Source organism: Sciurus vulgaris (genome assembly GCF_902686455.1).
Source record: "Sciurus vulgaris genome assembly, chromosome: 8".
In the NCBI taxonomy this organism is placed as follows: Eukaryota; Metazoa; Chordata; class Mammalia; order Rodentia; family Sciuridae; genus Sciurus; species Sciurus vulgaris.
Genome location: NC_136468.1, coordinates 82,193,965 through 82,338,143, shown reverse-complemented (window position 1 = coordinate 82,338,143; position 144,179 = coordinate 82,193,965). Strand labels below are relative to the sequence as shown.

Here is a 144,179-nt window from a genome sequence, read left to right as displayed (position 1 = left end):
TTTGAGGACTTTGCCTTTTACTTGGAGTGAGATGGAGAATCATCGAAGGGTTTTGAACAGAGGAGTTAAATGGACTGACATGTTTTAGAGTAGACGATAGGGAACAAGACTTGATGCAGGCAATTTTGTTAGCAGATTCTTATATTAGTCAGGTGAGCAATTATGGGTCCTTGGACCAGAGTGGTGGCATTGGAGGTAGGAACAGATCATGAAATTATTTTGAAGATAGAACCAGTAGGATTTTTTATTGGGTTAAGCATAAGAGTAAAGAGAAATGGAGGACAACCATAAGATTTCTGCCATGAGTAATTCAACAAAGAATTCTGACACTGATTGAGATGGGGAAATCTGTGAGTGAGCAAAATTTGGGGAAGAGCATAGGAAATAAAAAATTTGGTTTTAGTCTTATTAAACTTGAGATGCTTATTGAAATTTTAACTGGCAAGTCAAGAAGTGATGGATTAATAAATTTGGGGTTTAAGATGAGACATAACTTTAAAATTTCCTATGAAATAAGACGTTAAACTGAATGAGATATGCAAAGAATGTGAGAAAGTGTAAGACCCAGCCTCCAGGCCTTTCTGCATTTAATAAGCTGAGATGATTAGGAGGGGCCTCCCAAGAAGACTGGGAAGAAGTGGTCAGTGGAGAAGAAGAATCAAGTGAGAGTTTCACCCTAGAACCAAGTGAAGAAAGTATTTTAAGAAGCAGGGATCGATCAACTCTATCAAATGTTGCTAGTCAGATTACAACAAATTATTAGGCAACGTGCTAGTCACTGGTGGGTTTGACGAGTTGTTTAACTGGAGCGGTGGAAACAAAAAGCCTCATTCTTAACCTTTGCAGGGTCTAGAACAAGAGTACAATTTGAGGTCCGTGAGTTGTTTATCTAAAGTTTTAAAATTACAAATCAAGATAGTAAATAGAAGACATCTTGTGACTTCAGGCAATAAACATGATAGAAAAGCCTAGAAAATAGCAGAAACGATGGCCTTGAAGTAGTTTAGCCACTCAACCAAGGCCAGCAGCCCAGCCTCCTCATCAAAGAAGGACTGGGTTTCACCCTCCATCATCACCCTGGCAAACTCCAGAAGAAGGCACAGGGTGGGTCTGTACTGCTCTTCTCCGTGCGCACACACAGCAGCCTTGTCAGTGGGATAAGACACAAGCTGCTTGGCTTCGGGGGGCTCTGCGTGCTTACAGGAGTTGTCTGGGAACAGCTGTCTTGGAATCCATAACATGAAGGAAGCCATGAGACCTGCTGGAGGTGAGCAGGGGTGCATTCCCACCCTCAGAAAGAAAGGAGAGTTTCAGATACTTCTGTTGTCTAGAGCTCCCAGCCCTTACTGGGCAATCCTAATCTCACACTGCAAGGTTTTCTATTATTTGCAGTTGAATAAATTCTGATTCATAGGCACTCAGTAAATATTCATTACATGTCTGTCTACAGAAAATGGCATGACAGAATGACTTGACAGAATATGACATGACATAATAGGCATATATATTATGTATAACAATGGTGTACCAAAGCTATAAAAGTGATATGTTAAAAAAAAGTGATGTGTTTAGTATGATTTATAGTATGTAGTATGTATGGAATACATGTATGCATGTATAAATTGAACATGTGTCAAGAATATACATGCATGTGTACTTAGAAAAATGTTCACAGCATTTTTTAAAATGTTACAATAGCAGTTTACGAAATGAGAATGGTGATGGTCTCTGAGTTATATGATTTTCAGATGGCTTTTCTTGATTTAATTTTTTTAAATGATCATACATTAATTTTAGGACTAGCAATAATTAGACATTTTAAGAAGGAGAGCAAATGGAATATAGATGTTTATGATTAATATGTAAGATCATAATATATGACTTTTCCATATATGAAAATAAAACATACTTACAGATTTTTCCTTACTTTTTTTTTTTGGAAAAAAACTGTAAATATATGGCTATAATTTTATGTTTCTTAACAAAACTGAACTCTTAATTTTAGCATAGGACAATGTTTTTCAATTTGTTTTTCATTAATTTTCTCATGTACATTTTGTCTTAATTTCTACCTCAACCTCTGAATTTTAATATACTGTATTTTTGTTTTTGCCCTTTGCAGGTCCATAGACTATTATGGTACATCGGATTTTCTTTTTCTTCTTTGGAGATGATGTCAACCCTATTGAGAAGACTCATATCAGTTGCAAACATTTCAGTGTCTTGCCATTAACAAATGTGCTCAAAAGAGGGATGCATACTACCTTTTTATCCTTCAAACAAGTGTCCTCATGCCTTTTCTTCCAGTACAACTCTTTGCTTCTAGTGAGCACTCAAATCTTTATTGAATGTTTGCATACTAAAATATTAGTTCAGCCTTAATCTAAGAAGCAGAGAGATTTAGATCCTCGTATAACTACCAGCTCAATTCAAATTTCAACTTCTTCAGCCTGCAGAAGACACCATTCTCTTCAAGGCCCCAAATCTTATTCCAAGGCTTCTTTCCAGATTCCTGCTCAAATCTCATATTTTGCATTCTCCCTACCAGTGTTTACTGAAGTTAACAGGAAGTTATTACTTATTCCACAAATCCATGGAGATTTGTGCTTGCCAGGGCCATTTCTAATGATGGTTCTTCATTCCTTTGCTCTCTGCATCTTGCTGCCCCATAACACTGCCTCTGTGCTGCTTCCCTTTCCTGTCCCCAGAACTTAATTCCAATCATCAACCGACACTGGGTGATGGTTTTAGCATAGCTTTCTTATTGCCAAGGACATCCCAGGAATTACAATGCAGACTAGAACTTAATACCGCTGCAGCGACAGGGGTCACTGCTGAAGTCCAGGTTTCCACAGAAAGTGCCTCCTACTGAGGTCCAACACATTTCTCTTGACCAGTGTCCTTTCCCCAAATCAGACAATCCCCTTCAGAGATCCTCTTCCTTCTCTTCCTCTTTGGGTGTCGCCAGAACCCAGAACTTCTTTGCCTTCAGCCAAACCCCAAGGAAGGAAAACATCAACATAAATAACCAAACAGCAAAACCAGAAAAACCGGACAGATATATGATTGTCCTTGGGCCATTTTAGGCCTCAGATAGAGACTGCCTTTTGTATCATGGTGCATATGATTTAAGGGCTCAGTCTGAACATCTGCATTTAGATACTTCATTGCAAAGGAACTTTCCTGAATACAAAGTCTAACTACATTTCTTCCATCCTGTGTTTACTGAACAAATATTTATTAATTGTTGATTCTGTGCCAGGTACTCTGCCAAATATTTAGGACACAGTGTTAAATAATACATATATGTTTACTGTCCTCACAGAACTTATATTCATACAATTAATTTGTCCTTTCCACACAAATTAGAGAGCCTACCCTAAGAACCAAGCCAAATTTTTACTCAAAAATGTAGAAACTACTTACTCAGCTCCACTACTCAGGATAGGACACCATCTCTGATATTAGAAAATGCTTCCTGATGGTGTTAGTAGTGAAAATTGCTTGAAAGACTAATCTCTAATTGTATCAGTAATAAATAGCTTATAAATAGCTAAGTGAAGTGGTTTTTGAAGCCAAGGTTACAGGATAGACTACATTGGAAATATTTGAGAACTTAAACACACAAACATACACACATCCACATCTATGTCCAAAGATTCAGAGGGAGTATTAAGCATGGGGTGGAGGGAGCAAGGAACCTGTCATTTATAAAAAGTGCTGGAAAATTCTAATCATTTAATCATCAAGATTTTGGACACCAATTCAGTGGTAAAATCAGGTGACTGAAAATCTGGAGAACTTGGGTACAGAGGTAATGATTATGCTTTCCATGATGGTCCAAGGAATTAGGAAACCAATGCTCCCTTGAGATTTCATCTGTTCATAATTGTCCTGCTGCCTCACCCTGGCATGTAGCTCACATGTGATTGCTTTTGCTTTCCCAAGTACATAACCTTGCCTGTCTTTCCCAGACCATGCACACAGTGGATCATGGTGAAGATCAGTGTCCATCTTGTATAAAAGGCCCAGGAGAATCTTATATCCAATGCAGCATAGGAATTCCAGAATTTTGACTATATCTAAGTTATTTATTCCTACATTTAGTAGACGGTGAACTGCCATTCATCTCTTCTTCAAATCCCCTGGTGGCATTTTTTCACCATTATTGGGGAAGGTCAACTCTGGATACTGGAGGAAAAAGTTCCAGCCCTGGTACTTTCTTAGTCAAACAAATTCCAAGGATTTGGAATTTGTCTAGATTCTAATTAGACTTGCCTCTGCCTAGGCAGCAGTCCCAAAAGCAGAAGAAATGGTTGGATTCAGACTCTGTTCAATCTCTAGCAAGAGCCTGAAAAGTAAATACACATTGCCAAAACTAGGACTGTATTTTTTACCCCAGAGACAACATATTAAGAAAGTTCAGTCCTCTTGTATACATGTCTTGGATAGAATTCCTGGCCTAAAAATAACCCTGGCATGATTGGGCTGTGGAGAATCTGATTCCTTTCTGGGCCTGGCTTATTTCAGAAATCACTTCATTAGTTTCACATGGCTTTATCTTAGCCATCCTGATGATGGCACCCGCTATGCTTAAATTACTTTTATACTTTTTCTATTAAAAATGTTTTAATCATAACATATTTCAATATGTTGGACATTTCAAAGTTTAAGTAAAATGTATCAAAAGTAAATTCAATTAGCTCTCCATGAATTATGATGGGTCCATTTTTATAGTACAATGTTAAATTAAAAATAAAAATTTATTCCTACTAGAAGAAGTGAGAGGGAAATGATCTTGATTTTTTCCACCAGGTAGTGTCCTGCATATCCAGTAAATGAAACTGAACATGATAATGCTGCTTGTTTTAAAAAATAAATTAAGACCACATAGAACAAGATCTGTTTGTGAATTTTTAAAAACATTGAATGTGAGGGGGAAAATGCATTCTCAAGAAACAGTATCAAAAAGAAGTCTACTTTTTCCTTGCTATCAAAGGACTGGTGACATGGTTAAGAGGTAATGATGACATCAAACATTAGGGAAACTGCCTTGTGAGTTAGCAAAAATGGGTTTGAGTTTGGGAAATCCAAAATGCACATTGAGAAAAACCCATCATCATGTAGCAGTTTGAAGTTGCTTCATGATCTGACTAGGATGCAAAACATGTAGCACAAAGCAAAATAAAAACACACAAAGTTTTCACTTGGTCACTGGGAAAATTTTGTTCCTGTTGGACACATGAGCATTTTGGTGTTATGAAGTGTGCAAAACGAGGTTGCTGTAATCTTCTGCATAGGGAAGAAGGACATGACCAGTGGTTTGAGTTGATTCTGTTTCCTCTTTATTGTTTCTTCTGGTTTCAAAATTTGTGAGGAATATATAAAGTGAGGAAGACATAGCAAGTGATGAAGAGCAAATACATTTCTCACAATTCTTTATTTTGAAATAACTACTTAAGAAATAACCACTGTTAATGGTTTTTTAATTGATATGTTATGGACATTCTCCTACATAATTCTTTAATAACCTCATTTTCTGTCACTGTTTTTAAATTATAACATATATCATTATTATAAACAATTCAAGCTGTGGGCACACATACCCACTAATGATAGGGTCTGGGACTGTATCTCAGTTGTAGGGTGCTTGCCTAGGCCCATGATTTTCATATCTAGCTCTGCCAAAAATAAATAAAATAAAATAAAAGGGAAAAAAAGCCTCACTCTTTAAAAAATATTGCATTATAATTATATAGAATAGGGGTCTCATTAGGTTATATTCATTCATGCACATAACTTAATTTGGTCAATCTCATTCCCCAGTATGTTTCCTTTCCTTCCCCTCTTCCCTTCCCCGTTCACTTGCTCTACTCTCCCAATCTCTTTCTGTTATTGTTATTAATTTAGTTAGTGAATTATAATTATATATAAGCCTCACATTCATGGCTACCAAATCCAATACAAATTTCACTTTTATAAGAGTGCTTAGAATGCACTCTTCCAGGCATTTTCTATGTAAATGTTTTAAAAATAATTATCCTATTATGCTCTTGATTTTTTTACTTGTTCACCTAATAATTAAAGCAGATTGTTACACTGATGACTCCTAGTGAATCATGCCTACTGGAATTTACACCTTGTGCTGTCATCTTCTACACCATCTCTGCTTGGTCCTGTGTCTTGCTTTGACTAATGGACAACAGTTTGATGCAAGCAGAATTTTAATAAGAATTTGCACCTTGGGGCTTATCTTTTTGGTTCACTTCCTCTTGACACCCAGCTACTATGCTGTAAGTTAGATAGTCTAGACTTCTAGATGAAAAGAAACTGCCTAGAAGGGAATTGGGGTTATACTGATGACAGCCAACTGAGATGTGAGTGATATCTTGGATGTTTCAGTACCACGATCAACTGTCAGCGTAATGAAGCATTATGAGTGACCCTGGCTGCCATCACAAGGAACAGAGTAACACCTCCAGTCATGCCACAGAATCCTAAGGTATAACAAATAACTGCTTTAAATTTGAGTAGTTAATTATGCAGTGATCATTAACTGAAACAGTAACATTATCAGTTCACTTGTATCTCTCTCATTCTTTTAAATTTCTGCTTAGTATTCAATTATGGGAGTATGCAAGAACTTTTTACATTAGCTTCTATAATGATTATTTTGCTTATTTGCACCAATAACATTGCCATAGACATGGTATTTAACACTAATACTACTAAATGTCTTGATATTCAAATGTTCACATATACCTCTGAATATTCTCTTGGAGTGAATGTTTAGATACCTTTGAATCAGAGACTAGGCAGTTTTTAAACTTACTGGTAGATGTTGCCAAATCACCCCATGAAGAGGTATATCTTTATTTTTCATACTAGGCATATCAAAGATAAGAAGGACCACATTTAATCACTACTAATCAGGTAAGACTATATCCTGATTGTCTTAGCTAATTACTTAGGTTCAAGAGGTGGAAGATGATTGTGGAGCAAAAGGATAACAAATGTTTTAAAGTATCTGCTGGAATGGTGATCCACCCAGAATCAAGCATTATTGAAGTTCATATATTTAGAACCTGTTAAAACATTTGGAAAGAGATTGTGAAATTGTACAACCTCTTTGGAAGCCAATTTTTTAAATATCTCATTAGGTTGAAGGTGCATATACCCATTGACCCAAGACTTTCTCTAAGTGTAGCCTAAAGAAACTCTCACATGTGGGTATAGATAGAAAGACATTTAGAACAGTGTCATTTGTAATAGCAATCCTGTTTGGAAATGGAAAAGTAATATGTCGATGGAGGAGTACAGAGGGAATGTTAATATAGATCCTTATGTCAACATGGGTAAATCTCACAAACATAATGATAGGAAGGAAAAAGGAGAAAAAAAGAAAACAAGAACAGCAGATTGCAGAAGACTTCCTGCTTTGTGAACCCATTTACATTTAGTTTTGGAAAAATAAAAAGACTATGATGTGTATTGTTTAGAAATGCATACCAGATGGAGTAAAAGTGTCAAAAATGCACAGAAATAAGCATAAAATTTGTAAGTGGTGATGCTAGGGGAGCGAGGAGGGTATGATCAGGCATCTGCTCTCAGAGGCTTCCAGTTTCCACGGGGTGGTATTTCTGAAGTTGGGTAGTGGATACTTGACTGACTGTGCCTTTTCAAACATACATTTTTATGTCAATATTTGCATACATTTTAAAGGACTGTGTTGTGGGGCAGGTAACAGAAGGTGCTGGTGTCTTGTGTGGTGTAGTATTGCCAGTGTGGAGTCAGGAAATGGAGGTAAGAGCCTGGGGAATCCCTGCTAGATGTGCAGTTGGTTCCTTGGTGTTTGGTCCTTGCTGACTGGTTGTGGAATCCCCAGTATTTTGGAAATATTTAGAACATCAAGAAAGTTTTCCAGTAGATCGGGCCATTTCTCACTTCCTTTTAAAGTACTTCCTAATGTCTTTGTGTCATTACAATGCACTCACGGTTCATTTGGAAAAAATAATGCATGGTTTGTGTCTCTACCAGCTGAAAAGTCAATCCAGCACCTTTCTGTATGAGGAAATAGTAGCAGGCAATATGGTATAAATAAATTAGGAAGCCAGAATCATCTTAGAATCAGATCTAGGCTTATCCTTCTCTAAGTTGCACCAACTTGGACAAGGGGAATGTCAGCTCACCTTTTCTGATGTCATGAAAATCAAATAGGATACCTATATAGAGTGCTTGGCACATAGGTGCTCGGTCATATCTTGTTTTTTTCTTTCTATAATTTTTGTATCCTTTTAATGGCATCTGTTATCATAGAATTGAGTGACTGTATTTAAAAACCAGACTGAAAGATATGTATTGAAACCAAACCATGGTATTGGCAGAATACTTGTTTTTCATCCAGTTAAACATTAAAATACTGTGCTGAAAAAGCCAATTAGGCCCCTCTTGGATCTTGCTGTTCAGTGAGCTGTTATTTAACAAGGCTGAAAACTTTCCCCTCATATGCACAGTGCAGGGTTCTTCATTTATATTGGTACAGAAATGAATGCATGTTTTGGTGTTTGTGCCTTCTATTTGCAAATTATTATTTATGATGACCTTCTTTCAACTAGCAAACTGAGAATGTTTGAATCTATCAAAACTCCAGTTTGTCAGGTGTGGTGTTCCACACCTGTAATCCCAGTGGCTTGGGAGGCTGAAGCAGGAGGACCTCAAGTTCAAAGCCAGTCTCAGCAAAAGCAAGGCACTAAGCAACTCAGCTTAAGTCTGTCTCTAATAAAATACAAAATAGGGCTTGGGATGTGGCTCAATGGCTGAGTGCCCCTGAGTTCAATCCCTAGCGCCAAAATCCCCCCCCCAAAATAAAAAAAAAAAAAAAAAAAAAAAAAAAACAAGAAAACAACAACAACAGCAAAACCAAAAAAAACAAAAATAAAGAAAACCTCCAGAGTTTAAGTGGTCTTTCTCCAAGGTATCAGGACCTACTTTGGGAGGGTGATCACTGGGGCCTGCACCCCAAAGAGATTTGACGGACTTTACCTACAGCCTCCTTTTCCTGTCTTCCTTTCTCCTAACTGTGGATTCTCCAGAGACTTCATTCTCTAATCCTCGCACTCTCCATCAGCCTTCCTCAACTTGAAATGGTCTTCAGAATTTAGGAAAGAAAACTCAGGATTTTAGACTTTCTTCACCTTATCTAAATCTCCTCAGCTTCTGCATAGCAGTTCAGTCCCTGAGTTTCATGCTTCCCTGCCACTATTCTGTCTTTATCCACATTATAAATTTCTTTGCTCTGAATTAATTGCCTCTAATGGAAAGTTCCAGATAAATAGAAGTTTAAAAGAAACTAAAGAAGGTTAAACTTCTTTTGTCTTGACAAATCTGAATAGTAGCAGAGTTGAGTTAATTGCCTTTTTACATTACAGGGCACTTACTCCAACAGAACTATTTGGGCACAAAAGCACTAACTTAGTGAACTGAGTGAGGGCAGGGAACAGAACAGAGCGCGCTGAGGAGCAAAATGGAACAGGAAGCCAATCAGATAAACACCATTCCATTAATTTGATTTTCTTTCCAAAAATCCTGGAAGACTAGACCAATCCTATTTGGTCTATAAACAAAGGAAATGTATGCTGACATCTCATAGCATGCACTTTTTTCCATTTCTGTATCCTCTGGTTAGAGTATCATTTTGATCTAGGTGTTTCATTCTTCCCTGTTACTTTTTAGTTTATTTGACTAGCCGAAGCTATATTTTTCATTGTGGTAAAAATTTGAAAGAAAACTAATTGCCGGATGATCTGAAAGCAAAATGGAAATAAAGAATGACAGGTGGCTCATTCAGCAAAGCAATGACTAAAATTTCCACTTATTTTAAATAATAAAAAAAATGGGTTTTATGCAAATTCATTAAAAAGTTAACTGCATTAAGAACATGAGTGGAAATATTTTTAAATCTATCTTGAGGAAATGCATCAGTCTCAAAGAGTAAACATCAGCAAAGTGTTTCTTGATAGCCTGAAGGAATAATTGTGAATCTGTTTCCCTTCAGATGTTCTAGAGAGGAGAGACACCCATATACTAAATGGGCTAGCATGGTTAAAGTTTTAGAGCTCAGATCTGTTTTTCATTGATCTTCTTTTTCTTCTTTGCTTTTGACATGTAAGCCTGACTTCCACAATCAGGAAGCTTTAACAATCTTCCTCATTAGTAATAAATGTTGCACAACTTCAGAGACTAAAATGAGACATCTAACATGCTAAGGCACCTGGTACATTGAAGGGATTCAGTGACTGTTAAATGGGGAGAAATTTGTTTATAATGAGCTCTAAAGTGAAAGTTAGAAGGTTGATCTGGACAGCTGTTGTATGGGTAAAATATATGTTTTATACATAGATTCTTTGATACCTGTTTTGCTTCATTTTTTTATTGCTTGCTTTTTATAGTTAGTAACTGGGTGAAGGATGGGGGACATATTTCCATAGGGAATCATAAAAAATTTTTCTGAGTAGGTTTCCTAAACTATATAGACTGTATCAATGCCAGTTTAGTCCTCTGCCCTCTTAAAATTCACTGCCACAGTGAACCACTATCTTTTTTGTTTGTTTGTTTTTGTTTTTGGCACTTAGATTGAACTCAGGGGAATTTTACCACCAAGTTACATCCACAGCCCTTTTTATTTGTATTTTGACACGTGGTTCACTAAGTTGCTTAGAGCCTCACTAAATTGCTAAAACTGACCTTGAACTTGCCAAGTGCTGCCTCAGCTTCTGGAGTCTCAGGGATTACAGGTGCGCACACTGTGGCTACACAGTGACTCACTATTAATAAAAAGTGTATATTATTCAGATTGAGCAGACTTGGGATGCTATTTCACATGGCTCAAGGAAAAAGGACAACTTCTTTGCCACTTAATTAGAGACTTATAGTTGAGAGTCTAAGAATTAGATTTATGCAATATTTTGTTTTAGGTTATTTTTAAATGGAAATCTCTTTAACCTAACTATTCATGAGTTTGAAGTTAAGCCTCTGGCAGAAAATGAGAAATAGTCAAAATATCTAGCAGCAAGGGAATGAGTAAACAACGTATGATACATACACATAATGGAATATTATGTAGTCATTAAAATTAGTAATAGAGGGAGGTTCTCAAGATGGAGGATTAGCATGAGACAAAATTTCTTTTAGCTTGCTTACCCAGAACTCAAACAGCCAGAGTAACACATCTCCCCAAGGTCTAGAGTGAAAATTCCTGATTCTGAAGGGGCAATCTGCCCTAGCTGAACCAGAGACTGTTTGACTCATTAATTGGACTTATCATACAAGAAAAAAATCCTCCCCACCAGTCTGCCATCCAGGAACCAACTTGGGACTGTAGGGTGGCAGAACCCAAGGAAACTGGAAACCCAGATGCATGAGTTTGCCGGAGGAACACAGGTGAGAGGCACGAGAGGGACTGGTTAGAGCAGGTCAGTCAGGAGTGTGAGGGTATTTTGCCTTCAGCTCACCCAGCCAGCTGTCAGGCACCCACTGCTTATGGGGCCCTGGCCAGCATTCACCAGGTCCCAGCACCAACCTTGTCCTCTACTACCTCCCTCCCCAGTACAGCATCCACCAGTCACTGAGGCCTGCCAGGTCTGCCATCAGTCTGGCACCCAGTAGGGCCCTCCAGCTCCCCTCTCCCCAGCCTCCCAATCCATCCCTGGCCCCAAACTAGCCCACTGCTCACAGCTTCCTGCTGACCTGCAGATCACAGGGCCAGCCTTGATCTACTTGACACTACACAGTTGGGTCCCCAGTGTAACCAGGTCCCAAATTGGCCCACAACCCAAATAGCTGCCAGACCCTCTCAGTCCAGTGCACATCTTCACCTGCAACTGCAGATCCCAGCACTTGCCCACAGGTTTGGGTGCTTGACCCTGATCCATGCCATGCAGAACCGCTGGGCAGCTGATGAGGCCAGGCCCCAGCTTGCACCACACACTGCTTAGCCACCAACTCACCCAGTCTAGCACACAATTCCACAGCTGCCCACAGATCACAGCACCTGCCTATAGGTTCTGGTGCCTGACCTTCATCTGTCCTGTGCAGAACAGATGACAACCCCACCTAACTGCTGAGGAGGGAAGCTGAGAAACTTTTGGACTCCAACAGAAACAATTATTCAATTGTTCTTAGAGATTTTTTTTCAACTGTCTTTTTCTTTTTTTCCTCACATTTTTACCATTTTTGAAAGCAACTGTTTTTCACACATGTTTTTTGAGAACTGGGATGTCTGAATAGTATATTTCAGTTGTGTTTTGCACTCTTTATTTTACACGTTTTTCTTTCTATTTTTAATTTTTTAAAAAATTTTATTTTACATATGTATATTTTTTCTCTCACATATTTGTTTCCTTTGATTCCCTTTCTCTATTTTTGCCTCCTAACAATCAATCTTGATTATTCCCTTTCACTCTTTCTATAATTTTGTACTTCTATCTTCTCTCTTCTTTCCTCATAAACATCACATCCTACACCAATCCTGTTTTCTCTTTGTCCATCATCTGAAATTGTAAACCCTTTTGCAAACTTACTGTTTTTATTGTAGGCAATAATTGAACACACTATTTCTGTTTATTGTGACAAAATGGTAGATGTAGTAGTAGGGGATATTTGGTCTAAGGCTATATACTGTTTGCCTTGGTTTCTGTTATTATTTGTCTCCCCCTTAAAGGCAACCTTCAGGACACTATGAGTCTACAGGGTAGAAACTGTACTGCCTCCAATTCACAGTGATAGATGGGTAGACACACAAACAGCATGAAAAAACAAGGGAAAAAATCACCCCCCAAAACAAAGACATGCCAACAATAGAATCTAATGACACTGAAGTGGAAGAAATGTTAGAGAAGCTTATAATGTACATAAACTTAACTGTGAGGTAAAGGAAAATATAAGCAGTGAAATGAGAGATAAAATTCAGAAGGTAAAAGATCACTTCAATAAAGTGATAGAGATCCTGGAAAGAAATCCTTGAAATGAAGGAAACAATAAATCAAATTAAAAATTCAATAGAAAGCATCACCAACAGGATACACCACTTGGAAGACAGGACCTCAGGCAATGAAGACAAACATATAATCTTGAAAATAAAGTTGACCATGCAGAGAAGATGTTAAGGAATGGTGAATAGAACTTCCAAGAAGTATGAGACAATATGAAAAGACCAAATTTAAGATTTATTGGGATAGATGAAGGCATGGAGATACAAACCAAAAGAATGTACAATCTTTTCAATGAAATAATATCAGAAAATTTTCCAAACCTAAAGAATAAAATGGAAAATCAAATATAAGAGACTTACAGGTTCCCAAATGTACACAATTATAACAGACCCACAACAAGTCACATTATAATGAAAATGCCTAACATACAGAATAAGGATAGAATATTAAAGGCTCTGAGAGAAAAAGATTACATATAAGGGAAACCAATCTGAATCTCAGCTGATTTTTCAACTCAGACCTTCAAAGCTAGGTCCTGGAATAACATATATCAAGCTCTGAAAGAAAATGGATGTCAATGAAGAATTCTATACCCAGCAAAATTAAGCTTCAGATGTGAAGCTGAAATTGAAACCTTCCATGAAAAACAAAAGTTAAAGGAATTTGCAACTAGAAAGGTGTACTACAGAACATTCTCAATAACATGGACCATGAAGATGAAATGAAAAAAAAAAAAAAAAGTGAAAACCAACAAAGGAGGAACTACATACACTAAAGGAATAATCAATCTAAGGAGAAAGTAGTTCAAATTAAAAACTAGAAATAAATCCAAATGACTGGGAAAACAAATCATATCTCATTAATAACCTTGAACATTAAGACCTGAACTCATCAATCAAAAGACATAGACTGGCATGCTGGATTAAAAAACAAGACCCAACAAGACTCACCACATAGACAAAGACATCATCAGACTGAAGGAGAAAGGATGGGAAAAACATGTCACTCACATGGATCATGTAAACAAGCAGGGGTTTCTATCTTCATATCAGAAAAAGTGGATTTTAAACCAAAGTTAATCAGAAAGGACAAAGAAAAACATTTCCTACTGCTTAAGGGAATTATGCATCAATAAGACATGACAATCATAAACATTTATGCCCCAAACAATGGAGCATTTACATACATCAAACAAATCCTTCTCAATTTCACAATCCAAATAGACTACAATGCCATAATACTGGGTGACTTTAATGCATCTCCTCTCACCGCTGGATAAAACCTCCAAAGAAAAACTGAAAAAAGAAGCTATAGAATTAAAAAAAATAGTTTAATAACTAAGACCTAACAGACATATATAGAACATTTTATCCATTAATGACTGAATACACTTCCTTCTCAGCAGCACACAGATCCTTCTCTAAAATAGACCCCATATTATCACACAAAGCAACTCTCAGCAAATACAAAACACATAGAGATAATAATCTGCATTCTATCAGATGATAATGGGATGAAATTAGAAATCAATGATGAAATAAAAAATAGAAGCTACTTTAACACCTGGAAACTAATAATACACTATTAAATGATGAATGGATAGGAGAAGAAATCAGGGATGAAATTAAAAAGTACTTAGAGATAAATGAGAACAGCTATACAACATATCAAATCTCTGGGACACTATGAAGGCAATCCTAAGAGGAAGTTCATTGCATTGAGCTCATTCATTAAAAGAATAGAAAGCCAATGAATAAACAAGCTAACATTACATCTCAAAGCCATAGATAAAGAAGACCAAACCAACACCAAGCAGTAGAAGACAAGAAATAATTAAAATTAGAGCTGTAATCAATGAAATTGAACAAAAGAAACAATTCAAAAAATTGACAAAATTTGGTTCTTTGAAAAAATAAATAAGATAAACCTTTAGCCAAACTAATGAAGAGAAAGAGAGAAAACTCAAATTAATCAAATGTGTGATGAAAAAGGAAATATGATGGACATTACTGAAATGCAGAAGATAATCAGAAACTATCTTGAAAATTTATACTCCAATAAAGTAGAAAATCTTCATGACATCAACAAATTTCTAGAGACATATGACCTACCCAAATTGAATCTGGAGGACATGCACAATTTAAGCAGATCAATTTCAAACAATGAAATAGAAGGTATCCTCAAAAGCCTACCAATTAAGAAAAGTTCAGGACCAGATGGATTCTCAGCCAAGTTCTACAAGACCTTCAAAGAAGAATTAACACCAATAATCTTCAAATTATTTCATGAAATACAAAAGAAGCCAACATTCCAAACTTATTCTATGAAGTTAGTATCACCCTGATACCAAAACCAGACAAAGACACATCAAAGAAAGAAAACTTCAGACCTATATCCCTGATGGACATAGATGCAAAACTTCTTAGAAAAATTCTGGCAAATTGCATGTAAAAATATAGTGCACCATGATCAAGTGGGATTCATCCTAGGGATGCAAGGTTGGTTCAACATGTGGAAATCAATAAACATAATTCGTCACATCAATGGACTTAAAGACAAGAATCATATAATCACCTCAATAGATACAGAAAAAGCATTTGATAAAATATAGCACCTCTTCATGATGAAAACACTGGACAAACTAGGGATAGTGGGAACATAGCTCACCATTATAAAAGTTATATAAGCTAAACCCAAGGCCAACCTAATTCTAAATGGAGAAAAATTGAAGAATTCCCTCTAAAAACTGAAACAAGACAAGGATGCTCTCTTTCACCACTTTTATTCAACATTGTCCTTGAAACTCTAGCCAGAGTAACTAAAAGAAAGAAATTAAAGGGATGCCAATAAGAAAGGAAGAACTCAAACTATCACTATTTGCTGAAAGCATTATTCCATATTTAGAAGATCCAAAAAATTCCATCAGAAAACTTGTAGAACTAATAAATTAATTCAGCAAAGTAACAGGCAATAAAATCAATACCCATAAATTAAATGTGTTCCTATACATCAGTGATGAATCCATTAAAAGAGAATTTAGGAATACTATCTTATTCACAATAGACTAAAATAAAATTGGGAAATCAATATAAAAAAGGAGGTGAGAGACCTCTACAATGAAAACTACAGAACACTAAAGAAAGAAATAGAAGACCTGGGAAGATGTAAAGATCTCTCATCTCTTGAATAGGCAGAATTGACATTGTCAAAATGGCCATACTACCAAAAGTGTTATATAGATTTAATGCAACCCCTATTAAAATACCAATGAAATTCTTTGTAGAAATAGAAAAGGCAATCATAAAATGGATTTGGAAAGACAAGAGACCCAAAATAGCCAAAGCAATCCTTAACAAGAAAAGTGAAGCAGGAGGCATTACAATACCAGACCTTAAATTATACTACAGAGTCACAGTAACAAAAACAGCATGGTATTGGCACTAAAAGAGATACTTAGACCAATGGTACAGAATAGAAGACACAGAGACAAACTCACATAAATACATTTATCTCATACTAGAAAAAGTGCCAAGAGCATACATTGGAGAAAAGAGAGCCTCTTCAACAAATGGTGCTGGGAAAACTGGAAATCCATATGTAGCAAAATGAAATTAAACCCCTATTACTCACTCTGCACAAAAGTCAACTCAAAGTGGATCAAGGACTTAGACATTAGAACAGAGACCCTGTGCATAGTAGAATAAAAAGTAGACCCAAATCTTCATCATGTCATCTTAGGAACTAACTTCCTTAACAAGACCCCTAAAGCTCAAGAAGTAAAATCAAGAATCAACAAATTGAATGGACTCAAAAGCTTTTTCATAGCAAAGAAAACAATCAATAATGTGAAGAAAGAGTCTACAGAATGGAAGAAAATCTTTACCATGTGCAACTTAGATAGAGCAATAATCTCCAGGACATATAAATAACTGAAAAAACTTAACACCAAAAAATAATAATAACCCAATCAATAAATGGGCAAAGGAAATAAAAAGACACTTCACAGAAAAAGAAATACAGTTGATCAACAAATATATGAAAACATGTTCAACATCAGTAGCAATTATAAAAATGTAAATCAAAACTACACTGAGATTTCATTTCACTCCAGTCAGAATGGCTATTTTTAGAATACAAGCAACAATAAATGTTGGTGAAGATATGGGGGTAAGGTATATTTACACTTGCTGGTGACTGCAAATTGGTGCAACCACTATGGAAAGTAGTCTGTAGATTCCTAGGGAAACTTGGAATGAAACCACCATTTGGCCCCGTCATTTCACTCCTAGGTTTATCCCCAAAGGATTTAAAATCAGCGAACTACAGTGACAGAGTCACATCAATGTTTAGAGCAGCTCAATTCACAATAGCTGAACTATGGAACCAAACTAGCTGCGCTTTGACAGATGATTGGATAAAGAAACTTGGTATATATACACAATGAAATATTACTCAGCCTTAAAAAGAATGTAATTATGGCATTTGCCAGTAAATGGATGGTAATGGAGAATATTATGGTAAGTGAAATAAACCAAACCCAAAGAACCAAAAGCAGAATGTTTTCTCTGTTATGCGGATGCTAATTCACCATGGAGGGGAGGAGAATAGAGGTACTTTGGTTTAGACAGAGAAAAGTGAAAGGAAGGGAGGGTATATGGGAGTAGGAAGGATAGTAGAAAAAAATTGGACATTATTATCCTATGTACATACATGATTACATGATCAGTGTAACTATACATCATGTACAACCAGAAGAATGAGAAGCTGTATTCCATTTACATATGATGTGTCAAAATGCATTCTACTGTTGTGTATAACTAGGACAAAAATATTCAGTAATAGACAATTATTTATTAAATAAAAAATGCTCACAATGAAACAAAAATGCAAAAAAGTAGACTAAATATAGTGGATGGATGTGATATCTATTTAGGCAAATGTATATGCATATGCATAGAAATGTATATACATAGAAAAAAGAGAAATAATAGGTAATATTTGATGGTGATATTTTATTAGTTCCTTTATCTTCATTTGTATTTCCCTAATTTTCTAATACATGTATTATGTATATATTCTATCTTTTACGCATATTCTTCCCAGTATGTATATATATATCTAATATTTAATATATATTATATATGAGATGTATACATATATTATTGAAGGGTTTAAGGAAAAATAGCTATCATCCACAGATTGCTGTTATTACTGCTACCACTTACACAGAATTTTTGCTCTCCTTAATACTTTGCACCTGTTAACGTACTCCACCCACCCAACAACCTGTTGGAGATGGTCTTCTTTGGGTTTCTTATACTCTTATCCATTTTGCTGGGTATGCTAAGATATACCCAGACCACTCCTTATCATCTCCTTTTTTCAGGGTCATATTTGCAGAGACAACCTTGAGAGGTGAGGTAATATTTCTCTCCGGGCAAAGAGTAGGTTTGTTTACCAACTGGTACAGAGCCGTACTCCCCCAGGTCCATTGTTCTGCCTCTGCAACATGACACATCATGTACAGGCATCTATCTAAGTAAATCTGCTATACTCTATTCTCTTTAAGATCACCTCTAATTTTATCACACTCTCTCAATTTATTGTAGTCATCCATATTATTATCTGATTCAAGTGATCTTTTTGAATACTTCTTAAAAATTGTGAAAAAAACTTTTTTGTCATTTTAACTAGTTTTAAGTATACAGTTTTCTAATGTTAAATATATTCATATTTTTGTGCAACCAATCTTCAGAACTTTTTCATCTTGTGAAAGTGGAACCCAGTAAACCAATCCTCACTTCCCCTTCCCACAGTCCCTAGTAACCACCATTGTATTGTCTGCTTTTATGAACTGAGGTACTCCAGATACTTGATATAAGTGCAATCATATAGCATTTGTGTTTTGTGATGGTTTATTTCATTTAGCATAACATTTTCAAGGTCATTCATATTATAGCATGTGGCAGAATAATATTCGATTCTGTGTATAAACTGTAAAATTGCTTATCCATTCATCCAACGATGAACACCTCTTTTGCTCCCACCTCTTGGCTGTGGTGAGCAGTGCTACTATATCAAAGGTTCATATGAGGACTTTTTTAATCCCTCCATCTTCTTCTTTTTCCTATAAGGAATTCATTTTGGCCACTCTTAAAGGAATGTAGGTTCTTCTCCCACCATGGTCTCATTCTTCCCAGGCTACTCTACAATCCATGGCACACTGATAACCTTCAAGGTGAGGCAAGTATGAATATGAACACTATTTATATTGCTTTTATATCCATTCTTATTGATAGCCAACTAGTTGTAAAATTCTAGAAAGGAATATTGTCAGCCTCCATTTTCTCCAGTTCATTAAAATTTTGGTCACTAATTTTCATCACAAAAATAGAAATGAGCAATTCAAAATTATGAGGTGAGTTATTAAATCAGATGGTCTTCTAAGGAAGACAACTGTTTAGGACCATCTGCTGCAATTACTTTTCCATGTTGTGTGTTAAAGTAGAACATCTGATATGTGAACTATATATATATGTATTTAAAGTGATTGATTAGCAAATTTCAGTTATTCGTCAGGTTAATTGCCATAACTGATTTTTTGAAGAAAATTCATGGTTAACCCTTATAACTTTTAGCTAAGAAATCAATTCTTAGAAGTGCACTGAGAGAGCACTATAAACCCCATGCAGGAAAATTAACCAACTGCAGGAGAGCTAAAAATTTTGTTTGTGTGTTTTTCATCCAAATGAGTCTATCTGCAAGTTTTGGCAGTTAGCTTAAATAGCAAAAGTCCTTAAGATGTAGGGGCTGCCTTTCCAAACTTTCTTGCTTTTAGGAGCTGATTTTAGTTTTGATATTGTTCCACGTATTAAGTTTTATAAAAGTAATAGAAGCAAAAATAACACTACCTCAATTAGAATATAGATATTTTTAGTTTATAAAACTTGAATAAATGCAAGTATATAACCTGTCATCATCATGTTTAGTATTTCTTAATTTGTAACAAGATGATTTGGTTAAAAAGAAATGGTTTAGAGATAACACAGGAAACTAATTCTTTATCTACTTCAACAGCTAGAGATTAAAATCATGCACTAGGTAACTCAGAAGACATTCGACATTGCAAAAATCTTCTGGTTGGTGCTATTTCACCTTTTTCCAACCAGGTTACTATTTTCTAACCATAGTAACTTTTCTTTGATCTTACCCTTAAAATGTGTGGGAGATTTATGTATTTCATATAAAAATCAGTCTCCACTTAAAAGTAGATTCATTCTCTTAAGTACAAAATATTTCCTTTAAGATTAAAAACTGTGAAGTCTGGTCTAACATGGAACTTCTTAATCTGAATATCAAAAGGTATCACTTCTCTTTTAGAACCTTCAGATATCATGTGATATTCAGACTATCTGAATAAAAGCAAGTTCAAGACAAATTTCCATATCTCTTGGAAAGATGAAGAATTCAACTGTGACATACCAAGGACATTTGCTAAATTGTGTAATTTGTGGTTTCACCATAAAGGTGTAAGCTCATATCAAAACTGAAATTAAAATTCAGGTGGCCTGTGACAGAAATTTAGGATCCTTCCAACACAGAATAATGGGAGATGGCTTCAACCACATTTTCATCAAAAAAGAGTGTCTGTCTAGCAAACTTTTAATGCTTGTTTGAGAAAAACGATATTGTAGACAAAATCATCTCTGGCAAAGCAGCTATCTTGAAGTTAAGCTCCAGGAAAGAAGGAGCTTTTATGAATTGCTCAATGGTCTATCCCCATAAATCAGAACACTATCTGCTCACAGGAAATATTTTTAAAAAGAATAAATTTGTGTACATAAAGCTTACTCCTAAGATAATCATAACCTACTCTGTTTTTGTTCCTATGCATCTCAAATCTGTCCATAACTTTGCATATTTACAACCACCAATTAAAACAGCCTCTCTACCTGGTGTCCTTGGCTCCACTCTGGTTTTTCTATGGTGGGCAGATATAGAAGATATCTATGTCCTCATCTCCAGAATCTGTGAATAAGTTATATGATAAAGAGGTAATAAGGCTGTGGATGAAATTAATCAGCTAAACTTGAAATGGGAGAGATTATTTTGGACTGTCTGGAGAGGCCCAATGTAACTGCAAGGGTCCTTGTGGAAAAGGGGTGCAGAAGAATTAGTATCAGAGTATTGCGATGTGAGAAAAACTTGGCCAATAACATCTGGCTTTGAAGATAGGAGTGGATCATGAGTCAAGGAAAGTGAATAGCCTCTGAAATCTGGAAAATACAGGAAAATTGTTCCTATCCTAGAGACTCTAGAAAGGAGAGCACCCACCCACCACCTAATTCTAACCAGTGAGACCTGTTATGAACTTTTGAAGAACAGAATCTTAAAATATTAAATTTATATGGCATAAGCCAATGTTTGTGGTAGTTTGTTACAGCAGCCATAGAACACTACATCTTCTTAGTGGAGCTTGTCAGTAATAGCTTCCTATCCAGAACTCTCTGTTAAACACTTGAATGATTTTGCTAACTCTGTTGAGATAAAGACCATATTCTGTAATGAGCCCTGCCTTGCTACCCTTCCCTAACTCTCTGGTCTTCTTCCAAGCCTACACTGATATATGTCTTGTCCAGCGAGTACAATGAAGACTCGGCTCTCAAATGAAGTTTTAAGGTCTTTATTTTTATGGGAGAGCTTCTGAGCCGAGTGCCTGGTTCTTCCTCCTCCTCCACCGCCGCCGTCTTCTTTTTCTTCTCTTGCCGCGCAGCTCTCTCTCTCCTTCTTCTCTTGTCATGCAGTTTTCTCTCTCCTTTTCTCTCGTGCAGCTGTCACTTCTCTCTTTTTCCTCTCTTGTCTCCCCGAGCCCGCCTCTCCTCTTTTCTCGTCCCGCAGCTGCTGCCTGCCCTCCTTGCCTTGCTTGCTCCGCCTTGCTTGCTCTCCTCTTTTCTGCCCAAAGTACCCAGCTTTATGGGATATAATAGCCAATCACCTTAATGGGTCAGGCGTTTGGCTCGTGGAGACTTAATGGTGGGTAATGAGGACATGTACTGATCACGAGCTAAGCACGGACGGGGAGGAGATCAGTCAGCCAATAGAAAGCACTTGCCTTTGCTGAGGCTGGCTTTGAACTCGCGATCCCACTGTCTCAACCTCCTGAGCCACTGGGATTATGGTACTTTCTAACAGAGGATCTGCTTTACCTTTCCTCTTCAGTTTGTTAGCTCCTGGTCTCCCTTCAAACCTCAGATAGAATGTTACTTTCTCAAGGTGTCTCTGACCTCCATAATCAGGTCAGCTTCCAATTAGATGCTATGATAACTCTGGACTATAAGCCTCTCTGATGTGTAATTAGCACAGGTAAGATTTCACCTTTGTTCATGTGATTCCTTAATAAAATCTGTAATCTTAGTGAAACTATTCCTTCTTCTCTCATCATATTCCCCATTCCTATCCTGATGCCTGACCCACAGTGGGCACTCAATACCTATTTATTTATTTATTTTTTGAGTGGGTGAAGTTGGATTTCCAATTGTCTGGGTCTCTGGGTTGTTTTGGGTTACCCCCTTAGATAATCCCCCTCACTGAGAAGCATTTCAGTGTTACCCTCTTATCAAAGAATACTGTAGAAAACAGTTCCATGAAACCTATTAATTATATTTCCAGTAAGGCTTTTGGTGAGAATTTTTTTTCCTCATTATATTACTCAGTTTTCTTTATAACATACAACGAAAAATAATTTATTTTTCATCCTGTTTTGGAATAACTTTGCTTTCCCAGAGTAATCTGTTTTTGTTTTGCAGTGGACATTAGGGGAGCTGCCCAAATCCATGACCTTCAGGACCAAAACACACATAACCCAGCTCCTGGGAGAATTGATTGCTGATGACTTGCAGCTAAGACCCATTTCCACCAACCCTCCCTTCCCCTTTGCTGAGGAAAGCCACCTGGCCCAACAAAACCTCTTGTAGAACAGCCTGCAACCATAGATGGCCCAAGTCGAGTGGTGGTGGGGGAGGAGTAGAAAGGCCGTGTCACCCAATGGATCAACTCTGCAGAGCTGTCCCAAGTACAGCTATAGCCATTGGGAGCATTTGTTTGATATCATCATAGCCCAGCTTATCTGTCGGGCTCTCCTCACTGCCCAACAGGTGCTAATCCTGAGAACCCTCACCAGGAAACTTCCCCAATCAAATCTCTGCCTATAAGTTTCCTTCCTGGACTGCATGACTTAGGACCCCTTCCTTTTCCAAAAAGAGAACTCTGTAATCATATCCCCTTTTACTTCACCTAGAAGCTAAGAAACCCAGTCAAAGAAGCTTGAATTGCTTACATGATCTACATATTCATAGGTTTGGGCTAGTTTGTTTACTTGTGTACCTGCCTGTTCAGATGCTTTCTCTCTTTTTTCACATTATAAGATTATTTTATCATATTCTGACTTTAATGTGCCTCAGCTTCTTTGCAGAGAAAGGAAAGACTTCAATGAGTAAATAAATCAAATAAATAGGAACATAGTTTGTTTGGAAGACAAAAAGAAACCTCAGAGCACAGAGATTTAGGTGTACTTAGGGTGTGTGTGTATTGAAATTCCTTGCAATAAGAGGAGATAGATGTGCTGCACTATTGAGCATCTCAGTTGTTCTTCCTGCCATTGGAGTACAGCTATGACTGCTTGAAGGAAAAACCAAACAGAAAGAAAAGATGTGCATGCATTTGTATTTTCCTTTGAATTTACTTCCTAAGAAGCAAGCTAGGGGAACGGAAGAGCTAACTGTGAAATGAGAAATTCAGGAGGCAGATGGTCCATGGATTAGTCAGTCCTCTACATCTTCGCTCTTAGATGATTGTCAGGAAATTGCTTTCATCAGGATGGCTCTATTCCCCACCACTTCAAGCCATTCATCTCTGGAGAAATGAAGCAGTGTGCAGTCTAAATTGCTCCTATCAAGCAGGCATGGCTTTTCTTCTCAGTTCCTCATTTTTCAAACCCTTGTTGTAACCCAAAGTTACCAGACACAAAAATAGCCTGAGGATTAGATAACAGAACATTTCAGTTATTCAATTCATTTACATGACTCTCATACGTTTATCGCTTTTGGCAAGCAGAAAACAAAGTTTTGGACACTGTGTTTTGCTGGGATAAGTGAATGATAGGGTCTGCTAACATTTCTGATAAACTGATTCTTGATCCCATATCAAAGGCATTTATGGTTTCTGATCCTATTTGCTCATTGGAAATTTCATTTCAAAAAACATAATCAGAAATATGAACTTCCTTGATAATGGCAGGGGAAATGGATCTCTTCTCTTGCAGTTAAGGTCTTTGAGAACACTAAATCCTTTGATAAGAGAAGTCTTTATGTAACCAGAGGCCTATGTATTTAATATGGTGAATTTCTCACCAACAGAAAACTTCTTTCGGCCAGGAGTCCTTAGATTTAACGTGGAGCTCAGCTCATAATAACCCTATTTACCTGAGTAATATGTGGTGTCCTATCAGAAAAAAGAGATGGAGAGATTTTAAAGGCTCATTCAACTATTTGCTTATCTGTTTATTACTCTATATTATGAATACAAATTAAGGTCCCTCTATAAAAATAATAGAAGATATAGTTAAAATTTGTTTTAATAGTAACTTATATGTTCAAAATATTTCTCCTTAAAATAGAACTGATCCAATAATAAGTTGGCAAAAAAAGAGCTAGATTATTTTTAAAATTATCTATTTAAATCAGTTTATTCTGATAATCATCTCAAGGAATATGGCTTTTTTTTTTTTTTTTTTTTTTTTGGTACCAGGGATTGAACACAGAGTTGCTTAAGCACTGAACCACATCCCAGCTTTTTTTGATTTTTATTTAGAGACAGAATCTTGCTAAATTGCTAAGGCTGGCTTTGAACTCAAAATCCCAAATTGCTGGGATTATAGGCTTACTCCACCACCACACAGGGCTGGCTTTTTTTTTTTTTTTTTAAATAAAGGATGTTTTTTAAACAAATTTGGGGATGAAGATAATTGTTTAGGGAAGTTAAGGTGGCTTTCAGGAACAGGGGCTGTGGCAAAGAATCCTAGGGCCTGTGGCTGTGGAAAAATGATAATGTAAAAGCTTTGACCTCCTTAACCTAATGGTTTCTTTAAACAACACTATCTCCATCTCCAATTTATCTATAAAATCACTAGTAGACATAATAACAGAGGATAGGAAACAGAAAAGAAAATGGAAGAATGTCCTTAGAACATGATGTGATTTCCATTTTACAACACTGAAATGGATTCTGATATTAAGTAGGCAAAACTTCACAGATTAAGGGCACAGTCCTCCACAAATCTACTTTCATTTTGAATATGAGGGGCAAGTTTAGGGAACCCCAGGCTGCCCTTACTTTTGGCTATAAATTCAGAGGTTTTCACTAGCCACTCAAGGGTAAAAAAATTACTAGAATGACCCAAAGAACTCAGGAAAACACTATACTTATGATTACCGTTTTATTATAGCAAAAGGATACAAATCAAAACCAGCCAAAGGGAAAGATGCAGAGGGCAAGTCTGGGAGGGTCCCCAACACAAAGTTTTGTGTATCCTTTTTCTGTGGGTCAGGATATGTCACCTTCTAGCACATCAATGTGTTCTATTAAAATATGTTAAAATATGTATTAAATTAGTTAAAATGTGTTAAAATACATATTGTGAACCAGGGAAACAAACTCAAACTTCGGTGTTCTGAGTGTACTGCAGTCTCATTGTATAGGCTTGATTAATTGAATGATTGGTCATTTGTTTACCTCAATCTCTACTTCTCCTTCTCCTCCAAAGTTGGGCTGATATCAACTAGCACAAAGCTATAACCCTCTAATCACAAGTTTGGTCTTTCTGTCAGCCCCATCCTGCATCATCTCAGTAACATAAGCTATCTAAGAGCCTGCCCTGAACCTACCTCATTAGCATAAACTCAGGTCTGGTCCTAGGGGCCCCACATCAATAACAAAGATGTTCCTATCACTATGGAAATTTTAAGATTTTAGAAGATAACTTCAGGTAACCAGGAACTAAGGTCAACACAATTTTTCATTAAGTAAAAGGGAACCAAACTATGACAGTGTTGCCACATCAAAGTTTGATAGAGCCTTGAATTTTAAATTATTTTTGTAATTATAATTTCATAAATTACTCTGGAGTACAAAAGCTGTTGGTGTTTAAAGAGTAAGACTTCAAGGTGAAGGTACTGCTAAGCATTCATTGCACTTCTTAGTAACAGGAATACATTTTGAAAAGCTTTCATATTTTTGAGAGTTTCAATTATCTAATATTCATTTTTATTATACAGAGTAGCCTGAATTACCAGGACAGCACAAATTATGGAAGGTGTTAGATGACTTTATGGGAGAGGGCATGTGACAATTTTTTAAACAAAATATAAAGAGCTTTCATTTTGATTCAGAATCTGCCTTTTTGTATATATTTATCAGATTTTAAAAAAGTAAATAAAGATTAAAATTCTTCCCTATTCTGTCTTAATCAAAATCTTGAATAAGAACCATGCTTCACTGGACAGACACTTTAAAATTAATATTTTCCAATCTGTGACTAAGGCAGTGATAGTTATTCATTGAGTTTTGTATTCAGATGATTATAATTAAATATTTGTGTAATGCTAGCTAATTTCTTCCCTTTATTTTTAGTAATAAGTTCTACAGTACATGGAAATTTCAAGGCTTGATTTTGCAGAATAAGAAAACCCCAGATGGTGTTCTCTTGGTTCCAATTAAGAGATATGTTTCTAGTTTTATATTTTAGGATTTTTTTATTTCTCTGCCTGAAGACTTTCAAAACATTAGAACATGTTAATTCTATTTCATTTACTAAAAAAGATAATCACAAAAGCTATTCTGAATGATTTTATAAAGTCTTAGCTCCCTGAGGCTGAATGCATGTTTGAGCTTTAGTTTAAATTCTTTCTAAAGGTAATTAACTTGGCAACTTTTCTGAGTTTAGAGAGGAATTCCATCTGGAGAACCCCTGAAAAGGTTTTCCTCAAAGATCTCAAGGAAGATGGCTTGCAGAAGAGTGTACTGATTAAAGAAAGTAAAAAGCAAAATACAGAAGTGAAAATTAGATATGATTGAAAAAATCACTTAAATTAATGGTTGTGTAAGAGTTTCTTCTACTTTTTCATTTTCTTTTCTTTTAAATATCTTTCAATTGTCAATGGACCTTTATTTTACTTACTTATATGTGGTGCTGAGAATCGCATCCAGCATATTGCACATGCCAGGCAAGCGCTCTCCCACTGAGCTACAACCTCAGCCCACTTTTTCCTTTTCTTTGCTTCTTTTCTTCCTCCTACCCCTTCTTTATTTTCAACCATATAATACTTGAGAGAAATTTTGAGTTTTCCAATTGTAGACATTCTTCTTCCATGTTACTTGAGTTATTTAAAATGCAGACTTTATTACCCTATCTACATGTATGATTGCACGAATGGTGTGAGTCTGCATCCTGTATAGAGAAATGAAAAGTTGTGCTCCATTTGTGTACAATGAGTCTAAATGCATTCTGCTATCATGTATAACCAATTAGAACAAATAATAAAACAATTAATAATAAATAAATAAATAAATAAATAAATAAATAAATACTACTAACCCTCTATCTGAAATTGTTTCCTTATTCTGCTAAATCAAAGCACTCTTTGAATAACATTTAATGTCTGGAGCAATTACAATAAAAAGTAAGGAAGCTCTTTATTTTGTATGTGCTAATTTTGAGAAACTTAAACATAATGTTTCATAACCCAGTTGTGCAGTAATCAAATCCAGAATATCCTACTATTTGTGTCCTAAGCATGCAGCCCCAGGAAGTTCAAGAAATGTGTGGGTATTGGTCCAAGCTCCTTGTAAAAGCATTTCTCACTTAGTTCTGTCTTGTCATCAAGTGAAGTGGAGACAGTAGCCAGAATGAGGCCTGGGAAGGGGCCAGCTCCGTGAGTGGGAAGTGCACTTGAGATCAGGCCTTCTCTAATCAGCACTGCAAAAGAAGGAAACTCTTGGGCATTTCCCTAGTCAAGCTTGGCAGCTTTCACATTCTACCTTCACACACCTAGAATCAACTCTTTACTTTCTCTTTCTCACAATTCTCACCTCTCCCAGCTAAGTCATTATCTTAGTTAAGTATCCTCCTGGAAAGACTCTGATGAGTGAATTTGCACTAGCAATTTAAGAGTGAGTGCTAAAAGCCAAAAACATCTTTACCCCAGGAAAGGATATAGTACCTCAGTGATGATACTTTGGTTCAAAGAAATACATGCCATTGATAGAATTTTATGAAGGCAGAAGGGGCAATGTTCATTAATGCAGAAGAGTAGATTATAACATATTCAGCACAAGAAAATAAGAAAAAAGTAAGACCAAAAAATAGATTAGAGGGGCGATGCAAGATGGCGGACTAGAGGGTGACTGCATCTCCAGTCACTCCAGAACCCAGGATTCAAGAAGGGGAGGCATTGAGAGACTCGGACTAAAATAGAGCCTCAGGGTGAGTCTCCTCCACCCGGTGAAGCAGTGAAGCGCTGCCCGGGCAGAAGGCGGATTCGGGTGGCTTATTAGAGTAAGGCAGAGCAGCAAGAGTCCTCCCCAGGTGGCCCTGCCCACTCCAGCAGTGGGCTCCTCCCACAGGGCCAGATTCTCCAACATCTTGCAACAGGCCCCCCAGTGAGAGCCTTTCTGCACAGAATCAAGCTCCAAGTCCCGGAACCAGGGTGGCAAGTTCCTGCCCACAGGTTGCTTCAGGGACCAGGATAGAGCAGCCAGGGACTTCCCCAAGCAGCCCGCAGCCCGGTCCCCTCCGGCGGGAAGCGCCTTTCCAGGCTAGCTTCTCAGAGCAGACCCCCCAGTGAGAGCCTTTCCACACAGAGCCAGCTCCAAGTCCTAGAACCAGTAGAGGACTAGGGGCAGCTTTCCTTGGAAGCACTGCATTATCAAGTTACTCCAAGATTTCAGGCTACTGAAGGCAGGAAGGTGATACACTGGAAATCTACAGGGACAATATAAGCCAATAGAAGAATTCTGAAATATCACAAAGTCCCACTGACATCTGACCAATATGAGAAAACAAGGGAAGAAAATGTCCCAAACAAACCTAGATACTATATCAATAAAACCCAATGACAGCACAGCAGAAGAAATGTCAGAAAGGGAGTTCAGAATGTACATAATTAAAACAATCATGGAAGCAAACGAGGAGATGAAAGAGCAAATGCAGGCATTGAAGGAGGAGATGAAAGAGCAAATGCAGGCATTAAATGATCGCACCAATCAACAGTTAAAGGAGCAAATACGGGAAGCAAGAGATCATTTCAATAAAGAGTTAGAGATATTGAAAAAAAACCAAACAGAAATCTTTGAAATGAAGGAAACAATAAACCAAGTTAAAAACTCCATAGAAAGCATAACCAATAGGATAGAACACCTGGAAGACAGAACCTCAGATATTGAAGAAAAAATATTTAATCTTGAAAACAAAGTTGACCAAATAGAAAAGATGGTAAGAAATCATGAACAGAATCTACAAGAATTGTGGGATATCATGAAAAGGCCAAATTTAAGAATTATTGGGATTGAGGAAGGCTTAGAGAAACAAACCAAAGGAATGAACAATCTATTCAATGAAATAATATCAGAAAATTTCCCAAATCTGAAGAATGAAATGGAAAACCAAGTACAAGAGGCTTATAGGACTCCAAATATACAAAATTACAACAGACCCACACCAAGGCACATTATAATGAAAATACCTAACATACAAAATAAAGACAGAATTTTAAAGGCCATGAGAGAAAAGAATCAAATTACATTCAGGGGGAAACCAATAAGAATATCAGCAGATTTTTCAATCCAGACCCTAAAAGCTAGAAGGGTCTGGAACAACATTTTTCAAGCCCTGAAAGAAAATGGATGCCAACCAAGAATCTTATACCCAGCAAAACTTACTTGCACTGATCAGGTTAAAACTCTCACAACCCAATCATTTCACCTCTAAACTTTCTTACATTGTCTTAAACATGGCTTTTGGGAGATGTCTCATGTCTAAGCCTCAACAACTTCCCATACTTCAGCAACTCATTCAAGATATTCCTAAATGGGCTTCCAGTTTTCAAATGGAACAGAAGGTGTCATTTCCATCCCACCCCCTAGGGTCTCACTGTTACAGCAGACACCTCCCAGCTGCCTCTCTCTGATGGGAGTTGCTACATAAAATCTCCAGTTGCTTTACCTTGCCAGTGGACAACACTCAGGAGTCAGGTCTACACTGACAACCAGAGCTCCCAGCAGGCAGAAGCTCCAGGCAGCAGTGGAGGGTTGGCAATGCACTTCTTAGTGGTTGTTGTCTAGTCTCTTTTAATTCCCCATTTCCCTACCAGAGATTCTGAGATCACCTCTCACACTACTTCCAACCCCATCTTTAGTGAGGACAACTTTTCAGAGCACAAACTGACACATTAACCAAAGTTAAGAGTTTCTGGTTGCAGGGCCAGGGCTGCAGAGACCAAGAGCCTCATTCACCAGGATGTTTAATGTTGTGCTATGGGCACCACTATGGCATTGTGCAACAAAGTGACAGGGTTGTCCCTTTTGAGAGTGACAATATTCTTGAGATATTTTTTCTCATAAAGTGCAGATAGTAAATGTTTCTCACAAAGTGATGCTTTACTAACATTATCATAGTAGAGTATGTTTCCAAATTCCCATAATTCCAATTAATAGACAAGAATGTAACTTTAGTCTGTGTGATTAAAGTGAATTCACATATTAGTAAAAGAAAGGTATGCAATAATTGATGTTAAGACAATTAGTTAATTATTATTAGTAATCAAGTTACTCCCAATTTCATATCAGAATAAAATACCAAATTTATCAATGAATTCAATAGAAAAAAAATGATACTCAATGTAACTAGAAATTTTAATAAATGTTTATCTTATCTTCAAAGTGGAAAATGACTTTATAGGGAAAAATGCAAAACTACAAAGCATTGCTGATATTACTATGAAAAATTTCAGTATCATAATTAATAGAACAAAACCAAAAGTTTAAATAAAGAGTGGACAATTGTTTTAAGAAGGTTTTAAAAAAGGGAACGAACACATAATTTTAACATTATTGACTTTGGAGATACAAATAGAGACTCACATTGACCTAAGATCTGATTATTTCTTCTAGCTGTGTAATTTTGGGGAAATTATATTCATGCTAAGTCTTTATTCCTTATCTGTGAAATGGAGATAATAATAACTTACTCAAAACATTGTTTGGAATATTAAATGAGATTATCTAGGTAAATTAATTTGCAGAATGCTTAAATCACGGCAAGAATTAAAATCATCTAATTTTAAGTACTACTGTTTTAAAAACTAGTCTATATCTTTTTGTTGTGTTTTCTTTTTCCAAAAAGTGTTTATTTGTAAAGTCATCATTATTTTTTAAAATAAATAAATTTTTAATTTTTTTATTTGTTCTAATTAATTGTAAATGACAATAGAATGCATTTATACATTTGGTAGGTCATACATAAATGGAGTTTAATTTCTTAGTTTTCTGATTGTATATGTAATTTCTCATTTTTCTGATTTTTATAGTGGATACTTAGAAATTTTTTTTTAAGTTGAGCATGTTATAGAAAGTTTAAAAAGGACATGAACAATTTATAATGAGATTCAAATGATTAAACACCAGACATTTATTTTAGGAATTTTACATGCAGTCATAATTTTAAAACTTTCCATAATCATATAGGCCAAGTATTATTATTATTTTGATTTTATTAAATGAGGAAACTGAGACTCAGGGAGATTAAGAAATTAGCTCATAATTGCACAGATAGCAGTATAATATTTATTTGTTATGGAGTTTCAGTGAGTCTCACAAATATAGTTTGAAAGTTTCTTTTTATGTGACAAAGTACCAAAACTTTTCAACTATTTTTATTACTTTATTATTAATAATAAAACATTAAAATGTGTTATGATGGAAATTGATTAAATATTTACTCTTAAATTGACCAGAATTGAGAGTGGTATAAAAATTAGTTTGAGTGAATTGAGTCATTATATTTTATCTAATTTCTCCTGATACTCAAGAAACTAAAAACATTTGACATTTGTGGAGAAGGGACCAAATGACTGTGGATTCAAGAGGGAGAAACACTTTCAAGAACATTGAAATGTTTTTCTAATAAGGGTCCAATATAGTTAAATTTTTAAATGATAAAATAGTAAAATGGCAGTAAATAAACAAGCTGTTGGAATCAGAACTACAAGTTTATTTTGTAATTTACAAGCAGCTTCTAATTTATTTATAAAAGAGGAAGAAAATCCCTTTGTGAAGTCCAGTTTACTGTTTAGACCAAGAGAATGTTCCATTTATTTCACTCCTAATGTTTATGACTAAAGGATCCATAACATACAAAGTTGTAAAACCAGTTTACAATTTTTGCCATTCTTTTGTCCAACAGAGGAAAATATTTCTAAACTGAATTGTATTTAGAAGTATTATGTATGCAAGAATCACTTGCCTTTCTTAGTTTTCCTTTGTTGGGTTCAAGAATTTACTTCTAATGAACTACTTGTATTCAGCAAGTGACACTGATCAAAATGTGGAACAAAAAAAAAATATGCACTCTTAAAAAACAAGAAATAAAACCAAAACTTATGCACTCTGTTATATTCTTTTATTACAGAGCTAACACTTTATTTAATATTCCATTAATAATTTGGGTTTCATAATGGTAAAACCAGCCAAAAATAAGTAAACAGAGAAGCAGACAAAAACAGTAATAAAATGGAAAACTGGCAATGTGAAGATCATAAAAGCAAGGGCGATGATGCAAGGAACATTAGCCAACTCATGAAAAAGTTTCAGGTATGGAGAAGCACTTCATGATTTAGACTTAGAGACAATGAGTGGTCATCAGTGTGGAGAACTCAATGGTATCATCTGGAATCTTCTGGAATCCTTAAATATCTTTCATTGCCCCAATCAGGGTAGCAAGGCCAAGTCAACACTGGATGTAAGAGAGGGTACCCTAAGGAAAAAATCTCCATGCAATAGTAGTCTCCAGGCATACAACCAGGAACGGGATCCCAAAGGTCACAGAACACAAAGACTCAGACTAAATGAAAATTGTCAAAGCTCATGGTTTGCTGAGTCAATATAAAATAGAAGCAAGAGAAAGAGATGGGGTCAGTTAACAGTCTTTAAGAGAGAGTAGAGTGTTAGAGCCACACTCATACAATATTTCTGTCTTATCTTTCTCTCTACCTTTTGACCATTTCCATTGTATGATGACAAGGATAAGGATTGAGGGTGATCATGGGACTCAGCAGATGGTAGGTGTCCAAGTCAATAAATACTAGTGCTATAGAAGAGACACGGAGCCAGGTGAACTAGACTCAATTGTGGCTTTCCCATTAGATTATGGAGCAACTCTGGTTTCTATTTCCATGTCTCAGGTAGGGAACATCTGAGCCAGAATGGATTTCATCCATGGGTGGGTGCCATTTAAGGTCTCATGAGTATTCAATTTCTCAATATTATATTTGGCATCAGTTTTTCCTCATTAACATTTAGTAGAACATGAATTTTTGGTGCCTTCTGGTCTTCCCATTCCTGCATAACATTTATCATGCTCATGCTCTTCTTCACCTGTCTCATGTATCTCACAAAATTTGCATAACACAAGTTTCTCCTGTGTTTGTCAAGCTACTTTGGTATTTACTATTTACATAATGTTTCCTATAAGTTTCTTTAATCCTATTTGCTTTCCTTATATTCTGTAGGTGAATTGGATCTACTCAATACAGCAAACCACCTTACAAGGAGGATGATGTGAAGAGAGATGGAAAGGACTTATGGAGTAAGAGAGGGTAGTTGTCTGTAGGTGTGTGGAGATTGGATCCAGGTGTGGAATGGTTCAGCAGGGGCTGGCATCAGGTATGTATGGTCCTCCTTTTTCCCTCCCCTCTGCCGACATTCCCTCCTGGCGCTAATATCCTGGACAGTTCCTACTGTTTTCATAAGTGGTTTGTAGGCGCATGGCTATGTGCCTTTAATAAACTATATGATGATGTTTATTCTTCTACCATTACATATCCCCTGGAACTAATACATTATTTACTTAAAAGTGACCACTCTAAACCAGAAAAACTTACCCAAAATAAGAGATTCAGAGGATTGAAGGAAGGGGAATACTCAAACTTTCTCAGGCTATGGCTTATTTATTGTTCCAGGTAGAATTAGATTGTGTATAACACAGCACTGGGGTCCCTTGAGTGTCCTATCCTATAATTCCTCCTGCAGAAGATTCATGCTTTTTGTTCAAGCTCTACATCTGACTCTGGCCACGTAGTGCTTTATATTCCAGTTGGATTTCAGTTGACTGAATTCTAACATAAGGGAGAAAAATCCCCACTATCACTTACAGTGTAAGACTTTCTTCTTTGTTTTTCATCTTGGATCATGGAAATCACCAAAGTTTCATGGTTGTATCTTACGATTCTGATCTGAGGGTAGAAGTAGTGCTAATCCAATGTTTGGCAATTTCTCTTTTCCCAGACAGTTTCTCTGTGGTATGTCTGCCACACTAAGACAAATAAATTTTAAAAAGAAATATTTAGCAATTTGAAATTCCTTACTCAGGTAATTCAATAATCATCTGCAGACTGTTACTAAGGTCAATGCTGAAGATGTCTAATTCACATGTGGCTAAACCCTTCCGTGGAAAGTGCTGCCAGTTTTATCATAGAGGTCCTGATACTGTCCAAAGCTACCCTGTCAAGGGTTCTTACACTGTGTTAATTCTCAAAGGTGGTTTTAAGCAAGATGCTTTTTATTTTAAATTTTTAATGAAAACCAGTTTGCTGTATTTTAAGCTGATTTTCTATTCAAAGACAATGAGAAAATATTCAAAATGATTTCAACAAAGGGTTGCATTTCATGATAGTTTGATAATGAAACTGGTTATGTAAAAATATGCAAAATAGTACTGAACTGATTTTAAGGTATTTATGTGACCAAATACTTTAGCACTTGTAGACCACATTGTACTTTTCCATGTGGAGAAACAACCCGAGTGTGTATCTGGAATTGGGAACTAGAAAGGAGTAGAAATTTCAACAAAAAGAATAAGTATACATAGGTCATTATATATAACAAATTTAGAAGTGTCAGAAAGATTTCATTTTACATCCTGTTTTATAAAGCTTAGCAAAGTGTCTCATACAAGATGCTGCTAAGCATTTGTTGAATAAGTAACATTGTACCTTATTCTTGAATCCATCATTTTACTAAAGATTTTGGAGGAAACAGGAGGTTCTGTTTATCTCTGCAGTTCCACAAAAGAAAAGGATTACAGTCTTCCAGATTACAGCTCCAAGAGCAGTAAGTGGGGAGGAGGACGATTGGTAATCATAAATAACATGACTGGAATCTCCCCGGAACTAAAACAAGCAATCGCCTGTATTGTACTAGGAAAAAATTATCCATTGTGGAACTCAAATATCTGCCCTGCCTCCCCAGTCCTCTTCCCACTGACTCTTGCCTTCACGGTCACCCTCCTGCCACCCCTTGCCCTGACAACTTCTCCTTCTTCTTGGTGCAATTTCTTGCAAATAAAAAATAAATTGGAAGAAAAATCATGCCCAAATGATTGGTCCATTGAGGTTAGAGTTTAAGAGACTGGGGAAGCTCATGGAGGAGGTGGAAATAAAGATCTGACTTTGAAGTGAGACAGGAAACCCAAGGACTGAAGGGGAAAAAGTACTGCAGGTCAAAAGATAAGCATCAGTGAGGCCGAAGAGTGAGGAACCACACCTTAGGGCCTGTGATCGTACCTGCTATGAAACATGGTAGAATGTGTAAAGTTATGCTATGGAGGGCTATACAAGCAGATGGGTTGATTTAACATTTCAAAACATCAATAAATGTAAGTCACCATATCTAGCTAAAAAAAAGAAATAAAAGTATGATTATGTCATTAGAGGTAGTAAAAGCATCTGACCAAATTCAACATCTGTTGTGAAAGACCTCTCAGCAAATTAGAAACAGAAGGGAATTTCCTCAACTTGACACAGGGAACATAAAACAAAAGCCCACAGCTAGTATCTTCATTAACCACGACAGACCCGATGCCTTCAACTCAAAGCTGATGACAATGCTAAACATCTGTTCTCATCATTCCTGCTCTACATTGTCCTGGAGGTCTTGCCCCAGATGATGAGATTATCTACACAGAAAACACCAACAAAATCTCCAAAACAGCTACTAAAACTAGCAAGTGAATTTAGCAATGTCATAGGATAAAAGGCCAATACCCCAAAACCAGTTTTATTCCTTTACACTGACAGTGAAAAATTAAAATTAAACTTAATAAAACATACTACTAAAAGATAATTAAGGTATAAATATGGAGAGATAATTCATGCAAAATCTGTATGTTTATGTAATGAATAAGAGAACTCAAAGAACAGTGAGGTAAGTAGAAATATATATTATGTTCATGCATCAGAGGAATCGATATTAAGACCCTAATTCTCCCCTTATTGATCTACATAATCAACAGAGTCTCAGTTTCAACTTCAGCAGACTTCTAAAACAGAACCTGAAAAATATATTTTTAAATGTACATGGAAAAGAAAAATGGCCAAAATAGCCAAAGATGTTTTGAAAAGGAAAAATGCAGTTGGATGATTCAGAATACTTGATTTTGAGATTTACCATAAAGCTGGAGTAATCAAGGTAATAAATGTCATTGAAAGATAGACGTATGGATCAATGGAATTGAACAGAATCCAGAAACAGAACCATGCACACGTATTCAGTTAATTCTTGAAAAAGGTGTCAAAGCAATGTAATGGAAAAAGAATAGTGCTTTTGAGTAATAATGCTGAGAGAGTTAGATAACTAAAAATTGAAAACACACTGTATAAGAAAAAAACCCCTCAAAAATGGATCACACATATAAATGTACAAACCTAAATTTATAAAACTTTTGAAAGCAAATGTAGGAAAAAATCCTGTGACTTTTCACTGGACAAAGATGTCTCAGATATGAGACCAAAAGCATGACCCCATAAAAGAGAAAAACGAATTGGATTTCTTCATATTACAAACCTTCTTTTCTAGAAAGATGCTGTTGAGAAAATTAAAATACAAAAAACTAAACATCTTAAGCATATATCTTATTTCTCTATTCTGATGAGGGGAAATAATGGCCGAATTAGTCAGTACTCACTTGAAAACAAGAGCAGAGCAGAATAGAAGAAACCCACACACTTCCAAAGAGTTGGGGAGAAAATAAATGCTGTCTTCAAAATGGTAGTGAGTGAAGGTGGCAGTGAGTTTTCATGATCAGTATGGGTGGTTCAAGAATAAGGGAGACAAATGGACAGAAATGTCAGAGCAGGAAAGATCTCCATCACTTACCTACCAGGCTTGACCCACATAGACATCACACACACACACACACACACACGCTTACATACACATATGCACTCTTAGACATGCATGCACACTTCACACATACATAATCATACCCACACATATGCTTACACACACACACCACTTATACACACACACACACACACATACACACATACATATGAGATATCACATCAGTCATGGCATCATGACTGATCATCATCATCTTTTCAGAAGAAAGCTGAAAACTGGGAAAATATTTACAGAACACATATCTTGTTCTGTAAATATCGTAGAGAGGACCTATACCCAAAACATATAAAGAACTCTTTTAATTCAAATAACAAGAAGATGAATAAATAAATTTTAAAATTAGACTGAAGTTTTCGACAGACACTTTTCCAAAGAAGATACGAATGGGGTGTTAGCACTAGCTATAGCACCAGCAATTTAGCTGCAAAGCTTGATGGCATAATGTAAAGATAAGCACTTAATATCTCACAGGAAAATAAGGAATACTAATAGGAAGAGGCACTTAATATCTCTCAGGAAAGAGATGCAGTTCAAGTCCAAAGCAGTCTACTGGAAAATTCCCTCTGGCTTGGTGACATCAGCCTTTTGTTCTGGTCAGGCCTTCAACTCACAGGATGAGACCTGACCACATTACAGAGGGCAATCTGTTTTACCTGAAGTGCACAGATTCAAAGGTAAATCTAATCCAAAAAACACCTTCACAGAAATATTCAGAATAATATTGGATCAAATCTGGGTCCCCTGACCCAGTCAAGTTGACATCAAATTAACCATCACAGGAGGAAAGCGATTAACTGCAAAGGGACATGAAGAGCCTTCTAAAGAGATCACAATGTTCTTTATCTTAATTGGGTGATGCTTTCCTGGGTGTAAATCATTCCTCAAAACTCATCCATTTGTAAGCTTGGTATCTCTGCAGTATATCAGATCTAAATCATACATAACATAAAAAATACAAAAGAGTCCCTGGGAAACTGCCATGACTGATGTGATATCTCATATGTATGTGTGTATGTGTGTGTGTGTGTGTATAAGTGGTGTGTGTGTGTAAGCATATGTGTGGGTATGATTATGTATGTGTGAAGTGTGCATGCATGCATGTCTAAGAGTGCATATGTGTATGTAAGCGTGTGTGTGTGTGTGATGTCTATGTGGGTCAGGCCTGGTAGGTAAGTGATGGAGATCTTTCCTGCTCTGACATTTCTGTCCATTTGTCTCCCTTATTCTTGAACCACCCATACTGATCATGAAAACTCACTGCCACCTTCACTCACTACCATTTTGAAGACAGCATTTATTTTCTCCCCAACTCTTTGGAAGTGTGTGGGTTTCTTCTATTCTGCTCTGCTCTTGTTTTCAAGTGAGTACTGACTAATTCGGCCATTATTTCCCCTCATCAGAATAGAGAGATAAGATGTATGCTTATTCTTACCAAATGACTGAGGAGGTGGAAGAGGCTTAAATAGTGTGTCTCTTATTAAGAAAGGAAATCGAAGATGGCATATATAGTTACCATTCTAGTCATCCAGTTTTACTCAGAGTTCTACAAATACATTTCATGTCATCAGAGGAAAAGGCTGTGGGACTTTATGCATAGTCTTTTTTACAGTTTATCCAAGAACAAATGGAGAACACAGCAGTCATTTTAAATTCTCAGAAACATTTTGAATTTCTCTTTCTTTCTTTCTTTCTTTCTTTCTTTCTTTCTTTCTTTCTTTCTTTCTTTCTTTCTTTCTTTCTTTCTTTCTTTCTTTTATAAAGGGCTTAGTATATATATAAAAAAGGAACCTAGGAAATTGCCAAGGGAGAAATAATCAGTATTTGAAAAACCAATCTGTACATTAAGGTAAATATTTTATGCAAAGTAATCTCATTAATTGAAATGCACTAAAATATAAATGGTAATGAATTTTGAAAAATAATCAATAATCTTATTTGAAATTTTTTTCAACAAATCCTTTTTGTTCTTTTCAGGTTCTTTAGTCAGGGATAGGGGATTGTAAATTCTATCCAAAATCATTCCTAAAAAGAATTGGTTGTTTTAATATTTGAAAGAAAAAAATGGCACTTCTTTATTCTGTTTCAAATGATAAACTTATCTATAGAATGAGAGTACACATTTAAATAGAGCCAGGAAAACACACAAAAGGAGTACCAGTCATTTGTGCCTTTGGTTTTCCTGGAGGAGGGAGAAGGCAGCCTTATATGTTGTCAGTACTTATCTATGAGGAAGATTTTTTCTAGCACGAACTAGGCATCAGACTTCTCTGAATCTTAAATGTAGGGAATAATTCATTTCAAATCTTCTAGCAGTTCCCCTGGAGCCCCACCAGGCTGGTGGTTGGAAGGAATATATCTTGCCCTATCCTCAAAGAGAGCTGGACGGGAGACTCACAACAATAATCTTTAAAAAATATATATATATATTATATATGCATAAAAACATATAAATTTATTAAATATGTATGTATAATTAATATATATTAATACCATACATATTACATATAATTAATATATTAAATGTTTGTAAATATATATGATATATATTTAGTTTATCTTTTTCCTCCCATCTCATTTCTCTCTTTGTATTCTCCATGACCTGAGGGATAACAATTCCCAGAGCAGGTTCTCAATAACATTCCTTTTGAAATCTAATTTTTTTTTCCCAGGGCTGGGGATTGAATCCAGGGCCTTATGCATACAAGTACTTTACTGAGCTACATCTTGGTCCATGAATATTCGAAAATGTTACATAGAGGTCATTTTGGCATCCAAATGACCCTTAGTAGGTGTCCCAGTCCAAACCAATACAGGTAGATTCCATTGCTTACATCCTGTGCCTTCATTTATCTATTTCATTACTGATTAGACACTCAAAGTGAATTTTTATAGCAACTGTCTACCCTTCTAAGTTTTTTTCTGACCCATTAAATATGACATAAAAATTAAATGAGAAATTATATTTTCTAAAAAAAAAAAAAAAAAAAAAACCTTGGTGAGAAACTTCAAACAAAATTCTTGTTCTTTGTAACTAATATTCTAGGCAGACCAAACAAATTAATAAATAAGGAGTGCACAAGATAAGCAAGGGAGAAAATTTGATTTGTTATTCAAAAGTGTTCTTTTACCCTTGGTAAAACCCAATAATCTTTGGAAAGAATAGAAAGCATCTTTCCTTTATCATGGTGAGTAATTAGTTGATAGTATTTAGAATGGCGCTCCTGGTCTGTGATTCTTTTCCCCATAATATTCATGGAAATGAGGTCCAGAGTTAACTTTGTAGCTCCTTCTTACCATCAGGCCAACTTAGATTCTTGTCCAAAATGAAAGCAACTCTTCAGCTAAATAGTAAACTCTTACAGGATGGAATCTTTCACTAGGACGGTTATATGTGCTAGAGCCTGCATTCATTTAGTAAGTTACTAGAAAAATGGAATATGCAAAAGCCTAACATAGTAGGTGCCAAGACACTTATCTTCAAGTTGGAGTACTATAGAAAATTAAAGTGAATAAATGTACACTTTTTAGATTTATAATTCACATCAATCTTTCTTTCTTCGTTCTTCTTTCCTTTCACCACATATTGACTGATGATCTCCCAATTATTGTTCTGTCTTCAATTTTCCAGATGGGAAACACACCTTTACTTTTTTTCATTATAGTTCATTTATTCTTTGGGTCTGACTGACCCTTACACATATACATACACTTTTTTTTTCTTTTGCTATACATTGGTACCCTGAGAAAATATTTTCCTTTTTTCAGGCCCACAGTAAAGAAGATATGCTAACAATTTAAGAGCAAACTGCAGTAGGATGGAGAAAATTTTTAATGCATGCTTGTAGACAATATTTTTTCTTCTCAAAGTCAGGTAAAACTCTCTCCATACCTTATGGATTCCTGATGCCAGTTTTTCTTCTTTATGAAAGTGGTTCTTGAACTTTGATGGGCATTAGAAACCACTTAGAAAGCTTGTTAAAACACATTTCTGGGACTCATTCCCAGAGTTTCTGATTCAGAAAGTTGGGCTGGAGACCAAAATATCTGTGTTTCTAACAGGTTTTCAGGTGATGCTGATGCTGCTGGCCTGGGAACTACCCTTTAACAGCTGTAAACTCATAGATTATCTTTTATTTCATAGGGGAAAATGTTTTAAAATTTTTCTCGAGTAGATAAATTATTTCTCATGATTTTAAATGATGATTGAAGTGATTTTTTTTTAAATTATAAAAAAGAAAAAAAAAATACCACAGAGCATGCCAAAGCCCAGTAAAGAGTTTTTCTCTAACTAGTCCAGTCTGAAGATATTTTGAGATCTTAAGACAATTCTCTGGAAAAAGTCTGAAGAACACTGGGCTCTCCATTCCAAATAACACACCGGCTGAAACAAGCACTAAAGGATTATAACATAGAGACCCAAGGTGACATTTATTTTTCTCATGCTATTCATGATGTTTCCCATTATGACTACAATATTCATACATAAACAATTACATTAAATGAGATATTGCTTAACTTTCAAACATTTATTTTAATAATATTTGAAAAGTATGATCATTGACATGGTTTAACAATTCCCAGCTTTAGTTTTGTCTGGCCAAATATTTTGATAAAGTGAGAATTTAGTCTAAAAGTGGATTGGCAAGATGTGTGATTTGTGAGATGAGATTGGGTGTTCTATCCAGTTTGGATAGAAGCCCATCATGACTTTTGAAGCTGGCATTAGAATTCTCTTTGACTAACTCCTTCCTTTATCACCTATAATCTAGCCAACTGCTGAAAGGAAGATTTGAGAGAACTTGGGAACTAACTAGACATTTACTTCTTCATGAGAAGGCTTCTTGGTCATTACATTGACTCCTCTTTGTTGCAATTTGAAATGCCTCCTATTACACTCTAGATTTATCTGAACCCTCCAACACAAATCTTTCTATCCTGGCTCCTCCTTTTCTGCATTATAAAGGTTCAAGTCTCTCATATTCAAAAACTATTTATTGATGCAATTCCCTCACGTTGAACACTGAGGTTGTTACCAGTGTTTGCTATTTGGTATCATATGCTGTTTATTCTTTCCTCAGTGAATCTAAGAAGTGTGGTAGTGACAGTCTTGTATGGGATACTAGTCCTTATTAAATTGGTTGTAAATCTTGACGTAGAAAAATATTTCATAATATGTTTGAATTACAAAACATCTTTTTTACTAGGTACAGCCCAATAATCTTTATAAAGAACATAAAGCACCTTTTATTTATAGTGTATTTATTAGTCATAAATAGGGGTGTGTGTATTCATGAAAATACATGGCAATGATCAACTGGATGGTTGGATCTGATTAATATTGATTTTAACTTGAATATCTGGGTCTTTAAATGTGTTCCATCTATGTAACAATAACTATAAAGTGCTTAGAAAAATGAGAAAATATACCTATATATGTAAGTATTTGCCACTAGAAGACTGGATTTTGAATTTACTTCTGCTTTTGAATATTTTCATTCTTTTCACACCAGTACTAAGTGGTATTTAAAGTTAGCATTAAAATGAATTTAATAGTATTAAGCACTTAATAGTGTTAGAAGAATTTGCTTTTAGTATTGGAGAGTATAAAAATTGATGTTTAAAATTATGTTTTATGTAGGTATATACCAACCATATTTAATTTCAATAATATCACTTTCTATGCAAAAACTTCAGAGTTTTCTCCTTCCTAGTAATCAAAGCTTGACATTCTTAGCCTCAAAATCAAAGTCTCCATGACCTAGGATCTGTAGTTACTGTTTCCCATGCTGTCTCAACAGGATTTCAATGTCCTTGGATGAAGTCCCTACTCTTTTCTGAGTGATTTAACACTTCATTTGTCATTTTGAAGGCCTGATTGCTTTTTCCTGTGTAGAATTTGTGCATATGATCTCCTCAGCTTTATTTGTTGCAGATGACTTATGAGACATAGGGACAAAAGTTAACCTTCAATAGATGAACTAGTAAAATCTGTCCTCATAATGAATATGGACAGTCATTTGTGGAAAGAAAAATTGATCTGGCAGAATCTGCTTTGGTCACTTATTGGCTACATGCATTTATGTAAGATCCTCTGTCTCATTTTCCTTTATTAGAAAGTTAAGGAATATGGTGTTTGTGTTGCTCTGGATTCAGTGAGACAATTGCATAAAGAATGCATCATTGGAGTATAGATTGTCTACTATAATATCAACTGCAGTGGTTTGGCTAAAATAGTTCACCTGCCAGGGATCAGGTTTGAGGTAGACATCTATAGATTAGACTTCCTTTGCTAAGGCAGTTATTTCATTTGTTTCATACAACAAAAAGGGAGAGAGAAAATAAGACCCAGAATTGCACTATAATCTCCTCTTCCATCTCACTGTATCCACATGTAGCTGCAAAGGAGCCTAGGCATTTGAGTTTATGGTGTCCTCGGCTGAAACTCAGGAGGCAGATTTGTTTATTAAAGTAGGAAGGGAGGAACAGGATCAAACAAGTTATAACAATATTAGATTCGAGGGGGAGTACTGGAGATTAACCCCAGAGTTGTTTTCCCACTGAGTCACACTCCCAGCTCTTTTCAGTTTTAATTTTGGGGCAGGGTCTTGCTAAGTTGCTCAGGGCCTCACAAAATTGCTGAGGCTGGCTTCCAACTTGCAATCCTCCTGCCTTAGCCTTCTGAACTGCTGTAATCATAGGCATGTACCACTATGCCTGGCTACAAAATCAAAATTCTGAGCCTGAAAGACTGCCCTCCAGACACAACTGGGATGAGCTCTCAAAAATAAGGCTCTGTGAGACATTCTGTCTGATCTCTCCAGCATAACCCTTCCATCTAAAGGTGCATTGTGCTGTTAAAAACTTCTTAAGGACTGGGACTCTGTCTATATGCCTTATTTAATGTTTAATGTGTCCCCTACACCTTTCTTTTATTCCTTCCCTAGGTTAAATAGAGGAAAAGCACAACACATGAGAACTCACTAAATTTCAGTTGTTGAAGTATGACTCTCTAGAAGGTACAGCTTTTTCTTTCTTTCTTTCTTTCTTTTTTTTTGGGGGGGGGGGGTGGTGATGCTGGGGATTGAACCCAGGGCCTTGTGCATGCAAGACAAGCACTCTACCAACTGAACTATATTCTCAGCCCTAGAAGTTACAACTGAAGTTCATGTTATATTGTATTATGATTTGTAACATATATTTAAAGGTACAAGTTCCTTGCAGGTAGAAAAATCTTGTCTTAATATCTAATTTTACAGTTCTTTGTCATAGGAAGTTCCTCCTGTTTCCACCATTGGGTAGGAAAAAGGGCAGTTAGGATGGCCCCACTTCTTCATCATTGACCCCACAATAGTCTCGAAGTTGTAGCTTTTAAACACAAAGACGTGGCCTCTGCCAGTGATGGTGTGTGGACATTACTACACATTCTTATTTGACAATGTGCCACTGTCTGGTAACTTTGAGGGTCATAAGACATGTGGTAAATAATGAAGCATTCTGTATATTCTTAGCCTTTACATTTTTATTTTAAAACAGAAAAATTCATCTTGTTTAACACTTACTTTTAAACAAAATGGTGCATTAATTAAACGCCTTGTCATAACTGTTATAATATCTGTTAGAAAAATAAACATCTCACAACAATCTACAGTGTCAGCTCTTTAATAAATACATAAACCAGAAGTTAGTAGTCAATCAGAGTTACATGAACAGGTTCATAGTATATTATGCAAAATTATTATATCCTCAATCTTCTGTATCATTTAAGGCCATTTAACTTTATGTATAATCCAAAGTCAGAATTAATAGGAAACATGTTCAGTAAGAATTTGTTTCTTTCTTAGAGCTATTTTATAATCAAAAATTTTAATTTAAAAATACATTCTATATTAAATTCTTTTTTTTACAAAGGCAGTACATGTTAAGTGAAACAAAATAAGGTTATGTTACTGATAATTTAAAAACATTTCTAATTTTCTTGCAGAGGTTTAAAAATCTTAATAAAGTAGCTGATAAATGTCAAATAGTTTAAAGGTAGGTATGTTAAATATATACAGAATGAATTTCTATATTAATATGTGCAAATTTGTATTTTCTTATAATTTAGAATTAAAATATTTTATACTAAAGATTTTTAATAAAATCTATGTACCATACTTGTCATTGTGTGGAACTCATCAGAATCACATTTGCCTGTGGCAAGTTGTGTAAAGTCGGTCAAAGATCTTTACACATGTCACACACTTTCCATCCTTGACTGCAGTGGTTATTTCATCGTGTTAGACAATCTTAACTGAAGTTGGTTGTAGAGACTAGAAACCTGGTTAATAGACTTAGCTTCCAAAGATAAATTTTATGAAGAAAAATATTTCAGGTAGATATAAGAGTAGTGTCATTACTCTCAGGTATTTCAATAAAAGCTGCCCAGAGAGCTTAACAATTGTTTCACATAATCAAATAATTTAAATATGCAGTTTTAAAACAGTCATTACATGGGCTTGAAGGGAAATCTATCAAAGCCAAGGAAAACATCAAAAGAACAGGAAGGATAAAGAAAAATAAAAAGTAGGAGGACCCAAAAGGAAAGTTGTTTTCCATAAGACTGGTTGTATCATATTTTCTGCCCTTGATAAAAGGCATACAAGATGCTAAAAAATCTAATTATGATGGTTTCATGGAATTTTTTCCAGTTAATTTTGTTTACAAGTGAGATGATCATATACAAGGGATCCCTTTAGAAAGGAATAGAAGGAATACAAATTCGTTAAGAATAGTGCAAGAAATGTACCCATTCTAGTCAGTTAGTGAGGGTTGTTGAACCTATCATCACTTAGTATAAACTATGAACAGGACCCTGAAGCATAAACTATGAACAGGAGCCTGAAGAGCTTTTGCACTTAAAGATACGCAGAATCTGAGTTGATAATTAGTTAAGCTCCCTATTGGGTTGTATGTGATTCAGTTGTATTGAAAAGTGGCTTCAGATGTTATCATAAATGAATTCATAAACATTTAAAAGAAAAGGAATATCCCCATACCCATGAATGTTTATTTAAAGGTGAATTAGTGTAATATTTATTCAGGCACAATATTCAACACTGCACCTAACATGCCAACAATTTCTGGAGACAAGACAATTTTGGAGAGGTTAAATTGAAAAAGTGTCTTAGAATCAATGAGACACATGTATGGATGTGTATGATCAGTTACAAATAATAAATCTGCTATGGAGGAATTTTAAAAGCAGCAGCAAATGATCCGAAAGAAGGCTCATTCTACATTCATTTGAAAAGGTTTGCATTGCATGAAGTGGAATTATGAAGGTCAACATAGATAAGTATAGCCATAAATTAAATATTAAGAGTGAACAAAAGAGAATACAATATGCACATGACTGGGTCTGTTTATCTTTGTTCAGGTGCATAAAATCAAATGAGTGTTAAAATCAAGAAGAGATATTTGGAAATGAAGAATGTAATTATGCCATTAAATTCCATTATTTTTCACAATTAGGCTAATTGAGCCTGAAGCTTTAGGGAAATTTTGGGAAAAGTGAATGGAAAATAAAGGTGTCAGGATACCAGGAACAATATAATGAATGGAGGAAAGTTTTCATAGTCCATCCTAAAATACTTCAGCATCTCATGAATGCCTTTTGTTACACATAACAATATCTTTTATGGAGATTAAATGAATGCTAAACAAAAGACAGAAATGGAATTTAGCATCCACTAATGCTAGTTTAATAAGTTTATAAAATTTTGCTTCCAGAGATATCTAGTTTTGTTGCTGGTGTGGTGGTGGTGGTTGTTTTTATAAATCAAAACTAAATTGAACATTTGGAGCATAATCTGATTTTTAGTGAATTTTTATGTCTTCCAGACAATGTCTATGACTTGTTAAATACTAGCAAATTTCAAAGAATATGTCAAACACTCATGAGCACATATGCACTGCAGTGTAAAGATGCCCTAGAGAAATAAGTTGCATACAGGTGTGTCATAGAGTACCTATGGCACATTTCTTAATCATTACATACTTGAGGGCACAAAATTGCTGCCGTACCAAGACATGTTGTTCAAGTTCTAAATTTTGTTAATAATTTAAATTTGTCTTTAATATTAATGAATTTCAAAAGGCTCCTGTAGTTATAGTAGATGAAAGTAGGCTCTATTTACATAAATTATGTCATCTAAGAATACCCTGTTTCCCCTTATCTTTTAATTAATTCTAACTAGTCAAATATTAGTTCATTTCTCACAAACCATTACACAGAAAAGTATCAATTATTCAAGTAAAGTATAAGCCCTAAAACCTTTAAGAATTAGCTCTTTAAGTAGAAAATAAAAAAAGGAAAAGAGAACAAAAGCACAAGACATTTGGAGCACATCCATAGTCATCACCCAGTTTTCAATTGCGTGCAAGGAAGTTTGTCCCTCCCTATGATAACAGCTTGGTCCATTTGAAAGTTAGTGCAAACTAGTGAGAGTTTAAAAAGAACAAAATCCTTGATTTTGAAGGATTTCATTTTCTTAAGCTTTTTTGTTCATTTCCATATGGAAATTAGTTTGTTCCTCATAAACATTGAACTGTTAATTTTTAAATTACCAGCATTTTAATTAAAGGATATCTCCCACTTTTTTCCTTTTGGGAGGTTGTCAGACATACATTTATTTATGTGTTTTAGAAAGGATGTTATATTTGATAGGCTTAAAAATAGAAATTTTACATTATCTTTAGTTACCAAAGTTTTCTTATAAGAGTCCCAGTATTAAATTATGTCAATGTCCCCAAGTCTCTCACTTGGGGAAAGAAATGCAGTTCAGTTTAGTATTATAATTGCTTGGCTACAGAGGGCAGCTCACAGAGCTGCTGTCCATTGGCTCCAGAAAAACTTAACATGTATTTCAGTTCTCTTCATGGTTAAATATAGGATGGAAGTCAGTCACCATATGGAACTTTCACTGAAGTTCCGGAAGACAGAATATCTGGGAAGTCAATCACAAGAAGATGTATTAAATAAAGTGTTTGGTTATCATAGGTAAAATTCTGGACTGCCCATCGGACAGTGGGACTGCTAGTCCATAAAGGAAGACTGAATAAGTCTGTAGGGATACGGTAATAGTGAAGAAGTTTGACTGGGGAAAGTAGAGTTCTGTATTCAGGTCTTGAGTTGAGCAGGGCACAACTTCAGGGGATGCTGTTCATAGAGATTATAGTGTGAAAGATTCCCCCATATTTCTACCATGATGCCGTCTCTTCTCAGAAGCTGATTAGCAGGAAAGACTGGAAGCCCATTATGGATAATTCAATTGGAATTACTCTTCTCTACTTTTGAAAATTTCTCATGCCCATATATTTAAGACTTCAGTAAATCTCATTTAAAAAAATCTGCCAATTAAATATCTTAAAGATTCAAGAGGTAGCATGATAATGTGCAATGAACATGGATCAGCAATTAGAAGACAGAACCCTTTTCTAATACTGTCACTTTTATCTCCTGGGTGGTTTTTAAGAAATCATTTAAAATTTTTTGAGCCTCAGTTCCCTGACTAACTAAAAAAGGAGAATTATCTTATTTTTAAGATATTACCTACCCACTTCCAATTTTATATTCTTATGAATTCTGGTGAATAGGTTTGGGGTGATTCAAGGAAAGAATGTCCTTAGGCTGCACTGAAGGGCAAAAATAATATAGCTTTTCATTTGAAAAATGTTGATATCTACTTGGACTCAAAATCTAAGAAAACTCATTCAAAAGTGTGGTACTTTGCTGAGACAGAGTTTCTAAATATCTTGTTAATTCCATCCTACAGATGAGGCAAATGAAATAGTGAAACAATCCATCCAGTTTACCAGGTAAGGCTATACCACATCTTCAAACAATGAAGTTATTCATGTTTAGATGATACTTTACAGTGTCCCTTATTAACATTCAGCTTTTAAAACCAGTATTCTAATAAAGTGACATTGTATTACAGGTCTTATGGCAGTAGTAACTTAGCACTTATTTAATCCAGTCATCTGCAATATATATGAACTTATCCTGGAAAGAGAAAAAACAAAATATAAATGCAAAGAGGAAAGAATGTTGGCATTAGTATCCATTTTGTGAAAAGAAGGAAACATAAACACACATGCATCAAACTACACAGTCTCAAAATCAGTATTCCTTATGATTAAGGTTCTATGTGTTCCTGAATGAATGAAACACAAACCATTTATTCATCTAGTTGTTTTTGTCTAGTCACTGCCAATTGCTGAAGCATTTGGCCACTTCGGTATGTAACAACTACCAGGTTATATTTTTCATCCACATGTTCTGGCAGGAATTACTGCACCCGTGTAGGGACACAATGCTTGCCTGTCTCATGGCATCATGTCTCTCTGGGAAGTGTAGGAATGGCAAGTACCTGTAAAGTGTAATCAGTGCTCTTCAGAGGATCTACATTCTATGCTGATCTAAATAAGTTATATATTACAGTAAAGTGCTACAATGACACTAGTCTCAAACAGTAGTAAGACACATTTTTCTCTGAAAAATTCAGCAGCTGCGTGAGTCACATGACAATGAGGATGCTTGTCAGTCTTCATTCGAGTATACAACCAGGAACTGGCATGATCTTGCACAATTTTTCTCCTCCTGTGACTTTTAAAATTATACTTTTTTAGGAGCAATATTTTTAAAAAATCCAGTTTTTCATAAAGTGTTCTTGTATCTTTTTTAGAAGTTGCACCTGAAAGTTTCATGAGCATTTAATTTGCTGATATCCATTTTTATTTCTTCCGGTTTCTCACGGTGGTAGGTTACTGTTCTTGTGCAAACACTTTGCAGAAGCAACTTATCCTTGATGGAGAAGAAAACTTATTATCAATTAAAGGCCTAAATATTGCAACTAGACAATAAAATATTGATAATTATTCTTTTTTTAAAATCCACTGACCTTTTTTGAGGCAGACACTCTGTAATCTGATGAGGACTTAATTTTATTATTATTCCATTGTAGTATCACCTGCCTAATGATAAGGACTTTAAGCAACCCAATCAAGAATGTAACTATGAATATGATGAAAAATATTCTCAAGTAGCTTGGGCTAGATAAACATTCTGTAATAAAGCAAACAAAAGTTAAACAAAGTGAGTCAATCAAAGAATTCTATAAAGTAAACAGTGTTCACGTCTTACAATTAATAGAACCAGAGATCTGTAGGAATTTGCATTTTCAAAACAAGGCACTGACATTACTATTGACTTGGAAAAGTAAACTAATTTTTATTGCATGTTTATTATTAAAATATTTCAAAAGAAAACTTCCCTTTGGGAATGGCCACAATGAAAATATTTAATAACATCATTTCTTTCCAGCTTGATTCTATAATTGTCTTAGCTGGAATATATCCAAGTCCCTCACCCAAATATAATTATATCCATGACAGAGAGTGGGGCAGTTTTTGTGGTGTGTACTTTTGAGCACCAAGTGGAAAGTCAGATTTAAAAAACTATTTAACAGCTCTAGGCATTAGCATGTGTTTCTCTTGTTATGCTTTCTCTTCATTTGTTGCATACCAGTAATGGAAAACAAAGTAAACATCTTCAGAAGCTGAAATCTGTACTACTCTAGCAGATGAATAAATATCGCTTCTGAAATCACAGTGTAAGATTTCATTATTATTATGCATGACTTCTCCAGGAAATAGGAGTGTCCAATTTGTGATAATACACAAATCTCTTGCTTCAATTTTAATTCATTTATTTTTTACTTCTCTGTTAACCAAATCTATTTGCCTCTAAAAATTTATTATGTGTTTTTCCAAAGACAATTACTATCTAATGAAAGAAATGCCCTGTAAAGAACAGGGCCATGCCAGTTCTCTCCTTTAGCATCAGGCCTTTGGAAAACTCTCATTGGAAAACCTGCAGCCTCTGTTGTTGCTAGAGGCATCTCCTTTATCTTAGAGGAACATGGTTGCATAACAGACACGTATTCCACAGAACTCACCAGCTGCCCCAGATTCATAAAATTATTTCCCAGCTGGAAGAGACATTGTGTTCCTATGTCCATTCTACAGACTTTGGGGACCTTATGTTAATTTCAGTCTTCCTTGAATAGGCCACTGCAATCATTATCCAATGCATTATCCAATCACAGGTGATTTGAACTAAATTTCCAGTGGTAACCAAGAATGCTCGTGAATAAGGCCAGAACTCAAGGGTGTGGGGTTCACTCTGAATCAGAAAACTTAATGGAGCCCAATTTTTTTTGGTCGGTAATAAGGGGTCTTGGAAAAAAAAGGTCAAAGGCAGACCTCAGGGCCACTCACTGAGTGGAAACATCAGATGCCAGAGCAAGTCTCCCATTGTCACAGATCTCATGGAGACAGAATCCAAAATGCTACCTTTGAAGGTGGCACCTTCGAGTCTTCCACAGGTGAATGATCCCCAAACCTTTCCCCACTGACAAATTGTCATTTTTCTTGGCTGCTCTGGCTATGCAAACCAGCTAAAGCAGATCCTCAGAGGGAGCATGTGGCTTGATCGCACTTACTGGCTTCTGGCCTAGTGGGAGCTCAGCCAGAGAGACTGAAAGAAGACCCCTGAAGTGTGATTGAGAGGATAGATAATAGAGGTGCCTAACAAATGCCCTTTCCCTGTCCTTGCACAATAGAAGTCAAAGGGAGGGGAAGCCCTCCAGCTCCTGATATAGTTCAGAAGTATCTCTAATAGGTTAGAACAGGAAGGAATGACCCTTTGGATGTTATTAGATTACAGAAGCAATTTCAGGACTCCAATCTGCATGCATTTTTAAAGGTTGTTATGGAGGTCAAACATCTACCCACCGCCCATGCTTTTCTAGCTGAGGTTAGGTCAGAGATTTTCCTAGGAGCTTTGGGGCAATACTATTTGTAACAATACTTAAGTCACAGTAGTGTTTACTTAATGTAATAAATGACATGTTGATAGTAAGGGCCCTATTTATTAGAAAGGCACTTAGCTTTTGGGAGTGATTGCTGCAGCCCCAGCTGGCAGCACATGGGACTCTTTTTTGGAGCCAAATTCATTATGAGCTAAGGTCAGTGCAGATGTGAAGCAAAAAGGAAACAAAGCTCTGGAGAACATTTATTCTTCTCTGCAGTCTCTCTAAGGGCTGGAATTTTTCTTACAGGTTGGAGGACAGATTTGAAATAATAGAAGCAATGGAAATGTTTCCAATGAAGAACTAATTACTAGCTTAATGTTTAGCTCTTGTGGAGTTAGGAATTCGTTTCTAACTTTTTACACCTGTGCAATTGGGGTTCCATTGTTTTGAGTTCTAATGAACTTCTGTTTAAAAACAGCCTTTGCTCATAACTCTCACATGGTTTTTCCATTTATGAGTCATCTTTTACTTTAGATACTTCTTTCATGTTCACTGGCTTACTGATGTCACACAACCCTTTGAGGTTGGCACTATTTATATCTCCATTTAACAGCTGAGAAAACTGAGGCTCAGGAAAATTTTGTAGAAGAACTGCTATTTCTTAACCAGTAATGCTTAGGGTTTAAGCCAAGGTCTTCTGACTAGAAGTTCCATATTGTTTCATTGTGTCACATTTACAATCATTCGCCCCTAAGTTGCATGCATATCAGAAGGAGAAGTACCAGGAAGCAGTGGCCCTTGCCATTGTAGTAACATTTTTGTAATGTTACTACTCTACAAAAGCAGATCCTGCTACTTGAAATTTTATGGCTTCACCTGAAACAGGAGAGTAAGTGTGAGTTAAAGAAAGGTTTGAACTGAAAGCGAGTTTTGGTTATGAAGGAAACTCATGGTTCCACAATCCTTATCTCTTGGTGAAGTGACTCTCTGAAGGGAACCTGTATTTTTGGCTTATGGAGGCCTCTCTAGCCAATTCGTCTGGATGCCCCTCCATGGAGACACAGCATGGAAATAGAGCAGTGAAGATAAGGTGGGAAACTGAATTACTCAGAAACATCATCTCTGGGAATTTCAAAAAGCAAGTCACAAACTCATTATATTTTGTCCATGAATGTGTGCAGTTTTTGTGTGTGTGTATTTTCATGTTTCCTTAAAAAAGCTCTATTAAAAGTAAAGAAATGTTTCATATTGAAACTGAAATTGAAGTTCTTAGTCCTTTCCTTAGCATGGGTAATTATGGGGGCTTTGGGAGAATGTGATCCTCATAGATACACTATAGTACTTGGATTATGAATCTTTTGATTACCTGATGTTTGATGTCCGTAATGCTGGTCCATGAGAGCACATGAGGTTTTGCACTGATCAAGTATAGCTTGAGACAGATTGTGAGGGTGAAGGCATTGCATACAATTCCTGTGAGAGGAATTTAAAACATTAATCCTTTTAAAAAGAGATAGACTGTAACATTTTCTAGGAAAAATAAAATAACAAAATAATAACAAATAGAAACTGCAAATTTAGATTAGGTCCATTTGAAATAACTCCATAATTATGTTAAAGTACTGCATTTCAAAATGATTTAAATAAGTTACTATGCATAATTCTAAAAATCTTACTTGAATTACAGATTTGAGAGCATAAACATTTTAAAAATCTGAATAATACAAACTGGAAGGTACAGTGATGTTTAGATTGGTGGTCTTTGAGCAGGTCTCAGATTGTCATTGGAAAATTAATTATTAACACAAAACCATTATTTCACCTTCATTTAGCATGTCACCTTTCATTCATCACTTATTTCAAGAGTAAGTAATAGTTACTATCATTCTTTATCATGAAAGTATTAAAAATAAAGCACAATGGTAACTTAGTTTAACAGTTATTCTATAATCATCATGCACCAAATGCAAAGGTATGTTTTTATCTTGCTTTTTACAGGTCATTTAATTTAACTTCATTCTTTCACAGAACTTTAACATTATTATTTTTATCACTTCGCGATCATCATCCTCAGCCTCTCTTTCAAACTCAGGAAACTGAGGCTTAGAGGGTTTTAATGGTTTGTCTTACACAATTAACTGGTCATCAGTCTTGTAGTAGACAGCCCCTATTTTCCAAAACTTATTTAAAAAATAAAAAAACTAAGGTAGTGGGTCTCTGGATTTAATGTGATGCTTCTGCAGCTAGTTATTGGAATCCAAGTGCCCTAACTTCTAAAATTTCTCCATTCAATTCTATTTTAGCATGGAGATAACAATTATCTGGCAATTATTGAGATTAAGAAAGGCAGAATAATCAACAAAAACAGCAGCTGCAGGGCTGCTTTACATATGCGGAAGACAGAGAGCTCATACCAGTTTTCACTGCAGGCCGTGTGACAGGTGGGACAGTGTTCACAGAAGCGGCCGATGCTCCGGGGATCTGTGCACTCACACCTACCGCACACACACGTGCCTCTGCCGCTGCACACCTGGCCCTTCGAATTGACACAGTGCTGGGATGATGCTGAGGGGCACTGGCACCGGTCCCCTTCCCAGCCATGGAAGCACTGGCATCTGCCTGCTTCACACTCTCCATGCCCTGCAACCAAGACACACCATGGCCTACGTTAGGGAGGCCACTGTCTTTGTGAAGAGTATCCAAGTGTGGATTTACTTCCCACCTCCATGGAAATGCACTGGCAGTCAAGTGAACAGAAACAGCATCATTTTCTGCTTGTCTCACCTAAAGAGTGGCAGGCTTTAGGAAAGATGTTCTAGTGTAGATAATCTCCTGTACTGATATACTATGCTAACACATGTGAAGGGAGCCCCTCCTGTGGTGGCTGCCAATGCTCTAAATTTCATATGTTCAGTTTTAAATTAAGATACATGAATATAAAGAAGTTACGAAGGCTAAAGTAATGTCACATGACATGAAATCAGAAAATAAGAGTATTTGATTAATAACTTCTATAATCTATTCTGATAGTCTCACTATTACTAAGGACTGAGTAGGCCTTTGAAGGACTATGGGGGCAAACCCTTCTAGTGCTTCTGTATGGTGACGGTTATGTTAGATAAGATTTTCTGAGGAATTGAAATAATTCTCTCACATCTTCAAAATAGTATCTAGTAGATTAGCAGGGGCAGCCCTCATCTATGCTGTGAGGTGTTATTAGGTGGCAAATGGCAACAAGAAAGAAAGATGGTGTGTGAGCACGTGTGTGTAAGGGGCCTTTGTGTAGACAAGTTGAGGAAACACTGATTATACATAATTAAATGGATTTTAGGTTGCTGAAAGTGTCCAAAATTTAATCTGCCAAAGTGAATCAGAAATCTTCAAGCAGGGGGTACACTTGACAAGATTGTGCTGTGTTTTTCAAGCTTATTTAGCTACAAGTCAACTAATCTTCCTTTCTTCCTTCTCTCCCTCCCTTCTGTTCCTTTCCTTCTTTTCCTCATTTCCTTTCTCTCTTTTATTGCTGAGCACCTTAGAAGTTAACTGTCCCTCAGAGTCTGCTGCTGGATCAGCTCAGCTTGCTAAGTGTAAAACTAATGAGGTCCAGGCCAAACAGATGTCTGCCAGATCCTGCTCCCCTGTTCAGCTGGCATGCCGAGTCCTGGCCAGCCGACCTATGAACATGTGCTTTTATTCCTAGGGGAGGCTAGAGGAGACAAATGCACATCAGCCCTTCAGTTTTCACTTCATACAAACAATTCAAAGCAGATTCTCAACTGCCTGTGGGTCAATAGTATCACAGTCACATAGAAAGGTCAGTACAAGATTTTTTTGATATTTTGCTGCAGAGACTGGAATTCTCAATGTATTGGACACGCCTCTGAGAGACTGACAGCTGTGAAGAAATTCTTTCTCTTCCCTGTAAAATAATATTTCCTTTCCCTATAAAATACGGTAGACAAGGGCTGGTTCATTCTAAAGTCATCTATAATCCATCTTCTCTATGATTCCAGTTACAGTTGAATAAATGTTTGAAATATAAACATTCTACATATATAATAGAATAAAAAGATAATTTGCCATCACATATGTAGGTAACATAGGTTGAATTTTTAACTTACGCAACAATACAAAATTTATTTTTCATAGGTTGTTGCTTTCTATATCCTTAATGGCAATGAAATATTTCCAGTCACCAAAAATTTAACAAATATTTATCCACTACAATGCAAATACTAAAAAGGTATTTACATAGTAAGTGAATTTATTGCCTGGTCAGAGAAAAAAATCAAAGAACTCAGATGACGGGTAGTTTAATATATTTAAAAACAATATTTTAGTATTCAAGTGTTGCACAGATTTATTGGACTCTAACCTGTAGGTGGCAGTAAGCTGAATTAACTGCAAAGTAATCTTGGTATTTTTATTTTAATTCATATCATTTTAAAATTTGGTCTGTGTGTGGTCATAAAGACTAATCTTCTAGATTACTTAATAATCCAGTATTTTCTTGAAGAATGCTGTCCTCTGGCAATTTTGTTGCTGGTGGTGGTCCAAAAATAAACTCCTGAGGTTTAAATTACCACAAACTTACAATACATCTATAAAGATGCTTTAAGAATTTTCCAATGAATGAGAAGTATATTTTTATAGCTTACTCCCCCTCATCCTGACAGAAATAAAATCCTCTGAGCAAGCTGGAGTGAGTAACCTTTTGCCAGAATGAATCAGACCCTTGTCGAAGAATACCCTCATTCTTCTGGAAAACATGTCAGCCATCATCAGTGATTCCCTTTCTGGGATATTCTTTCCAAGATCAAAGAATACATGAGAATTACAATTAATTTTAGTTTTTTATTTTGAAGCATATACTGTATACTTGAAGCATAAATAGAAAAACACATGCTCTAAGTGTTGTGGGACTTAATTTTGCAGACTATGAAAATGTGAATATTAAATTCAGATTCAATGGTGGCAATTTGTAACGTATCTTTAAAGATACATGAACTTATATGCTACCGGGATAGTGGTTAATAAAAACTATGTATTTATACTCACCAGCACACAGATTTCCATGGTGATATGGACAAGAAAAATCATCTTTTTCACAGTATTTTCCATAAACTTTTCCAAGCTTAATTTTGTGACATAAACACTTCCCACAAATACAGACTCCTCGACCACTACAAACAGGTTGGTCCTTGTGTAACCTGCAACTCTCGGACGGAAATGCATCTTCATCAAAATGGCATTTACTCTCGTCACACTGCAAACACTTGGAATCTAGGAAAGTTTCATCTTCACACTTTCTTTTACGTCCTCTGTGGTCCTCACACTGACAGTTGCAGTGCCTGTGTATGTGAATTTTAGTGGTTTCATTGAAACCAATAGGTTTGATTTTTGCATAGTTTTTTCCTCCTGTGACATCACATTTTTTCATTGTAACTGTTACATTGAAAAGAACCTAAATTTAGGAAGAAAAAGGAAATACAATTACATTCTTTGATATTTTTATGGTCAATATTATATCTGCCAATAATACTTGAATCAATAATATAATACCATCATAGAGTAATTGTTTATAAAATACCCAGACAAATTTTTTCACATGTAGATGCAAAATCCCTTTTAATCCTTTATTTTCTGATTAACAAACAAGAATTAAAGGATGCAATGATTGCTAATTGCCTGTAATACACCATTAAACAGACCTGAGTCTGCCTATATGAAGTGTTCACTCTACGTTCCCTATTTTCAAGTTGGACTAAAATCCATTATAATTTAAAAATAATCTGTGCTTTTTGGTTGGAAATTATATTATATATCATGATACAAGACACGAAATTTAGGTTTCAACATGTATTAGGAATTTGACTCAATCTTATTGTAAGTTGGTTTTGGTGCTGTTCTTGAGATGTTTTTGTCTTTAGAATGTTAAGGATTAATAGATGTGTAGGATAATTATTAATAGCAGAGCAAATCTTGGGGTATATAATTAAGAGGTCAGATGACTACACCTTAGAGTCACACATTCATACAACCTGGTTGAAAATCAAGGGGAAAAAGAGATGTAGGCAAAGAAAAAAAAAAAAAAAATCTAAGAAGTAAGAATTCTTCTAAACTTGAGATTTTTGAAAGAATTACTTCATTCTTCAGAAAGCAACTTAGTGTTATCTTATGCTAGAAAAAAAATTCTATTTAATGAAAATCAAATGTGTATTTGGTAAACTGGTATATGATGTCTTTTGAACAAAATCCAAGGACTGATTACAGAGGAAACTACAGAATTAGAAACTTGCAGTAATTAATTTAAAATATACAGCTTGTAGGCACAATTACACTGCCCACAGATTCTAAAATTCTCAAGAGGGAAAAATATATTCTAACTAAAGAGAAAGTCTTATTGTATTGAGGATGTTCTACCTCTTTCTACCACTTTTTCTCTCTATAATCGGACATATAAGCAATTAATAAAATTGTAGAGGGGGCTGGGGATGTGGCTCAGTGGTAAAGCACTTGACTGCCATGAGTGAGGCCCTGAATTCAATCCACAGCACGGCAAAAAATTAATAATAATAATAATAATAATAACAAAATTATTATTATTATTAACCTTGGAGTTAGAAGGAAGATGAGAAAGCTTCTAGTCCAACTCATCTGCTTAAAAATGAGATAAGTGATGCCCCAAGAGGTGAATGACTCACTGGAGATCTCTTCACCCACAAGGATCACTCTGTGTGCCTCTTTGCTATGCCGATTCTTGGAGAATCCCTGCTCCTCTGGTCCTGTTTCCTGATGCCACTGTAATTCAGGCCTCTCTTTACATCTCATTTCCACTCCTCCTTTTTTATTGTTCTCAGTGAATTTCCCTACCTGATTGTGAATGGATTGAGGCAAATGCAAAGCGAAAGATTTTGAAATTCTTAGCCTTTATCAATTGCTCCATTCTTCTCTGCAGCCTATATCCTTCATTATCACATTTACCCTCAGAATGAACAGATTTGAATCCAAAAACTGTCATTGTTATAATTAGCATACTGGTTGTATGAAGAGATGTGATTTCCTCTTCTATACGAGTTGGGTCACCTACGTATGAAGTTACTATTATTAAATAAGTGTTCAATGTAATATGTATTTAATTATTTTCACTTGAGGGTTCAAGAGAATAGTTAATTGAGTTAAAACAAGAGGATAACTTTGAAAAGAGACAATGAAAGTTACTTCGAAGTGTAAATAAGCTTCCTGGAGGCAGCAGTTAAGTGAATTTTTCAGAATGATTTGGTTTTTCTGTGAGAAAGCATGCCAAACAACTTTAGCTTATTTTAAATAAGGAAAACGCACACCCACATACTTCATCATTGCTTGTCACATTTCCACATCCATCAGTGCCTGGCTTTCTGGTTCCATCTGGACAGATGGCTGTGATGTTGAAATAGACACCTTGTACCTGGTTTTCCACCTGCACTTTCACTTCTGAAATGAGTTTCTGTGGAGACATCGTCTTTTAATTAAATGCTCTAATGGTTTCAAATGTAAGCAATGAAGCAGTGTCAAGTTTATCCAATCACTCTAGTTTTAATTTTTAACTAAGTCGAAGAGTCTTGTTTCTATAAAAGGAATGAATAAATACAGTGTTTCCACATAATGACCCAATTATATTTGAAATATGTAAGAAATACTGAAAGATTAGATTATCGGCATTTAAATGGTTCATTTTTTCCACACATATCTGTGACTATGCATTTTGATCACTTTGAAACTATTTCTCACTCAGCCTGTTACGAAAATTATCTTTTCAAATCCAGTGCTACTTATATATAGATAAAGTTTAAATAAAACATTGAGAACCTGTATCACAAAGGGTGAATGTTGATAGCTAAAAACATGGAACATGCTTCTGACAGATACAGTTGCTAAAGAAACATTTTAATTGGAAACACTTTAGACTATCATGAAAGTTAAAATGCCTTATTGATAGAGTTGAAAGGTAAGTTTTTGGAAGGAATGACCTGACAGACATGTTCCTATAATGCTTTTTAAGGATGGCTTAGAATTTGAGTTGAGTCCCCAGGGCTTGCTTTTGTCAATCAAATTTGTACAAAGCCTAACAAATTAACAAGAAAAAGATGAAAAAATTTGTTCCAAGCCTTAATTCCAAAATAAGGCTTCTAAACTAGGCAGAATACCATTCATTCATTTATTCAGTCGTTTATATGCTCATTCAGTAAATGATTTAATGGCTATCATATATTAGGCACACATTAATTTCTTCTGTCACAATCTCTAAGTTCCAGGGGATCTAGCCACCTTAAATATGTCCTTCAGATCTGTGCACATTTTGACCCATAAAACTAAGAGTCCAACTATATACAAAAATCCTTGGCTTATACTTGTAAACAAAGGAAGAGAAGCAGCAATGTAAGAAGAAAAAAATAATTTCAGAGAATTCTAATCCTTTAATAATTTTACTTCTTCAATGGTATGATCATTAAGGATATGGGCTTACTAATTAATAATTGAGTATAGAATTCTAGTAGCACATCCTTAGAACAAGATATTTTTTTCAAATTCATCAGTATTATTTGGATTAGGGAAGACTACCTCATCACCCTCCCCCTGTCCCCATTTTGAGGCAGGTCTTACAATATTGTACAGACTGGCCTCCAATTTACAATCCTCCTGAATAGTTGGGATTATAGGTCTGTGCCACCACCTCAGAGAAGTCACACAATGCAACTGTTAATTGAATAATTTTGGCAAACCAAAAGGAACTTCCAAGAACATACACATGATTTATATGCAATAATTTATCAGATCAAAAGGAAATGCCTAATCCAAGGAACGTGCTCAGTTCACCCTTCAGAAATTCTGTTTAAGACTTTAAGCCAGTGAGGTCAATGTTTTGCAAGCAGTGTGTAATGATAAATCTGTAAGACATTTCCCAGCTTTAGGATTTAGAAATTAATCTCCTGGCACAATCTGAAGCTTCTTTTTTAATATCTAATCAGTAATGAGACAGATTATTTTTTCCTGGTTTATGATTTTCTAATGAATTGGAAACTGTTTCTGTTGGATTGTGAAGACAAAATGAAATTTCAGAAGAATTTTGAAATTATAGACCATAAAAAATAATAACAGAATCTCAACCTAAGGTAGTTATCCAGAGTGATTTTTTAAAAATTGACTACACAGTATGATCAGTCAGAAGGATAGTGGGTTCAGGCATCCCACACCTATTCTAGACAAATAAAGAACATGAAAGTAAATACTGCTGTCTCCTTTCTGTGGATGCTGTCTGACACACAGGTAAAAACATGTCAGTTTATGCTCTTTGTTTGGGGTAATAAATGGGCTCATACTATAACAATTCAGGTCAACTTCTAACAGTGTAAGCTCCTTTCTTTTTTGGATTATTCTCATAAACAAATTATTGATGGGACTAAACTGTGTACACATTTGATTTTTCTTGATAAAAAAATCCCTAGTCATAACTCTTTTGTGAGAGCTGTCATTTAAGATGTTCTTCCTTATTTCATTCTACAGTTTTCAGACAGAAAATAAAAGTCCTCAGCAATAATAAATCTAGCAAGATTTATTTTGCTTTTAAAAGAATAACTTTCAACAATTCTTCATTTTATATCCTTTGTCTACTTCCTGCCTTTCCTTTTTGTACAGTTGAAGTTGAAGGCAGATGCGGCTTGAAGAGGATTAGGGAAGTCTGGGTATTTTTCTCAATGCTTGGGCTGTTCTTTACACTATTCAATTTTTCATGTTGGGAAGGGAGTCAGAGAATTTGGGAAAGTGAGACTTTAAAACTGACCCATAAATTCAAGGTATGATGAAGGAAGTTTGACACTATGTAAAAACAAAAAAAAAAAAATAAAAGAGAGAGAGAGAGAAACAGGTGATATCACACAGCAGGAAGCACCTGGGGCATGGAGTTGAACACCTGGATTCTAATCCTGTTTCTTCTGATTAGCTGTGTGACCTTTGATTAATTTGCTTTACTTCTCTGTTTCTACAAATATACAGAGAATATACAGGTGTTAGAGTACTAACACCTGCCTGTGAGAGGATTAAATGAAGTTATGTGTGAAAAGTGGCTAATTCTCAGTGGTATGAAATTAACAGTCACTATCACAATGTTGTAGCACATAAGTCATCAAGCCAGGCCCCAGTTTGAGAGAACAGATGTTTCTTTAAATTCTTTGCATTCAGTTGTCCACTCTTCACACGGCTGATGAGAGCATGCAACTATAAATAACAGACTGTATCTGTTAAGGTGGTTCTTTTAGTCAAACTGTTTTAGTAAATCTTCTAAAATAATTGACTGACCAATCAAATGTTGATCATAGAGAACCCAACAAAATCATCTAAGTAATCTCTATGTCCCAGATAATTCATTTCCCCTGGAAGTTTGTTTCTTTAAATAACAGTGTGAGATTCATAATTTATGACAAAGGAAATTATGAAATTTCTTGGTAATAAAGTGCTTTGTGTAGGCATGAGTAGGTAACTGGAATATTGGATCTGGAAGGAAATCTAGAAAGTCTCAGGCACAGTTTTGGTTTACCACTAATGAGACAAGCGAGGTCTCCCAGGGGACCATAGCTGGTTTGTGCTAGCACCAGGAGGTCTAAACTCCATGTTCCTGGTTCTTAATTTTTTGTTCTTTCTACCACTACTCGCAAGATGATATAGCACTAATTGGTATATTGCCACAGAAATGTTTATTTGGCAAGTTAGTTTATTTGGTAAAAAATTGTATATGATACATACATACCTTGTAGGCTTCTACTACCAAATTGTTGAGGTTAGCAGCCTTTGATTCTATCTCACCAGCAATGGTGCCAGGCAAAAGGGGTAGAAGGTCCTGAAAACATATTGGTTGTATTTATGTAATGGCAACACTCTGCAGTGGTTCAGTGATCAACAAATATTCAACATTTTTCCATTTATCAGTGGAAGATGAGACATTATATGAAGGAAAAAATATAAGTCATGAAGAATATAAGCAACCTGGTAGGGTTGCAAACCCATATACTCATGAAAAGGTAAATGTATGTGTGTATGCATACACATGTGCAAATAAATGTGCATAACCATGAGTGTCTACATCCTGAATTACATGATGACCTAAAATCTAATCAAAATTAGACCAGAATTTCCAAAGTATTTTCCATGGAACATCGCCCTAAGAGACTTGAAACATGAAAAGGGTTCTAACAGTAAACACATTTGGGAAATTCTGCAGATCTTTCTTTCATCCAGAAATCCAAAATGCACATTTGCAAACTGAAATGCTGAGTAGTCCTGTAATTTGTAAACAATGTGACTCAGTTTAATGCAGCACTTCCCAATGCTTAAATACCAAACTCTTTTCTTACATAATATAAATATTTTATAGAACTGCTATCCCATGGAATGCCCTTTGGGACATGTTGTGTCAGACACTAGGAAAAGTCACGGTTACAGGTGAAAGCTTCAAGGAACAGGAGTTTGTGATGGATAATGCTTACTAATTATGGAGGAGCTGCTAGGTATTACTAGGGAGAAAGTGAGAGTGAGCAAAGGCTTACAGGGCTACAGGAGGAAAAAAACAGTCTGACTTGAATAAACATACATATTTATTAGGGAATCAGATTATGAAAGTCTCAAAATCCACTTATTCATTAATTTTTTTTTTCAGTTCACAAGCATCATTCACTTTCTGCTATATACCAGCCACATTTAGACACTAACAATTTGTTATCTCAACTCATATGGGAAAATGTATCACAGATTTTAAAAATTCATTTATTAATAGATGCCTATATTGAGCATCTGTTATATGTACTTTGGAAATGCTAACTTATTAGACCACATAGTTTCTATCCTTAAGAATCTCACAGATATATAAATGATAATTCCACAAAATGCTAGACACATGAAGCATATATGCACAGAAACTATTAAGCAGGACACCTGGCAAGGATTGCAGAGCCAGGGAAAGTTCACAGGGGCTGTTCCCTTGAGGAGCTGACTTATGAGCTCTTCGTAAAGGATGCTGAGTGGGTGTTAACCCAGTCATAAGAGAGAATGACTTCCAAGTATGGGGGCAGAGTGGGGGCAGCAAGAACAAAAGCACAAAGGAAAGACACAATTTGGTGAGTGCATGTGCATGGGAAGATCAGATGCACTGCTGGGGGGACAAAGGCAAGGTAGGGGAAAGTGGCCTGAGAGAAAGGTAGATACCAGATAGTCTCAGATGCCAAATTAGAAACTTGGTCCCCTACATCATAAGGAGCCCCTAGGACATTTTGCTCTAGAAAGTACTGTGGACATACTTGTGATTTTAACAGATTTTCTGGCACCAAGTGGATAATGGATTTGGAGGGTGACTGTCAAGGCTGTTTGAACCCATATGAAAGATGGCAGGCAGGGGAAGTAGGTGCCTATGAAGGTCCATGTGGGACTCAGTTCTTCATGGGCTTTTGGAGCATGATGATTCTTACTTTGATCATAATTCAGTTAATAATAAACCCAGTTCTATAGTTTGTCAGTCAGTGGCAAATTCATAAAGAACTAGGGAGAATATGCTAGAACCAATAACACTAAGAAGAAGCAAACGACAGAGAAAGAGAAGGCAAAACCACCAAAGCTACCCAGTATTTGAAAGTCAACTATTTAGCTTAGAGGTTCAGATCACAGGATTTGGGTTGTTAGAAAACTCTGGGCAAGTATTTATCTTCCTAAAAATGTCTCCTCATCTTAAAATGAGTAGATTAATAACTCTGCCCTCGCTTAGTGAGATGCTAAGATCTCAGATGCATTAGTGTTTCTGAACTCAGTACCTGTCAACAGTTAAATACTCAATCAGTACAAGCTGTTCCTCTTGTTATTAAAATGGTTTAAGCTACTTCATTTGGGTGAGAGTCCTACTTCTGTGGATGTTAATTTGTCCTCACCTTAAAAAGTGGCTCCATGGTATATAGAAATCAGGGAGTGAATAAAGTTTCACTATGTATTTCTAAGGGAAGAAGTGATATGATTAAAGTGACACTTTTAGATGAAAAGTGTGGTGGTTAGGTGTTAGGTAAACCAGGGAAAGGAACACAAGTTCAGGGACAACGAAAATGAGTTTAATTATCTGTTTAAACCAAAAGAAAATGTAGTTTCTCTAAAGTTTTAAAAAATAAGTAAAGGTGCTAATGGCTGGCCAGGGAGAGGAGTAGAAGGAAGAAATAAAGATTGCAAAGGAGATGACAAGCCGGAGAACACTGATGCGTGTCGGACACAAAGGACACCGCAGCATCAAAGAAATGAAGAAAAGAGAAATTCTGGAAGAGAAACCCTAAAAGACCAAAGACAGCTAGAGCAAGGCACAGAAGAGGAATTCTACATTGAGCAACTGCCCCCAAAGGATTCAGGACATCACTGAGACCACTCCGACATGGGACTTGGGCTGGCTCAGTCACTTCTATGGCTCCTTTATTGGACAGCCTAGATCAAAGTGACGTGTGCTGATGCTACTGAATATCAAGCAGATAAGTCTCCAACTCTAACCTAAGATAAGAACATGTCCGTGGCTAGATTATAAGCAAGAATCTGGATGTGAATGGTGTAGAGATGGAGTGTGAAGTACTTTCACCTGATAAAAATCTTTCCCATTAATGTCACGTCCATCACGTCCTTCAGTGTTAGGCTGTGCCCATGTATATTGAATATAATCCTCAAACAGCATTTAGTGCACACATTTGGTTTTACGTGTTACAAACCTAGGTAGAACTTGTACTTAAATGATAATATAAGATACAGTAAAAGGCACTTTATTAAATACATTATTAAATTCAGATTGTACAATTTGAAATCCTTTCTCTGGTTTCAAGAAGTGCACTAATTTCAACTAATGTAAACATTCTAGTTCTTATGTTCAAGAATTGACATACCTTATACCAATGAAACTGTTTTCCTTGAACTGCAAAAATGACATTAATGTTGTTGTCTATCAGTTTTTCTGAAAGTTGGCCTAGTGAGGGATGTTCCTGTAAGGGATAATGAAATAAATAAGGAAATGAAATTTTGTAGCTCAGCCCCACACACATCCAAACAGCTCTTATGAAGACAGCCATGTGACTTATATAATAATGTACATACTTGGGAAAGGTTATGGTTTTACTGGAGACATTTCAATTCTTTTCATATATAATATCAACATTAATGTGTTAAGGGCAATTTATAGACAAAATCTCCCTGAAAACCTCATTTAGCATAGTACAAAGAATGACCAGGATCTCTTTAGATTAACATTGGACTCAAAGTTGTATAACTGAAAGATAATTTAATATTCAGAAATAGAGACATATTAGTGACAACCACATTCTGAGGCAAAATTCAACAGCAAGTGTTGAAATGCAAATGCTCGTGCATATGTATATGCCTGTAAACCTATATACACATATATGCCCATACAGCCACTTGTGCATGTGTACACACACACATGTATTTGATTTATAACATGATATAGTATAAATTATCTTTAGAAGCCTAAAATCCTGTGCTCAAATCAGAGGTTTGTCACTTTATGACAAAAGGTCTCACTTCTGTCCTCAGTATCATGTGAATGTTATCTGCCTTCTATGACTGCTGGCAAGATTAAAAAGATGACAATAATATGTGAACTATTTAGTGTAGCTTCTTGCACCTAATAGGTACTCAAAACTAATAGCAATTGTGATTTTCATTTCTAACTTCTTATACAAATTGTAGATTAAATATCTCTCAATTCATTATTATATTTGATCTTTTTTGTCAGATGAAATATATTATAAACCTATTTGACGAATAAAATAGGCAGAGCTGTTTGTGGCATTTTCTGTGGTGGTGAGAAAGCTAAGGATGAGTAGGGGGAAGGAAATAAAATTTGTTTTAGAAAATATGAGAAATTGGCAATCATAGAATTGCCATCTGAAATTATATAGTTAGACTTAGCGGGGTTTTTTTCTTTCTATAAATGCTGTCCTAGGAATTAAAGTGATCGTCTCAACTAACAAGTTCATGACTAGACATCTCTCAGAGAGATATCATCCAACTCCACTTGCAGTAGCCTCTGCCTATTTGTTGGTGCTGACTGTGAGCCGAGGGTTTTGTGACTGAACCTAACCAGTATCATATAATTCAAGCTCAAATCACTCCATATTTTTGCTCCAGATTGCATTCTCCAATACTAACTGCTTTAAGAGAAAAGTTTAGGAAGTCGACTTCATTAATGTCTCTGTATTTTTGTAACTGCACAAACTTAGTACAAAAGCTAAATCAACTACTTTTGCTTATAACCCAAGTTCTGTGGCCCACATATTAAATTTATGTATATAGACCTAGGAAGTAGTGTTCAAAAAATCCTATCATGGCTGCGTTATAGCTCAATGGTACAGCATGTGCTTAACATGCACGAGGCCCTGGGTTCAAACTCCAGGAAAAATCATAACAAATATACTTCAATTTCTATATTGTCTGTATTGTGGTAAAGCAACCCAAATTCTCATGAGTTGCATTTAAATGTGATATTAGACTAATTTATAAAGAGCTTAGAAAGCATACCACATGGGTTCGCATAAGAAAAATTCTGTCCAGAACAATTCTTAAAAATGTAATTTTAAAGCAATAGAAAAAAAAATCCCCCAAATATAAATTCTGCCACCTAAATTCTTATTCCCATTCCTAACAAAATGTATAATCTTAAAATAGATTATGACGCTTTGCATAATGCTTAGTAAAATAAAGAGAACAAGGCAAGGTAAGTGTAGAGGTATTGGAATTTTTGTCTTAATGGCAACAACTACTTTTCACATATTTTTGCTTTGAAAAAAATAATTGCAACTTCTCAAGTACTTCTCTTAATTTATAAAACCATTCATATTTTGAGAAAAATTTTGCTCACATATTTTTAACCAGCTTATATTTAACTCACATAAAATCAACATTTAAAGAATGGTCACAAGTGTATACAGCTTTGGGAGGTTTCTTAATCTCCTTCCTTCCATAAACAGGAAGTCACATTGACCAAAAGTACACAAAATTTAAATTGAGAATTATCTGGTTTGGTCAGAAGCTTATTATAAGTCAGATTTTTTTAAGTCTGAAAGAGCACATTTTTGAACCCTGGAGAGAAATCAGTTTGAAAAGAAATTTCCAAGTACCTTGAGGCTGATTTTTTAAAAATTACAAATGTATAACAGATGCTTAAATAAACGACTGCTGACAAGAGACTCTGGATGAATGGCCCGTTCTGAAGTCCCTTCTCCTTTCCTCCATGAAGCATATCCTTTAAGTATCTTATCTCCTGTGTCTTTTACTTTGCTGGCAGGAGAACACACTCCCTCCCAGCCAGCTGTGCTGTTGGGTGATGTCACTACTTCTCAAGTCTCACTCCTCCTCTGTCTAACCCGGTTCACAGTGTTTTTCCAAACTCTGAGAATAATTAATAGAGATAACAGGCATTTCAGGGGCAAAATGGAGAAGGCAAAGTAATATGTCAAAATAGCTACTAGATAGTGAAGGTGGTGGGAAGTAACTCATAAACGTCAGAAGGTAAGAGGGGCATGAAAGGTTCATTAGGAGCAAGTTCAATTAAAGAGTTAACTGTGGAGACATGTGGTAGAATTTTTAAAATGTGTATGTCTAAGGGAACAAAAGGGAAGTGTTTAAGAGTCCCTTTTCCTTCCACAAAATTAATAATTAAAAGTTTATAAAATAACTTCAACTTTGGTAGTAGTATTTTAACAACTTGTTAAATAAAATATTCAATTATCTGGATTATTTTTTAGAGTTCACTTTTTAGAGGAGATAGAGAAATAACATGAAAGCAATCTGATAGCAGAGATTTATTTGGAGATGAAAAGTTTGAAGCATATGTTGTCAGTGTGTATCTATTGTCTTAGTCTGTGTCCCACCTGCATGGCACCACAGTGGTAACTTCACAGACCAGGGTTTCTCAACAGCAGTGTTTTGACAGTTTGGGCTGGACATTTTCTGGTTTGGGGGTTGTCCTGTGCAGTACAAGATGTTTAGCAGCTCCCCAGAATCTACCCACCAGAAGGTAGCACCACCATTCCTTGGCTGTGACCATCAAAATGTCTCTGGCTATGGAAAAGTCCTCTGGAGGGTAAAATCTGTAAGAGGTGTGGCCTCGTAGAAGGTCATCAGGGAATTGGGGGTGTGCTCTCAAGGGGATTATGGGATCCTGGTCCCTTCTTCTTTCTCTCTTTTGCTCCCTGACCACAAAGTGAGAGGTTATGTTCTACCACTTGCTCTCACTATTATGTGCTACCACAGGTTCAAAGCAGTGGGAGAAACTTATCGTGGACTAGAACAACCCAAAACTAAGAGTTAAAACAATCCTTTATCTTTATAAGGTGATTATTTCAGTATTTGTTATAGTGACAGAAAGGCGACTAATATACTATGTGACTGGTCATCTTAACCTTTCTGGGATCCAGTTTCCATGTGCATCAACTGGTAAAAATGGCAGTAGCTGCCTCTCATACTTATGGTAGGGCTAAGTGGGTCAATGAATAAAGGCTTTCACTGATTATTCCATAATTACCAAGCACAGACTTAAGTTTAGTGGGGGCTCCTGTCCTTCTGTCATCCTGCTTGGCAGTGACTATAGGTGAGGGACTGATTCTTTAGTACCTCCATTCTCTCATTTATTAAGACAGAAGCAAAACAGTAGCTCCATCTCACTGGAGTGCTGAGTGCTGTTACATGAAAGTAAAAGGACAGACACCACACAGTGCTCAAAAAAAGATTTTTTTTTTTTAAAACAAAAGATGCTTAATTAAGAGACATTACTACAGATCTAGATATGCTTCCTTGATTTACCTTAATGGACCTGTTTCACTTATTAACTCTTCATAACTGACCGCTCAGGTGTTTGAATTTGTGGTCCTTGCCTAAAATGGTACCAAGTATAGTCATGATACTTTACTTAATGAAGGAATAAGTCAAGATACTCTATTTACTTAATAAAGTTAGTAGACATCATAGTAGGAACTATTTGGTTTAATGTTGTGTATTGTTTTCATTGACTGTTGTTATTATTTGTCTCCCCCTAAACAGTGAGGTACTGGAAACCTTCAGGGACACCATAAGTCCACAGGTAGAAACTCCACTTCCTCAGATCTATACTGTTAGATGTCTAGACACACAAACAACGTGAAAATACAAGGAAACAAATCGCCCCAAACAAACCAAGATACTCCAATAACAGAATCCATCCATACTACAGTAGAAGAAATGTCAGAGAAGGAGTTTAAAATGTAAATTGATCTGCCAAGTAAGGGACCATATAAGATATGAAATCAGAGACAAAATACAGGAAGTGAAAGATCACTACAATAAAGAGAGATTCTGAAAAAAAAAAAACAAACAAGCAGAAATTCTTAAAATGAAGGAAACAATAAACCATTTTAAAAATTCAACAGAAAGCATCACTAACAGATTAGACCACTTGGAAGACAGAATCTCAGGAAAGGAGACAAAATATATAATCTTAAAAATTGAGTTGACCAAGGAGAGAGGATATTAACAAATCATTAACAGAACTTCCAAGATAACATGAAAAGACCAAATTTAAGATTAATCAGGATAGATGAAGGTGGGGAGATACAAACCAAAGGAATGCACGATGTTTTCAATGAAGTAATATCAGAAAAAATTTCAAACCTAAAGAATGAAATGGAAAATAAAATACGAGAGGCATACAGGACCCCAAATACCTAAAATACAAATTAAGGATAGAATTTTAAAGTGTGTGAGAAAAAAATATCAGATTACTTATAAGGGAAACCAATCTGGATCTCAGCTGATTTTTCAACTCAGACCCTCAAAGCTAGGGAGTCCTGGAATAACATATACTAAAGCTCTGAAAGAAAATGGATGCCAACCAAGAATCATATATCCAGCAAAATTAAGCTACAGATTTGAAGATGAAATTAAAACCTTCCATGAAAACAAAAGTTAAAAGAATTTAACTAGAAAGCCAACTAGAAAGCCTGGACTACAGAACATTCTCAACAAAATATTCCATGAAGATGAAATGAAAAAAAAAAAAAAAAAAGTGAAAACCAACAAAGGAGGAACTACACAAAAGGAATAATCAATCAAAGGAGAAACTAATTCAAATTAAAAACTAGAAACAAACCCAAATGACCCGGAATACAAATCATATCTCATTAATAACCTTGAACATTAATGGCCTGAACTCATCAATTGAAAGACAGACTGGCATGTTGGATTTAAAAACAAGACCCAACAATATGCTGGCTCCAAGAGACTCACCTCATAGGCAAAGACATCCACAGACTAAAGAAGAAAGGATGGGAAAAAACATGTCACTCACATGGATCATGTAAACAAGCAGGGGTTTCTATCCTCATATCAGATAAAGTGGACTTTAAACCAAAGTTAATCAGAAGAAACAAAGAAGGACATTTCATACTGCTTAAGGGAATTATGCATCAACAAGACGTAACAATCATAAACATTTATGCCCCAAACAATGGACCATCTACATACCTCAAACAAACACATCAATTTCAAGAATCAACTAGACCATGACACAGTAATACTGGGTAACTTTAACATGTGTCTGTCACCACTGGATAGATCCTCCAAACAAAAATTAAATAAAGAAATTATAGAAGTAAAAAATACAATTAATAATTCAGACTTAACAGAAAAATATAGAATATTTCATCTATGAATGACTGAATACATTTTATTCTCAGCAGCACACCAATAGTTTTTGAATATAGACCTCTAATGTAAGCTATAACATAAGCTGGCATACAGTTATAATATTACCTTAACATATTTTTAGCATCTATAACATTATTTTGATAGCTTCCTTTCCATTGATATTAATTTTTGTGTTCTTGCTTTTTTCTTGATTAGATTTAGTTTTTAATCAAACTTTAGCTGTATTATTTCTTCTCTATTTCATATATTTCTGCTCCTGCTCTTATTTTTTCCTTCCTACCACATAATTTGAAAATAATCTGATTGTTATTTTAGCTTCTTTCTGATACAAGCACTTTGTTACGAATGTTCATCTGAGTACCACTTCAACCCAGAGATTCTGATATTTTAAACTTGTATCATTACTTAGTTTAAAGCACTTTTTATTTACTTGCCTTGTGCTTTCTTCCTTGACTTCTGAGATATTTATAAGTGTTCCATTTAATTTTGAAATAGTGGACATGTGGGGGCGAGGTCCTACATATCTTAATGGGATTAATTTGTAATGTAATAAATCATGCAGGAAACACAGTCTACATGATTTCAAATTTTAAAAATTAATGGAAATGCTTTTTATATTGCTTGTAATGGTTACATACATGTCAAAATTGATCAAATCACATACTTCAAATGTGCATTTTGTTGTACTTCAATTTTACCACAATAAAGCTATGGAAAAAAAATGTATCATAGGAAAGAAACAAGCAATCTGATAGCAGATTTATTTAGAGATGAAAAGTTTAAAGCACAATGTTTTCTGGGTAAATATGATCTAATCAAAACATCTGACAATACAATATTTCTGAAAATTACAATATTTCATTCCATTTATTTTCAAGTCAAAATTGAATTTTATTGTGTTACCTTTCCAAACTTTCATTTTATCCCATTGCAGAGGTGCTATAAAAGCAGAGTCGGGCTCCTCTGAGACTAGGATAGGTAATTTCTGCATGCAACCTTTGCATTCCATGAAAAAGAAATCCAGCTGACTATTGTTTGCAGAGATCATTTCCTGGCTATTTTTCTGAGAACGTGAAAAGCATTCAAATTCGGTTTCAAAAAATGAAGGTAGAAATATTCTTATGGTGTTTACATTTTAAAGTGGGGAGTTCAGTAAGCAGTAAGGTAAAATCAGACATTTTGCTAGCCTTACTGTTATTGTTACTATTGTTACTGGGGATTGAATATAGGAGCACTTTACTACGAAGCTACATCCTCATCCCTTTTTAAAATTTTTAAGAAATTTTGAGACAGAGTCTCATTAAGTAACTGAGAATGGCCTTGAACTTGTGATCCCCCTGCCTTAGCCTCTCCAATAGCTGGGATTACAGGAGTCACCACTAGGCCTGTTGTCATTTGTTAGCTTTTAAAAGCCTCAAAGATGTGTGTGTGTATATATATATATATATATATATATATATATATATATATATATATATTTTTTTTTTTTTTTTTTTTTTTTTTTTTTTTTAATGTGCCTGTCACAAAACAAGTGCTCAGTGGGGCTGGGGATATGACTCAGTTGGTAGAGTGCTTGGTTCACATGCACAGGCCTTGGGTTCAATCCTCAGCACCACAACAAAACAAAACAAAACAAAACAAGTGCTCAGTGGATTAGTATTTTTATAGCGTGTGTTCAAGACACAGAAGCTGAGAAGCATAAAAAGAGATATTTAACACTTTCTGAAGTTGAAGAAACTATTCTTCGTCATGGAGGTACAAAACATTATCACATTTCTTTACTAAAAGGTTATAATTATCCCCTGAAATAGGACTCTGTCTGATATCACTATTAGTTACAAATATCTTCCAGACTTTGACAATGTCAAAAATATCCCTATCAGATAAAAAAAACCCACTGAAATAAATATAATAACTTTATAAAAGTTTGTTAACTCACACAGCACAGTTATAGATAAAATTAGTTCAATATGTTCCAAAACTCTTTCTCTATCAGTAATTCTAGAAAAATTGAGGGTAATATGGAAAAAATAAAGTTCCCTGAACAAGTATACTAGAAGTCCAAGTATATGTTAAAAAATTGCTGGGGAAGAGGCACAGCAATGACTATTTGTATTGCAAGGAGGCATAAGTGTGCAGTAATGCCTAATGTGACTTCTGCAGTCCTGCCTCATCATCTAAGATGCTGATCCACTGGATACCTCTCTGAATGTGGCCGCAAGGAGAGGCATGAGCTCTGAAGCCAGCCATAGGGAATTATAGGGAAGTATGTGGGAGAAAGGTGAAGACTCATTCGCCATAGAGTGAGGGGGCCACAGGAGAAGCTGTGTGGAAAAGGAAACATCAGGCTTAATCTAGTTAATATGAGTGAATACATTGCACACACTTGTACATACATTAAGGATATGGTAGGCTCTTGCCTATTTGAATCCCTCTATTCAGGACCAAGTCATACCAACATCTGAAAATCCCATTGATGAGATTCACTGGATGACCTCCACATTCTTGCTCCCTGGTCTCCTTTCACTGTGACTGAAGGTCATTGTGCTATTCTTGGCCTCTATCAAGGGTGGGGTGAATGGATTCTGGGAGGGCTCTGACAGAGGATGGCAATACCCTGGAGGAGCTGGGTGGGAAGACAGGATGAAATTCTAGGCCCTCAGTATGAATAACTTAGCTTCTACACCATGAACAATATTTTTTATTAATAGCTACCTTTTCAGAAGCAATGCCATACTTTAAACTGTCATTATTAGGAGGCAAATTACAGAATTACATTATTATTCAAGTTTTATATTCTGGCATTTAATCTTGCAGAAAAAGCAGTGGAAATATAATTCAACCAATAGCTTAATACCATTTATCAATAACCATGTGCAAATATGAAAAAGGTGTAAAGAGAAGTTATTTTAAATAATATTTTGTTTTGTAATTTACATAAGCCATATCATCTGGTTTATAGTTCCATGAGTTAAGAGGAATGTTAAAAGTGACACCAAGAACATCGTTTCCTTATTTTTTCTACTTTTTGGTTGAAACACTGACAAAATTGTTAAGAGTACAGAGTTTAATATAAGATTGAGATGGATTGGTCCTCAGATTTGCAGTTTATTAAGTTTTAAACTGTCTGTCCTCAGGCAACTTTCACTTAACTTTTCTGACCCTCAATCTTTTTATTTGTAAAAGGACAATAATATACAACAACCCTGTAGAGTTGTTGTACAGATAAATTTAATACTATATGCAAAATATTTGCTACAAGGCTTTCAATTAATACATACTCAAAAAAAAAAAAACAGTAATTGCTGTTACACAATGATCTTCATGAAATAGTTATCTGTACAAAGAGTAGAACTCTGGCCCCTACAATTTAGATATACAGAAAGTGTTTTATCAATACTTTTCCTAATAAATAAAAGAACAAGAATCTTGGTCCAAAAATCTTAGCTCCTAATCAACATTACTGATATTGGCTACTGGAGATAAAGCCAGGAAACAAAGTGTTTGAATACTTGTCTAACTATTAAAAGTTTTGAAATTCCTTCATAATAGCTGAATAGGAGAGGATGCAGGTCATTTCAAAACTAGCAGGTAAATATAACTAGAGTCAGGGTCAAGGTAGCCTTAGATACAGGAGGCTTCAGAGCAGTTGCACATATTTTATGTGTAAATAAATGTATGGCTAAGGGATTCATCTAAATGCTTTAGCTTCTTTTGGTTTAGGGATGTCTCCCTAGAAAAGAGAGAAATGAGAATGCTTAGGAAGAGGATCCTTTAAAACACAGACCTGAGATAACTGAAGTAGGAATATTCTAAGTTATTAATAAGCACATTCCTCCTTGATTTGCTCAATATATCACACTAAGGACATATGGAAAGGTCATTCCTTAAATATGTGAAATAATGACAAAGAAGGTAAAAGAAGTTCATGATAATTTGTTTAATTTCCTGACATGGCAAAAACCCAAACACTGTTTAAAATTTCAACCAGAATTCCAAATTACTTCTTTAAAGTTCTCTATGACGTGAAATAGATTTGAAGTTATGACAGCATTTTTTCTTTTTCTTTTTGGTTAAGAAATCCTCCCTAGAGAAGCATCACCATCCTTTCAAATACTCTTAAGGAGGGATGACTTCAGTAACTTGGCAAAACTTCAAACGAATAATGCAATTTGAGAATAATGCCATTGTTATTTCTCCTTTTCTTTTTAAAAAAGCTTCTTTTTGTCTAAATAGAATGGCTTCTCCTGTCTCCTTCTCCACTCCCAGTAAATAAATTAGAACTCTACCCCAGATGAAAAGAGGTTAAACAGAAGAAAGGATAGATAAGAAATGACTAAGAAGAAGCAGGGGGGTCTGCCAAAGTGAAAGGAGGCTGCTTAGAAGAGAATTAGCAAAAGGAAAGGTTGTGGTGGAGTAACTCCAAATTCCACATCTTAGATACACTATCCAAGGACTGGACTTATTTTGTCTGGTAATACAATTGTCCTCCTTGACTTTCAACAAGTCTGGTAGGGAATTCTAGATTAACTGATGACCTGTTTGAATTTTACATATGGAAACCACACAAATTTCAACACAGTTCATATGCTTCTAATACTGCATTTCCCAAACTATGTGCAAGGTGCCTTCAAGTACCACAGCATACTCAAAGGAGTGGGCAAAATGCTTCAAAAATTTCAAGGGAATCAATATAGTGGTGGCATCTGTCAAGTAGCCGTAAACGACTAGCTGGAGGTAAGTCACAGTTTTAAGATTACATTGGGCTTTATTCCTTTAAAGAACATCAGACCTTTGCCAAGGTGGTCAACACAAATATCCATGTGGAACTGGAAATGAGAGTGGCAATGTCCAATCTGACAAAAGTTTAGGAAATTCCTGTTCATGGGTAACTTGTTAAAAATGACATAAATATAAATCTATATATTTCATTCAATCAAGTGTAATGTTTTTAACTGATTGCTAAGTTAGGTATAAACAGGTGTGGTGTTTGTATCTAGTTGCTTAACAAACACAGCTGGGAGGCGCATCTTTTGGCCTAAGGGTACTATGGAAAAAGACCTCCAAGACAGGAGGGTTCCTAACTGAGACAGTTTGACAGCTTCTGTTCTCACATTTTCAAGAAAGTACAAATAGATGTCGACATCAGAAATAGATGATGCTTTGTCATTCATTCTTCACATCTAGAACTAGCTAGATGTGGCACTAAGACTGCACTTAAACATAGAATTCAAAGCTTATACTATCTCTCAGGAAGCGAATTAGGTATCCACTGATCTAAGAAGTGGCCCTACATAAAGATGTGCTTCAGAGGGAGGAAGTGAAATACAGAGTAGACTAAACCTGCCTTGTTTTACTATTCCATTTTCCTGGTCTCTGTTTAGTTTCTACCTATTGTACTGTGAAGATTCCTCAGGCCAAACACATTTCATTATCCCTCCTTAATATCTTTGTAGACAGCAACCATGTATCACTAGCTTGTGTATGAGGTAAAGGTAAAAAATTTTTTCCTTCAATAAATTACATAAAAAGTAAGCTTTTGTATCATTTTTATTCTAAAACATTATACAGTGCCTTGTAGCTCATCAGAGTCACTACATATTAAGTTAAGCCATATATTTAACTGGGCAACATTTATAGACTGTGTGGTTCCATACATCCTCTTTCCTGGCTAATCTTGGTTCTGTGTATTGCTCCTTTAGTTAATTTGCTGGCATAAGAACAGCTGATTTGCCAATTTAAACTTGTACTTTAATACGAAGAGTCATAGCTGTGGAGGAGCTATTGCTACATTACCATGGTCGTAGATTTGACGTAGACATTGTTTTTCAGATGACAGTTTCCGTCATTCGGCACCACTATGCCTGCCAATTTGCTATCAAGAGCAAGATGAGATGTCTGATCTGTCATCACCAGCAGCAATCTTTTAGCTTCTTTTCGCCATCCAATATGACTCTTAAAATAAACATGTAATTAGATCTTGTACAATAACATGGATCTGCACTGTGGTCTCTGCCTCAAGTAAACGATATGTTTGAGTTGACAAACATGAAGTCAGGCTAGAATCATGTGCATAAGTATAATGCCGTTTCAGAAATAGCATTCACGTTTACTTCTCTACTCTCTGTTTCACCACAGTCATTGAACCACACTTAGTTCCCGGCTAGAGGTTTCTAGTGTTCTACTGGAGGGAGAAAAAGTTAGGTTACAAAGCAGAGCCATGTGTGGTTGAGTGAGACCACAGGCCATTTCTGGTTCCTTGGAGTGTGAAGCGGGGAAAGGCAGCCTCATCAGAAAGGCCATATATCCAAGCTTCTCTTTTCTTGTGTCTTTGTATTTATATTCCTCTCCAGCTTAGCCCCTCTGCCCCAAACACATACCAAAATGAGTAACATTGGTGACCATAACAAATGGGAGGAAAAAGTATTCTTCTATACTATGTTTTCATTCCACAATCAAAGAGAAAATAAAAACTTCCATTCTTGAGTGTGTGGCATCTGAGCACTAAAACACACAACAACAATGCAACCTCTCACCTCACAGACAGCTGCCTGAAGCATGGCGTCGAAACCTCCTTCAGGGGTATCTATGTTTCCAGAGATCTTTTGTCTGTGAACCGCTTTTTCGAACTCAGTGATGTTTTCTGTCAAAGACAGCACATGGATATACCCGTGGGGAGGCATACAGTCTAAATTGTAGTCACTATAGGAGAAAAGAAGAAGTGCAAAATCTGTTTTGCTCTGCTTTGTTAAGTTTCAGAATAGTAATAACAGTAAAATTGTGGAGATGATACGAGATGGGAGTAGAACTATTTTTTGCCAGAGAAATTTTAAAACTCAACAATTGATAAAATTAGATACAAGTTTAACATTGGCGAACATTTCCTTGTGAGCAGAAAATAGAGCTATCAGTTTGATGTTCATAAAAACAAAAATGTTTAATGTTTTTTTAAATACAGGACAAGTAAGGGCTTTTGATATACTAGTTGTCACTGTGAATTCTTAAGAAAATCATAAGAATTTGCAGTAATTTGCTATCACAGTTTGCCACTGATAACTTTGCACACTTTGGTGACAAGGAAGCGTGAGGGAAAAAATGCATTCTTCTATAATGTGTTTTCACTCCATAATCAAAGAAAATATAAAAATCCCAAATTCTTTGAGAGTGCTGAGAAATGTGTTTGGGGAAATATTTTTGGAAATTTAGTTGAAATATCATAATATTTTTTAATTTCTAAAAAAAGACATTGCATTAATTTTTAAAATGATTCTTGATGTTAAATTATTGATGAGCTATCAAAATTCACTAAAATTGTTTTGACAATCCCATCATATCTCAGAAAGTAAGAACCATTCCTCAGGTTCATTCACCTTCAAGGAGAAACTCAGGAAATTCCATTAGGAGATAATTCAGTCCTACTCTGGTCCACAAGATAACAGAGTTGTTTTGGTAAATTGGAATGTGCAGTGTAAGGTAAGTTGAGCAATTTATGAAAATAGAAGATGTATCAAAATAAAATGATTTTGGAAACCAGAACTATACAGATTTATTCTTTGAATACTGAACAGGCCAAAGTAATGCTGTGTGAGAACTTGTAACTTGGTTCTCTTTTCATTGCTAAGCATGTACCTTTTAGAATCAGAATTGCAAAATGGTAAGAAAAAAGGCTCAGACATCAAATTCTCATCCTTCCGACTTCTTTCTGTGGGATAACCTTCTTTCTTTAAGGTCACATGAGAAGGAACGTAATTAAACCCAATCATCACAGAAATGGAGAGACAGATAACTAATGGCAACAAGAATACTTTAAAATGTGTCAGACCTTAGTTTCACCAATGTAGAACAATGAGAAAGGAGAAATACAGAATATCCAGAGAGGTAATTTATATATGTAACAGCCTGATTATGGGAAATGTATGCAAAGTTACTAATAAAAGGTAAGGGGTTTCTTTGGTGATAAAACTGAATAATTAAAACTTGAAGAAATATAAAATAAAAAACCTAAGGTACAAATAAAAGTTTCAGATAGGAACAAACTTCTTTCTCAAATATTTTTTATTCTTACTTAATAAGACAAAATTATAAAATTTGTCAAGTTCTTCATATAGCAACAAACAAAATGAGATTTTACAGGAGAAAACATCATTGACTATTATCCACATCAAACATTAGATACCTGCATTGATTATGAATCCTTTCAGGGTGGACACTTATGTATGGCGAAACAGTTTTATCCACATATGAGCCAAATCCAAGGCGGAAGTCACGGGAGAAAAATGCCATTTTTCTAGATAAATCATTTCCAACGGAATTTAATTTTTCTATATTATTGTGCATTGATGCTGATACATCAACCAGATAATAAAGATCCACCGGATATTTCTTCAGAGGATGAATTTTCAGCATAAAATTAGCTTCAGCTCCTAATTCAAAGAAAGAAAATTCATGATATAGTCTTCATTTTATGCATTTCAGGATATGCTGCCAATAATTTAGTTGCATTTTAGCATCTAGAACAATTATCACAAATTTGCATATCATGACGTTTGGAATATTCTGGAATGGTTAGTTACAAGGCATTTCGAAAATCAATGTAATAATCTCCAAATTCTACAATGCATTTCTCACTGTTCTATAGGCTAGACAGAAATAATATCAAATAGGCCAGCTCAAAATAAATGTAACAGGGTATCATCACATGAACCTGTGTTGCCTATAGCTCTCAGTAGCTAGAAAAGCACAGTGTCTCCAGAGGGTGTAGGTGGCTATGCTTGTGGAATGATTTGAGGCAAATCAGAAAGATGCCTGAAGAGGATTGGATGATGCAGGTATAAATTCATTCTTTTGAATTAAGGCATATTTATATATGAGATGAGAAAAATTCTTGTATGAACAGTATGTTAAGCTCTTCAAACTAGTGAGTATTTCATCATGAATTAATTAATAAAGTTCTTTTCATCAGTTAGTGAATGAGACAGTGGACTAGAGAATGGTACCCAGGGGTGCCATGTGGAGGACCTGGAGGATGTCCTTCCAACATATAAAAGGGGTTAAATAAACACATACTGGAGAGGGATCATAGAGATGAGGCTCTGGCCTCCATAAAAAATGTAAGTGGATGTGAAGAGAGAGTCACCCCAAGAAGAAATGGGGGGAATGGTTCCCAAGGACAACTGTCTGCAATGTTTAATTTCATTCTCTGTCACATTATCATTTGATTCAAGGACCTGGGCAATCCCTCTAGGGTCCTATAGATAGAGTTGGTAGGTCTGCTTTTAATTTAAAGTACATTGGGAAAAGTAATTATTTAGTTTGTGAATCTCACTGTTTTAAACAATAAAGCAAATGCTTTTCAAGTCATTAATTATTTGCCCATGGAGACTATTTTGAGTGGAAACATTTTTTTAAAACATAAGTTTGGATTTGTATACCTAATTGTTGGGCAGGTGTTCTTGTTAAAGGAATCCCCTAACTGACCCAATTTTAATGTTTTAAAGTAGCAGTATTTTTTAAAATTATTTCACAAATCAAAAGCTTTCAACTGAATTACCCAATCTATTCAAAATATTAAGGCATATAATAATATAATAATTATGAGAAAAGGGGACTATTAACTCATTCCTATTTTTCCTTATGTACAGGAAACCCCTCTAGTGCTGTAGCCCAAGAGTTTGTGCAGAAAAATTGGGCTTATGTAGCCCAGCCCAGTCCATTCCCTCATCAGTTCCCTTTAGAAGCTGAACTGTCTCCAAAGAGCATTTATTCTGCTCAGCTTTTGGGCTTCTGGTGAAGAGCCCTGTCCCTGTGGAATTGTTCTGCAATTTGGGTGAAGAAATTAAATTTAGGAGAATGTTAGAAAGTGGTACTCAGAGCCAGACCAATGAGAAATACTCATGGAACACAACTGGGGAGTGTAATTTGGTGGGACTTGAAATTTAACATGTAACAAAGGGAATTGAACTTTAATGTGTGGTCGGGATTTTTTTTTTTTATTTTCATTTTTAAAAATAGTTTATTTATTTTTGCATTGGGGATTGAAACCAGGGGTGCTTAACCACCTAGCCACATCACCAGCTTTTTAAATTTTTATTTCTTAATGTTGAGAATGGGCCTCAGTAAGTTGCTGGGTCTGGCTTTGAACTTGTGATTCTCCTGTTTCAGGCTTGAGCCACTGGGATTACAGGCATGTGCCACTGTGCCTGATTATGGTCAGGATTTTAAAAAATGTATAAACTGTTTAGTTGATTTTTTTACTGTTGACTTGGGCGTCTTACTGAAGGCCTTAGGCACAGGCCACGTGGTAATTTTATCTTGGTGAATCACTGAAGTTTATGGTGACTGCCTAAACATGAATGGCTGTTTGTTTTCACAGAGGTGTTACTATATGCAATAGATATTCAGAATATTGCATAGGGGTTTTAGCAAAGATCCCGGTTGGTGACCTCAGCCAAAGGTGGAGCTTGTGTAGTTTCAGCAAAGGCACAGTTCTTGGAATTCTAAGCTATTCAGAGCACTCTAACCAAATGCTAGCCACATGAGGACCTCAGCAAATGCCATCTGTTCATGGTCTAGCAGGCAAAATCTGGTATCTTTGGCCTCAGCAAAGAAGAAGCTGTAAGGAAGTCTTGTCAAATGCTCAAGATTTAAGGGTGTTGGTGTCTGTGGCTTGATTTTAGATGACATAGGTACTAGCCTTAATGTAGGTGTCCTGGTCAGTTGAACTCCTCAGTGTGGACTGAAAGCTCAGTAAGATGAGCTTTCAAGATAAGGGTGCAAAGAGAATCTTTCCATACACAAGCCTTTTAGTCATTGCTGGAGAGAGCAATAATTGTTACTTCTACATGGCAAGGCTCCTGAACTTCCTGTTATGGTCTAGCTTTAAGTAGTCAGCTTAAGGTAGTTAGCTCTAGATAGGCTGAACCCAAATCCCACTTTGTTTGTTAAGAAGGAAATTGAAGAGGTCATACTTGGATTACCACATCTTGCCCTGAAGCTTAAAACATTCCCCACAATGTGCTCTTAAGCTAGTTTGGATTGGATAATTATATATGAGGGAGAAAAGTCTTGGAGACAGGTTTTGTAGGCATTAGTATTCCACTGTAAGAGGCAGCAGAAGTACATACCCACAGCATGGTGAAGACTGTGTCTCTATGTAAAACTCCAACATATTTCCTACTGGGGTGCTACCAACACAGGGCGCAAAGGCCAGATGACATTAGAGAAGGATTGAATATATTTGCTCAGAAAGAAACATATTTAAAAATATGGCAATGTCTGTGATTGCCACCATCATGAGGCTATTAAAGAAGACAGCAGTGCCTTAGATGCTACTCTGAGAGAGGACCTATGCAGAGCTGAATTATGCTTGTGGATTCCACAAAACTGGCATAGATTAGGTGATAAAAACAAACAAAAAAATTCACTATCCAGCTTCTAAAATGCTACTGAGTTTCTGCCAAGGTCTTTGGGAACTGCCTTTGAATTGGAATATGCGCTCAGTTCTGGGAACGTAATTTAGTCTACGGAAACTACTAAATGGCTTGGGACTGGCTTGTTTTTGAAATTGGGTTGGTAAGGGCCAGTGATATAATAATCTTGGGCATCCAATTTACTATAAAATCTTTACAAAGTGAGACATATAATTCGCTGCAGTGAAATTAAAATTGTATTAAATCATTTAAATCTTGAATGAACTATTCCATTCCAATAAAAGGCAAAACTCAAAAGTTTAGCTGAGGAAAGACTCTTAGTTCCACCACAGCATCAAGAATCCATCTAATTGAGATAAAGCAGATGAAAAAGTGGGGGATGATAAATTCTGGACTTAAATTTAAAATGAATTAACTCACATAGTTAGATATTTGATATCAGACTTTGAACTTTCACTAAAGAATGTGACTGCTGGATAACATTGAATTTAAAATTAAATAAATTTAGTTTTCAAATTTCAAATTTTGGGGGAAGTTTATAATGATGTGATTTTTTTGTCATAATTTGTGGCATTTTAGAGTTATATGAATATCTTAAACTTTTCATGTTATCTCATTATAGAACCATTTATAAACTGTATTGGACAAGGTACATAGGCATAATTTGAAATGAAGAATAGAGTGTGAAATCTGGGCATTATTTAATTAAAGAAGTGCTATGACCCATTTCAGGATGTGGTACTTAGCACTGCAGGTTACCAGGATTGTGATCAAAGGATCTATAGTTGGCATGGTTGTGGCCATATGGAAATGACAGCATAACTGTTCTGATAGACATCTGCATTCTGCCATGAAGCAGCAATGACCTCAGGTCCATCAAATGCTTAATAGCTACATCCAATGGTTGAAAATAAATAGATCAGGGATGTTGGGGAAGGAGGAGAAATGAGTACTCCCATTCTTGATCTTTCTTCTATAAGAATAACCTCCTTCTAAACACTCACGCCTCCTCATGAGTAATATATGATTTACGAGGCAATTTTATCCAAAGAATGATATGAATTTTTCATGATCCACATTTAATACCTTTCCATTATTACTTTAAAACTATCAAGAATATTCCAAGTATCAGATATTACTGAACAGTTATATTCAACTGGAATTGTTATGTAAATAAGGGTAAACTTGATCTGAAGTGTACTTCCCAAATATTTTCAGTTGTAAGGTACAATGAGTTAATAATTACATTGAATTTTAATACAGGACATAAGTCAATATGTCCTTTAATTATAGCTGCTCTTGTTACTTTAGGGGTTTGGGCTGTTGTAGAAGAAGGGTAATGATTACTTTATTTATGTTTCCAAGATCTTCTTTTTACCAATCTCAGAAAGTAACAAGTAATTTTTCTACAATAAGGATTGAGATTCCAGTGACGACTGAGTTGTCTTTTTGTCCATATCCATTATTGGAATGCTACAAATACATCATTCTTTTCAACAGTTTTCCATATTTGAAAAGCAGGTAAATGTTAAAAATCTATTTAGATATGCATTTATGTGAGTGTCTTTAAAATATCATCAGATTCTCCTGGATGTGGTACTATCTGATTTTTCTTCTTTTCCCTTTGGGATTTCAATCCCATTTTCTCACCAATTGTAGGACTTTTTTTTCCCATCATTAAACAGTCCATTCTTACCACTAAACATAGTTGATGACTGGCTAAGGGCAACTATAAAGAAAATAGTTATACCTGACTATAATTTGGGGCTAACCATGACATTTCCTCTTTGGCTTTTTATGTATTTTTTACTTTTATAGATTTAGAATTCTAAATACAAGGTGGAATCAGGTTATTTATAATTGAGAGTGGGAATTTGGTAGTTTATTTTTTAGTCAATTTCCTTACTTAGTATTCATTGAGTTAAAGATTTCAAATGAATTCCTACAGTATGCCACAACATGAGGATAGAGTCCAATCCACTCCAGCCTTTCTTGGGTTTTGCCTGCACTATTTCCTGTAGTCTCTTCATTTGTCTTCCTCTAGCGTCCCACTTGCCTATAGTCAGACCACCAGTGAGCCCATCTTTTTAAAACTGAAAATTGCTCTGTCATTCCCTGCTTAAACTTTGTCAGTAGCTCTCCATCAGATGGTTAATGTCCAAATGGCTAAACATGGCAGAGGAAAGTACCCCCATAATCTTGATTCTATCTACATCTTTAGCAAAACAGAACTTCTTGTAAGTGCCCACATACACCCCACAAATATATATTCCTATGCCCTGTTTATGTTACTTCCTTTGCCTGTGGTGTGGTGTCCTACCCTCCCTCTTTTTATGTAATTACTGCTTGGAGACACTGCTCAGTAATCTGCTCCTCCCTGGACTGGGGCTATCCCTCCCTGTGTTTCCATAGCAACTGGATCATACAACCATTATGATGATTACCATATAATTATGAGATTCCAGACAGGGCATCTTTATCTTCTCTGTTGGTTAAGAGCTACTGAACAAGATAGCTTGTGTAGAATATTTGACACAGTATTTGGTACATGGTAGATGTTAGTAGTTATTACCATTACTACTACTAGACTCTAAGCAACAACACTGGGTAAGAATTGTTTTCCTCTCTGAAGTCTCTGTTTAGCACATGCATAGTTACTCCATGTTCTATAAGTACATTGTGTTTGAAGTACATTTGGGACAGCGTTTCAAAAGATCAAAAAGAAGTTAGTATCTAGAACTTCTTTCCCACAGTGTAGGGAGAGTTTAAGAGGAAAAGTATCATCTGGCCCCAAAATGTTCATGGTGCCACCTGTAGTATTGCTAGGGAAGCTCCTCCTCATCTCTTTTGAGATTCTAAAGGATCAAATCCTTATTTCCTTCAATTAACTTCAAAGGGAAGAAGTGAGTCTGTGACATAGAATGAGAAAAAGGACTTGGAGGAAAGTTGACGACCTACTTAGAGGTATTACCAGTGACTGGTTTGAATAGCCCCAAGGAACAAAAGTGGTTAGAATGCATTCTGAACGACTCAATAATGATGCGAGCATCTCTGAGGTGCTGGCTTCAGTGAACATTGCTGGACACTAAGAAGAGACAACTGAAAAAATGTTTTGCATAAGATGAAATTGAAAAACCACAAGAAAGTGTGGAAAACTGTAGGAGAAAGAAAGAGAAGCCAATGTCTATTCATTACATTTGAGCAAAGGAAGGTGAAGGCCTCTTGAAAAAGGATTGGATTAAAACAGCAAGACACAGACTCAAGCACATTTCTGAGTTTGGGAAAAGGGGGAATTAAATGGGGATATGTGCCAGGGGTTGGAGGGAAAATGTATGTGTTTCTATTTTGCGGGGAGGGAAGTTAAATTTGAAATTAAGAAAGAGTAAAACATTCCAGATTTTTAAAAAATTTAACTTACCCTAAATTAAAGGAATTTTTCCCGTATAATATTAAAATAAATCAAGGTTGAAAATATTCTTAAATAGGTAGAAGTCTAATCTTTATCATGTGCTAATTAAAATTAGAGAATTAGAGAATTCCATTCTCTCCTTTTTCTTCTTAAGATTTAATCTCATTGTCCTTAGAGAACATCAACTAGAACCAGTAGCCTATTTTTGTTATTATTTTTACCTAAGATCAATGAGTAAAAATTAGGAAAAAAGGTAAAGTTGAAGGAGTGAAAAGAAACAAACTAAAAAGGTCAGTTTTTTTTAACCTCATTTAAAATACTCAATTTTAAATATAGAAATTGCAGTCCTATAAGCTATAGGTTCTCTAAGGACTCCAGTTGGTGTGTGTTGCAATAAAAATATCCATAAAAGTTTCTTAATAGTGACTATATTTCAGGTTATAAACTACATTTCAGTTTTTAACGAACTTTATCAAGAAAGTGATAATCTATAAACAAATCAAAGTTAATAGTAATGATGAACATTTTACATTTCAGTATGTGATATATCAAGTCCTCAACTCTTACATGTCTCGTGGTGGAAAAGACTTTCACATCGCAGAGTCACGTTTCTATCTGTAGGTGGTAAAATACAGCTATGTATATTATATCCCAAATCTCATATGTTTCTGATAAGAAAACTCATTGTTTAGATGAGCATATTTCAACTTAATAAATACCTGTTATATATGAGGATTTTAATATATAGTTCTGCTTTAAGGAGCTCACAGCTTTGTGGGGAAAATGATTTATACATATTAGATAATTAGGCTAATTTGTACACAGAAATTCAAATAGTGGTGGAAAATTGAATCAGTAGTGACTGACATGGAATTAGGCATCTCTCCTTTCATTTGTTTACTACCCTGATTTCATTCATATTTCCACCACCAGCCATCTCTCATGGATGCCTCTGACACTCTTCGATCTCTAACACTCTTCGATCTCTAACCCATTTCTCTTCCCTAAGCTTCAGCCTCACATAATCCCAGTTTGAACTCAACACCAGGCCCTCCATAGGGGGTAACATTCCCTACCTCACTCAGTTGCTTAGCCAGATCCTTGGAGTCCCTCAAAGCTCAACAATTACCAACCCTGTGGATTCCAACTCCCATCCTCCATCAAGTCTGTCCAGCTTTCTCCTGGCTCATCATTATTATCATTACTTGTGTACAGCACTGAAGTCGCTTTCCAACTTTTGAACTGGTTAATCTATAGTCTGAGAAAAACTAAAATACCTTTATTATCTACAAAAAGCCACATTTATTAATGTGCATAAATTAAATGTAACACACAAGTAGAAAAATGCAATTTAGTTTTCAAAGCTCAAATATTTTCCAAAGAGCAAGACTTTTTAAGGATTTGGTTACATTCCTTAGAGGCAAATAATACATAAACTTCATATATAATGACAGTCTGCTAAAAATTAGTGTTTAATTATAAAAAAAATAATAATAATTGTATAGAGAGTTAAGTCACACCAACAAAGAGACAAAGATGGTTAATAAGCTTAGGAAAAATATTTGGACTTTTTAGCACTATAAGAAAGGCAAAAGAAAACAGAAAATGGGATCAGTAATACCTAACAAACTGAAGATGTTAAAAGGTTGAACAGGCAACGTTCACTCCTGAAAGTCAAAACTAGATCTCAGATTTTCTTGTGAATCATATGGCAATGTACATTAGAAATCTAAATTAATTTATATACATTTGACTTAGTGCTATGGTTTGGATCTTAAATGTCCCCTAAAAGCCCACATGCTAAAGGCAGCCTGCAGTGCTATTGGGAGGTGGTGAAACCTTTAAAAGCTTGACCTAGTTGGAGGAAGTTAGGTCAAGGCTGTATGCCCTTGAAGAAATAATAGAACTCTCCACTCTTTGCTCTTTTGCTCATAGCTCTTTGGCCATTATGAAGTGGACAGATCTTGCCCATCATGTTCTTTGCCATAACATTCTGCTTTGACCAAAAGCAACAGAGCCAAGTGACCATGGACTGAAATTTCTGACACCATGAGCCAAAATAAATTTTTCCTCATTTTAACTCATTTTGCCCATAGTCTCAAGTGTGGAACATGTATAAAAACTTAAATATAGTATATAACATAGAATGATATAATATTGAGACTATAATTATAATGTAACAATTATAATATAATGATATTAATATTAGTAGATATAATGCATAGAAGATGTTGGTTCTTATTTCCAACCCATTTTAATGTACCTGTGTCAATTTCATTGAAATGTTTAAATAACTGAAAATTTGGGGCCTAATGGTTAAGTCATTTATCTCAAGTATTTCATAACAGTGATAGGAAACTGATTGACAACACCTACCAAATGTACTTCAAGCAATGTATTCTGAAGAAATATGGTGTTACATATCAAGATACATGAATACCAAGTTTCAATAAATATTTGTTTAAAATACATTTGAATTTGACTGAATTTGTATATTTATTGATTCCCTTGAATTTTGTTATATTTACATAATATGTTTTTGAAGAACTGTCTTTGATATATTATCTTCCTATTCAAGAACAAAAAATTCTTTTCTATTTATTCATATCTTTTTTTTTAGGTAGGATAATGGATTCTGTAATTTTTTTAAAGTTTATTCCTAGATAATTTACATTTTAGGTTTTTTCCCCTATGAATTCATCTTTTTTTATCATATTTAATACTATATAGCAAATTGAGTTTGAATATATTGAAAAACAATATGCCACAATAAAAAAAGTCAATAGGTTTAATGGATTTGTTTGGATTTTCCAGGTAGATACATATGATAATTTTGCTTGGTTTTTACAAAATGCTTAAAACTCCTATTTGGCTTTCATATTTAATTGTGTTTTTGTACAACTTCTAGAAGGATTTTAATATATATTAAAATATATATTCATTAATATATATTAAGGAAGTATTCTTTACTTTTAGTACTAGGAATGGGCACTAAATTTTTTGAATGATTTTTCAGTAACTAATGAGATAACAATATGTTTTATTATTTTTTGCTAAATTGAGATTGCAAAAATACATTAATTCTAAAAATCAATTACCTCTGGTTTACTATTTTAAGCTTATTTACTTGTGCTATTGTTTTTAGCATATGTAGTCTAATTTATTTGCTAAAATTCCATTATGAACTTGATAGTAGGATAATACTAACCTTATAACAATTGAGCAGTTTCTAGGTTGTCTCTAAATTTATTTATTTATAGGACATAGTGATAATATGTTTCTTGACTGTTTGAATAAACATGAAACATTTTTTACCATGAAAACATTCAGGCCTAATTTATATATATATATATATATGTATACACACACACACACACACACACACACACACACACACACACATATATACACATATACGTGTATATATAAATATATATTCACATATATATTATATTAAATATATTATAACTATAAATACATAATTACATATTTATTGGAAAATATTAATGTTTTACTAATATAAACATTTAAAATTTTATTGTAGATTTTGTGCTTAATATTTTATTGTTCTTTTTAACTATTTATTTCTGTGATTATAGTTTATATAACTAGATAATTTGTTTTCTGTTCTCTTAATTAGATTTGCCACTGATTTACTTATTGTATTGGGCTTTATAGAGAACCAGCTCTTGGATTATACATCCATTTTGCATTTTTATTTTTGTGTTTCATTACTTTTTAAATAAATCTATGACCTTCTGTCTCTGTCTCTTGTTTTCTTTACTATTTTGATTTGCTGTTCTTATATCTTTGTATGAATACACCATTCATCTTTACTTATTCTTTTTAAAAATTAAAGTATTTAATGTTTTGAATTTTCCTGAGAACAACTTTAGTCACACCCATATATTTTGATGTGTTTTGCTAATGTTATTATCAGTCTATGACTAGAGTTTTGCTTTACTTTTGTAGTTAGAATTATTTAGAAGTTTTTCTTAATTTTGCTGTTACTTAATATTTATTTATTTTTTGTAATGATTTCATATTTTATTCTAGTGTTCTCAAAGATGTTGGCCGATAAAAATAGTTTTCACTTTTTGGAACTGAGTTTTCTGGTTTAAAATATGATTAATTTCTAAAAATATTCCATGGACTTTATATAATAGTATTTTATATATCAAGTGTTACTAACTAATTGTATTTGCAATGGATGCATACATTAAAGCTCTAATCCTCAGTGTGAAGGTATTTGGAGATGGGTCTTTGGAAGATAATTAAATTTAGGTGAGGTCATGACAGTGACCTTCTAAAAAGAGGCCTGGACATTCTCTCTCTCTCTCTGACATGTGCCATAAGATACATCAAAAAAGTGGTCATCTGTAAGCCCTCTCCAGGTACCAAATCTGCTAGCACCTTGATGTTGAACTTCCCAGACTTATGGATCTGTAGCCATCTTGGAACTCTGAGACCATAAATTTCTATTGTTTGTGTCACCCAGTGTATAGTATTATTCTGAGAGCCAAACAGACTAAGGCATCAAGTTTGTTGATTATGTTTAATTGTTGAGCTGTATTATATAATTCTTATTTACTTTATCTGCAAATATTAACCGATTGTATTTTAAATTTCTCCTAATATGAACACTTGTTGAAAGAGAATGAAGAGTGCAGAGGCTGGAGGCTAGACTATTGGAAGAAAGATTTGTAGTAGAGATGATATTAACAACTTGCCCTCTAATTCAAGTACTCTCTGGGGAGCATGCCCAGAAACACTTGCGTCAGAAAGTCAAAATATAATTGAATTTTGTGGATGTTACTGTTTGATGTTGATATAGCCTGAAAAGGGAAAGAGCCTGGATTAAGACCCTGAAATCTCATGGATGAATAGTAGAAAAGGCACTAAATGAAAGTGTTACTGGGGATGTGGAAATGTTTAAGAAATTGGGGATTTTGGAAGGAGTCTAGGGGAAAACCTAGGTCAGCTTATATAGATCAGAAAAACTGGGCTAATGAACCTTAGAATAACAGGAAGAGAAAAAAAAAATCATTAAAGACAGTTGAGCAACCATAGCATTAAAAGGCTCTATGTCAACAAGAGAGATCCCTGTGAAGGTCTTAGGGAAGATTTTAGTGAATACATTGAGTTAAAATTAGATGAACAAGAGCGTATCATTTTTTTTCTCTCCCTCTCTAATAACTCAACAACACAATTTTTTTTTTCATTTGAAGATGGCAAGAGCTGTAATCTCACTAACCTAATTACTTTCCTTTTTGTGTACACCCTTTCACCTTTCCAACTGCTGCTCATACATGTTCATACTGGGCTGTGTCATTGTTTTATCTGATGAAGAGCACAGTTTTAATTGGAAGCTGGGAACATGCCTAGGGCCAAGAGCGAAGTGGACTTTGTTTTTCTGGTAACCAAAGAGTCAGGAAGAAGTACTTGAGCATTTGGAATGGGATGAGGAGTATGTCAAGAATGATTATTCAAAAAATTAATGACAAGATATGACCACCTACACCAAAATAATGAAGCCTTGAAAGTAATTGCATACTGATTTAAACCAATTTATCTAATTGAGTGGTGCATACTTGTATACCTTGATTTATCTGCTGTATGTAGTTTCTACACTGGAATTATCTGGAGGAAATAAATACTTTCCAGAGGCCTACAAAATGTGTCAAATGGTGGAACCCTGCCTGATGGAAGAGGAAATACTGGAGAATAGGAGCAAGATATGCATTAATGTCAAGGATCATCACAAAGCTGGCCAAGGTAATTATGATAATCGTGACTTAAGTTTTGCGTTTAAAAGTTCATCATAAAGACTTTAAGTACTTAGTTTAATTAACATCTCCTGCTAATTAATCAATCAATCAATCAATCCAATAAATATAGAGTTTTTGCTACACGCCTGCACTATGATAGGAATGGGAGAATGAGTACAGTAAAGCATATTCCCTTCCTGCAGTGGAGAAGGAATACAATTACCTCACACTGTGATTGGATTGTAGGGTCGAAACACATGCTAACTACATATGTTCTTCAGGTTTGCATAGTGTCTGAGGTCACAGAAGCATGATAAAACCCAGAATTCTGATTTCTTGATTGTCTTATTGTTTTTTTTTTTTTTTTTTTTTTTTTGCAGTGCTGGGGATCCAACCCAGGGCCTTGTGCTTGCAAGGCAAGCACTCTACTGACTGAGCTATCTCCCCAGCCCCCTGATTTCTTGATTCTAAGCTCACTGTGGTCTCTGCAATAAAACTGCCTGCTACATAATGTTAAATACAAGCAAATTATTATGAACTGTAATTTCAACTTAAGAATCATCATAGGTTTATTTGAAATCACCACACCTGGACGCAGCTGGATTGACACTTCTCCTGGTGTCACTTGAGTGTTAATTTCATTTTCACTTGGTATGATTACACGCACAGACGGATATTCTATCGAATCAATCAAGCAGCCTTTGCTTATTAAATTGGAAACAATATCACAACGTTCGCTTCTTGATCCACCTGAAATAAAATCCTGTTTAAAAGAAGGAAAATCACTGATGTTTTTAGCGCATACAATCTCAGTTATAACCAAAGAAAACCTATACATAGCAAATATTTCAAATAAGCCATTTCCAGTGCAGAACAAATTATGCAACCGTTTAAATTAGTTGCATGGTTCCAATAAGAGCACTGGCACATTTGTCATAAATAAAACTTTAATTTCTAAATCTCATTTTAAAAGAATAAAATGAATTATTAAAGAAGAGATTGAAACCAAGCACTTTAAATGTTAACTGATCACTGTAAAATTATACCAGCTTAATTCTTTCTAAATATTTTACTTTAGAAAGACAGATCCAAAAGAAAATTCAGCCAAAGTAGGCCACTCATTGGTTCCAAATGTGAGTCTTGGTTCTCAAAGAACTCAACTGGTATGTTTATTATATACTATTATGTTTGGAATATGAAAGCAAGACCTTAGAAATCACAAGCCTAATTAAATGCCAAAAATTCACAAAAGAATAAATTAGAAATCTAATTTCTTAGACCATAGAGTTATCTGCCTCTTATAGACACAAAAGCCTGTAAACAATTGAGTAAACTAATGGACATGCTCGTGATGAGGTGGAGAGAGAGAATATTGCAGATTGAATTCTCCTGATTAAATTTAAAATTTACACTATCATTCAGTCTTAAGTAGTTGAGAGTTATCTAAGAGACATGCAATAAACTTGGTATTAATGGAATAACCTAATAATTTATCCTGAGGAAAAAAGATCGATATTTTTATTTTTCAGTACTCATTTGGGATTTTTTTCCTAAAAATGGAAAATGTATTGAAAGTGTGGAAATGTGTTCTAATATTCACAGTATTGGTGTGAGTTATTTGGGATATTTGCTTACATATGAGTTGGATATTTGCTCAGTGATCTTCCCAGCAGTGGCTATATAGATTCATCATTCAATCATTTCTCCTTTAATTAAGACGATATAGAGAATTGGATTTCTAATCAATTAATCACTCAGTTAAAAAATATTGATTGGATACTTACTCAAAGTCAATAGTTTGTTAGGTGCTAGAGTAATGGAATGGAACAGAGCAAGGCAAATAGAGTCCTCACCAAAGTCAACTGACTGTAGGTGAATTCACACATTAAGCAAGTAAATTTATTAAATTAATATAATATGTTATGAGAATTAAATTTGGGAGAAACACAGAATATCACATGGTATGGAGAAAGGGATCATCAAGTTTAAATGGACATAGAGTATTGAATATGAGGTCACTAATTATAAACAGGGACAACCCTGGCACTGGTGAGTAATTAGATATGATGGTGGTAGGTGATATAACAACATTCATACAAAATCTTCAGGCCTTTCTCAATTAGAGCAGGGCATGGCAAAGTACAGTCAGTGAGATGATCCAGTCTTTGGCCTGTTTTTCTATGGTTTATGTGCCAAAAATGCTTTATACATTTTAAAAGGTTGTAAAACAACAATAAAAGCAGAATGTGTTATAGGGATGGTGTGTGGCCCACAGAGACTGTTTACTATTTGGTCCTTTCTAGTGCTCATCCTGAATTAGAGCCTGCTCCGTCTAGTAATACATGCATTAATGAAAAGGCAAAAGGGAATGTGTCTTTCTTACCAATCAAAATCTCCAGGTGTCATTTGATTAGCTCATTATGGAAACAGAAACATTCAATTTGCTTTATTGATTAACCCTATACCAGAAGTTGAAAACTGCCAAAGCCTTAGTTTCTTTTATCTGAATTTATTCTATGTACTGTTAAAACTTGGAGGTATTGTGTGTGAGATGGCGTTTGTAAACGACATGGAGTTCCCTGGAGAGAGGTGGCAGATAACTGCTCTAGTATGTGTCACATTCTTCCCAAGATCCCCAGGGTAAGTGGGGGACCCCATTTCTCCTGAGTGGGGGATACTGAAAGTATAGGAGGCTTGGCACACGTGTGCTTGTTCATGTGTTACATGACATGTTACAGACGAAGACCACATGCATTTTACAGATGTAAAAACCCAAGACTTCAAGTCATGAAAAGGAAATAAAGTACAAATAGCTTTAATTTTTCTTTGGAGCCAGAGAATGTCAATTGTGCATAAAGAGTAGAGAAGAAAGGAGGGGGGGTCATTTACTGTAACTATACATCAGTCTATGCCATGTGACCTTTAAATGTCAAATAGTTTTGCTGAAATAGGCAAAATGGTCTCGATTATTTTGCAATATCTGAATCAGCATGGCTGTTTTTGTCCCACTGTAAAAACTAAGTCAGAAAAACATTGCCAATTGGCCAATTATGTTTGAAAAGGGAAGAAAAGACCGTGGCATCAAACTCAAGAATGGAATGTTGTTCCTGCCCATTGTGGCCTACTTTTCACTTTGTATAAAAGAAAAGCAATTTGAAACCACACCCTTTTAATTTTTGGTATTCTGTGTCATTTTAATTTCTTCAAATCCTTATGCTTGACTTTTTCTACAAGAAAAACAAAAGCAAATTCATAATCTAACTTTCTAAAATGCATTCGAGATGAAAAGGCCAGGTTGAAGTTAACCCTGGCAGGCTTTTTATCAGTTGTTACTTTCATCTGTTTTAATGTAGTATTCTGGTGATAAAAATAACACAAGTTTTTCCCCATACTAATGTCTTGAGTCTTTTTGACTGCCAAACATGGCAACCTGCACAGAAATGGAAAAATTCTATCATCTTCCTTTTGACAGTGAATGACCTTCATATCATATTTTAGAGTAACTATGCTCCACAGTTACCTTCTAAGCTTCTGGCTGTGCTGTGACACTCTGTATCAGACTAGCAGCCAGGGGAGGAAGATAATTCTTCAAAACTTAACACATCTTTCATAGATATTAACAAGACACATGAGGTATTAAACCTAATATTGATCAGGTCCTTTCTATCCCAATTATTTTCTGATTACTTTCATGTATCATGGGAAAAAAAAAGGAGAAAGTAAAAGATACAGAATGGCAGATTAACATACTACATAAGAATGCAATTCAACTGAGTATCTCCTATTTTGTTGTTGTTGTTATTGTTATTTTTACTTTCTACCAGCCTTGAAAATTATACAAAGCAGGCTTATTTTATTATTATTTACGTTCTCATCATAAACAGGGAGAAAAAGAAACAAAAACAAAAACCTCATTCTTCCTTTTCCCCTCAGTTTACTGGCTGAGAAATCAGAGACATCAGTTGCATCTATGCCTAAATGATGAGTGACCTTCCAAAATTCAACAATGCTTTCTGTCTCCTGATGATGTTAGGCCAGCCTTCAGGGAATGGACAGCTCCTCCCGCAGGTCTTGCCAACATTGGTTGAGTCCTAAGGCTGGGTGCTTGCCCTGAGGTTGTTATCAACACAGGCAATCATCCCAGTTTTCTAAGCCTCACCAAAGCCCTACAGAATCATGACTCCTATTTCTTAAGCAGTACCTGTGTGCCACACATTGCTTTATTATGGCCTCAAAGACAGTAAGGCAGGTGCAGTTACTATTCCCAGTTTAGAGGAAGGGAAAACTGAGGTTCAAAGTGATTAACATATCCAAGTTTACAGTTAGAACCTGGAGAAACTAGGATTTGAATCCAATTTAGTCTCTCTTTAGAGCCTGTTTTTCGACATATAAATCAGACTACACCACATTGTACAGAAAAAAATTTGGTGACATGAACAGTCAGTGAATTTCTGAACATTTTCCCCTGACGAGTCCATCTGAGGGTTTGCCCATGGTGGACATAGGACACTCCCTATCCCACCGCCCTGGCAGCCACCTTTCTTTCCCTTAGCTTACCTTCCTCCACCTTACTACCCATCCCTCTAAATACCCCAGATCCCTCCTTCTGTGACAGGACTGACTGTTTTCCCAGAGTTGTGGCTTTTCTGAAATTCTGTGCTAGTCAGAACTATGAGATGGAGAGGGGCTTCCTCCAAAACTTGATGCTCCAATTGGCTGACAAATGGGCTTCAGAAGCATCTTTGAGAGTTCCTCCAAACACCCTCCTGAAAGCATTGGAGGTCAGGTGGGAAAACATCAGGGTTCTAAGGATCTTTCTTAGTGAGGAAGTAAGATTCTAAAATAGCATGTTGTTTAGGGTCAGAAACATTCTAAGACAAACAGAAACCTATAAGTTAACTTCAAGTTCAAGGTTATAGAGATGAAAGAGAGACTCAGAGAATGAAGTGAAGTCTGCTGATCTTTGGCTCGTAAGAAGCCATGAGATTGCACCCTGAAACTGGAATTGTTCTGTCTGTGATGTTGCTTGGCTCCATGGGTTGTGTGAAGCCTAGTTCAGGAATGACTTCTAATCTTTTCACAGACAGACCCCAGAGTGCAGGTGGGAGCTTCAGGCTATCAGCCAGAAAGGTTGATTTACAGACATGGCTCTGTCTTGTGTACCCCTCCCCTGCCTCTATCTTGACTTGCTTCATCGAAGAAAGTTATGTTCACTATACTTGATTACTTTTTCCTGCTGGGAGATGCCTTAGGACAAGCAGTAACAAGAGAAGGTGGAAACATGATGGTAAATACATTTGTTGAGTTTAGTCAGAGGAGATCAAAGGCAGAGTTTTATCTCCACATCAAGAAAAAGACCCTTAAAACCTTATTCGTTCCAATTCCCAGGTGTTACATAAGTAAATATAAAATTGCCTAGGCAATCTAACAACAAAAGAAACCCCAATGTAGCAGACCACTTCTTTACATATATACAGGTAGTTTTGATTAAAGATAATTGACCAAAGGATAAAAACTTTCAAAACAACTTGAGAGTCAAAAAAGAAGGAATACACTATAATTATTATAATAAGAATTTTGTCATTAGAATTTTTTCTCTTGTATAATGCAGACACTAATTTTAAACAATAAACATTTTCTGAGTTATTCTCTATCCCACAGAACTTAAAAGTACCTCATATTTCATGAACAAGGTCACATGTCAAAAGCATCACATTTTCCACATGTAACCAATAAATTCATGTACAATGTCAAGAAATGAAGCAAATGACTTATCTTCAAGTAGATCAAAGAAAAACAAATGAAATGGACTGATAAATTAGCTTGCTTTTCTTTAGCAAGCATAAGCTAATGGTCCAACTTGACTATACAACCTTATACCTCAAGCTGTAGCAAGAATTTCACACCAAAGCCTATGGAACTATCAAAATTTATTATCGGTGTTTGCCAATTCTTTCTATAGAACAGATGGAAAACATAAAATGATTTTCACTTCATTTCAAAATTACCATAATTTTCCCAATAAAAAGTTATATTTGATTTTATATCAGCCAAATATGCTATTTCCAAGCATAAAACCAAATAAAAATTCCCTGTCAACATATCTTTATATTTCCTGATGCACCTTTATGGCAAAGAATATTCAGGCAATGAAGTCATGCTAGAAAGAAAGTCAACTGTGATGAAAAGAAAAACAAGGAAGAAAAAGAAGAAAAAAGGCACACCTCTTGAACACACCATCCACATTCTGGACCCAGCGCAAGGCACTTGGCACACGACACTGCGTCTGAAGATGCACATCTATTGTCTTCTGCAATGGAGGATAAAATGAACTGTTATGGTTGATTTCTTATTAGGAAGTGTAAGCAATTCAAACCAGAATGGTTTTGAAAACTTAAGTTAGATGACCTTTGTTTTAAATACATGACATCAAATAATTTATATTTTCTTTAGGAACAGTTAATCTGGTAATTGAAACTATTAAATACCTGAATAAGTATTACTTATTTTTATAAGGTTGGGAGAAAGGAGGTGATGGAAATTTATCTTAGTCATATTTTGTGGTTTAGCTTGAAGTCTGCTACAGTAAGAGGGGATCCTCCAAATTTTTTAGTATGTTGAAAGTCTCATTGTATTTCCTATTCTCTGAACCAAGTAGATCTTGGCAGGGAGATTCTAGAGTTATTCTTATAAAAATTAGCATATACAGACATAAATCACAATGTATATAGCCATGTTGAGTAAGAGTGAATGAAGTTTCAGAGAAATAATCTTGATGAACATTTAACATAGTTAAAATGGAAATTCCGATTGTGTCAGTAATGATTTTTTTTTTTTTTTTTTTTTTTTTTTTTTTTTTTGGTGTGAGGAATATCAGAGTCAGACACAATGGCATGACTCAGTATTTTATGGATGGTCAAAAAAATATGAAAGAAGTAACATGGTCAAAAGTAAAGCATCAAAATGAATGAGTTGTTTTAGTTAACCCGATTTAATGTCTCAGGTTGGATCACTTAAAGATCACATACAATTCACTTTTCCACAGACTCCTGGGATGGGCAGGGCTGGGGAGGAGGACATCCTTAAGGATGGGTCCTGGAGGCAGTGATATCTGATACCACTTTGTCATCTTATTTTGTTTCCCCTGATCTATGTTTATCTCTTTAAAATCTGTAATAGGAATTAAAGAAAACACACATGCACCCGATGTGTGGTTCTGTGTATATACCCACACATTGACATGGTCATTTAAAAAGGAATAGGGATCATTCCAACTGGTTTCTATTTTCCTTCTCTTTCTCACCTTTCCCAACATTCTGAAATCCAGGGTAAAAACAGTTTTGCCTTGGATGTGGCACAGTGTGGGTATCAGCAGCGGTCTGCAGAGAGGTGATAAACAGCAACAGTAGGCACCCCTCCCTGTATGTTCCCAGGGCCTGGTTTGGGTTAAGTGAAGCATCCTTCCCTAGAACCCCTGATGTTCTGTCATTTGCTCTCTGTGTCCTCTCCTATCCTTTGTCCTTGGCTTTATATCGCATTGTTATTATATATTGTATTATTACACATTATCTAAAAGTCCTTCACTGCTCTTTCCAGATGTGGCCTAGAATTCCAAGAACTAAAATTTACTATTGTTTACAGTTAATTCACTAGTTTAGTTAATTCACTACCAGCATGCCCACCTAAGTGTGAAGGCTCATTAACCTAAAAATCTTCCATCTGGTTTAATTGCAAAATGTAAAATCTGCTTACTCCTAAAAATATTCAAAAGAGTGAGAGATCTTTTCAGTTTTGTTCTAAGAAAATCAATATAGGTCTAAAAATTGGGCACTCTGGCAGAGTTCTAAGATCTGAGCGTGTATACCAAAAATATAAGTTAAAATTCAGTCTCTAGGGCCATAGTATTAAGAGTGGGGAGCTGGAGGAGGAGATAAGACCTGAGGCTCTTCGCTGGTGAATAGGACAGGCCTGAGACAAGAGGCCTCACGCGTGGCCAGCCTTTTCCACCCATTGCTCTTTTGCCATGTGAAAGCAGAAAGTCCTCATCAGACTCTGATTGACAGTCTTCATCTTTGACTTCCCAGCCTCCAGAATTGTAAGAAATCAATTCCTATGAGGTTTGGCAATGTAGCTCAGTGATAAAACACTTGTTTACCATGCATGAGGCCCTGGGTTCCATCCCCACTGCCACACACACACACACACATACACACACAAAGTAAAAAAAAAAAATTTCTGTGGTTTATAAATTACCCAGCGTTCAGTATTTTTTTTACAGCAACATGAAAGGACTGAGACATAGATATAACCTGATTTTTACAAGCTGTTGGCCTTGACCCAAGTGGATCATGGAGTAAGAGCTATTTCAGTTCACCTTTGACCAAGCCTCTCACTTAACAGGTAGAGCTTTCTTGTCAGTGATGAAGACTACAGTCTCATGGAAGGGAAGCTGCTAAATCTAAGACTCTAATGGTTGTTGGATTTTGTCCCAAGTTAATCCGAATTCAAACTCAGGTTGGGCTCCTACTCTGGTAGCACACATGACACATAACAAATTTATAAGGGCAATAATCTCTTTTCTTTAAAAAGTTCTAGTGCCAACTTCTGTTCTTAAACTTCAGACAACTGAAGATGTTGACTGAAAGGGAGAGACACTTCAGTCCTGTCAATACTTTCCAGGTTCCAGGGCTGACATTTCTCAGAGTCTACGTAACTACAGGGGAAAAAAAAATCCCATAAATGGATCTGGAAGAGGCAGATCTTATGGTTCTGCAGAACTGGAGGAAAGCCATAAAATGAACTCCATGGGAACAGTGTCAAACATTATTTCTGGAGAGTGTCATGGTTACATTTCACAGAAGACAAACTAGATACACTTTGACAGGCAGAATTTTAAAGGTTTTCTTTTTAATTTTAAAATATGTAAGTGAGTAAAATACCTAACATGCAAATATCACATCAATTATAGCAATTTTCATCACTGAATGGGCAAAGCATTATAAATGGTGTCAGCATATACTAGGAATCTCTCTCTCTCTCTCTCTCTCTCTCTCTCTCTCTCTCTCCTGCACACACACACACACACCTTTCTGTGAGAGTAGAAATCGAAGCATACACATCAACAACAAAGCACAACTGCTGTTTACAGACACTGGCAATTTGTCATCAGCCTCACTGTGCCCAGCTCATTTGCCCTCTCCCCTCTGATGCAAGAATGCAGCAGGAAGGCTGCTTTCCTGTAGTGGTTTCCTAGCAGCCCTGGACACTGCCCCGATACCTCATTAGAGCCTGTGCCTGACTGGTTCTTCTTCCCACTCTGTGACTGTAGTTGCTGCATGTTTACCATTTGTCCATGGATGTTGCACTAAGCACCCCATTCTTCATATTCTACGATTGCATTTTTATGAAGGATAATTTTTATTGATCCTTATGAAAATTTGTAAGGACTGGAAGTAGAATGAAAATGTTTAAAACCACCAATCTTCAAATTCTTCTTTTGTGCTCATTTGTTTTAGCCCTCAGTCCCTCAGGAACCCCATGTTATTAAAAATGTGCTGTCTTTGCAGAAATCTGTAAAGGATTTGACAGCTTATTGACAACAAGTGCATGTATTCTGAATGATTCTATTGCTTGGTCTATGAGCTTGGGAGCAAGGGTGGGAGGTTTGCTTTTTCTCCTTATGTTAAAACAGACTGATTAGGCAGCTTTGCTAAAGGTCTACTGGGAAGGAACTTCCAAACCTCCATAGCACTGCTACTTATTAGCCATGTGCTCTTAGGTTACTACTTAAAATCTCTAAGCCATCATTTCCTCCACTGCAACATAAGGCTAACTACATCCACACCAAACTGCTAATATGCAGGTGAAGTGAGACAAAACATGACAAGCATAGTGCTCAGGGCATAGTAGGCTTTCAGTAAAGAAGCCAGCATATTTTCATTATAATAACTCGTATGTATATATACATACAAGTATGTATGGATTGCCTATTCGAGGGCATGTGTGTGTGTGTGTGTGTGTGTGTGTGCGCACACTTAGTTCTAGGTTCAGAAAAAAGGGAAGATGTCATATGTCTTTAAACTTGTAGTAAATATAATTTGCTGTCCTTAATGTGAAAATCTCTAGGTTCATAAAAACAAAGTTGGAAATATATAACTAGTATATAAAAATTGCTATTAAGAAATTATTGCATTTAGTTTAACTGTTTAAAATGCAAGAAAGTTAAATAAACACATATCAGGCTGATTTATTACAAACACAGTTTTGGCATCACACTGAAAATCTCTTAGAATACCTTCATTTTATTTGCATTTTGCCATATAAACATTGATTGAAATGAAGTAATTTAAAAAAATTTTCCCAGAATCAGATGTGTAAGTCACATGTGAAATGGCCTAACTGCCAGTCAAAAATCTTATAAATAACCAACATCAACATACTACAGTACACAAATATCAGCAACTACATATTCATGACTCATGCTTAGGTATTCTTTGTTTTAGGTAATGCAATTTATTCATATTATTTTGTAAATATTTAATCTATGGAAGTAAGAATAAGCAAATGCACAAAGCAAAAACAAAAACAAAAATCTCCAAAACAACAACAAAAAATCAATATTTCTATGTTTGGATGGGGATCTGTCCATAAGCCAATGATCAGATCAATGGAAATGATAGTTATAAGAAACATTTCTTTTTGTTGTTGTTGTTGTTGTTGTTGTAAATCTTTATAACAAACTTTCAATATAACTTAAAGAATATCTACAGTTATCTGGAAGAAGGAACAAATAAGACTGATAAAGATTGTACTCCCTGATATTTAGAACCAATTAGATTTTTCTATTACTCCTAGAGAGAATAATTTGTGATAAATGTATTTTTTGTAGGCAGTAGCCCTTTCTTGGTTGATCTTACTAAACAAATTAAACTTGCATAATTGCATAAAATTACTTCCTTTAAAAAAAAAAAAGTAAACACTTAACAAAGAATACATATTCTACTTTGCTAACAGCTGAAAATAGACAAATTGACCACACATACAAGGGTAAGGTTTAAAGTATAACTTCGGCTTTTTTGTTTTTTCTCTATATACATGTATATATAATTAGGATATTATAGAATGTGTTTATAAATATATATATATATATATATATATATATATAAAATCATGGTTCTCTAAATGTTACCAGTACCTTCAAAATATAGTACCTGATTTTTGAAGTTCTTTTTTACATGGAAGTTTAATATGTGCTATCATTTGATATAAAAATTAAGACAAAGAAATGTATTCCATTCTAATTACTTACCCTTACCAACTAATTCTAAATTTTGGTTTGAAGTTTCCTGAAGCTTCCTACAAAAATAAAAGGAGGGAGTAGGTGGTTAAACCACTTCTTTGAACATCAGACACAAGTCAAATTTAAATAGGGATTCAGTAAAGGGGCTAGGAAGAAAGGAGGAAGTGTGAAAAACTCACTGGAAAAGTTAGGTGTGAGGAGGGAAACTCTGAGGAGCTAAAGAAAGATAGAAGACCAGCAAATGAGCACATGGGATGGTTTCTCCAAACAAAGGAGCACAAAATCCACACAACTTCTTCCATTTCTTCCTTTTCCTCCGGGTTTATCCTTGTATTTTATAAATACATAACACAAACCACATTATTTCCTAGTATTTTTCACTTGCTGTTTTATTTAGTTTTTAGAACATATGGGACAAAATTTTACTGGGAAAGAAGAAGAGGTAAAAAATTACATAATACCTGTGATGAAATTTTAGCTACTAAAATGATTTCTGTGCAATGAATGTGTGTTTCAACTGTGCCCATAAAGAAGTGGTTGAAAAATTCACCTTGATATTTGTAGTTATGGTCCTAAGTTATGGATTCAGAAAATACTACCCTCTATAGTATCATCCAATAAATTCCTACTGTTTAATTAATTTCAAACTTGTAAAAAGTGACTGTTCAGCCCATAAATGAAAATGAGTATCTTAATGGTGAAAATTATTTTTTTTCTGAATAATTTCAACTCTTTTTTGACTTGAAAAAGCATATAACAGCACCTATGTTGAGTGAAAGCATAATTTGGGTGCTTTTTTTTCCTTGTCTGAGAGCTGTTCCATGGATTAGGTTTGGCACTTTGAAGGTGCATTTGAAGGAAAGGAGATGGCATAACGATAGTCAACTCCTATATAGCAGTTTAAGAGAAAGGTGAAGGAACGAGAAAATTGTAAGAAAAAATAATTATCAGAGGAAGAACTTGAGATAGATTCTTTGCAAGTGATTTATTAAGAAAGGAAGCGAGGTAATTGGTTAGGAAAGGACAAGGCCAAAAAGCAAAGAAGTTGGAGCAACTGAAGTTGGCCACTGGCCCAATCCTACCCCATCTCTGAGTACAAAAGACCCCACAGAGTTCTCCCTCCTTGAGGCAAAGTGACCTGGATTTAAACCCTGATCTGTGTGTTACTGGCTCTAGGCAACCTGGTGGAGGGTAGAGTGACGCTGGCCTCCCAGATATTTCTGAGCAATGTGGCTCCTTTTGGTGGAGGGCAATTCTTCCGAGAAGGTGTCAGCTGTTGGCCATCAGCAGCCATCACTCAGAGCATCTGGGGATGGGTGTGCCTGCCCTATAAGTCTGGGTGAATGCCAACACCATCTACTATAATGGTCTACCCCAGAAAGTGATAAACGACCAACGTATTGTGGCAGAAATTGCTATTTGCCCGCCTGTGCTTTTCTTCACTGACAGTACCCTAGATTTATTGAAGATGGCACTGAGAGGAACTAAAATGCTACAATCCCCAACTTCTCTTGCAACAGTAGTGGTTGTATGATTGGATCTAGTGACTGGATGAAGCCGGAAGCTGCTTAATGGGGCTTCTGTGAAAGCACCTCAGAAAAGAGTGTTTTTGTCCTTTGCCTGTCTTCCTTCCTTATGCCAGGAACATAGATATGATGTTTCAACCTGCAGCACCATATTTGGACCTGAGGGAATTTGTCTTATGGAAGCCAATGGGAAAGATACAGACATCACGGGATTGCGGCTCTCCCAGCACACTGTCACTCAGAACTGCCTAAGGGGAAGAAGAAATTTTACCCCAATCCTATTTAATCTACTGCTTTTCAGAACTCTCTTAAATTTAGCAGATTTAAACAATGTCTAACTATAAATTTTCATCTGAGTTTTAATAGATAATAAGAGAGTGACAAACAGAATTCTGGTTAATGGTTTTTAAAACATTTGTTAAGCCTAACATTACTCTATGCGGATCAGACCATGCATACTAAAGAGATGTAATTTTTAATGTTTTGTTAGTCTGTTTTTCCTTGGAAAACGAAGATTACTACACTATCGGTTTCTGGCTCAACAGGGACTTAAACTCATTTTCTTTATATCCCTATTATATGAGCCTCATACCTTCAACACACTCAGAAAAAAATGTCATGAAAAAATGACATTCTATTTTGAGGTTAATTTGGCAATTTAATTCCTGAGATTTTTCTAGCTCTTGACTACTTACATTTTTAAATGATGTTCATTTCCAAAAGCAATTTATTTCAAAAGGCAATGTAATTATGTTTACTTAATGATATACATCTGGATGAATTTATCTTGATTCTTCCAAATGCTGAAAACAAACATACCTATAGTGACACTTTTATTTAACATTGGTATTCTGATATTGTACAGTTCTGCTGATTTATTTCAAAGAAAATCAAATTTCTTTCTAAAGAACTTTGAATATTTAATACAATGGTACCAAACTGAAATAACCACTGAATTCCTTTAAATTTTGTTTTTGCTTAGATTTAAACCAAATCTTGATCCAGCAAATGTTTCTTTTCCCTCTAGATTTGAATAATTTGTTACTGAGCAAAACTTCCTTCTAATGCCAGTGTGAGGAAATACCACTAATATCTTTGCTTCTCTAAGTTGGTTGGGTTTTTCAGGCTTTGGTTATATATAACCTTTATGTTTCAGAAACAAATTTCAACCTTTTCTGTTACATAGCAATAATCCATATGATTATAATAAGGTTTTAGGATGGCATAAAGATTTCTGAAGAGGAAAAAAAAAAAAAGTTCCTTCTAATCCTAGGCTGGTTGAGAAAGGATGGAGCAATGTTCCACATTCCATTAGTCTGCCCTGCCTTTTTGGGGGCAATCCCAATGTGAGTCAGAGCTAAAAAGGGCTGGGACAGCATCAATCATAACTCTAGTTTATGATGGAATTTACGAAAAGAACCACTGTATAGCCACTAATGGCACTCATTGGTATTGAAACGCATCATCACAAGAAACCTGGTCAGATGGGACCATAGCAGAATTTTTTGTTGTAATACATTTAAACACATTGTGACCAGTTTTGCTCTGAAAAAGTTCCAATTGTTGCACATATTGGGTGACTATATATTTTATGCTGTACCCTGTATCATTCTTTTTTTTTTTTTCCTTGAAAGGGACACTATTAATTCTACTGGTACAACAAATGTAAACTGGAGCTCCTCAGGCAAGTGGAAGGTGAAGGTCACCCTAAATTTATGGTAGTTTGGCATGGTGGGATGAAAAATAATAAAAAAAAAAAACCAAGACACTTTATTCAGAAGACCAAAGAAACATCAAAGGAGAAAAAAAGAACCCCATATGTTAGCCAGGAAGGACTCTCACCACAAACAGGTTGACCTGGAGCAGGTTTTGAAGAATAAGTAAACTGTAGAAATCTGATTGAAAGCTGATTATTTTTAGATCACATCCTATGTACATCTTGACATATATTATTTGATGTGCAAAGCAGATGAAGGAACATAATGTTTGCAATCTGCATTTGAAAATGACTTTAGAGTTCTTATTTTTTCCTAGTCCATGACATTTCTTTGGTGGGCCAACTGGTCACTCAGCATACAAGTGTATCTCCTGAGGAGCATCATTCATTTTGCAGTTGGCTGTTTATCTAAGCACAGCAGTTTGTCTTCTGACACCTGGTGGGAATTTGTGAGAAAGTAAAGTGAGAGAAACTCAGAAAGAAAGATGGGGATCCAGACTTTCCACACTTCTTCCTACTTCAGACCTGGAACTTCAAAAAGCCTCAGCATCTCAAGACTCAAAGAGGGTTCCAGAGGCCCCTGAGGTAAATTCTGGTGAAAGCTGTATTTGTCTAACTTGGAAAAGCAATATTAGTCATGTGCTTTGTTTCTTGTTTTAGCTGGAACTTTTCCATACATTCCAACTGTCCTGTTTATGAGGCACACTCCCTTTCTATAAAAGCCAAAGTATTCACCGGTTTCCCATTCTGTTCTTCTAAATAATGTTTTCAATTTAACATACTAGATTGAAAGAGTTCCAGGGGCTCTTCCTATTTTCCTCTCCAACTCTTGGAAGGTATGAATTTCCTTTCTTCCTCTTTGAAAACAACAACAAAACAATAAAAAACAGCAACCACCATTTTTCATGTAAAATTTAAATGTCTTGGTTAAGAAGACTTAAAACTAAAGCTCTAGGATAGTAGGAATGCATTTACCATGTAGTATCTTTTAAATCTGATGTCACACTGCAGGTGTGCATTTGATTAGAGCAGCCAAGTACCACCCTAAACTGTAAGGAATTTAGTTTCAAGTAAAATAAATAAATGAAACCCAAAGTAAATTTTAGTTCACTTATAATTTGGTTTTCCTTGTGTTACATTGCACAGTTCAAACAAATTTAAAAACTGTACACTACCATTCAAAAAATGAAATCTATATATACTGTAGAATGATATTAGGGAAAATTTTAAAAATTGGGTCCTGTATCAAGGGTTTTGTAGGTATCACCTCATTGAAATTTATAAAACTTCAATGAGAAAAGTACTAATGCCCATTTTGCAGAAGGGGAACTAAACTTTAAAGAGGCTAACCTGCATCCCAAAGTCACGAAGCTAACAAGTACATAGGACTGAGTTGGAACCCAGTTCTAACTACAGAGCCTTTTCTTGTGAACACTGTCCAATAGGGAATAACATAAAGATAGCTACTCCAAAGTAAAACTGGAAACCATTTGGTATTACTGTTATTAGTCCTTAAGTGATGACTCAATAATAATTCCTGTGTACCTCAGATAATCCTTTAGTACAAGTAGAATGTCATTATTTTTCCAATTATCCAAGCTAAGGCAGTCTCATTTTCCCACTCTAAAAATGAGGATGCTAGGTTCTCTCCAGCAGTATTATTTTACCCCCACAGTGCCAAAGACCTCTCCAAATATTTCAGTGCCCTTTTCAAAATTCATTTTATTACTATGCACAGGGAAACTCTGAGTTTTTAGCATGAAAGTCCCAGCCTGAACGTCTCCCTGAGCGCATGAATCAGATTGGCCGGTGCTTGTTCAGCATGGGAGAGCAGCTCCTTTTACAACTGTGTTTCCCCATCTCCTGCCAGGGGATGTCTCTGAGCTGCATGCTAATGAGGCAGAAGCACATGAAATGGTGTTTGCAGTTGCTGTTGCCATTTGTGAATTTCCAGTTCTGCCCTGGAAGCCAAATCTGGAACAGGGAAGAAGGCAACTTGTCCTTGTCCTAACCCTGTAGTTTCCCGACCTTGGTTTCATAATTTAACTCTGCTGAGACTATGCCTGCTTGCTGATGAAGTGGGGAAACTGATTCACCTCATTCTGTGCTGCGATCATCCACTGAGCCATGAAAACATTTAAAAAGTAGAGTAGGAATTAAAATGATTGGTGAGAAACTGTTATTTTACAGCATGTATAATTCTGTTAGTTTATGGATTACTTTAAGGATACAATAATAGAAAAAATTTACTTTAAAAGATCACCAAAATCCTTTATACTTCAGATTTAACAGTTGCTCGTAATGCAAAATGATGACTCACTGTTTTATGTTCAACAGTGTCAGCAAAGAGGTGTGAGCAAACTTTTGGAGGGTTCTGCACATTGACTGCAGCACAAGTTTCACAGGCCTATATGTCTGTCAAATCCCATACAAGGATACTTTAAATTGAAGCAGTTTATTGGCTAAATTATAACAATACAAGTTATTTAAAATAACACTACAAATAAACTTAGATGGAATTCTATTTGTATAATCTGTGCATAGTGAAGAAATATGTGTTTTCTAATTCTACCTAAAAAAAACACTAAATTACATTATATGGCTTTTAGAAAGTAAACCAATGACATATTATATTAATCTTTTGGCTTACAGATCACTTACTAGTTAATTAAAGTTGTTTATCCCTACACAGTATTTGATTGGTTTACAAATTTTCTTTTTTCTTAAGAGGTAAATTATTTGAATGTTTCTTCATATGGATTGAGCTCAGTTGGTGAGGTGATAAAATTATTTTCAAATTCAAAAATTATTTATTATATTCTTGAAGTTTTTTGAAAACTCTCAGTAGCATAAGAAATTGAACAGAAAAGGTAGTGATACCAATGTAAAATCATCATAGTAATTAGGGCTATTATTATCACTAATACTATAATGTGGTTTGAACTACACAATAATAATATGTTTTATATCCCATTCTCTAAATTTTTTCTGTACTTCATTTCAAGGATAATTCTAAATATTTATATCTTTTTTCTAAAATTTATCTTATTTAGGCATTCAGGCAATAGGAAATTCTGAATTAAAATAAAAATATTTTAACCTAATTGTATCATATAGGATAGATATGGAGTCTATTAAAATATTTAAATTACCTTCAACTATTTCAATTAATATTTGTTCTATTTAATTTGGCTGGAATTTGAGTGAATATACATGGTAGAGTTAGTATATTCAGGAAATTAAATATTAATGCCATATTGTCCTTTGAAATTCTTGTTTCATAGTCCCCATAATTCCAAAATAATCCAGCTACTGTTTCCCATTCATCGTAAGTCATCTTTGCCTGGAGTTCATCATTCCTTGGAGAAATTTTTGAACAGTGTTTTAATATTCTCCTTGCTCTGACTACTACTGGTAGGATCCTGCCCCAACCCCACCTCTGCACTTACCAACTTTTATTCTTTCTAAATTCACAGCTCTGATTTAATATGCCCTATTTTTGCTATCATCACCAGACACTTTTCTAATTTTTACAATGTATTTATGACCTTGCTCCAGGTTTTTTGGCCTTACCCAATTCACTCCCATGTCTCACTGCCTCCACCATGGACAGAGCTATTGGAATCTCTGAGGCCAGCAGCTGCAGTGGGAATTCTCACAGGCCATTAAGAGGATCACAGAATCATAAAGTCATGTGGGAGAATTTAGGCTCAAAAAAAAAAAAAAACCAAAGAGAAGCTATATAGTGACAAATTCAAGAAGAACCAGAGAATGAGACAGATATCAGGCTACTGCGCCAAGAACTCTAAAACTTGAAATTGAAAGTACACAGAAGTAGGTCAGACACAAATGGGGATAATGCATCCTAAGCAAAAGCTTAAATTGGAGAATATGAAGTTGCCTTGGGGAGCATAAGCATGAGCCAAGTAAGGACGGAGTCCCTTTTCAATTTCTTTCTCACCTCACCTGGCTCCGAATCCGTACTTTCATTCATTTCATGTTATTTTCCATCATGCTTTTTCACATTCACTATTCTAATTCTTTCTTCTTAATCATCCAAGAAATTTTACCATGTCTTCCCACTTAGATATGACCTTAGACTTACCTTTATATTACAGAGAATACCTAAGTAATCTCCTTTCAACTCAAAATTGTCTTTGTTCCCTGTTTGAAAAAAGGAGACTTGTCTTCCTTGCCAATATCACTTCCTCTTTGTGTCTAGTGAACTGCTCATTCAAAGGCAAACGATAGTTTCCTAATTATATTTAGCAACTAGGGTTTAGCAATGTTTAAATGTCCTCTGCCTTTCAACAGTGAGTGGGCACTCTGTTACTTCAGTCACTCTCACCACTACTCCCCTTTTTATCTCTTGGACTGTTTTCATATCCTCTCCTTTACCTCCATACCTCAAGTCTTCATGAGCTAACAAAACTTTAAGACTCAGCTCCTCACACATGACTACCAAATTAGTATCTTCAGTTCCAAACTGGCACCCAAGCTTCTGTCCAATTTTCAGCAATCTGTTGGACATCCCCCTTAGATTCCTCATGCATCTTCAAAATTCACAAGTCTCAAATAAAAGTCTTGTTCTTCTTCCTAACTTGAATAGCCTATTTCTGTTAATTAACATTATTATCCCATTTACACTGATTTAAATCTTTGTAGTCAAACAGATTCCTCCTTCTCACAGTCCCAAAACCCGGTCGTCAGTTGCCAGGACTCTGCTTTGACTTCTGCATCTTCAGCATTCACATCTCCCCTTTCTCTTCCCACTGACTGCATTCTAGTTTAGACTCTCATTTGTCATTTGCTTTATTGCAACAACCTTCTTAGAATCTCTCACAATCAGCATTTACAACCATAATGATTTTTAAATCATTATATACATGGTTGCCAGATGTACTAGCTAATACCCTGTGATCACATTATTACCCTACTGATAAAACAAACAAACAAAAAAACCTTGGGTGATTTTCTACCCCTGGAGAAGTAGAAGTGTGAAACTGTCCTACAGGCAAAATACCTTAAACTGGGTGATTTATTAGGAACAGAATTTATTTCTCACTGTTTTGAGGCTGGAAAGTCTAAGACCAAGGTGCCAACAGATTTGTTGTCTCATGAGGGCCCCTTCCTAACAGATGGTGGCTTCTTGCCATTTCCTCACATGGCAGAAAGACAAAAGGGACAAACAAACTTTTTCAGGCCTTCTTTATAAGGACACTAATCCCATTCACAAGGACTCTGCTGTCATGTCCTAGACAGCCCCAAAGTCCTCTCCCCTCAATACTACCAATTAAGAATTAGATTTTAAAATATGAATTTTGGAGGAACACCAACATTCAGACCATAGCAAAAAGTTCTTTAAAAAATCTACTATTTTGAATTCTCCACCTTCTTCTTTCCTTGTTCTCTCAATGCCCTGTGTACAGTGAATGTTCCTCCCTGCCAGCAGAGGCATCCTGTGCATTTTCCTGTTACAGTCTTGCCAGTTGACACTTATGCCACTTACACAATATTTCTACCACCAAATCCTCCCTCCTTTCTTCTGGTATAGTTGATCTCTTCACTTCCAAATCCTTATGTAATTTAAATTCCACAAAGTTATTTGTGTTATTTATTTGTATATTGTGCATGCATCTGTGATTTATCTATTACATATATGCAAATATATTTATCAAGAAACCAAAATCCCAAGAGAGGAGATAATAATAGGTAATTTGGAAAATCTTCCCTACACCACTTCACTGCCAAAGCTTTGTTGGTGTGTTTCACCTTCAGGTATAACTTCAGGTTCTGCACCTCTGCTGGGGATCAGCTTCATCATCTGGAGTCAAGAGTAGCTTGAAGCACTTGAAGAAAGCCTATCTCCTCATTGGGAAGAGATGGATAGAGTGAGCCTCTCATACTGAAGACCCATAAGGCTTTCTTGACCTCGTTCCTTTCTTGCACAGGAAACAAGAGTGAGCCTCGGGGCCTCCCCTCTCCATCACCACTAACTGCATCCTCACCACTATCTTCCCCGAGTTCCTAATCTCACCGATCCTTGTTTAATCAGTCCCTACAAGATGCTCAAAACTCCCAGGCTTGCCCTCATCTCCCCTACATGTCCTACTCCTTCTAAACCTCTGCACAAGAGCCCTTTACCCATCTCCTTTACAGCTTCAAAATCCCACCTTCCTGCCCCCTGAATTCATGTTGCATTTCCAAAAGAACAGCCTGTATCTCAGTCTCTTCTCTGAATGTTCCCTTTCCCTCCTTGTTCTAATAGAATGCTGGCTTTCCCCAAGGACTCAGCTTCTACTGCTGACATTGAGAGTAAAGACTGACCTCTCTCCCTTAACCCTCATGGCCTGGGCCTGGGTATGCATCAGTGTCTTCTCCAGACCAATTAGACAGCATCCTCCCTCCATTATCTCCAACCGCCCCACTCCCACTTTATACTTGTAAGTCAAGTTATGTCCTCCACTACCCTGAATTGTTGCAGTCATTTAGTGGTATTTACTGATCCCAGGCAATCCTGTCGCAGCTCTAGAAAACTGTGGCTGCTGGCTTACTGTCCCTTTCCACTACTATTTCTGAACATCTTTACAACCCCTGCATGCCTTAGTCCTTACTCTTTTCTCCTCCAATTATTTTGTCCACAACCCCAATTTTGTCAGTCTTTTCCCTGGTCACAGCTTTAGAATTTGTTGTCACCAATAACTGCAACCTGTTTCCCATCTAGATTTTAGTTATCACCCTCTCTGATCACCACCTCCTTTCCTTCCACCTAAATCGATTTCTAGGATCCAGACATCAACCATCACAATCTGTTACCCTTTGACCTCTCCTATTAAATGCCTCTCACAGTTCTTGTCATACGTTCTCTCTACCCTTCCTCCACTATTCACAGGCTAATATCCCAGTGCCTTCAGGTCTTCATTCAAGTTTCATCTTTGCTAATGAAAATGGGAACCCCTGACTGTCCCCCAACTCTGCTCTACTTTTTCCCATTATACTTTCAACCTTCTAATACACTACATAATTGCTTACTACCATATATCCAGTTTTTAATTTGTCTCCCCTCTCCAAATTTAAGACTCATCTGCACAAGGACTTTCATCCTTTTCTTCCCAAATTTTTGAATGTACCTTTAATAGTGCTTGCCACACAGTAATTGAAAAACTATCTATCAAATGATCAGTGAGTTTATTAGATTTAAGTGGAAATTAGAGTATCTACTAAATTATATGTATGAGTGCCAGTTTCCACCTTTAAAGTGATATATTGAGATGGAGACTGTTCACATGCGCGCCCCGAGGCCCAGGGACTTGGCTTAAATATCAGCTTCCCGATGATGGCTTCACTCCCACCTCCTTCACTAGCACTGCTTACTGCCCATCTGGGTCTGTTCTCTGTAGACAGTGGGAGGCACAGAGCACTGACTAGCATGCTGTACACTCTATGTCTTTGTCTATTGTCTGTCTCGCCATTAAAATGTAAGAGCCAAGAGGGCATATGTTTTGCCCATTTTGTTTACTGCCATCTCTGAGGGCTTAGAGTAATATCAGGCACATTGTAAAGACTCAAGATGAATTTATTGAATGAGATAAATGATGTCCCCTCTGCATTGATCAGAATACCCTATGTGCACATTCTGTCTCTGACATGATGTGTTTTTTCTCCATGTTCTTCATTTAACTTTCTCCCAACCGTGTCCCCTTGGCTCAATCAGCTTGGAAACTCAGGATGTGGTGCCTTGGAGAAGCTCTGCCTGGACACTGCTCTTACTCCTCTAGCTGTTCCTCACTGCTCCCAGGCACACATGGTAGTATTTTTTTCCTACTGTTTACCCCTGAATTTGCCTCTGATATCCCCACTATCTGATAAATGAATCCTCACACTTTTGTTCCTTCTGTCTTTACACACACTTCACAGTTTCTAAGAATGGCTAAAATAGGCACAAGTTATCTCGAGTACCATTAGGCCACAAGATACACATCCTGGAATCCACTTTATATTGATGGGTTTTATGGTATTTCTAGGAAGACACTGTACCTACAAAGGCAGGCCATATGTACTGTAAAATCAAAGTAGTTGGAACCTTCCATTAACCAGAGCTCTGCCCTCTTATTCTTGGCTGAAGGAGAAAGAAACTAAAACTAAGTATTAATATTTATAAGAGACTTTGAGGTTCTGTCTTGCATCAGAACACATCTGCCCTATATCCTGTCTGATTGAGAAATCTGAAGTTCTACAGCACTGGTAGCCAAAAACTCCTCCCAGACCACGTCACTCTCTTGTAGTGTGTGCCCACATAATTCCTAAGAAGTTACACTGTCCACACGAAATCTTCTCTTTCTCCATAGCAGCTGGCCAATACCACAGACAGGTGCTCAAGCAATACTTCCTGATTTATTGATTAAGTAGGAACTGTGAGGTTTTGCAAATCTGATCAAATAATAACTGTGAGGATTTTCTCAAATATCAAAGAAAATTTAAATGATGTGCTTTCCAAGACATGACAGTGTACATATACATCTTAAACAGATTTCAAAAGATAGAGTCAGAATATGAATGATCATAGAATTTAATTAATGTAACTCCACCTTTCAGATGTACTGTGGGCAACCAGAATTTTACTCTGCTCTTCACCTTCTCATGGGAAGAACTATTTGTATTATTAAAAACTGCTGAATTAGAAGGAAGAGATGGACAAAGAATTAGTCAAAAGAGGAATAACTATTATTTGGGAGCACAGAGCATAAAATTCCACTTCTTATGGGATTTTTTCAGTTATAATGATTTCAATGGTATTTCTCTGTCCATGAATTTTTAAAGGATTATTTAATACTATTAATTCATGGCATTGTGGAAGATTTTAGGGATATGGTATGTGCCTGTGTGCACCTTATGAAGTAACAGCAAAATCTGATATAAGGTAGAACCTTAAGAAGTGTGTCATGAAAAGGAACAGGCAGGGTATATGGCATCAGATCACAGGAGGATGTCACCTCCAGGAAAAACAGGAAGGGTCAGAGAAAACTTCCTTGAGGAATTTCCTGGGTCCTTTTATTACAGGATTGCATCTCTATTCTGTCTGGCTCCCAATAGATTCTATCTCTTAAAAAAGTGCTCCATATTGTCAGGCTGCTATTGAGAGCTGGCCCATTCAGCTGGATTAGTGATAACTACCAGAACAGCAGCAACCTGTTCTGAGACATGGAATCATTCCCTCATATCCAACACCCTGGGTATAATCTTTTATTCTTGAACTCCTCTCATTCCTACTCCACTTCCCCTTAGACCTCAGATCTCTTCTGTTTTCCAACACTTGATCCCTTTCAGGTTCAACCCAACACTTCTATTAAATCCCTAAGTTGCCTTTGAAACTACAGTCAAGCCATATTTAAACAGGCATTATAGGAGCAACTACCTCATCATGACAGGCCAAAGGATGTCTATTTTGTCAGACCCATGCTGCAGATCCATTGACCCATGCAAAAGTGACTGAATTTATCTATCCCTTCTGGTCTGGAAGTCTCTGCTCTATTCCCATATATGAACTCAACTCCAAACTCAGTGTTTCTAGGTTTCTGTGCACTCAACTCAGCCTGAGCTTGTGTTGATTCTGCCCACTGTACAACTCTAAAGCACCCAGAACCCCACCACACCTCACCTTTGCATGATAACAATTTAGAAAAGAAATGGATGAAAGACCTTTTGCCAAATGTGCCACAGGCATGCACATGATTGGAACTGCCATCTTGGATTTTGGAATTCCCTGCCAGTCTCACAGCATTCATGCCCTCGTGATCCCTGGGATGGAGGAGGTCACTGTATATTTGGGTAACATCTAATAAGCTAGACTTCTATAACTAATGCATTTGGACTATCTTGGATCACTTACTGTCCAGCCCCCTGAAAGCTCTAGAAAGATGAACTTGCACTGTTGAAGGTAAAGTTCTTGGGAATCCAAATTTCTTCTAAGAAAGTCAGGTATAAGAGTGACACTGTGCTGGAGAGGAGTGTTAGTCATATTTTTTACTGCTGTGGCCAAAATACCTAACAAGAACAACTGAGAGGAGGAAAAGTTTAAATTGAGCTCATGATTTAAGAGATTTAGTCTGTGGTCAACTGACTCCATTGCTTTGGGCCCAAGGTTGGGCAGAGTGTCATGGCAAAAGGGCATGGTGAAGAAAGCTGCTCCACTCATGGTAATCAAAAGGCAAAGAGAGAATGGGGGAGGGGTCCACAGGGAGGATAAGTTCTTCCAGGGCACATTTCCAGTGACTCACCTCCTCCAGTCATGCCTCACCCCTCCAGGTACAACCCAGTTAGTCCATTCAAATTATTAAATTATCAACTGGATTAATCCACTAATTAGGTTATAGCTGTCATAATCAAATCATTTCAAATCTGAACATTACTAGATTAACAGGAACCTTTGGGGGTAACCTCATATCCAAATCAGAACAACACATGGGCCTCCAAAAGTTAAGGTATTTATTGGGATGGCATTTAGTTCTCTGCTTATCAATAAGCACCCTTAATGAAGATTTTCAAGTGGATTGGGGATTTAGTGGGTTCTCTGACATTGTGGACGCTTTAGAGAACTCAAAGGCCCAAGTGCATTTTGTGGCCGGATGTCCCTTGATGTGATTGTAGAAGTAACTAGTTTGTTCAAAATGCCAAGAACACCTGCATTCCACACCTGGGATTTTTTTTTTTTTTTTTTTTTTTTTTTTTTTTTTTTTTTTTTTTGCTGTAAAAAAATTAAACACAAAGAATTTAGAATTATCTAGTATAGGAGAAATAAAAAATTCATGCCATCAATATTTAAGAAGTTAATTTGTAAGGAAGAAAAGAGTAACATCCAGTGATAGTTCTGAGGGACCAAACATTCCTACACTGCCAGGAAGTTCAGTCAGAGGCAACATTGTCTTTTTTTGTTTGTTTGTTTCAAAATCAAACACATCCCTGGGAAGCTGAATTTCTCCACAAAGCCCTGATGTCTGACTTTTCACAATATCCTTCTAAGTCATCCTCTGCCCCCAGAAGCCAGGCACCCAATCTCAGAGAACTGTGAGCTCTGGCACTGATGCTAAGCTGACCTCCAGCAGCCCAGGGTCAGCCCTGGATGTGTATATTCACGACCTGTGCACCCTAATAGGGAGGGCTGGGCCTCATTCTCCAGCTGCACTATGCTGCCTTCAGCAGGGCACAGACAGTGCTCAGGAGTCCCTGCCCCTTCTCTCAAGCCTTCACAGACCCATCAGGTGTCATGGCACATCAGAGCATTGAAGTCTTGGATTAAATTCTTCATGAGGTATCAAATATGGTACATCCTTGGAATTAAGAACTCTTACTAATAATATTTAGTCCTCACGTTTCTATTTCCAACTTCAAAGGTCAGGAGGTACTGTGATTCTAGATATTGGCTCTCACCTGAGGGTTCTCATTCTACCTGATTATAATTGAAATGCTTGTCTAAAGGGACATTTTCAATCAAAACAGGATGGCTGAAACTGTGACTTCCTTCTTGAGTGCTGTATTTGTTTTTATTTTCATTGTTACCACCTTCCAAATGAATTTTCTTGGAACCCGAGCTTCACCTATCATTTGTAGAGGGTTCTTTTTTGCAAGTTATGACCCATGTGTGTTCAATTCACCATAAAAATCCAACCCAAATGCATAAAGACAATGGAGCAATACCTTGGGAGGTATGCCTAGTGCTAAGAAAGGGACCAGCTTGGACATGGTAAATTGTTTTTTTGCCAAAAATACAGTTTGCTATAATGACTTCTTTGTTTCCAACTAGAACATCCAGTTTTACCGCAATTCCTGACCATCCCACAACTTTCTTGTATTCTTTGTTCAGCTATAGTCAATGAATATCTTACATGACCAGACATAGCCAGACTAGTGTTTTAGCTCCTATCCAGAAGGCAATTAGAAAAGACATCACCTAGTTTGGCATCCCTAAAGGTACATTCTGTCAGCTCAGTCCTTATAAGAGAATTTTTCAAATTTTCTTTTAATTACTTTTTTTGACTTCCAAATATTCTAAGATCCCTTTATAGCAGAGTAATCACCCCCATTCATAAGAATGAAGCTTTCCACGAAGACCCTGTCTCTGCTTAGTACCAGCAACAGTTCAATTCCAAGGAAAGGACCTTAGAATCACACTACTTTCAACTGTAACTTCATTTACCACTGGTATATCTTGAAATATCAATAGAAGTTAAGTCCAAAGTTATACACAATATCAAATCATCCATGGCAAGAATCCACTGTACACCTCTTATACCTGGAAGACATATTCTTTACAGGTTTTCAGAGCTAAAATATTTCTAGCCTCCCATTCTCTTGCCTTCATCACCAGCCCTTCTCTTCACTTACAAATTCAATCCTTCCCCAGGGATTTGACCCTGACTAGTCCTTCATGGCTATTACTGTTTCACCTTGTGGACTGTGACAATTCATTTACTTAGGCAACATTCTAGAATAATCAAATGGCACCAATGCATATCTGGAATTGCAAAGACTCTGTCTTTGACAAATTTAGCACTATTTATCAGTGAAAACACACAAAAAAAATCTTGCTAGGAGAGGTAAAGTATTTTTGAAACCAGTCACCAGTGTAATCATGATAGCTGGCTCACTGATAAGGTCAGCATGAAAGGCCACTCTTTAAGACCTTATCTAATGTTTCAAAACAAGAATTTTTAATACTTTGAATAGCAGTACTTAAAACATCTTTCAAAATCATCTTAAAAGTAAGATGAACTTCAAGAAGACCACTATAATTCAACACTTAATTTTAATTTAATGATCTTAATTTTACTTGCTAAATTAATTTGAGTTATGGATATTTTAAAATAAAAGTTTTATTTTATTTTTATTTATTTATTTATGTTTTTGTGCTGATGGGATCAAACCCAGGGCCTGGCACAGGTTAGCAAGTGATCTACCACTGAGCCATACCCCTCGCACAGGGAAATAATCTGAATAGATCTGTTTAATATTATAATTTTCTACCAAGAACTGATCCCTGCACTTTTGTTGAAAGGTGGGACTGTTTTAATTAAATTATAAACTTACAATGGAAGTAATTTAGACTTTCATTGGTTTTTTGGTGTGTAAATTATACCAATTTACTGACTGTGAAAGTAGAAAGAAGGTCACATTAAGATTGGTTTTAAATTGAAAAATTGTCCTTTCACTCCACAAAGGCAATGTGGTGGTGTTTTTCAACATATTAACTCACTTATAGATATTAAATATGTCAGCTGAATAATTTGACCAAATTTAGTTCATTCATGTCAGTAAAATGTTCTTGCCTGTGACAAGTTTTAAATTAATAGCAGAAAATAAAATGTAGTACTAAATTAAGAATATACACACATTAGCTCCCATTATAACACTTTGTAAGAGGGTAGAACTCAGTAATCTGTACAGATGTTGGAGTATACCAATAGGGATTTATTTACTGAAATTTAAAAGTTCACTGACACAAGGTAGCTTTTATACAATTGACCTGGTACTTCCATTGTTTGTCTGCCCCACTCCCAACAATATTTTAACTAGTAGACAATCTGCCCTAACATTTTCAGGGTTAAGGGCAAGAGAGTAAATAGCAGTGGGAATAGCAAGATAAATATTTAACACAAACTAGGCTAAGATCTCATTTAGCACAATAAGTTGATGTTCCTTCCTTGAAATATGCACTTATGACTTAGAAGACTAGATCTGAAGTTTGAATTTCTGGCTGGGAACTTGGCAGTGAGCAATGCCCTCCTGTCTAGGATCTGTCCCTTTCTTCTTCCACATTTGGATTCATTCTGTACCACAGGTAGCCTGGGCACTCCAGCCTACATGTTTGAGCTCTGTTTACTTCTCTTGCATCAGACACATTTGGCCATCCTTGCTTAGGATTTGGAACATGGATGATGTGATTTGTCAACAGAACAAAGGCCCTGAATGTAGCTTCGGGTTTGTTGGACAGAGAATTCTGGAGATGATCTAGAAGAGGATGACAAACTCTAGATGGGTACTCTCCTTGCCCCTGTTTGGGACCATAATCAGAGGAGGACTGCTGCAGGACCTCCAAGACTTGGGTAGGAACTGGGCTCATCCCTGGAAGCAATCTATAATGGAGATTTAGAATGATGAGGCAAACCCAGAATTCAGACAATTCAGACCTGATTCCATTACTTGTCAGCTAAGAGGCCTTGAAGAATTTATTCAATTTCTCTGTAATTAGTTTCTTACTTATAGTAATAACAGTTCTAACTTGGAGGATTGTGGCATTCACAAATATATTACATTTTCATATCATGTATCCAAGAGGGTGCCTGACCTCTAGAAATCCTTCCCAAATTTTAACAATTGTTATCCCTTTAACTACAGAGTTCATTATAATGCCTGTCATAAAGTTGTAGGTGCTTTAAGAAAGTATAGTGATTAAATGGATTGCAATAGTTTGTCTTTTTAACTACTATATTTTGGTATTTTGTTAACAAATGGCTACAAATTCTAGTTTTTATAACCTAAATAGAAATGCATTTAAAACTCAACACCAAAGGTAGATTATCAAGAGTATTTTCATGTTTATTTACCAAGATTGGGAATAACTGCTACAGAAATTTTGACAGAAAAACAAAGTTAAATAAGATTCAAGAATATGAAGTCTGAGCTTTTGATCTTCACTAAAGATTTGCCTGGAAGGTCAAGAGATTACTTTCTGGAGTGGACTTGGAAAGCAGAAACAAGTGTCTTTTATGGTATGACCCACTTTCAAAAGAAAACTTCATTTCTCTTAAGTTCAAATTCTAGTAAGATTTAGAGCTGATTAGGGTTTATTTGCTTAGCTGTGCAATTTTCAATTGCTCACTGCTATCCTCACTTCATTTGTGAAGTCATTTCACTCCAAATAAGTTATGAGAACTCACTCTGTGCCAGGGATTGGACACAAAAACAACAGGCTCAGTGACTCCCTTCAAGGAGGTCACAGGTGGGTGCAGAGATGGGACATAAGCAAGGCACAGAGGTTTGAGCAGGTAGTGATCTGGGAGGGGGCTGGATACCATGCTGTGAAGCCTGAAGACAAGGGGGAGCCATGGCAGATCTGGAGCAGAGAGGACAGGCGTGGAAGGATTGATGCAGCCTGCTTAGGAAACTCATACAATAAAGGTGAATTTCCACTCTAGTGGAAACCATTGTGAAAAAAAGTCAGGTTAAGAACTGTGAAGAGTCTCTGTTTTCCTTGAATCATCTTATACAGTGTCACCCTCTCACTGGTTCTCTTGTCACCCTTTTGCTGAGTTATAACATTTTTCTACCTAGCTCTTTGTGAGAATTTTATTTAATAGCAAAGGAGGAAAAACATTCCTATATAGCTATCAACTTGAAAACTCTAACATATATTGCCCCCCCTTTCTTCTTCTAGATAAACTCTAGGAAAGATTGTGAAATGCCTTATATGAACTATAGATGCATAAAATTAAAGAAATTTAATGTCACCTTATTGGTCTACTCTGCCCATTGTAAGTATAATAGCAGCCTGCCCTTCTCAGGTCAATTCAATTCCTTGTTTCATTTTTCTTTCTCACTTCTCTCTCTCACTCACATACCCCACAAACCACACACACACACACATACACACACACATGTATTAGTCCTTCTCAAGTAGAATACATGCCTCATGAGAGCAAGGCTTTGCTGTGCTCTCTGCTGTATTCCCAGTGCTCACAGCAAAGCCATGTGAGCATCTGCTGCTGTCTGAAGTAGCACATACATGGGGTCCAGGACATCCCCTAGAAATGTCAAGCTCTAGGTACCTCTCCTGCTAGATATGCCTGGACTGCAAAAGCTGAACAGCCAGAAAATGCATAATTTAGTAAAAACGTATGGGGGAAATCATAAGAATGTATTAAAAATATAGAACTTCAACATGTAGTACAGTGGCTCCAAAAGGCTAGAAACACAGTTAGCTCTGTGTTGAGCTGACCATATCATGAATTTGACCCTTTGAGTATTTTCAATTGAACTGGTAACCAGCTACTCAGTTGGTCAGTCTTTTTCTTCTTTCCTTGCTCTCCCATAACCACAAGTCATGCACATCTATGACACATTGGAAATCCAAGTGTTACAGGAGAAGCCAAATTTTACTCCAGGTCGCTCGCTCCCCACAAAACCACGTTTTCTGTCCCTTTCTCACTCACATATGAAAACTCCCATAGCCAGTGTCTTAAGGTGAGTTGAGATTTTTCTGGGGGCTTCCATGGAAAGTGTGTTTTGACCATGCCCATGATTCACAAATCCAAATCCCCCCAAGGGGACTCTGTGGGCAGCAAGGTTCCCACAGTTTCCCATGCTATGGGGTGGGTTCAAGGAATCACCAGGTAAGGCATGTGTGGGAGGTCCTCCACCATCTGACAGTCATGCCAAATGTATAACTACTAAAAAATTTTTGAAGAAATTGTGAGGACATACAAGTGAGAACAAATCCCATCTGTTCTGTTTACTAGCTAGATGACACTGTACAAGTTGTTTATCTCCTCTGTACTTCAGTGTTCTTATTTCTAAAACAGAGGTTATAATTCGACTCTCACAGTGTTATTCTAAAGATTAATATGTTTAATCATTTACATCAAGATGTGGAATAGAATGAAAGCTACCCAAATGTTTGTTAAACTATATGGGCGCTCCATTTTCTGTCCATTTTCTGTCTTCTTTGTATGTAGAAGTCGTACCTACATGATATCTTTAGGATAAAATTGGAAAAGATGCATTTTTAAAGATTAACAAGTAGGTCACCTACTTAAGAAGTTCAGTATTTAATTGCTCAGTTTAATACAATCCAATATGAATTGTTATGTTTTTCTATGGATTATTGTCAATATATGTTATCATCAATAATATGGTTTATAGACTGTATTTCATGTATAATTGGAGGATACAAAGGGCCTCACAGTTCTTTGCTAACAAAACCCTTTAACTGTACAGACTTGGGCTATATGCAACAGGGACTAGAGTTTTGAGGACAAGAAGGATTGGAAAAGGTACATATAAAATTGATTATAAAGTTGTTAGGTTATTGGATGAACAAATAAAAAGACTATTTTCTTGTGTCAGTTTGGCAAGGTTAAGATTTGAGCATGTCATAACTGACATAATTTTAGTATAAGCTACTTACTTATGAATCAAACCAACAAAAAGGAGAGTATTTCAATATCTGAAGATGCTGTATAACAGGCACTTTCGAGGAGGAGGCTATTAAGGACCTTTGCTTAATAAGTACAGACAAGAGAAAAATTGCATCAAAGGCAAACAGTGTACTGGGTTACCTCTTTTAAGTTTAAAGAAACTTAGATCAAAACAGTAGCCTCTAGTGTTCCAGAAAATGGCCTTGGGGGAGGTTCAAGAGCAAAGTGAGGAATTTAACACCAAACTATTTATACCTGGGTATATCAAATTTAACCAGTTGAAGCAGAAAAGACTCTAAACTGTTAAAGAACAAAGATCAGATGATCTCAAATAGTATATTTTCTACCAGACAGTTTCATTTAAAAAGGAGTACAGGAAACTTGGAAAGGCAATATAGTGTCATAGTATCATGATATTTCTCAGTTCTCATAAAAATCTAGTTGGAATGAAAACTAATTATCATATTTGTCTGGTTAATTGCCTATGTTAGATCCTTTTAATTAAAAAATCCCTTTCTTTTCTGAGATATCCCTCCATTTTTCTTGGTGTTTTAAAATACTAACCTTGTTTTCAGTCTATAACCAAGGTATGGTTAACTTGGCAGACAAATGTATTTATGAGTAAATATTATAATATCTTTAAAACTTAAACATGCATTTTTAAGAATTATCAGTTAATATACTTACTCTCAGAACATTTTTCACCCAGTTAAGCCTTTTTAGAGTTCTATATGTGGTTCTACCACCTGAAAATATCATAGACTTTTTATAATTCTCGAAAAAACAGAGGTTGTAGGAATGCTTCAGCCTTTATTAAATCTGAATGGACAAAAAATCATTAAGGTCCTCTTTTCCCCCTATGTTTTTGCTAAATGTAGAAATACTTTTATTATTTTTTTGGAAGAAGGTTCTATTTTTCTATTAAAATATAACAGAACCTGAGTTTTAAGTTCACCTGTTTGTTACAAAAAGAAGAGATTAATGAAACCCTGTCTTGAATGAACAGGGGATCAATACGAGATTCAGTTGAGATAAAACTTATTTGTTCTTTCATTCTTCAACGAGTTGTGTATTGGGTACGTTTACATGATTGGCATTTTTCAAAGGAAGAGAACAAAGCACCTTCCCTCATGAGCTGTATTGTAGTTTCAGGAATGGGAGGAGGGGAAGAAGACAGTAAGCAAGTATGTAGAACCAGGAGGTGCAAAGGGCTAGGAAAGGGAACTGGCAGAATTAAGAGGTTGACAGGGAGAACAGGATAGCCCTCTTTGATATGGTGATATCTGAACCAACTGGGAGAAAATGAGAAAGAAGGATCAGCAATATATTTCAGGGAAGAGCATTCTGGGGGTAGGGAAGAGGACATTCAAGATTGGAGGCAGATCATTCTTGGTGCATTTAGGGTATAGCAAGGGTCAGTGTGGCTGGAAGAAAGTAAGAAAAGAACAGGGAAAGAAGATGAGGCAGACAATCATCAGGAGTTGGTTCATGTGGATCCTGAAGACAGTGGAAGGACATGGCCTTCCATCTGAAAAATGAAAAGCCACAAAGAATTCTGAGTGGGGGAATGATAGGACCTGATAGTGTACCTTTGAAAAATAGGTCTGGTTGCACTGTGGAGCAGGAAAGATGGAAAGTAGGCTTTTGAGAGTTTAAGTCAAAGATGATGGTGTGGGGCAGAGTGCTGGCAGTAGAGGTCATAAAAAGGATTATGAGAGATAGAGAGGAATCAGGATGTGACCAGAATATTAGCCTGAACTCCTGCGAGGCTGACTTGCCATTAAGTGAGTTGATAAAGAGTGTGAAAAGAGCAAGGTTGTGAAAGAAAATTGGGTGTTTGATTTTGTATACGTTAGCATGCATTTTGCCTTTCGACACACAGTGGAGATGTTGAATAGGTAGTTTACTGAGCTCTCTGAGATCAGTGAAGAGTCAGGACTGGAGAGATATTCTGGAAGGTGTCAGCATAGAAATGATATTTACAACCAAGACTCAGTACAAAAAAAAGAAGAAAAAATTGAAAGATTGAGTCCTGGTCCACTCCTACCTTTGGAGTTTGGAAGATGAAGAAGAACCAACATCAGAGATTGAAAAGGAACTAAAACCAAGAGATTGTAGGTAGAAGTGTTTCTAAAAAGGGCAGTTTCCAACCATGTCAATTCCCTGACAGACGACTGGTCAAACAAGATGAAGACTGTGAATTAGCCATCTGATTTGGTGGGGAAGTGAACTGATCTGAACAGAGTGGGACTGCAGAGGTAATGAAGAAAGTCTGGCTGCCACAGACTCAAAAAATGTGAGCAGAAGGGCTGGAGAAAACAAGTTTGGAGAACTCTTTCAAGGATTCACAGCAACAGGAGAGTGAGAAATAGAGGATGATACAAATGAGAGGGGAAGAAAATCCTTAAAATGGAAACTTCAGCAAGGTATACCTGCAGTGAGTCCACCGGGATAGCGCAATTAACATTTGTCTTGGAAAGTAGAGATTTATTCATGTTATTTTTCTTCTTCATATGCATGCATACCAAAGTAAGATGTTACATATGCATACTTTTTTAAGAAAAATATTTTTAAATAGATTCTGAATACAACTTTAACAGTAAAGTAAATGGTAGAAACTGTTTCTGTCTTTTCTTGTTCTACTCTCTTCCACAGTTCTTCCCTTTAAACTTGTGAACATTCTTGTGGACCTACATTCATTAAAAAAAAAAAAAAAAATTCAAACTTAGAGCTTAATGACAATGTGTTTCTCCTCCAGTAGTGCTTAAATTTGCTGAAATATTTTAGGATAAAATGTCATGAGAAATTTGTTTCAAAATAATTTAGTTAGGGGAAGTGGATGAACTAGTTGTGCGTGGGATTTAGTTTTGAGTTGATAGTTAATGAAGCTGGTTAATGGGTGGTTCCTTATACCATTCTCTCTGCATCTGTCTGTGTTTAAAAATGTCCATAACACAATGTTAAAAACTAAAGAAACACAGTATCAATACTATGCTAACCCGAAGGAATCCATTAAATGGTAAAATTTCAGATGATGTGGTAGCAGGATAAGGAGATATGTTGGGTTACAGAAATTTTTTTGGCATTTTTCAAATCATATGAGCTATCTTGTTATACACAAGGCAAGAATAAATGACTTCTAAGAGATCCCAAAATTTCTCACTTGCCATATGATATAATTAATTTGGATAATTTATATGCAAGTATTTTGCATGACTAGATTTTAATTTTTAAGTGAAGTCTCAGTTCTCCTAAGACTTTATGAAAGCATGAAGAATTCTCAGAACACTTAATGCTATGAAATGCGTTTTGAGGGAAAGTAATGCTAATCTGGTCAATAGCAATTTCAAAGGCTAAACACTTGATAGTTCATGATATAGGAAATGAAATTTCATTGTAATAATAATTATAACTTTTTTAAAAAATGGCGATTTTGAAATCTGTCACTGTTATAGCTATAATAAAACTCTTCCCTAATATTTTAAAATAAGCAAATGTGGAAATAACAGTATTGTTACATTAACTCTTCAGATATTATTCAATAGGTATTCTTTATGTTTTCCAGTTACTCATTAACCATTTCGTGGTATCACTGTTGATAACACTTGTCATTGCTGATAATTTCCACCAGGGAAAGTTTTTATTTAAAAAAAGAAAAAAAAAAAACTTTCTTCTACATCAGAAACATTTGGGTTTTACTTATAAAACCCTCCATTCACTATACATTCACTATTAAAAATATACTATGTATTTGAGACCTACAAATTCTACTTCAAAAATCGAATCCAACGTTATGTTGTTCTTGTGCAGTTTATGGTCTCTTTAGTATGATTTTATTGCCCTCAACATTTTCTTGGTGTAAACTACTGAGCATGGGAACAAGATTTCCTTTGTAATTGATACCTAAATTTCTATCCTGCTTTAAGCATCTAATTTGCACTGTAAAGACATATAATTTGAGACTTGTAGCTATATCACGAAAGTACAACAGTTTACGCTGATCTCTAATTTTCTGTGTTGTACTGGCTATAATTTAAATTTTTTGCATGTTTTCAATTGCCATTCAAATCAGAAACCTTTGTATATTGACAGAGACGGGGAAAGGATGACTTGTTCTGATTTCAGGTAAGCATTCCTTTTTCAGGTCTGCAGGTGCAAGGGGGCCCATTCATGACACTGACTTTAAATCAGTTTTGGTCACTGGAGGGAAATGCAATGATGTTACACAAGAACTTGACTGATCTTTACAAGCACACTGAATTTTTAAAGATTATTATTATTAAAAAATTATAGAGGAAAGCAGGACATTTTCCTTTGACTATGTATGAGGAACAAAATATACTCTGTTGATATAAGTTTTGGTGCTAGGGTATATATGTGTATGTTTACTAAAAGTAGAAAAACATTCTGCTACTTATTTATACAGGATGGAATTATGCACAATGGAAAATCTGCTGCAACAAATACATGTTCCAGAGATAACTGATAATTAATGCTACCTTTTCCTTTGCATTAAGTTTCATTTAATTTGAAATCATATGTAAGCAGAAAGAAAAAAAAAAAAAACAAGATAAAAATTTACTCTAATTGTCCCCATTTCAGATAACTGGGTAAGTCTCCCTGAAAGAAATATTAGACAACTGTACATGTAACAATGAAAGGAAGTTATCTGGATGTTTCCATTATAAACCCTTATTTCTAAGGTTATGATGATTGTTTTAATCAACTTCAGGCAGAAACTTGGCATATCATTTCAAGGCACAGGAATAAAGTTTAGTCTACAAAACAATTACAATTATTAATTAAACACTCCTTGAACTAAAGAAGTTAGAGTAAAACTCTAATAGAACTTAATGACTTGGTGCCCAAACAGAGAAAAAGTGAAAAAAAAAAAAATTGAAGTATTGAAATAGTCACTACATGAGCAAAAATGAATGTTTGACCTATATGGGAATCCAGTAAGAATTCATCCTAAGTTGATTATCATTGCTTATCTTGTTTTATGGTTTACTAACATACAATGCTTCCACCTTATATTTGATTTTGATTACATAAATCAAAAGTCCCTCAACCCCTTCTCATATGTTATTTGACTTGAACTTTCCTTTATGATGTAAGGAGGGCAGGTACTATTATCCCTATTTTACACAAGAGTACAAAATAGTTATGAAGGGCTAACCTTTCCAAACCAAGGTAACTCTTGATTTTAACCCTTCAAACACAGAGCAAGGCATTTCTGTTTCCAGTCTGGCCAGGACTGGAGCCACCCTTGCCTGATTAATGGCTTTGCCTGGACTAAAAGTTGTCACTCCTAGTCCAGGGTTCTCACTGCTTCTCAGTCTGAGAGATTGAGCTCAGTGAAGGCTCAATTATCTAGGCAAGTATTTTTGTCTTTGTTGTTGAAGAAAAAGCTGAAAGGAGCATATTCCTCAAGAGTATTCAATTTACTCAAACTGAGCCCTGTGATACAAGAAACTTGTGCATTGCTGCTATCTCCTTTCATGAACTGAAAAAATGGAAGAATATCTTCTATTACAACCAGTTTATCCACAGCCTTGAGTCAAATGGAAGTTAAAGGTTGGTGGAATCAAATACCAGAAATATGTGGAGCACATTCTATACAGATCTTGTCCTTAAGGATGTACCCCAATTCCTAAATGCAACACTCTCCAAACGCTCCCTTCGGAACTTTCATTCAAGCGCTGCTTCCCTAGCACCCTGCCTGGAGCAATACAGTATCTCCTAGTATAGTTAGCTATTGCTGTCACTCCCGGGCGGAAATGCTTGACACCTGGCCTCTCTGAGGCCGCCTGCGGTAGAGGACGCTGACACACACACACACACACACACACACACACACACACACACACACACACACGTTTCTCATGTTCCCAGGGCAGACAGACTGACATCCCCCACTTACCTGGCCGAGATGCTCGGGCCAGGAAACTCTAGGTACCAGCCCAAGACTTGGGGCAAAGAGAAGAAAATAAAACAAAACAACTTACCACTTTGTCCTAGTCCAAGAACAAGTGAAAACACCCAGGCCGCCAGAAGAAATGAGGCAGGACCTCGCCGGCAGTTTTGCAGGCAGACAAATGCAGCAGTAAAAAAAGCCAGGGCCAAGCCGCACATAATGCAAAGCAGCCCGACCCGCGCCTGCCGCCTGGCTTCTTTCCTGTAGCGCGCTCTTGCCTCTCGGGCGCACCTCGGGGCCCGCAGACTGAGGATCGCTAGGACGTTTCCCGCAGGCCCCGCAGGCGGATTTCCCGGCTCGGAGCAAGCTGTGCAGGTACGTGGGCCCGAGCACTGCTCTGCATCTCAGGGCCCCCGCGGCCCTCCCAGTTCCACACGGCCAGCCCTGGAGACTCCGCGAAAAGCACCTCCTCCGACGGCCGATGGCCAGCGGCGGCGACGCGATCGAGGGCTCGAAAGCGCGCTCCGGGACAAAGAAAAGAGCTTTTGTTTCTCTCCAGCCGATGGGGCTCTGCTGCATAAATCAGCTTAGCCAAGAGCCAAACACAATCAAACCCAAACAAAGCCCGAGGCTGGGGGATCACCCTAATGTATATTCACTGGGCGATGCCGCATCTGTGGGAGGGGACGCCAGAAGGCCGAAAGGGGAAAAATGTCGATGGCGCATCAATCTGCGCGAGCTTCTTCCACAGGTGGGCAGGGAGGCCAGCTCCACTTTGTTGCAGTTTTGCAGCCTCGTCAGCGGAGCAGCGGGCAAGGAACAGGCAAAAGCGTTCTGACTGATGAAGGTTGAGGCTCGGGGTGCCAAAGGCTGGGAAGGCAGCTCTGGGAGCGCTCTAGAAGCGCCTGTAGACGCCCCCAAGCACAGAGCAAGGCATTTCTGCTTCCAGTCTAGCCAGAACTGGAGCTCACGGCGCTAGCGCAGGAGGGGAGGTTCCGCGGGGGTGCTAGAGCCCAGCCGTGCGGGGCGGGGGCTTCGTGCCCCAGTCCTTTTGGCTTCAGAGTTTGGCTCAGGCGTCCCAGACCCCTGGCAGCTGGCGTTCTCTGGGGTGCACACAGCGAGGATGCAATGGAGGAGGCTGGCGATGAACAGGATTAAGGTGGTCCTGCCCTGTCTCCCCCACCCCCAAGTTGGGGGTCCCAACCTGCTGTTAGCTGGGCGCGCTCTGACCGGGAGTTGCTAGGAAACCGCCCCACGCTATGGTGCGCCTTGCCGGGTTGCCCGTAGGGGCGGCGGCGCCCGGGCAGCAGCAGCAGCAACAGCTCGGAGTAGCGTGGGCGGGACATTGGTGAGGCATGAAGTCACCGCGGCCCACACTCGCTCTTTGTTTTGCTCACTCCAGCTCCTTTTCTCCCCCTTGGATCAGATAGTTGCCATTCCCACCGTTCACAAGAATTCCTGGTGCGTAGCCGCGCAACAGGAATAGCACGCCGCCTTCCCTTTTCCCTCTTCCCTGGAATCCTGCACCCCAAAGCTAGCCCAAGCGGTGTGGTGGGAGACTTCCTCAGCACGAGTGGCAGCTGTGAGCAAACCGCGAACTCTCACCCCTGCACTGCGCGCTCTTTGTTCAAAGATACTCACTGCCCCACAGCTGCTGCATACAAAGTGGAGTCCAGGGGCCTTTCCCCGCCTCCAGAGCTCTGCTCCGCGGGTGTGCGCTGCCCACTATGCACGCAGAGTTAGGAGCTCGCCCTCCGTCCCATCCCAAGGCTGCCCGGTGTCTCCCAGCCTTTCGAGAGTTGGATGATTCCGCAGGGGCTATTCCCGGAGCTACTTGCCGAGATTTCTCGCTACTCCTTTACGCAGAGCCTCGCCCCTGAGCTGGACAGCCTTGCTTTTCCCCAAGGTCTGGATGTGGCTCTGGGCTTTTGCTGGTTACAGTTTGTCTTTTGACCTTAATCGTCACCTTCCCAGTAAACGGAACAAAGAAGTTACAGACGGCAGCAAAGGAGCCAGAGAGAAGCTAAGGACACAAGGTGGGAGGGCATGGACTGCTTGCAGTTTAGAAATTTAGGTGCTGGAGCAACTGGGGAAGCAGAGGACCTTCTCTGAGTCCTGTCACTACCTCTATACCCAGAGAGAAAGGGAACCCAGCTCCCGGGATTGGAAAGGAAACACGGTTTCCAATTTGAGACTGGGTGATGAATGTTCCCCTTTTCCTTTAGGGGCTGAAGTAGTTTCCCCATCTCGAAATCTTACCCTCAGTATTCCACTAGTAACTTACCCGTTTTCTTTAATAGAACACCCGCCTCTTCCAGACATCAGACCAGTCCAGCCAGGTCAAGGTGAAATATGTGGGAGTTTCCCCTCCTTATTTAATAGTTTCCGTCTCCTTATTTAGAGTAAGAAAACAAGTAGGAGGCTCTCTTTCTTTTCTTTCTGTTTTCTGATTATTAACTGAGTGAATGGAAAGTACCTGGTTAATGCACCACAACATTGAAAACTCCCCTTTTATCAGGTGTGTATCGTACATTGGGGTGCACAAAACAGGCCCATCAAACCAGAAACCCAGCTGGAAAAAGTGCTCTGGAACTACAAAGCAGATACTTTTGAGAGACCAAAGGCATGATTCAAACCTCAAAAACTGATTCAAGTCTAGTACCAGCTATGCACATTAAGTAAAAAACTAAATCCAACTCTACTTCATTAACAACTTTCTTTCTTTGGTTTCAAGTTTGAATAGCTATGGTTTTGTTTTTGTAAGCCTCAAAGGAAGGGCCTGAAAAATAGTTGGAATGGGGGTGAAGACTTGAAAAGTTGAACATACAAGTAACATACTCTAGATCTGATTAGTGACTCTTCAGTTGGGCAGCATGTTTGTTTTCCAGAGATGATGTCACAAGCCTAAGGAATGCAGTCACCCTTGAAACAACAGAAAGAAATGCTGCAATTAAGGAAAAAGGTTGAATTCCCAATTCACATAAAGATATGTAAGTCCAGCTTATAAAGTGACAGTCACACCAAAGATACATGACATTATTTTAAATTTTACCTCTTTATGCTACATTTTAAACGGCAGTTACAATATTCAATAAAACATAAAAATGCAAATAAGAATGGCTGTAACTTTGTGGAACTTATAAGGTGTGTACTATTTTTGTTTTGTTTTGTTAAGTGTTAATATATTCTATATACCAAGACAAAAACAACTGTGTAGCAAGAGGAATAAAATGAAGCTCATAAATCTGCTTCTGGAAAGTTTAAAGCCATTTAGAAAGAAGGGTGTGCAAGTTTTGTGATGTGAAGCCCTTGCAAATAAATGTCAGGATGCCGGTTTTATAGAGTTGTTGAAGAATAAGCACAGCACCATTTATCACCACTTCCCAGTTGGAAAGAGGTTGTAACTCTGGTTATCAAAATGAAATAAAACACAAAATCCTAGGTGTTAGGTTGTAATCCTGCAACTTATTTATAAACAAGTTATCTTTACATTTTTGAGCTATAAAGATAAAAGTAAATTCTTGTGAAATCCTGCATATCATCTGTAGAGTTTTTTTTACAGTAAATATAGCTAGCAACCTAGGAACATGTTTGCTTGTTTCCAATAAATGTCACTGGTCACAGTAATTCATCTTTTTTCCTGTAAAAAAAATGTATAGGATATTGTGAAGAAGTGCAGCATTGTTCTCATATTACCTGAAGAGAAAAAAAAAATGTTCAGGTCATGATGACATCACCAATTCCTGTTTTTCTATCATGTTTTGCAGTCTAATTTTGAAATTTCTGGCAGCTAATTTTTCATCACTTTGTGGTAATGAGAGCAAATGAAATTTACAGATAGTCTAAAAATAATATTTAGCTATTCATTCCAGACTTCCTAGCATCAGATTATTTGAGTTGTTAATAAGTCATAAAATTAGATGACATAAGTTTTTTCCCTACTTCTTTAACCTTGATTTCTCACTAACTTCATTAATGGTGAATAAAGAAATTATAGGCAGAAGTAAGGGAGACATTGGAAAACCCACTTTTTTGATTGAGTATCCATACTTTAACCAAATTTTGCCCACATCATTGAACCTCTGATTGTACCTATAGCTATATTCACATTTAATGTTATATCTTTCTGAAGTTGAGATCAGAACTACTAAGTAGTTTTTCAGTGGATACTCATAAGTTGACTATGAACTTACCTCATCTATAGCTCACAGGAGATAATGAATGGTCTCACTGGTGCATAAATTATTCAGATCATGACTTCTAGCTTCATCCAATGATAGAGGACCTAAGCCACTGAAAGATACTTCCCTCTGAAATGTTCAATGAGACAGTGTTTCTCATTGTACTGCAGAGTGAAGACTGCCTATACCACAATCACCTGCAGAGTAATTCTGAGCTGTAATCCTTGTGTCTCTTTCAGGAGATTCTGAATTAGTAGGTATTGTATATAGTGCTTAGTAACCTATACTACAACAAGCCCCCTCAATGGTTCTTATATGCAGAGAAGTTTAAACATCTTCTACTACAATAGGTTAGTACATAGACTTCATGTGTGTTTATTGTCAAAGTCCAGTGTCAGGTGCACATTTAAAAAAATGAACTGCTAGAATCAGTGTCTCTTGCCAAGATAGTCTGTGGATGATTGAGTCTATGAAATGTTAATGTTTTCTGAAATAAGACTCCCATGATTAAACTTAGGAAATACTGGGTTAAAGTTAAATTAAATCCTTGCCTGGAGAAATTTCCAGAAACTCAAATAGGCCAACATGTATTAGGTTCTCTAGAAAAAGAAACCTTTTTTTTTTTTCTTTCTTTTTTTTGGGGGGGGGGGGAATATATTGCAGGCTAATTTCCCAAGAATCAAACTTGTGAGTCGTTCCCATTTTATAAATGTAGAAACTGAGACCCAGAATGGCAGAGACAAACCTCAATTTTTTAAGAGAATTTCTGATCAAGCATGAATCAGAGATCAGACTGTTTTCAACCACTGTTTATCAGTGATAACTTTTGGTTTCAAATAGTAGAGTCATATCGTGGTTGTTATAACTGAAAAACAAAATTATTAGAAAGAAATTGGGATCCCATAGACTCAGCAGTGGGTTGGGAGACCAAGATAGAATAAGACCATAAAATAAAGGAGGCCTAAATAACAGTAGTAAGTATCTAACTCACAGGAATGAGTTCTAACCATCTCTTCATCTTTGGGTAAATTATTTAATGTCCCTGAGTCAGTGGAAAATATGGATACTTTAAAATGATGCATTTTATCTGTGCATAGACTAATCTCAGTTTTCTGATGTCCTTTTATAACACACAGAAAACTAATGCTTCTTTAGCTTTTCATTCATTTTTACAATAATTGTAGAGATGTGATGATGTTTGAATGGATTTCTTAGCTTTATCTACTTAATTATGGCAGGTGACCTTCTCAAGTCTGATTCACCTTACTGCTTCATTGAACATCCACTTGAAGTGCTTGGGAGTGAAAATTCCTGGATATTGTCTCAACTGTATACCTGTAAGACAAGAAGGGAGGTGTAAAAATACCCCAGTTCCCTTGCTCCTTGATGGAATCATTTTGGGCCTGATTTTCTTTACTATTTTGGGACTAGTTTTTTTTTTACCTCATCATGGACTGATACTTTAAAAAATAAAAATAAAATAAAATGAATTCTTAGAAAAATGGAAGTCACAAAAATGTTAAATTGCTGTAAAAGTTTCTAAATAATCTTTGTAAATATATAAATTTTTAAATTCTCAACCAGTCTCAAACAGTATAAGGACTCATATTGTCACACATTACATTGTTAGTAATACTGAGCACCTCTCCCCATGATCCCTGTAGGAGTAAGCTGTTCGTTGCCCATAGTGATAACTCGATTCAAACATTTTCTTCTTTGACTGCCTTTCCCTCCTCATTTCCCTGCACTCCATGATATTTCCTTGTCTCAGGGTCTTCTGGAGAAACTTAAACTAAGAGAGGTAAGAAAAGTTACTGTAAATTAACCTTTAGTGTCCTACATGTGAAAATATGAATATCTATTCTTACCTGGCTAGGCGACCATAAAATAAAAATTGAAAAGGAGTTTGAAATATGAAAAAGCTAAGTTGAATCTGATACTTAGTATCTATAGAATCATGGGAAAATAATTTTCCTGTAATTCTGTTTATTCATTTATGTGATAACAATAGTAAAGTAACTAAATTACAAATTAAAATAACATTTCATTCTTATTAGAATGGCTAAAATCCAAAACACTCACAACACCAAATTCTAACAAGGATGTGGAGCAACAGAAACCATAAATCACTGTTGGTGGCGATGCAAAGTGGCAGAGCCACTCTGGAAAGACAGCTCAGCATTTTCTTACAAAATTAAACCATCCAAGAATTATACTCTTTGGTATTTACTCAAAAGAGTTGAAAACTATGTCCACACAAAAACCTGCACATAAATGTTTATATCATCTGTAATTGTAGTTGTCCAAACTTATAGAACCACTTGAGATGTCTTTCAATAGATTAACAGATAACCAGACTATATCCAGACAATGGAATAATATTTGGCACTAAAAAGAAGTGAAGTATTCAACAATGAAAAGACATGGAGGGATCTCAAATGTACATTACTAAGTCAACCAGAAAAGGCTACTGATTGTGTGATTTCAATTATGTGACATTCTGGAAAAGACAAAACTATGGAGACAAGAAAAAGATCAGGGGCTGGATGGGCTGGAGGGTTGAACAGTCAGAACAGAGAGGATTCTTAGGGCAGTAAAACTATTCTGTATGAAAGGGTGAATACATGTCATGATACAACAGCAAATAGAGTGTACAATAGCAAGAATGTATCTGAATGTAAACTATGGGCTTTGGGTGATGATGTGGTAGTGTAGGTTCATCAAGCATCATTGTGTTATGGGATGTTGATTGTCGGGGAAGCTATGCAGATACAGGGGAAAGGATGTATAGAAACTCTCTGTACTTTACCTTCAGTTTTGGTATGAATCTAAAGTCTCATCTAAAAAATACAAGAACAAGCACATACCACACACACATACTTTACCCAATACAATGGTGGTGAAAATCAAAAGATCGATCATGAGAGAAACATGTTAGAATTCACCATGCACTATCCCTAAGGTTTTTATAATGGTAATTAGAATTCTTTTTATCTTCATGATATACATAACATTGAAAATACATAAATACTTAATTTCAGACTTGTACATTACGGAAAAATAACAAATACCTTTGATTTTGCTGAACACATACCTTTCCTTTTCTAGTAACTCTACAATTCTTTTCTTACATTGACAGAGCAAGTATGTCTTTATATGGAAGCCTATACCTCCAGCATTCTTTATGACAAACTACTTTTATGTTTACTTAATCCAACAAAATTCTTCTGTAATCTTTTCAGTCTGAAATCATTCTTGTACAATTTGATATACAACTATAAGACAGCTTCACTTATGTGTACATGACAGAGGCACGAATACTTAATAGTGCATTTTAATTAAAATTTAGCATGTTTAAACTTATGTGTGGTTAGGAGTGTAAATGAACATGAGTATTAAATGTCATGGCTTTCAATGAACAGTAGTTTTAAGGCCTGACAGCTGGTTCTCTCAAATAGAGGTATCAGCAGGCATTATAAAGGCAACATTTCACCACTGACAGAATTCATCTGTTGAGCCACTGTGGTATGTGGACTGATTTGCACATCATTGCACAGTTAAAGGACTTTCTGAACCTCAATAACTCAGAGCAAGCCCACAACTACAAATCTCCCTCTCAGCATTTTCTCATGATCACATGGCCTCTGGAGAATGAAGTCACCACAAAATTTAAATTATTCTAATCAAATTCACATGGAATTTTTATACTTGGAACACTGCCATTCTCAGCCCTCTTCTCTAATTTCAAAATTACTTCATGTTTCACCTTGAAGAATGTGACCTTTTAACATAGTGAGGAAATTCTTTGTAAATGAGGCACAGGATGTTTGATTTAAGCATTGGTTTAAAAAAACATATAAATATTTATTGAACATTTGCTATGTGTAAAGTGATAGGGCCTATAGAAAATAAAAGCATCAATGAAACCTAATCCTTTTTCTCAAAGATGTTGTAATCTGATTTGGAAAAGAAATGACTCATTTAGTAAATTGGTAAATAGGGTAGCTCAAGAATAGATCTCAAAATCAGTAATAATTTCACATAACATAAAACATGCTCCACGAGATCAGTGGAGAGGGGATGAAAAATTCAACAAATGATGTTGGGACAATTGTCAGCTCTCTGGAGAAGAGAATTAATCCAGAAACTTACTTTAAGATGGAATAAAGGTCTTAGTGTAAAGCTATAAGACCATATGTGACACTTTTTTTCTGATACTTGAATAAAAGTTCTTTATAAGTGTAAAAATAATTTATTCAATTTCAAAAGAACAAACTGACAAATTGGATGATTTTTAAAAAATTGATACACTTATCAATATCCCAGAGGAACATAAATGTGCAAACCATACAGCATGTTCATACAAATGGATTAGAAACATTTAGTCTACAATAGATAAATGTATTAAAAGGATAGGGAATACAAATGCTTAAAAGACAGTTAGGGAAAGTTCAGCTTCATTAGTCATCAAAAAACACTAATTTAAGAAAAGAGCCAGGTATGCTAGCACAGGCCTAATATTCCAGTAACTGGAGCCTGAGGCAGGAGGATCTCAAGTTCAAAGCAGACTCGGCAATTTAACAAGGCCCTAAGCAACTTATCAAGACCCTGTCACAGAAAAACGGGGGCTGGGTATGTGGTTCAGTGCTAAAGTTTCCCTGGATTCAATCCTTGATACCCCTGCAACCTCTACCCACCCCCACACAAGAAAAGAAATAAGATGCCTTTATCACACATCAGATGCTCAAAGACTTTTTTTCAGAAAAACAACACTTAATGCTAGCAATTGAAGATTGAAATAAGAATGCATTTATGGTGGAATTGTAAATTGTCTTTAACCTTCTTGCAATCTGTTGGTGATATGTAATAAAATCTTCAAAATATTTCAAACACTAATCCCAGGTCTCATAAATTAATCCTTTAATGATTCAGAAATATAAGGAATTTATAAAAATGTGCATTTCAATATGATACACAAGTGCAGTGAAAGATGGAAACACTTTTGTCATTGGAATCTTTACAAGCTAAAGTAACAGAAGAGACTATCATTGTTTTGGAGCATACCCCAGGCATTATTCTTTCCTTTTATGGGTGTATGCTAGATAATCCTGGTTTGTTTACTTTGTCAGCTGCAATCCTGTAATGAAGATCTTTCCACCATCAACTCTTTAAGTAACCTCAAACTGGTCCTTATAGAAAAAATCATCTTTTGGAAGATGAAAATATAGTCATCTCTTCCCTGAATTAAAATACTTAAATCACAATCTATTAATCACAGTAAAAAAAAAAAAATTCCACGCCCATTTCACAGTCAGATCCACCCAGCCCACCTCCTTGAAACTTGGATAATAATCTTCTTCTAAACATGACACCGTCCCCTCTCCTCTTAAACAGAATGATCTGCTGCTCCATGAATTCACCATGGGTTTTCCGACCTTTCACCTTTACCCATACTCTTTTCTGAAAAGTGGTTTTCTCTATGTTCTGTGTCAGACTTCTCATTTCCAATTTGAGCTTCACCAATTCTAAGTAGCATGACTGTTACTCACAGGTATATTTGCTTGTCCCTAATTTGCCCCTCCCAACAATGTGTTCTGCTTATATTTCAGCTATTTTTCCCTTAACTCCATAGTTAAGCTATCTATTTCTTGTCTTTCTTGTTTTCCAAGTTTCTGAGTGCTAAAATAGCAGAAATTTATTTAATTCTGTGTTGAGTTCAGAGGACTTAGCACAACTACAGCCTGGCATGTAGTTGCTTAATAAACATCATGCTGGTTATTCCTGGTTCGTTCAGTATTAGAGGACATTCATTTCTCACGTTCTTTTTGGAAAAAAAGAATGGATGAATAAGTGTAGTATACAATGGATGGCAGGATGTTTATATAAATTTTTATTCCATCTAAATAGAATATGAAACAAGTCTTTGGTGGAAAGGTTAATGATGTATTATTATGAAAATCACTAAAAGCATGTCCTTTTATGTCACTTCCCCGTTCCCTAGTGATTAGTAATTCATAATGACCTGGGGAATATTGTTAAAGAGATGTGACCATGACTTCAGCAGGGAGTAGTGGCAATAGCTGGACCCTGCCCAGAGGTACCAGTACCAGGACACAATTATCTCTTCTCAGTGGGTGCCCACATCAGATCTAGAACTCTGGATGGACCTTGTTAGATTTTATTAGTCCTCCTTGAAGAACACTGTAGGGTGCTGAATGTATGTCATGACTTTTTCCTTGGTTTCTTCTGATTGTTCATTCCTTTGGGTGCTTTTGAATATTAATAGTTTATAAATTATGTAAATACCACTTTAGTGAGTTGTTCAAGTCTTTTCTTTCTTCTTTCTTCTCTGTCTCTCTCTCTCTCTCTTTTCATAGCAGGGATTGAACCCAGGGGCACTTAAACACCAAGGCACATTCCCATCTCTGTTTTGTATTTTATTTAGAGACAGGGTCTTGCTGAGATGCTTAGGTCCTTGCTGAGTTTCTTAGGGCCTTGCTAAGTTGCTGAGGCTAGCTTGAACTTGCAATCCTCCCTCCTCAGCCTCCCCAGTCCCTGGGATTACAGGCCTGTGCCAACATGCCTGACCTCTCTACTCTTTTTAGCAAATCTCCTTAGTACAGGCTTTATCATTCTTTTCTGAAACTCCCAGCCATCCCTTCTCCAGAGTGCTTGAAGAACTTTTCTTCTCAAACCCAAATCTAAAATGGTTATCCTGTTCTCAAACCCTTTTATGATTCATTTTATACCACTTCCTGTCTTTCTCCCAGGCCATAAAGTGGATATTTATCACCAACAATGAAACCTTGGACATTCTGACCCCCAATCACATTCCCAGTACCCTTTTCTATAAAATTCCCCCGTCCCTTTCCAACTCCAACTACAGAGCAGAGTCTTGGCCTTCTGCTGGACTTTCACTTGCCTTTTCATGGCTTCATTCTTTGCCAGACATGTTTTTCCCCTTTTTCTTATTTGTCCTGTGAGATCGTCAAGAATCACTGCTAATGTCACTTCTTACAGTCTTTCCAGATTCCTCTAGGCATGCTCTTACCATGCCTTCACTTTTAAATCATTCCTTTTTGCATTCAAAAGGTTATATGTTTATATTCCACAAAATTTAGAAGATTTGCTAGATTTTCATGATGAACTTTATTTGCTTCACTTTTATGTGGCTATGGTCATACTGGATTTATAATTTTTTATTTTATTCTTCACAAATATCTTCTATGTTAGGAATTAGTCTGTAGTGAACTGTACATTGTTATCCCATGTACTTAAATATGCTGTATGATTCCACCAGATTCTTGGTGGTGAATCACATTTAAATTGGATAATTTGGGGGGATTTGATAATTAAAGAACTATTTACAAACATGAGATATGGAGCCAGTGATAGTATAGAATTCCTGAATTAGAAACAGGGGAGGGGGGCCTCACTATCCTTAGGCCTCAAAGGGCAGAAGAAGTGCACATTACTGGATCCTAGGGAGATTGAATTGAGGATAGGTCACTGTACAAGCACTTTCACTTTTGTTCAAGAGTCACAGTAAGCCTGAGGTCACCTGCAGGAAGTGAACAGGGTTAACTATTCCTACTTTGCTCTTCTCCTTTTCTCTAATTTCCTACAAAGACATATCATTACTAATGTTCATCCCAAAGTCAGAGGGTAGTAAAATCAGAGCCCAAGTATTAGGAAGGCTGGTCTCTCAGGACAAAGTAACTGGAGAGATAAGCTGGTAGGTCAATCCTATAATTGGATGTGGTTCGTTTATAGTTTGCACACATATTTGTTATAGTTTAGATATGAAGTGTCCCCCCCAAAAAAATTCATGTGTTGAAGGCTTTGTCCTCAGTGCAGCCAGGTTCAGAGGCGGGGCTTTTAAGAAATGTTTGGATCATGAGGGCTTTAATTTCATCCATGGATTAATCCATTTGATAAATTGATGATCTAAATGGACTATTATGAGGTGATGGAAACTGTAGCTGGTAGGACCTAGTTGGAGGAATAGGTAACCGGGAATATGCCATGGAAGGGTACTCCTTGAAACTGGCCCCTCTCCACTTCTCACCTCTCTCTCTCTCTCTCTCTCTCTCTCTCTCTCTCTCTCTCTCTCTCACACACACACACACACACACACACACACACACAACTGAGCACACATCCTTCCACCATGATGTTCTGCCTTACCTTATGCCCAAAGCAATGGAGCCAGACAACCATGAACTGAAACCTCTGAAGCCATGAGCCAAAATACATCTTTCCTACTTTAAGTTTTTATGTCAGGTATTTTGGTCATAGGGATGAAAAGCTGATTCAATATTTATCCACATTCTTGAATATTTAAGATTCTTCCCTTGGGAAAGTCTTCAAGGTGAAATTACTGGTTCAAAGTTTAGACTTTCTCCAGGCTCCCAGCATTTACAGCCAAATAGCTTTGCCTTTCCAAATGATTGTACAAACTCATCCTCCAACCAGAAAAGTATGAAAGCATCTCTTCCATTATATACTAAACTTCGGGGTTTAGAAAAAGCTTTCTGACAACTAGTAAAAAGGAAAGAGTGGGTGTGGCTGGTTTGGTTGGGAGGAGACTTTCTAGTCTAAATACAGAGGAAGACAAGGCCAGCCAAAACTTCCAGAGAAAGAATTAAAGGGCTTGATGAGAAACTTTGCCCAGTTAGGATCCCAACCCTGGGGAATGATTGTGTCCTTTGAAATGGCTTTTTAATTCAGGCTCTCAGATGGAAACAAAGCAGAATCAAGCTGGTATTTTGAGGTTTGTAGGGCAGGTTTTAAAGAAAGAAAGAAAAAAAAAAAGGATAGTATAGTCACCTGAGGCTTGTAAAACGGGAGAGACTTGAGCACCTCTGGCTTGAAGGGACAAAAAAAAAAAAAAAAAAAAAAAAAGTCAATGTTACATTTCTTTCTTTTTTTCTTTTTTCTTTTTTTTTTTTTTTTTTTTTTTCTGGTGCTAGGGATTGAGCTCAAGGCCTCATGAATGCTGAGCAAGCACTCTACCTCTGGGCCACATTCCCAGCCCAAAAGTCACTATTTCAAGGAACATGCACACACACACAGATGGGAGTCCATATAAAGAGGATCTCCAAATAGGAAGAGGGGAGCCAATCACTTGACCAGTTGTAAAAAGGCAGACCAATAAATGTCCTGACTCCTGGTTTCTTCCCACCCTCCTAATTCCTACCAGGGTCCCCAGACCATCCAACACAGTGGAAGCCAAAGGAAAAGTAGCCCCTTGACACAATCTTTGTGGGACACAGAGAGAGTAGAGCAAGGGATGGAAAATGGAAAGCATACAGCACATTTAACATTAAAGGAGACCAAATGACCAAGGAAAGGATACTGTCTTATTAAGTTAGCCATACTCTATCCTCACAAGTTTAGCACAAGAAACATAAAAATTGCTCATTAGTTAAAATTTCACATACTGAATTAATTATTAAGTGTTTGTATTGTTGTTAACTAATGTCCCTTTCCTCCCAAACACATACTCCTGACTTTTTGCTTGGACTTTCTGTTCTTCTGGATTGATTGGAAAACACAAGTCTCAGAATCAAATAAATGAAGAAGGAAGAGAAAAAAAGAAAGGCATTGTAGAGTTCTAAAACCCCATTGTGAAGACTAGTATGTTAGCAGTT

At 36.2% G+C, this 144,179-nt stretch overlaps 1 protein-coding gene across 13 annotated transcripts; it reads right to left on the bottom strand.

The window, feature by feature from the left end:
- Positions 1 to 44,987: 44,987 nt before the first annotated feature.
- ITGB8 (integrin subunit beta 8) lies at positions 44,988 to 134,891 on the bottom strand. Of its 13 annotated transcripts, none has more exons than XM_079152315.1 (15): positions 134,539 to 134,891; positions 104,006 to 104,052; positions 98,922 to 99,007; positions 93,286 to 93,460; positions 80,268 to 80,514; positions 78,628 to 78,793; positions 77,888 to 78,046; positions 66,280 to 66,375; positions 63,135 to 63,224; positions 59,703 to 59,837; positions 57,410 to 57,815; positions 54,766 to 54,991; positions 53,718 to 53,824; positions 50,438 to 50,601; positions 44,988 to 50,340 (listed from the first exon to the last, which is right to left on the bottom strand). In XM_079152315.1, the coding sequence occupies exons 1-15, from the start codon at positions 134,541 to 134,543 to the stop codon at positions 50,218 to 50,220; spliced, it is 2,232 nt and encodes a 743-aa protein (XP_079008441.1). In that variant the 5' UTR covers positions 134,544 to 134,891; the 3' UTR covers positions 44,988 to 50,217. The 13 variants fall into 13 exon arrangements, with proteins under 13 accessions (XP_079008441.1, XP_079008440.1, XP_079008446.1 ...); XM_079152314.1 differs by lacking the exon at positions 134,539 to 134,891 and adding an exon at positions 132,630 to 133,366; XM_079152320.1 differs by lacking the exon at positions 104,006 to 104,052 and having other exon boundaries at positions 93,286 to 93,447.
- Between the last annotated feature and the right edge of the window lie 9,288 nt (positions 134,892 to 144,179).

Excerpts from the sequence above, each read along its gene's own strand:
- ITGB8 (XM_079152309.1), bottom strand. The coding sequence starts at position 130,563 with ATGTGCGGCTTGGCCCTGGCTTTTTTTACTGCTGCATTTGTCTGCCTG. Across the intron at positions 63,225-66,279 it reads AACAGTTTCATTGGTATAAG|GACCTTCTACCCCTTTTGCC; the intron begins GTATGTCAATTC and ends ATATGTTTTCAG. Across the intron at positions 54,992-57,409 it reads CCATGGAAATCTGTGTGCTG|GGCATGGAGAGTGTGAAGCA; the intron begins GTGAGTATAAAT and ends TCTTGGTTGCAG.